General features: G+C 43.0%; 1 protein-coding gene across 3 annotated transcripts; it reads left to right on the plus strand.

The window, feature by feature from the left end:
• The first annotated feature begins 20,346 nt into the window (after nt 1-20,346).
• On the plus strand, nt 20,347-113,738 carry B9D2 (B9 domain containing 2). Of its 3 annotated transcripts, none has more exons than XM_069207524.1 (4): nt 20,347-20,561; nt 42,892-42,983; nt 66,209-66,334; nt 112,150-113,738. In XM_069207524.1, the coding sequence occupies exons 1-4, from the start codon at nt 20,545-20,547 to the stop codon at nt 112,461-112,463; spliced, it is 549 nt and encodes a 182-aa protein (XP_069063625.1). In that variant the 5' UTR covers nt 20,347-20,544; the 3' UTR covers nt 112,464-113,738. The 3 variants fall into 3 exon arrangements, with proteins under 3 accessions (XP_069063625.1, XP_069063626.1, XP_069063627.1); XM_069207525.1 differs by having other exon boundaries at nt 20,351-20,646; XM_069207526.1 differs by having other exon boundaries at nt 20,369-20,468.
• The last annotated feature ends 30,441 nt before the right edge of the window (nt 113,739-144,179 follow it).

The raw sequence follows: 144,179 nt of genomic DNA on the forward strand, positions 1-144,179 counted from the left end.
GGAAAACAACATACATAATGAAAGCATAGGGAAGCTCTGAAAAGAGCTTTATCAAGTAACAGTTTGAGCAACTGTATCTTTTTGTGTTTTTTCCCATTTGTAACTTTTTTTAATTTATTTTTGTAAAGGGATAGAACCAAAAGAAGAAACTGGGAAGTAAAAAAAAGACATCCCCTTCAAAACAATGAGGAGAAAAATGTAGAAAAAAGTTTAAAACAAAATACTGCCTAAGTGGGCATTAGTGATCCTGGACATGCCTGTCCTGTGCACCCTTGCTTGTCTCAGAAGAAAAATAATCTCATTGTATAAACAGCAAAAAGAGTTTTGTTCAGATATTTCGGGTTGTTATCTGCTTGTGAGGTGAATGCCTGGGCAGGCACACTGTCACCAGGTTGGAAAGATGGGGATGCCCCTGGTGAGTTATCAAGTTCTGCAGCACAGGCTAACTCTGCCCGAGCAAAGTATTCAGTGTATACAGCTCTCAAATGCTGCCACATTCCTGTTATACTCATGGAATATTGCTTGTTCTAGCTGCCCCTGCAGAAATCCTTTTTTGTATTTGTTATAAATTACATATTTGGCAGGCACTTTCTTCCCACAAGGCTTCATCTGAAAAGATTGCTAGACCGAGGACTTCCTGGGTGGCTGAGGCAGCTGACTAGCAGGAACTGGGAGGGGTTCTCTGTGTTTGAGATGGTGACTTTCTGATCACAGAAAAGAGAGGCAGCTACAAAAGGTGTATTCAGAGAAAAACACAGTAGGTCAATGATGCAACCAGAAATTAATCTTTCTACGCTAAATAAAGACATCTATGTGAACCAATCACAATCCTTCCTTGGGATGTCCTCCCTATCCCGAGCACCTCACGGGTGTCTCGCAAGAGAGTCATGAAATTGTAAAATACAGAAAACATCCTTAATTTTTCAAATGCAGCAATACATCAACTGTTTTTGTACTTTAAGCAATATTTCTAATTTCTTACTTTCTTCAAAATGACAAAAATACACTGCTTTGAACCTTCCAAATGTACGACCTTGCGATCGGATCACAAGAGCTGGACAGGAAATATAGCCCATGCGTAGTGCGGGCAGTAGATTGTGTGCTCGGCTCCAGCGATCGCCTCACGAGAGCTGCAAGTGTTTAAACAAAATAATCGATACAATATGCATACTGTACTGACTTTATTATTAAACATTAGATTTCAATGATAACCGACCAGGTGAAAAAAAACTCAGTATAACAGATTAGAACAAAATGTATAACTCTGCGATCTCATGACCCTCTCACAATATCGATTACACAACTTAAAAATAGATGTACATAGTGAAAACACGTAGTTTACAGTATCGAAAAATCTGATCTGAGTCTTTTTGAAATACAAGTATGAGTTTTATGTAAGGATACATACAAAGACTATCAAAACTATGCTGGAAATATTTCTATATATGTGAGTTACAAAAACTAAGAAGTTGAAGGTTCTCAGCGCAAACATTGTTGGTGCACTTAATATGTATGTGTTTTTAAATATATATATATTTTTTTTAAACCTAGAAATTCACAAAAAAAAACAAAGGGTGAAGTAATGTTATAGTTAGGTGCGATAAAAATATGAGTTTGCAATAGAAGAAACCTTTGAAATCCACTTAAAAAAGAGGTTAAACTAACGTAATAGGTGAATTACTCAGTGACAACGTTAACCTTTTGAACAGAAAAAATGCACAGAAGTTCAGCAGTTATAGTTAGCATTACCAATTATAACTTGCACCCCCGCCATGCACTGCTTATGACTTCACATATGACATCACTCATAACATGTTCTACGACATCATTTATTTACATCACTGATGACATCTCAAATGACATCACTGATGATTCGTAACACGGGAGCAGAGAAAAAGGGGGGTCCCAAAATGCATTTTTCTCATTAGGATTTTGATCACGACTACAGCCCGAACCGCTGGCCGGAATTACACCAAATTTGGCAGAATGCTAGCTCTTGGTCAAAGTGTGCTTTTAGTGATTTGGGGTAAATCCATTCAGTAGTTTTTGGGGTCTGAGAGAATAAAAAATATAAATATCTAGGGCTGAGTATCCTCCACAGATCCAACTGTTACTGTGATGATATCTGATTGACTGCCAATACTTCAACAAGGGAGTGTTGGTAGCAATCTAGGGACTTGGCTTCAGCCAAGGCCTACAAAAAAAAGTTACAAAACAAGAAAAAGGACAAGGGTAGGTTCATCCTGAGCCCCTAGCCTTTGTCTAGGGGTCACTCACAGATCCACAGATTTCCCCGAGATTTAATATATATATATATAAATATATACACACACACACACACACACAGACACACACCTGGCTGAGGGTCCTGGGTTGCTTGTATTACAGTTCTCAAAATGGACTGTTGCCATTGGCGCAGGTTCAAGACTTGTTTGCACATAGCTCGGTCCAAACTGCGGTTTGCCAATTAATGATGGACTGGGTTCCGGCCCTGAGCGATTACGCTGTGATTAATTAAAGTATTCAATCCATTACCTTGTTGTTGTTGCAGAAGTATGGCTTTACAGCAGACTTTAAGAGTTGTTTTTGTTTTATCTTCGAAATTCCACACATTGAATGAAAGTGCAAGCTTTGGCACACAAAGGCTTTTGTGGCACTGGGGAAAGGACCATCTATTGCACTCACTTAGCTAGCATCTGAGGTAGAAGTGTACTTAGTATGACACTTCTTCTGGAGGCCCATAAAAGTGCTTCCTGGGCTACTGCAGAAGCCCATAGGGCTTGATACCAAGGAAAGTAAAATTAGGCCTCGGCGAATGACATTCATAAGGACTGAAATATTGAATTTAATGTACAGTTTTAAGATACTGTAAGATATGTGTTTTCTTGTCCTCCCTTATTTAGCTAAGTTTCTCTTCTTACTAAACAATATTTTACAGACAAACATTGGCAAAGCCAACAGCTCGTATTATAAAGTAGAGACCAGTGCCTGTTTCTGGTAATGAGGGTAGGGAAGGATGGAGAAAATTAATTTAAAAATAATTTTAAAAAAATACTTTCCTGCTTTGCACCCGCCCTACTCATCTTCCGTCGCTAATGCAGGCACAGGTTCCCAGCTGCCCTGCGCCAATCCTGACGCTGCTAAGAGCAGCATCAGGATTGGCTGGGAGTGCCCAGCCAGGGCACCCCCAGGCAGACTGAGATCCTGTGCAGGCTCTCTCCAGCCCAGCAACTGGGTTGCTGGGCTGGAGAGAGCCCTGTGCGCAAGTGTGTTTGGTCGGCCCGAGACGGCCAGTCAAACACACATGCGCTCTGAAGGTAGTGCACAGTGCGCTCCCCTCAGCTCGTCACCGCCAATGCCCCGCCCCTTTTACATGGAAAGGATAATAAACAGAGTTTATTATCCTTTCCATGTAAAAGAATTTGCAGCAGTTGCTGCTGGCAGGGGGGGCGATGCTCTTCCGCCCATACGGAGGAGCCACGCCTGGCAGCCATGTCTCATTCCCCATTTTTAGGATGGGAGGATCCTATGTTGTTTAACAACGTGAAAAATAGGGGCCTTATTTGCACCCCATTGAGCAGTTGGTGAATCACTTTTTCCCCATATAAAAAGTGACACAATGAGGCGTACAGGGCTTGTAAATAAGCCCCTAGGTCTCACCCAATAATTCCCCATTTGATTGGCGTTTACTCATAAATGCACACTACAGGTGCGGATTTACTAGATAGTAAAGATAAAATTGCATAGTAAAGATAAAACTGCATGCAATTGTATCGTTACCCTAGTAGTATTCAATTTATAATCAGGCCTATAGGTTTGCTTTTAATAGTGTATGTGTGCCACACACGCCAACAGTCCCAGGAAACAGTGGCACTGCATTTGTTTTATAGACAAAAATGCTGATATGCTATCATTCTCCCTGTTTAAAAGCCCTTCACTCTAACATATGTTACAGGAAAATAACATTAAGTTAATCTCTGTCTAAATGCAAGATATAAATATTGTTCATCATCAAAGTTCGTCTCTGGACTATGTTGTACAGCACTGACTGTGATTCTTATAAAAATAGATTGTAGTCTGAAACTGTGTCATATGCTTATGGGAAACAAGTTATTCTCCAGCTTCAATACATTACAAAAATTGCAAACCAATCGTTCTTGCACATGTTTTTGGCCCTGTTCTTCACTGCCAGATTGTTACCTCATAGTGAATTTTAATATATATTACACAATCCAAAATGAATATTATATAGCCACTCCCAAAAATGGGGGACTACACGATTCGCCTGGGATAACACATTCCGGACATGTGGAGAAGCAGGGATTCAGCTGCCTGTTTGGTGCTGCTGAATCACAAGACAAGCGATCCCACTTACCTCATCTTCATCACTTATTTCTATCTGATGAAGTCAAAAGAATTAACAAAATCATTCAATATTTATTTGTAAGACAAGCAACTGTTAACACTTGACCTCCCTCAATCAGCGTAAGAAAGTAAAGTTGCTTTTTGGTATGTTCAGGACATATAATAGCCAAGTGCCCATCTTCTCTGTAAGCAACACCCATGTCTATCCTGGACATTTAAACAAGAGCACCTTGCATTCTGTGATACATACATTCCAGATGTAGATTGTGTACAACTGTAGTTAATAGCCTATCTAGCTGACTGCATTAAAGTCATCATGTCTTGTGACCTGCTGGTTTGGGGCTGTTTCACTGGATGTAATCAAATTTCTCATTATTAGGAGCGTAGGCATGGTTCTAAAGCCAAGTTATGCACTGTGCCATCTGCGCTGCAACATTAACCTCTCAATCTTTAAGTAAGGAAATGCAAATCAATGTCAAGTCTGCACAACTCATGAACTCAGCATGCAGTTGTGCGTGGGGCATATTGATTGGGCTCCTCAAGACACCTCAGTCTGCAACAAACAAATACAATAGAGTACTGCCACCATGACTTGTATATGGTTTATTATATTACCACAAATATGTATAGGAGGCTCATAAGCAATGGGAAGAAGTTTTGAGATTTTTCATGAACTTCAAAAACTTTACAGTGGACCATAACATTACAAAAAGGTGGTGAGTCCTGATATTTTGCACGTTACATACGGATATCAGTATTATTCTGCTTGGGATAAGGTGTCACCCAGAATGCCATGGATAATACACTAACAAATCACACAAAAGCACACTCAAAACATGTCAGTTATGCATGTATTTTACAAGACAACGGACCAGATTCAAGTGGAAGAGTCCTCAATTTTAAAGCCAGAAATGAGCATGTCCCTGTAACAGGCATCTTAATTCTTCAGCATACTTTTACCCACATGCATAGTGTATTAACTCTCATACCCACACCCTAACAACTCATATCAGATTAAATAATTCCTGTCTAGAGTCCACTCAGGACCATGAGGGTCCTGACACGCATGATATCAAAGACACTACATCTCGCCCTTGGTAAAATAAGAAGCACAAACCACATTAGCATAATATTCTTCAATGTGTCACTAAGGCGCACGCACTGGTCTGCCAGATTGGGTGGTATGAGGTTAGTTGAGATGCACCATCATTATGCATTGATGACATAGGCTTACATGTGCGATCTGAACGTTCAGGCAGGGTCTTCTCGCTTGTGATCTCAGGAGATGACAAATATTGAGATAGTTATTTAAAGAGTGATGAGTCCTTGGTGAGGATTTTCTGGGATGATGCACTGTCACCATATGTCCTTTGCATGTCACGGCCCTCAAAGGATCAGCAGCAAATGGAGTGTCTGTTTTCCGCCTCCGTTTCTGCTTGACCAGTACAGAGTCCCCTTTCTCAAAGACTGTTTCCTGGCCGTGTTGGCGCTGATAGGCATACGTTTTCATTTTGCAATTTAGAGAAGTATCTATGACACAAACGTTATCGCATTCATTGATTGGACCGATGTCCATTGTAGTAGTTTGGTTCTGATGGCTCCCCCAGATAGCAATGTGGCAGGTATCTCACCAGTTATGGAGTCAGACGTTGATCCCTAGGCATGAAGGGCTCAGCACGGGGCTTGGTTTTGCATGATTCGCTCCATCAACGCTAGCTGAATTGCCTTCTTGAGGGTGTCCATACATCATTCAACAACACCACTGGCTTGGGGCCAGAAAGGTGTACTATTTTGATGCTTTACATTGAGTCGAACAAGAAACTCCTTGAATTATTTGTTACTGAAAAGCAGGCCATCATCAGATTTGAGGATACCAGGTGTGCCCCACTCTGCAAAGATGTCATCAAGCCGCTTGATGACTTCATCATGGGTTGTCAATGATAAGTCTTCTACCAAAGGAAAATGTGAGTATTCATCTACCATGAAATGAAGTTCATTTTCTAGAAACCCAAAGAAATCAACTGCAACTCTTTCCCAGGCATACAGAGCAATGTCAGACAGTGTCAATTGATGCTGTGTCACCTTGGGGATAAACAATTACAAAGGTGACATGCTTTTAGCTCTCTCTCAACCTGTTCATTTAGGTGAGGGAACAATACTCGGTCTCTCAGGGTTCTGTTGATGGCTCAATGCCGAGATGTCCTTCCTGGGTAGGTCAATGACTTGCTGCCTCAGGCTCTCGGGTGTGACAATTCTCAGTGTCAGTATGATACCCTCTTGGGTGACAGATAGCTTTCCCTGTACATTTTTACAGTTTTGGATTTCAACATTATCAGCAAAAGGTTGAACACTTGACTTCCTAGATTGTGTTGTAATGAGGTCTTTAAGGAAGAGCATGGCTTTACCTGCTTTGATAGCAACAATAATGTGTTCAATGGATCTAGCTGCTGATGTGCTGGACCTCACAAAGAAGATACTCTTCAGCCATTTTGAGCAATGCCTGGTGGTCTGTGATGATGGTTGCCTTTCTCTCGCGATTGCTTTGTTGGCCTGGCATATATCAACACAAATGCGCACTGTACCTCCACTGTCCCTTTTTGGCACCACAACTATGAGCAAAACACACGGCATAGGACCGGTGGAGCATTTAAGGATGTCATCCTTCAAAAGTGTTTCTAGTTCTTTCTCAACAAATGCTTGTAAGTGAAAAGTGACTCTGTGGTGGAGTTGGGCAACAGGGCGAACATCCTCATTATTGTGAAGTTGCACTTTCATCCTCTTGAATTTTCCTAAGAGTAGGAAAGGGCCTCTTTTTGACATGGTTAACCCTCCCCCCCCCCCTGTTTTGCCTGGTACATGATGTGATTTTGACTGAAATCAACCAGCCGAGGACCTGCTAACCAGGTCCCCAGTGCCTGAGCTCTTATCCAAAACTGCACAGTTCCCCCAATTGCCAAAATCTTAAGCACCCATTGTAAGTCCCTGCTAAATGGTACCCCTGGAACCTAGGGCCTGAGGTACTGAAGAATGTCCCTAAGGGCTGCAGCACGAATTGTGCCACCCTAAGTGACCCCTCACCAAGCAGATGGGAGGTTGCTATTGCAAGCTGGATGCAGACAAAAGTGAAAACACGACAAGGCACACAGCCTGTGTGTCATGTCCCCTAAAACTGCATGCAATATATGTAAGTCACCCATCTAGCAGGCCTTACAGTCCTAAGGCAGAGTCTATTATATTACATGTGAACGCATATCTGTATTAGCAGATCTGTATTGCTATGTCCTTGTCTATTCTCAGACATAGTAAGTGACCAGGAAAGCCATTTTAAATACATGTGCTGGACACTGGTCAATACAAGGTCCCCAGCTACATGATGGCTTCAGTGAAGATAGGGATGTTTGTTATCAAACATCTTGTATACAGTGTTGGATTTACATATACATGCACCAAGAGGGTGCCCCCTGAAACCCTACCAGCCACTGGTGTTCTCACAGACTGGTTTCTGCCACCCTGCCACAGAGACACCATTCTGGCCTCCTAGGGTGGGAACCTTCTGCTCTCAGGAAGCCCAGAACAAAAGCCAGTCTGGGAAAATGGTGTAACACCCAGCGGCAGCTTTTCTGCAATGGTGAAGGAGCATCGCCCGACTGGCTAAGAGCCAGTAGCTGAAAAATAAAACAATATTTTATTATTGTTTTATTTTTCAGTTGCTGGCTCAGCCAGCTGGTGTGCAGGGAGGGGCAGGGCTGGGCAACGGGAGGGGGGAGGAGGAGTGGAGTGCACTTAGGCTGGCCAAACTGACATGTGCACTTAGGTTCCTCCAATCCAGCTGTGTTGCACAGCCGGGTTGGAGAAACAGCACAGACTCCAATGCACTGTCTGAGTGGCAGACCAAGCCACACAGACCAACCCTGCCGCTGCTCTCTTGCTAGGTATAGCATGAGATCAGTGTCAGGATTGCTTGAGGAGCCTGTGCTGATGTCCCAGGGACTGTTGGGACACCATCAGGAGCAAGAAGAGGAGTGAGGCAAATGGAAGCAGCAGGACAGGTACTTTTTTTTTATGATTTTCCCCATCCCTCCTCCTCGCCCCTCCCCTTGAGATTTGCAGTGGCTGCCACTGGTAACACACCCTCCCATAGGATGACCTGCTGCAAAGGGCTGCTGCATTTGAAATACGAATCTGGCTTCTCTCACAGGAGAGGAAGCCACCCCCATACAAAGCCCATTTGGCACCAGGGCAGGTGGGTAAATTATCTAGTCAGGTGGAGTGCCACCTCCAGGCTAGTACCACCCCTAAGGTAGGCTGCTGCGAAGTGCGCACAATTTTTCAGAGATAGCCATATTTGAGATGGTATACCTAGGAATTCTGGACAGGGTTATGTCCACTTCCCACAAGAAGTGGTAATAAAAGGGGCATAGGGGTCCCAAGGATAAGTAGCCCATTGGATACTACCCTACACATCTATAATGCCCCCTAAATTCAGTATTTAAGAGAGCCCCTGGCACCAGGGAAGCAGATCCTAATGACCTAAGTAGACCAAGGACACGTGAATGCTGAATTTTTACTAATAAATATTCATGTATTATGAATGTTAAATCTGCATAGAATTAGATTTAATATAGAAAATAATTTACGACTTGGAAAATGTGCCTACTTGAGTGGCCGTCAGATATCATGAATTGTCCTTATTAATTGCTTATTAAAATGAATTGATGTGCTCTTGTTTTGATTAACGTAGTAGTGTGTTATATTAATTATTACTTATTATGTATTTGCTTTATTAATTGGAGGCCTTCAGTTAGCAAGGTTTTGGGCCTAGTTGCACAGCCTCATGTTAAGTTGCAATGTTCAAATAATTCACATAGAATGGCTGCTTAGAGAAATAAATATTTGTATTTTTTCATTGAGTTGACCAAACACTGGTGAATATTTACTTTTCCCTGGAGAACTACTTGTTAGAAAATGTTGTACTAGTTACCGATACATTGTAAAGTTTTGTGTGTGAGTGTATGATCCAGGTGACTGGTTGACACCTGTTCGGTATAAGTCAATAAGGACGCTCAATGAAGGACCACACACCAATTATGAATACAATTTACCTTTACTAGAATTTCAGGTAAATGTAGGCTTTTAGCACATTAACAATAGTGGAATAGGAATAGCAATGAAAAGCATCTATTTATATATAAGTACACTACAAAGAGCATCTATGCATATATATAAGCAAAGAGTTCATTGACAGATATAAGTTTTGATTAACTGTATACCAAAATGCATCACACTACGATGTTCAGGAAGCAAAATATAAATGAGTTGAATACTTCAGATAAGCTTTGATTTACTGCACACCAAAATGCATGTTTCACTTACTGCAGCAGGCTCACACTACGATGTTTAGAAAGCAAAAAATAAACGAGCTGAATACTTCAGGTTATAAACACAGTGCAAGCATAAATAATCAATCATAATAATAGAGCAGAGAAACAAAGGCCTTTCATCCCTGTGTGGAACTTAACTTAGTCCACAAAATGCTGGGAAGCCCTCTACCGCCTGCTTGGACCTCTCTCCCCCTCAAGCATCACGGTCAGCAAAACAGGGAGGCAGCGCTGGGCCATGGCAGCTTTCACAACTCCATCTGCGAGCTTCAAGTCCCTCTCCCACACTTCAGTGCTTAAATAACTCGAAGCTTGGATGCTATCTCTTTCTGGCATTTTCTATCTATGTTATCAGCACTTGGCTGCTCTGCCCTTCCCCAGCCTTTGTTTTCATTCCATCTTCTCCCTGTACTCTCGTTCTCAAGGTTGAGACAGAGTCTTCTACACAAACAAGCTTGAAAATAATATCATGAACTTTTCCACGTTGTTCGGGGGGTTTCAGCAGGTATCACGCTCATCTACACTGCTCAAACGAATTAACCCTTCACGTCACAATGTGTTCCGCACCTTTCCCAATACTGATCAGTGAGAAAGCGATGTTCCCAGGAGCTAACAATGGATGCACTGGGTGAAGGACAGAGAGATACAAAATTGTTAACTGACGAGTCCGACGATGGGAACAGAAGAAAAGCCAACCTTCAACATATGAAGACAGTTTAGTTATAGCTTAGATTTGAAATTCTACTTTCATTGCACTAAATGTAAATGTATGATTCAATGACCAATGGCAATGTGAAAAATGTTCTAGATGATTTTAACTGAGCCCGACTACACAGAGGAAAATTATTCTCATCTTTCAGGCTCATTTCCATTTTTCAGTTTCAGTCGAAGAGCCGTGCTCATTCCTATTTTGATTCTCGTACTTAGAGAATTCTATCTTTAACTCAATTGCTTAAACTTTTGATGCTGAATGCTGATCCTTAGAGTATGCTTTACAAATAGTTTGGATAGCTTAGAGTCCTCTATTCTGAACCATTCCCCTTCATGGTCCAATGCTGATGCTGACTGAACAGATGTCCAATTAACGAAGACAGTGGCAGCTTGCTGATCCATACTGAGGAGAGGTATTAATCAATTACTATTGTTTGATGTAATTTGTCTTTTGTTCCTAGGTACCAAATGTTAATTTTGATAGGGTCATAGCTCGATGTTTTCCAAATTTATGTTTACTAAATTGTTTTGCATGAAGCCCAAACATGCTATTCTAACCAGATGGTTAGAGAGGCAGGACCCTAAATGTTATTCAATTGCTTCTGATAATTAATAGATGTGACTCAGTTGCTGAATCTAAATGTATGATATTTCTATTGCGCAGCTGCTCTTGTTATTGATTTGTACTGTAACTCTAGAGTGTGTAATAATCCATGTTTTGGTTAAATTGAGATTCTTTAGAAGATTTGGTCAGTGTTGTTTTTGTATGAATATCATTTGATTTTGAGACTAAGTTACGTGATATTAGCATTGTTAATATAGGGAAATAAACATTCTAACTTTTACATAAAGGTGTGGTTATTCATGGCCAAGGGGGTCATGGTGCGTGGAATTACTGACTCCAAAGATTATTGATACTGTTGATTGATATTGATTTGTATTGAAATTGAGTCCTATGGTGGGGGTTTCTCTAAGTGCAGTCAAAAGGTCCATCGAACATCTAACGCGTCCCCTTATAAATTAAAGATAAGAATCCAAATAAGGTCAGACGTGCTAACACACTAAAGAGCTGCGAAAGCAAAAGAAGAGAAAAGAAGCAGCTGACCTGGTACCAACCCCACCAGCCTGTCTGTATCCCTCGTCAAAATCTGCACCAAAGTTGATTCATCTTGCAGGTGTGACTCCAGAAACCTGGGAGGACTGCTTGCCTTAAAAAAGACTCAAGACCTCCCATGAAACAGTGTTCTCCAACAAACTCCAAAGAATGGACTCTGAAGCCTCTGGAACTACCAAAATCAGACACCTGAAGTCACCACTGTGCCTGCCGTCTCTGACCCAAGTTGAAGTGGACTACCAGTGCCAACAAGGTTTCCCAGCCCTCCAAATTCATAATCCATCATGGTTTCACCCCTTGAGGATTCCCCGGCGATGCCTGCAGCCTCTGGACGCACCCCCCCTCTACCACGACCGCTTCAGTCGGAACAACCTGACACCTAAGGACACCTCTGAACCCATCAACCCTAAGCCGTGGAGGAGAGTTCTAAAGGTGCCTACCTGTGCCCAAGCATTGTGAAGCCTGAGCCCCACCTTGGTTCAGCCTGACTGGCCTCCTGTCCAGAGCCTGTAGCCTCTTTTCGTAGTGACCGATCCCCGCAGAAATGCATTGAGCACCCAATGCAGTTTTGCAGTCTTCACCTGGCCGCCCTCGTGCCACTGAGTGTGAACTATGGTTGCTGCTTTGGACCTTGCCCACTGATCACCTTAACTCTTAGAGATTGGTCCTGTAAGTCACTGTACTCTACCTGTTTGCAGAACTTGTTTTTCCGCCCATAGGATATCATTGCAGAACTCAGAAATTGCAGTGCCCACTTTTTAAAGTGAACAGAATTCCTATCTAAAAACGTCCTTAACTAAATGATTTTTCTCAGATGCCTAAGCATATATAAAGATACCTGCTATTTTTACAAATTGGTGTGAATTTCCTTCTTGAGTTGTGTGTCTCATTTATTAACTATTGTGTGTATTTTTTTATGTCTTGCACCCTTCTGTGTTAAACCTAAGGCTGCTCGGCCACACTACCCCTAAATAGAGCACTTGGGGATTGCATAGCCAGTCCAGTCCACTCACTGGGGAACCCCTGGAGCCTTTACCTGAGTAGGAAAATCCCCTCTTTCTGGCATGTTTACTGCCACTTTTTGCCTGATGTCAGTGTGCTTAGACTGTTTTCACTTGGATCATGCTAATCAGAACCCCAGTGATTGTGCTTCTACTCCAAATTGGGTTGTTTTGGTACTTCATACATCCCACAATTGGCATACTGGTGTACCCCTATGAGTCCCTGGTGGATTGTATTGTATTGTATTGTATTGAGTATTTATAAAGCGCATTCCGGCCCAAGGGCATCGAAGCGCTAACTGGGTAAGGCGGGGTAACTTGACCAGAGAACTCCCAAACTTATTGAGGAAACAGCCAGGTCTTGACCAATTTCCTAAATATTAAATAGTTATGTTCTTGCCTTATATTCAATGGTAGAGAGTTCCAAATTTTAGCAGCTGCAATGGTAAATGCTCTGTCTCCCCACTTTACTTTCTTAGTGCGGGATGTTTGAATTTGATAGGCACAGGCCGAGCGCAACAGCCGATTCGGCCTGTGCCATTGCAGCTTGGTGGTTAGTGTCGTAGGCCCAATCCCATGGACAGCCTTGTGAGTGATGCAGAGAGCCTTAAAAGAGAGCCGATGGATTACCGGAAGCCAGTGTAGATCTTTAAGGCACCTCTTAACAGAGGCCCCACGAGGCAATTTTAATAACAGCCTGGCAGCAGTATTCTGCATCAGCTGTAGTTTGTGCAAAGATTCTTTGTCCAGATTGAGTAAAAGCGCATTTCCATAATCCAATCTGGAAATGACTAAAGCCAAAATGACAGTGGTTCTACAGGTCTGTGGAATAAAAGGAAATATTTTTTTTAATTTCTTCATAGTCCACAGACAGGACTTGACTGTCAGATTGACCTGAGGTTTAAATGACAGTTGCTCATCAAATACTACTCCTAAATTTCTTGAGGTAGACCGTGGAACAGGAAGCGTCCCACACTCTTCAGGCCACCAGCTAGAAGACCAATGTACCCTTTCAATTCCAAAGCACAAAATCTCAGTTTTTTCACAGTTGAGTTTCAACCAGTTGGACTTCATCCAGTGATTGACTGCTGTCATACAGGCGTTGAAGCGGATAGCCACTTCTTCAAGATCTTTATCAATAGGGATAATGATTTGAGTATCGTCTGCATATGAAGTGGGAATAAAGCCAAAAGAGCGAACCAGCTCTGCCAGCGGTGCCACGTACACGTTAAATAGCGTCGGGCTTAAAGAGGAGCCCTGAGGGACCCCACACGGCAAAAGGTAGGCAAAGGATCTAAAATCGCCACTGCTAACTGTGGCCCACCTGTCAGATAGAAAAGATTCGATCAATTTAAGAGCCTGGTCTCTAATGCCTGCCTGATATAAGCGGTCTAGCAGGATATGGGGAGCAATGGTGTCAAAAGCTGCCGACAAATCCAATAACACCAGAAAGACCCCCTGCCCCTTATCCACCAGTCTACGTATGGTGTCCGATGATGCAATGAGAGCTGATTCAGTGCTGTGGGATTTCCGAAAACCATGTTGCGAGCTGTCCAAGCCTTTAGAGGCAGACAGGAAATCAACCAATTCTTTATTAAGATGTTTTTCTAAGATTTTGGCCGCATAGGGGAGAAGGGCTATTGGGCGTAAGTTCGTCAAGTCATCGGGTTTACCAGCTGCCTTCTTTTTTAGCGGAATAATAGTAGTTTCTTTCCAAACCCTGGGGTAAAAGCCCGATGCTAGCACTTCCTGAAAAATAGGGGCCAGCATAGAAACCACTAGCTCTGGTACTAATTGGAGGATAGCCGGGGGGCAGGGGTCCATAGGGGAGCCAGGTTTACCTTCCAAGAGCAGTTTACACAGAGCCTCATGAGAGGGCATCTTAAATTTTGAAAGTAAGAGTGGCTTGTCTGGCGTCCCGTTAATTGTCACCTCAGGGTGCAGATGAACAGTCAGCCGGGGGGACGGGCTAGCTAGTTTCTTATCCAACCTAAAGCTGGAGTAAATGTCAAGAACCTTGCATTCAAAAAATTTGGCTACTTTATTACAGAAGTCTTGAGAGTTTTCTACTTTGGGAGAGCCTAAAGGAGTGGTGAGAGCGTTAACAGTTCTAAATAGTTCTCTAGAAGAGTTGGCTGCTTCGCTGATTTTACATGTAAAATAGTCCGATTTGGCTACCCGACAGGCTTCTTTATAAGTGTTAAGTGCAAGCTTGAGATCCACCCTCTCGGCTTCGCAGAGGCTGAGTTTCCAACAGCGCTCCTTCTGCCGGTATTTCCTCTGAAGGATTTTGAGGGCTTGAGAGAACCAAGGTTGATTAGGTTTCTTCCTAATACGAGAAGCAGAGATTCTTGCCGGTGCTAGCGTGTCCATTGCTTGTTGAATGCCCAGATTAAATCTAGCAAGCGGTGACAGCATGGACACCTTTGGATCATTCCAATTATGTAGAAGTGTAGCTTTCAGTGGTTCTACTGCAATTTTTCTCCAGGGTCTTATCAGTTTTTTCTGGGGAATGGATATTATGGGCTGCTGCTTGGCCAGAAATTTAAACGTCAGGAGGGCATGATCTGTCCACTCTAATGGGGTGGTTGAAAGATAAAATGCTTCCTCGGGACGGGTGAAAATCCCATCTAGGGTATGACCAGCTCTATGAGTGGCCATCCCGTCCTTTAAGACCCAGTCCAGAACCACCATAAGGTTGAGGAATTCCGCAACCAGCACATTACGCGTATTATCAAAATGGATGTTAAAATCTCCCAAGATGATGGCTTTAGGGGCCATGATTAGAGGTTCCAATACTGAGGGTACTTAGGTACACCAGGGGTCTCCCAAGGGCAACAGCATGTATTATGCCACCCAGGGGAGCCTATGCAAACTGTGTATGCAGGCCTGCCATTTGCAGCCTGTGTGAAATGGTGCATGCACCGTTTCACTGCCTGCCACTACACCAGGTCACTGTTAGTCACCCTTATGGTAGACCCTTTCACTCCAAAAGGCAGGATGCAGGTTGTGGTGTATGTGGTCACCCCTGCATTAGCAGAGGTGCCCCTATGAACTCCAGTTCTGATTCCCTGAACTTCAGGAAGAAACTTTTATCTATGTACTGGCCACTGGTCACCTGTGGTCACGTTACATAATGGTAAATCCGAACCTGGGCATTTTTGGTTTTAAACATGTTTGAATCATACCGCAATACTGATTCCAGTAGTGGTGGCATGATTCCCTGCAGGAGACAGCAGAACAAAGGATTTCCTGTAGGAGAGTGGTGCAACCACCTTTCCTTTGGAAATAGGTGTTAATGGGCTGGGGAAGGGTAGCCTCCCACGCCACCAGCCTGCTGTGAAGGGCACATTTGGTGCCCTCCTTGCATAATCCGGTTTGCACCAGTCCAGGGACCACTGGTTCCTGCTCTGGCATGAAACACACAAAGGAAAGGGGAGTGATCACTCCCCTGTCCATCTCTACCCCTAGGGTGGTGCCCAGAGCGCCTCCATGTGGCCACTTGGATCCGCCGTCTTGGAAACAAGATGTACGTAGGCCTGTGGGAGCATCTGACTGGGTAGGCCAGGTAGCTGACGTCAGTGACCCCTCTTGATAGGTGGTCATCCCAAAGAGTGACCAAACCCCCCTTTTTGGGCTATTTAGGGACTTCCTTGTGGGTGGGTCCGCAGATTTGTTATGCAAGATAATGCAAGGATCTCTCGGCAAGACATATTCTGCTCCTGGCCTCTGGAACCGCTGCTGGGCTATCCAGGAACCAGACAAGATGGCACTGCCTGAGAAGACTTCAATTTTGCAACATTGTTTCCGTGGCTCAAGTCAGCATTCTGCAACATCTAAAACACTGTGCACCCTCTAGGGTCAGCAAGACTTCGAATGCATCAAGAAGCAAGAAGGGCTCTCCATTGGAGTGAAGGAGTCCCTCACCTGTATCCCCAGGCACCTAAGGCAACGATGTCTAGCTGGTGGGATTATCTGTCTGTTGGATCTGCATGGATCCTCCAACACAGGTGGTAATTCTGAGGGATTCCCTGGGCCTCTCTGCTTCCTTTCCAAAGTGGGAGACAGTAAGCCCTTGTCTCTGCCACTGGGACAGAGCCCCTGTGCACTGCAACTGTTGGACCAACCAAGGCTTATTGATTCCTGCTCCGAGGGATCTTCAGACTCCAACTAGCCCCTGCCCCCAGCACTCTACCTCTGCAAGGACAGTCTCCTCTCGGCAGCTCCAGCAATGTGGGACTCCTCTTCAGGTGTGTTGACTGGGCCTCACTGCCACTTACTGTGCCTGCTGCCAGTGGGTTGCTTGTGGAGGCTCTGATTGCTTCTTCCAGCTCTCTTGCATCCTGAGGGTCAGTCAGGACTCCCTTTCAAGGGTCGAGTCCCCAGGACCTGGCTGGTCCCCCACAGCTCTGCAAAACCTCCAACAGCTCTTATGCATTTGTCTGTGCTTTGGCTGTCGAGGGACAGCTCGTAGGCAACTTAAAGGACTCCTCTGCAGCCCCTGGACCCCGCTGCTGGACGTCATCTATCACCGGTGACCCGGATCCTCAGCTACAGAAGGGGGAGGCATTGCCTCCTACCCCACCTTCACACCCATGGGTGGACTAGATTCTGTCCCCTTCTTTTGCAGGTCTTCCTCACCCGTAATCCGCCCTAGGGTTCCACCGGCCTGCTCCTGTATCTGCATTTCTCCAACCACAACATCCTCATATTAGCCTATGAGATGATCTGGCAACTTACCTCTCTGCACCAGGCCGCTGAGTTTTTTCCTCAGTATTTACCTTTTGGGGTTCCACTCTTCCCCAGCCCTTGGCTAACTACTCCATGCAATCTGGTGGGGGACACTCTTTCGCTTTCCATTTTTTTGCATATGGTTTGCCCCCCCCCATGGGGCCCTTGCTAATTTATGCTTTTTCTGAGTACTTACTAGTGTATATTCTGTGTGTTCACAGCTCCAGACGGAGGTATACCAATAGTAGTCCAGTTTGGTTTGCCCTTATTTTTGCTACACTGTGTGGTACCTTTCATGTGTGATAAGCTACTGTGTGACTACTGTGGTATTGCAAGTGCTTCACATGCCTTCTAGAAAAGTTTAGGCTGCTCACCATAGCTACCTTAGAAAGCCCTGGCTGTCTAGGCACTGTAACACTATCTAATCAGGGTTGCCTGGACCCAGTATCAGGTGTAACACCATAGGTTTCCACCACACACAGGGCCAGCTTCCTCCAACATTCCAACCCAACATGGTATTCACATGCCAAATAAAGGGCCAGCTTCCTACACTAAGCCATGAAACAATGACGGAAACTGACACCCAATTTCAGACTGAGCATGGATGTTGTAGTTGAGAGATATTAGTCCCATGTCAGCAGCAGTGGCAAAGCTAAGTAGGTTTACACTAGATGATATTCCCTGAAAGACATGAATTGGCACTTCCACTGACCTTGTTTCATGTCTCAGGCTTGCTGTAAATGACCCTTGACTCAGTAACGGTTTAGAACAGAAGCAGTCCATGTGTATATCTTTGTGCCTGACAGAGTAAAGTGTGTTACAGGAGGCAGGTTGTTGAACTTTTCTACTGGCATGATGTTAATCGACGCATCACTGTCTATGATGAAGGTTATTTGGTGACCGTTCACCTTTAATGTAATTTTAGGATAGTGTCTAAATGAATTTGGTTGCTTCGTTTGATGATTCTTTTTTTACTTTTGCTATTCTTTGCAAGCAGCTAATCCTACATGTGCATGTCGTTCCTCAGTCGATATAGTCTTCTTTGCTAGTGCTTAATAATGACGTGGAAGAGCTTTTATATGATGAATTTGACAATGCTTGGTTTCTACTTGTAACTGAGGTTGCCTTTTGGCTTTGTGGATGTGTCACGAATGCTCCTGGAACCTTCTGGTGTCCATTTTCTATTCTCACTGTGACACATTTGGTTTCTCTAATGCTCTGCAGACCTTTATGAAGTGTTTTTTTTCCCCGCAGGCTTTGCATGTCTGCCCTATAGCTAGACATTTACCTTCATAAGGAAATTAAAACCCACATCGGAAGCATAACTTTTTCTTCTTCAGAGACGTCGTCTTGTGGGCATCTATTTTTCCTGATCAATGCTGATTCATTACAGGCTGTTCCTGCTTACATATCAGAAGCTTGCCGATCTACTTGTTCTTCTGCCCTTGCAGCCATTACCATTTTTTCTTAAGTGATAGCTCTCTCAACATGTGTCTTCTGAAGGAATTTCAAAGTCAGCCATCAGTGACTTTGAGGTAGCTGGCTTCTTCATCATAAAAGTTACAGAAAGTACAGTGACTTCAGGAATGTAGCTGTGTCGTACTTTGCGCTCCTTCAGTTGCCATTAAGAGCATGCACTGTTCAGGCAGCATTCTTCTCGCAAAGCAGGACCCGCAACCTCTTCACGCAACACCCTTGTTGCTTGGGTCCGGTCGCCTAGTCTGATTTTCAAGGTCGTAAAGCACTTCACTCGCTTGTGCTGGTAAATAAGTTTCTGTTTTTGTACCTGGTCGTCACTGCCTTTAGCGTTTGCCTTGTATTGAGGATGGCTCTGTATTATGGTGCGGTGCAGTATCTCTTCTTTCAGCCTTACCTACAGGTTTTGGTGGGCTTTTCAAATGTGTTCCTCTGCGGGGCCTTTAGCTCCTTCGATGGCTGCGTATAAGCTGGAGTAGGGCTTTGACTCCACAAACGCCAACCCCTGACCACCTTGCAGTGATTTGTTTTGCACATGGCACGCACAAGCAGTTTGCTGCACCTTTACAAACTCTCAGGGAGAGCAGCTTTGTTTCTTCGGGCATGCATCTCCTACTCATCGCCATTTGTAGCGTCTTCCCAGGCCTGGGAGCTTACAAATGTATATGCCACACACACACAGCTGTATAACAGACATTTTTATTCTTCAACATACTATCACCCTCGGCACGCATTGTGCCATAACTTTTATAACTACACCTTAACACCTGCCATCAGATTATGCAATTCCCTTTTAGAGTCCACCCAGTACAGTAAGGTCCTAACATGCATGATATCAAAGACACTACAGAAATGTGGCATGTATGTTATATACTTCCTTATTACTTGCCAGCCTATTGACTAAAAATATGAGTGAAGTCAAGCATTTAAGAGGGTGATCACATTAAGGTGAATGGACAATGAACGTTTTTTGCAAAGTAGATGTAGATTTGAAAAGTGAGTAACCCCATCAAAATCTATAAAAGTTTTTGTTAGGCGAGTGGAAAAAAAGAGGGTGACACCTGGCCTTTCAAAGACAGGGTGAGTTTACAGGTATGATCCTTGGTAAAGTTGAAACCAATATGCTGATTTAGGCTGCAGACGCCTAATCTATTTTGAGCTTCTCCAACTTAATTTTTGTTCCTCTTCAATGCATGCTAAGGGAGAAATTCATTTACACCATTTTGTCTTAACTTCCGCGTTTCCTTTTCACAATTGCTATCAGATTTGCATTCACAGTTGTCTTTTACATCAATCTCCACGTATTGACGTTTTCTAACTAGAAAGCTCAAAATACACGTTTGAAGAAACATTTGTCAGATATGCAATAACACCACAGTAACAATAATATCCAAAATTTCGTCCGCAGTTTATTTTGAAGAAAACGCAGCTCCTCTTCCACCAGCATGGCGCCACAACTGTCTCTTGTCATGAATGGGTAGTCGCCATTCTAGTACCTGCTTCTTTAACACTTAGACCGCCTTGAACCAATAGAAACGCTATGACGTAGTGCGCCTCGCGTTGCTGGGCACCCGATTATTGTACTCCTAAAGCGTAGCGCTCTCTGGAAGGGGCGGAACCAGAGACCCGGGCTGGGGCAGCTGAACGTGGGATAAGAAATCGGGGGGCTAGTCCGAAGCTTGGACTTGCGTTGTGGGTACCTTCATCAAAACGTTTATTCTACTGGAGAGCGCTAAGTAGGGAGCTGAAGGAAGGCGGCTGTGGATCTATGGTGCGGTGCTTCGGGTAAAGCTGCAGAGACGTTCTCTGAAGTTATATGATAGAGAGCAAAGAGAAGTGATTCTGATTGGTGGTCTGGGGAAATACGTTGGTAAGATTTTCTAAAGACTGGAAATGGCATGGGGGAGAGATAGATCAGGGTCACGGGAAGGTACCACTACACCCAAATGGTTGGAGGGTCCCGATGAGGTGCACTAAGGGTATTGTTCTGTGACGATTAGATGGCTGGGGCTTACTTTGTTGTGACCCCAATTTTATGTGTGATACATCTTCGACCAGTCATACCTTTTTGACCAACTGCACTTTATTGGATTTTTTTCAAAGAGTTTTAGAAAGTTAGGTGTGAAACTAGAAGCTCCCTAGTGTACAGCTTTCCAAATCAGAAAGCTGGGAGTTGTTTGAAGGTGTTATACCGGACATTGCTCAAAGATTTTCGTAGTTCCCTTTGCGAGTCCAACTTTTTTCTTTACATTCTTGAATTTATAGTAATGCCATTCCAATATTAAAATAGGAACTATAAGTACCAAAATGCAAATAAAGGCCCAGGGCCGTATGAATTACTCACTCTTGTACCTCGGAAATGTGAGAGCTCTACAGTTGTCCACTTAACAGCCGTGAAGAGGGGAAGCTGTCACTGCCATGAAGGGTGAGCTCTACAGCAGTGGTTCCCAAGCTGTGGGCCGGGAACACTGTTGGGACCTCAAAGCCTACTCAGGAGGGCTGTGACTGTTTATTAAATCAAATAATACCAGTAGACTAATGAAGGGTATATCAATTAAAAAAGCAAAATGTAAACCTCAACATTTAAAAATGTTTTATAAACGTAAAGGCATTTATAATGGGAGGGTAGAAATTAAGTTGTCCTCATTTTGATTCGTCGAAGCAGTGCAAGTGCATCAAACAATAAAGTATGGGCAACCAGTGGCCTCAAGTGAATTTAGAGAGGGTTCAACATTCCCTATAAAATGTTTTTTTTTTATGCTTATGAATTTAATAAATGGTTAAATATTTTGTGTCTTTGTTTGAAAAGTGTTTCTGTATTTTTTGTATATTGTTTTGCAGTTCAGAACATCAAAAATGCTTAGGCTGGGGCCTCCTGCTTTAAGTAATGACTCGGTTGGGTCCCCAGATTCCAGTAGTAATTCATTGTGGGGCCTTGGGTTCGAGTAATTATTAAGTAGGGGTCCACAGGAGTCAAAAGGTTGAGAACCACTGCTCTACAATGATTCTCCCCATGGACTTCTAACATGATACTTAGAGTCCAGATCTTCAATCATTTCAGTTCAGGAGGAGCAATATGTTACATGATAATGTGGCCTCCTCATTCTAGTTCATTACTGATATTGTCTGTAGTCCTGGACATTTCAGCTAGAAATCATTGATTTCAGATGTTAGACAAATTAGTTTAGTAGAAGCAAGACAGATTACACCACCCAGAATGAATTAGTGTTACAGGAGTCAATGACAAAAGTGCATTTCCTCTATTAGTTGTAACAAGAGGTTTATTGAGTAGCACAATACTGGAGCTCACTTCCACACATCCAGTGCCTTGCCTTCCCAATCCAAAACAGTAGCTGCCAACAACCTCAATTTGGAACTGGAACACACTTAAGAAGTGGAGGTCTCGAGGCAACAACGGGACATGTTAAAGGAAAACACATACCTAACAAAAACTATATAAAAAGAACAAATCTAACATAGCTAAGAAAGAATAACAGTAACCTTACAGCATCTCCCCCTTTACAAACATACCAATAAGTCGGCGTTTAAGTAAGAAAGTCTTTCTACAACATACGTCCAGTTCTAGTTGGCACAATAGTGTCAACACCACTTTTCAAATTCTTTACACATTCCACATGCAAACCTACATTCTGATTCACATGAGATTCACTTGAACCAATATTTCATTCCTCTATAAGAATCATTGGCGTTCTGATCCCAGTGAGAATCATTGGAATTGCCACAACAATTTGAGTCCATTATTCCCTCTCTAGAAAACAAAGCAGACTCATGATCCCTCTGAGAATCATTTGAATTAGCACAATTTGACTCTATCATTTTGTTTCCCTTACATTAGTGAAAGTGGGATCAAAATCCAAACCTCCAGGAACATAACATTTTCTCTCTATAATATTTTCTTCCAAATCCTCCAGTAGAATCAAATTCCTCAAAACCCACCACCTGCCATCACCAAGCTTTACAGAACTCTACCCAACTTGAATAGCCTGTTATGGTCCATTAAAATGAAAATCTGTTTTGCAACCTTTACTTCCCATATTCTTCAACATTAGCCATTTACTAACATTTATCTGGTCAACAAACAACTTATTTTTATCATGACGGAATTTCATTTTTTCCTGAACTGTTTTCAGTCGAACATGTTTCTTGCTTTCCAACCAACTCAAAACAAATTTGTACAAGGAAACCTCCCTGTCAGCAACCTGAGAAGATGTTCCTGTTACAGAATTTCGAGAATTTGTAGGACGCCCACATTTTCTCTTTGATAAACTCAGTCCTGTCTTCTCCACAAGTCAAAGCTTTCTGCACCCCTTCTTTCAACAATCTGTTCACTTTCTCCACAGCTCCTTTTGATGAGGCGCTATACAACAAAACTGTATAAAATTTGATACCTCTGTCTTTTAGGAACAACTCCATCTTCTCAGACACAAATTATTGATTATCAGTTCTAGCAGACAACCTTCTATAGCAGGCATATAAGGCACATCCACAAAAAAATCCACAGCCTCTTGAGTAGTCCTAATTTCAACAAAATCATAATATACCCATTTGGGAAAATAAACAACTAGCATAATCATGCACTGGTTATATATAGGGTAAAGAATATAAAAGGGTCCTGCAAAGTCCAAAGCTAACTTGTTCCTTGGTGCTAGCGGCTATGGCACAGGTATCGATGGTATGTCCCAAAGCTTCCAATGCTTGATGGAAAATACACTTATCACACTTGCTAACCACAGCATCCACCTCATCATCCATTTCAGGCCACCAAAACAAATGTCTATGGATTTTTTTTTTTTTTAGTAGAAGTGGACCCTAAATGACCAGTATGGGGCAACAAAATTATTCTGGCACAAATTTATCTCTTCTCAGCAAAACATAGTTTTCAACCGTAAGTTCATCAACAACCTGGAAAAACATCTTAGCTCACCCTGCAATTTTTTGATATGTAGCCAAACCTCAGTATACTCTCAGACTTTCCTAAGAACAATATCCTCTTCATATGGTTTACACCATTCCGCCTCATCAACCATTCCCTGCCATTGTCTCAGTGCCTGTGCCAGCTACCTACCACACACTCCTCTTTGAAAAAAATCTGAATCATCTGTTTCACAATCTACTGTAATTCGTGACAATCTGCACAACGATTTGGTTACTCAGCAATATAATGTACTTCAATATTATACTCTTGCAATTAAGCTAGAATTTTTATAAGCCTAGAAGATGCCCCAGACATTCCCTTGTCACCTGACAAATATTTCATTTTGTGCACAGATCAAAACATTGACTTATGTGCCCACACCTAGGTCTTAAACTTCTAAATACCCCAAACACATGCCAGGGCTTCCTGCTAGATTGTACTATATCTTTTCTCAACTTCCTTAGGTGCTTTTGATGCAAATGCAGTAGTTCTGTGCCATTGACCAGTTGACAAATGGCACCAATATCAGCAGTGCTCGCATCAACAGTAATAACACATTCAGTATCTGAAATATATGTTTTTAAATCAGGGCCATTCTTCACTATTTTTTTTCAGATCATCAAAATCTTTCTAGATTCCTTAACATTTTTGAGTGGTTCCATAATGACCACATATCCCTTCACAAAGCTAGAATAGTAATCACTTAGCCCCACAAAGGACTTCGGTTCATATTTATTCTTAGGCAATGGTACATCCAGTAATGCCTTAAGAAGATCCTTCTTGGATTTCATGCTTTCAGAAGTTATTCTGTGTCCAAGGTAATCAACAGACAAGTCAGAAATTAGCATTTTTCCTTTGACACAATCATTCCACATGCTCGTAAAATATGAAGGGCCTCATTTACAAAGGGCCTCTGCACTTGGGATGGAGACCTGCAGTTGTGGGAGAGTCTCCACACTCGGGGATAAATCTCTGCAATGAAAATTACCTTTATGGAGAGTTTGCCCCAAGTGCAGAGACTCCCCACAATTGGGGGGCCTCTGCCACGGGTGTGGAAGCCTTTTCTGAATCAGACCTAAGTATACTGTTCCAGATGGCATTATGTTCATCTGCTGACTTTGCAACAATGAGACTATTGTCCTGTAAAGCCTGTATGCCAGCTTTGTCCTTGAAAAGGCAAAATATAAGCTTTAGAAAGGCATTAACAGCCAAGGCTAACCCGAATGGTAACCTCAAATACTTGAAAGCACCGGATGGAGTAATGAATGTGGTTGATATCCAAAATTTCTTTTCTAGAGCCACTTGGTGGTATGCTGCCCTTAAGTTAGTGTTGCTAAAAAAATGTTTGCTCCCCTAAATTAGCGTCAACAACTCTTGAGTCTTGGGTAATGGGTGACAGTCCACAACAATATACTTAATCAGGAAAAGAAGATCAGCACATAGGGGGTCATTCGCCAGGGTCACCGACCACGGGAGCACCGCCAACAGGCTGGCGGTGCTCCGTCGAGCATTCTGACCGCGGCGGTTCAGCCGCGGTCAGAAACGGAAAGTCGGCGGTCTCCCGCTGACTTTCCGCTGCTCGGGAAAATCCTCCATGGCGGCGGAGCGCGCTCCGCCGCCATGGGGATTCTGACACCCCCTACCGCCATCCTGTTCCTGGCGGGTCTCCCGCCAGGAACCGGATGGCGGCAGGGGGTGCCGCGGGGCCCCTGGGGGCCCCTGCAGTGCCCATGCCAATGGCATGGGCACTGCAGGGGCCCCCGTAAGAGGGCCCCACAAAGTATTTCAGTGTCTGCCAAGCAGACACTGAAATACGCGACGGGTGCAACTGCACCCGTCGCACCTTCCCACTACGCCGGCTCCATTCGGAGCCGGCGTCCTCGTGGGAAGGTAGATTTGCCCTGGGCTGGCGGGCGGCCTTTTGGCGGCCGCCCGCCAGCCCAGGGCAAATCTCAAAATACCCTCAGCGGTCTTGCGACCACGGAGCGGTATTTTGTCGGGGGAAGATTGGGGGGCGGCCTCCGCCGCCCGCCAGTCTCAGAATCACCCCCATAGTCTTATCTAACCTCCTTTATCTTGATTATCTCACAGTACTAACCCATTTTACTGCAGTCACCAGTTCAATAATTTTGTGTGCACACAACTCATCTAATTGTTTCTTTAAATCATTCATCATACACAATGGCACATCTCTTACTTTGTGAGCTAGCAAGTAAGTATTCTTTTTTAGAATTATCAGATGTTCAAAACCATTCACTTCCCCAATTTTGCCACAAAACACTTCAGGGTATCTCTGCACATACTTGCAGTGTCATCAGCGTTTTGTTAAACCAACAAAACAGGAATGTCAATACCAGGTTTTAATACAGTGCACATCCTCCCTTGATCCTTCTATCCCATAATAGCCTTGCCGTTAACCTCTACATATGTTTTTGTGAATATAACTCTACTAGCAAAGTTCAGGGTATACCCCAAAAATCCCAGAGTTTGTTTCTGAATCTCCATAAGCCTCTGTCCAAATATCTGTCTGCTTGAGGCTCTTGTTAGATCAGAGATTTAAATGTGGCTTCAGACAACATAGTAACCGGAGACCCAGAACTGGCCATTACATTTAACTCCATATTACCTATAGTAACTGAACAAAAAGGACCTTCGTGTACTAGCGATTAACCTCTTCCTATCCTCAACAGTCAATGCCAGTTTAGTGAATTCGTCATTCATCTACTGTACCTCAAAATGCTGAACATAATTGATTTTAACAGGATTACCACTTCTATACACATGCGTGAAATGGCCAACTTTTTTGCACTCATTAAATCTTTTTACCAGTATGTACATTTGACCCGCTCCTAGAACAATTCCTAGACAACGATTACCATACTCCTGAAGTTTATTCATAACATTCAGCCCCATGTGATCAGCGTGACTATTCTCACCAGCACTCAACTTCAGATTTTGTAATTCCTTTAACTATCTTAATCGTTTCATCTAAAGTAGGATTATAAAAACAAACTAAAAGCTCATGTACTTTGTTTGAAGCACATTTCAGAATTATCTGTTCTCAATGTACTGATCCACACAGCTATCAAAATTATAAGTGCCCAACAAAATTCTTACTGATGCAACACATTGATCTATGCTTTTCACAGAAGATTGTTTTTAAGAACAAAATTAGTGTTCTGGTACAATATTGGGCTCATCTACAAAATGTAACTCAAGATGTTTAACAGCTTCAATATAGAAATTCCAATTTCGTGCAGCTCCATATTCCACCTCCGTGGGTGAGAGTTCTGATAAGTTCTAAAAAAAAAGAATTCTCTGCTTCCGAATCCAGACAAACAGTGTGAGGTTCCTGGCTGCTGTATAATTCGCTCCATCAGTACCTACTATATAGTTCTGAAAAACTCTGACCAGTGTTTCTATTTTTGTGGAGGCTTACCTGGAAAAGAAGGTGGTTGCTGTATATTACTAGCACTAGCCATTCTGACTAAATAATGTTAAGAATTTTAATAAATCCAGAACACTTGAACAGAAAAAGTGAACCACTTGTCATAAATGAAGGTACATGCCACAACAACGAAATAATTGTGCCACAGTGAAAGTACGGCAGCCAGGGAGTCTCTGGAATGATAATCGTATAATGAACACAATAAAACAGTTTGCCACTAAACTGATTTAATGTGATGAAATTGCACAAGTGTTTCCAAAATGCCAATTGATGCTGTTTATGCCACACAGATCCCTAGACAAAATCGCTGCATGTATGTTACGTTGTGCACAGCACGCAACATCCGTCATGCGCATTCATTGTAGAATGTAGCGTGTTATATTACGCTCAGCACACAATGTTACAACCTGTTTCATGCATAACTCGAGTAGAACGGAGGTCTGACACAACACATGCCCGGCCAATGCATTGTAACTGGCGTAGCATGAAGGCAGCTCCAGTGCTGTAAATAAAGGACTAGTGCATCGTAGCAGACCTATCATGAAGGGAACTTCGAAACCGTGTACAAGGATAATCCAAATTCCTTCCAGAAAGGCAATCGTCAGGTAATATCTAGCGAGGGCTGAATGGGATGGGCTCTGATTGCCAGCAGTCCAGTCTAGGTATGCCTCCTCAATTATCTATAACTCCCACTCGTCGCCAACCAGTAAATGATGAAAGTGCAAATCTTCTGTTAGTTGTAAGAAGAGGTTTACTGAGGAATTGAGTAACAAAATAGTGGTGCCCGCCAGCACACGTCCAGTGCCTTCCTAGTCCAGATCAGTTACTGCCACGATCTGAAATTGAAACACTTACGACAAGTGGAGTTCACCAGGCACCAATGGAACAAGTTAAAGAAAAACACATACCCAAACAAAGAAAACTGTACACATGACTATCCTTACAGCGATTGGGCTATCACATGAAAATCAAGGATTTAAAACAATGACCTAATTCTTAAGTGGCCAAGAGGTGCTGCTGGGAAGGGCTGCCTTTTTGGCCAAGAGGTGCTGCTGGGAAGGGCTCCACAAGGCAGTTTAGCTTTATTTAATTCCTGCTGAAGCCTCAGACTCAGTAAATCTGTGACTCAGGTAAAATTATCCTATAAGTACTCATCTGTGGGTCTTTTTAAGAGGCAAGGCCTCAATGCCATTGTGTTGAGGTCTTTATTGCTATACAAAGGTTGCATTATTATAAAGAAAACAAGCCCTTAAAAAAAAAAAAAAAAACAGACACTCTGATCCTTCTGGTTTTGATGTTCAGCTGGACTTCAAGTTCTCTCTCACGCTTCTTCCTCGTCTTCAAATGCAAGTCCTCTTTTCCCTACTACTGCAATAAACCAAATACATCAGAGTAATAACATGCCTACCCCTTAACAACGGGAGAACCAAAACCCCTATTGTGAATTACAGACTTTTTAGCGGTGGTGCCACAGCACTGACCACACTGCATCAAGCTTTGGATGGCCAGCAGCCAGCAGCTACTTAGCGCAGTCTCTTAACAATCTGATAGTTTGTTCAGCCAGCCTATTTTCTTGAGACCATGCACTGCTTTCGTGCTCAGCATTATTATCCAGGTTTATAAATGTCTCTGGAGACTAATGGGCCTCCACAGAAGCTAACAGGACTTTTCACCTTTTTTTATATGGCCTAGTCAGTGGCTACATTTGTCAAGCAACCTGGGACAAATCTCTAATAGAACTGGGAAAACCCCCAGTCACTGCAATAAATGCTCTTGGTTCTTTGGCACAGGTGCATCATCGGTGGCCTTGAGTAACCTAGGTCTTGGCCTTGTTCTGAATGATGTAATAATAATGTGACCCATATCTTCAATATAAAGTTTTCCAAATATACATTTATTCCCCCTGAACTTTGTCCATTAAATTTATTCCATGTTCATTTGTTTTTGTGTGTGGATACCAGTGGCTGGAATCACCGATTTCAATTGTTATCCCCTACACAAATACAGGAATGGATGACTATCTTTTTTGTGGACACAACGATATCGTTTGTTGTTTTAGGATTATTGTTAAATATTTAGAAAAATGCTAACCAAATGTGAGATGACTGTTTTCTCTCAGATTATTGTTGATATTTTGTGATTCTGTTGTGGGTAAGGCACTAAAAAGGAAACCATGAATGTTCATAATATAGTTTCTGATAGGTGTTAAATATTGGTTTTTTTTCTATGGAATTTTGATTTGTTCATTTGAAAAAAGAAAAACTGAAGCAATTGAGTTGCGACATGGTGAAAAAAGTCTGCATGTCTATTTTTAAATACTTGTTAATCTATAATTAATACGGGTATTCTGTCTTGTATAATTAAGCAACTCCTCCCTGCCAAACCCCATCCTCATTGTCCTGAATGGGTCTAGCCTCATATTAGAATGCTGTTGAGGTCTGATATCTCCTACATCCTTCTTTGCCTGGCCAAGCTTCGAATCACTCTAAAAAGGAAAACTAACTTTTTTACGGATCCCAAGCTGGCTTTGAAATTCTGCTGCAAGCATTCCTTCAAGTCCCCGGAAACTAACATGCAGACTGATCATGACCAAGACTGCCATCTCAGTGGCAATGATTGAGCTTCCTTTTTGCAACCCCACAATACACCCACTCCGGACCACCTGTCCCGTATGCGGGATTGGTAGACTACTTGACTCTGACCTACGCAAGGAATGATTCCCACCATGTTTACTTTCTGCTTTCTTGTTCAAGGGAAAAGAGTCTTTCTTTAACTAGTTGGATATGTTGAAGTAAGTGGGGGTTGGAATGTTGTAGTCCGTACCTGTCTGATATTGCCCTGCTTTTGCTCCTCACATTTGCATACTCAGCACACTTGTCCACTAACAGGAAACCACAATGGAGACATGGCTGCTCTGGCCACATGCCGATGTCCCCATTGCCCTTCAGATGACATGACTAGTGTCACGCTACTGACATGGAACATCCAAGAATTGAACAATTAGAAGAAAGTGAGACAAACGTTTGCAAACCTCTGACAGCACACAGCCCCTACAGGAGCTTCACTTTAGGAAGGGAACCTGAAAATGGCTGTGATCCGGGTGGGTGGGAGAGGCAAATGTTTCTACATACTCCGCGTATGTGCGGGGCTGGCTGTAATATTTCGGAGAGGACTCCACTGGTGGATGGCAGATACCTTGATAGACCAAAAGGGCAGATATATAATATTGCACAGGATCCTCTTAAGACAGCATGTGTCAATTGCCTGTGGATATGGCTCGTATGCTGAGACTCTGGTCTTTTTTTTTATGACATATGGGACAAGATAGTTGCCCTGAGCCATTTGACAGTATTACGGTGAGGTGACTTCACTGTCATCCTACACCCCCAGACTGATAGATCTCACGTAATCTGGTGTCCGAATCCCCGCGCTGCAGCCCACATACACACCCTCATTATTGATCATGACCAAGTCGACATGGCGCTCAAGGCACCTGGTGTGTCTGAGGGCACCTGCAAGACCACTTCATGCATGGTCACGAATAGATCACTGGCTCACCACCAGAGATGTCTGTTGGCATGTTTATCAAACAGCTTTCCCAGATGCTCTCGGACCATGCACCACTAGTGCTGACCCCGACTGTGGGCAGTCCTTCTGAATGTGACTTCACCTAGTAACTTCCTCTTAGTGCTCTTGGTGACACTGCCTTTTACACCAAGCTGCGCAGCACTATCTCTGAATACTTTACACATAATCTCAGCTTGGTCAACTCCCCGGGAGTTCTCTGGGAGGCTTTTAAATTTTAAGTTTGGCACTTAGGGCACTGTTGGGGCATGTCAAGAATATCCCAGCCGGGGCCTGCCCCCTGATGGCAGTGCTGCTCCTTATCATGAAGAGGCAAGTGACCATACACTGGAAAAGACGAATCAGCCCCCAAACTTGATAGTTGGCTGAAAGATGCTGCTAGAGGATTATTGGGCACTGATGCCAGTGACATCAGTCCCCTAAAAACATTTTCTGCTCCTTCAACTCTTACCTAGCACTGAGGGCAGACGGAGAAATATATCTGCCAATCCAGCATGGCTCTCTGACCCAACCATAAGTACTGCTGCGTCTGCATGAAATGCACTAAAAATATATTTGTTTTCTGTACTAGAGCTCTAGTGCATTTATTGTGTATTACATAATATTGAATGTGGTGTGGAATAACCTGTGTTATGACAGGAATTTCAAAGGGTACTTGCTGTGTTTTTAGTTGTTCGTACGTATAAGAACCACATGAAGAGGGGGGGGAAGCTGTCAAATGCCTTGAGTATTCTGTCAGTACAATCTGATAACAGACAGCTCTTGTTCCATCTTTGAGAAACACTTTGACTGCTGACAATCCATTTCTCAACCTTGGATAATATATCTCCAGCCACTCCAACCACTTGCTGACCTTGTGAAGATCTGTGAGAATTTGCACCTTGCCATTCCTTTTGTGAGCCCCTGCAAAATAACAAAGTAACAGACCCATCCAGACCATTCTCATCCTAGAAAGCAACCCATTATTTGGTTACATTAAATGGGATATCAAAGAAATGTGTGCTTAATGCCACAGCTCCATCTTTTCACTTTCATTGTTAGTATTGTTTAGCTGACGCTGTCAGTTTAAGGTAAATCCAATTTATTGTAACCACATGATAGCACATAACGTGAAATTAAACCTAATGTCTTTGAATCTCTGCCTACATACCCTTAACATCAAGCATTCTATGATTTTACTTGGTACCATTAGAACACTGACCATGCACACCTTGTACACTACATGCTGCAGTAGTGCAAGTTCTGCCCTCATGCAACCGACGGCAACTAGCTTTTGACAATGCGGACCAAATCTATTTTGGGGGGAATTTTAAGTCAAGTAGTAGGCATATTGTGCTATTTTTGAATAAATATGTATTTCTGGTTACTGCTGCTAACACAACTGTATGGTGTGCTGTGCCTGTGTCCTGTATGTAAGCAAGGCAAATGCGTTTGAGGTGGCTGGTAAGGTGGTGATGTGTGACATCCTATCCTATTTCTTACAGTGTGGTACCTGGGACACTATAGTCAACAGTTGTGCCACTAAACTGGCTACATACCCAAATAAGGTCCGAACAAATAGCACACACAAAATGATCTGGACTGGCCACAAACCTACCTATTTGTTAGCCTTGTATTTGGTTTTAGTTACAGTATGAATAACCTTCCATTTTTTGCAATGCTTGGTAGCTTACAGAACTGTGTCAGCTCTCTCTATGGTCATGCTCTCCTTTAGTAAGAATAGACTGGCTGCTTTATGGGGGCTCCACAGCAATGCACCATCATTGTTTTTGATAGTAGACAGGCAGCCTGTGAGGAACAGCACTAAAGAAGCATCTCTTACAAACTGGAGAATGTCTGTAACTCCATAATCAACCTTTACCGGGGTGGGGAAGGGGGAGTAATCCCCTTCAAAAGAAACCCATTGAAAGTATATCCACTCTAATGTACTGCATAGTAGCATTTATATAGCTCTAGCCATAACTATATGGGGCGCTGAAGCGCTTGTCCTCATAATTAGAAAGTTGCACCTTGTGCAATGTATGGTTGAAAGTGTGTGGTTGTTGTGTCGCTATGTGGGAAATGTTTTGGTGTTATGAGTAAACAGAGAAGTACTCTTATCTTGTCTTGGTTGCAGAGCTTAACAGTGTATAGGTGGTAATGAGCATGACATGAGTGTGCACTTGCAGTTTACAGTGACTCAGCCCCTTTGGGGCACTTTTAAAACAACAAGGGTAAATACCCTAAGCAGGACCCATCCAAAAGCGAATAACTGGTATGGCACTGTTATGGAACCAGGATGTAAGTTATATAGTTTGGCTTAGGAAAGGGCTTAGTGGCAACAGGGAGGATGAAACATATAGGCAGCTATATCATACCACGCAGGTCAGAAAGGCAGCAGGTTGCTCTGTGTGTTTGCCCCAGAAATGGTGGTGATCACAGACTGCAGATTAAACCTAATGACACCATGTAGAAGCAGGAACACTCTCAAATGAATATAATAATGACACATCAATGAAGTAAATGTTGGTGTGAGAAAAGGAGAGGGTGATAAGAGCAGTAGCCACATAGCTTTTAAGGATGGGATAGTGCCTACTGTTGTACAGATACACCGAAGTGAGGAAAGTGGTGAAGAACCTCAGCGGAAACTACACATTCGTTAAAGGTCCACACTTTAATTGCTCCTGCTGTGCTGAAAGAGGACATTTGTTTATGAAGGGGTTTGTGCCCGAAGCCGCCCTCGTGCTCCTAAGAGTGGGACAAGCCCCAGTCGGGTGTGTCTTAGGTGGGTCGTGACTCAAAATTTAGCCAGACTTGCACCCTGCCCATGTGGTTTTAGGCACAAAGCACTTGTTAGTTTATTGCCTCAACTGAGCAAGACTGAAACAGCCCACCCATGGCTATCCTGTTATCCTCACCCTCCATATGGACCTAGTTCTTTTTCTTAGATCCAAGATGTCATTGTTCTCTCCGTAAATTGCATCATGAAGCATCCTCCAGACCTTTTAGAATTTCCTTCCCACTTTCACGGTTTATAGAAAAATGGCATCTCAGGGTAAACAAGAAACTGTTTCGTGAAAAGGAGACATTCCTGTTTCCAAAGCTTCAGCTATGCTTCAAATGACATGGCCATACATCATGTTTCTCCACATCCCATCCTGCTTAAGGCACATTAGTCCAGTAATAAATCTTACCCCACCATGTTTTTGTCAAGGTGATACACAGCACCCCCCCATACAACTGCACCTCTGAGCCAGGTGAATGCATTAAAAAAATAGACCAATGCAGGTAACTGGATTTTTAGGTATTTATTGAGGAGAACAAGGAGTAGCACTGAGAAGGAGGTATAGAGGCAAGCCCATCTCCCCAATAATGGATTCACTGTGCCTTACCCAAACCAATGTCTCCTGTAGCATGATCACAGCAATGCAAGCATTATTTTGCTATTTCCTAGGAAGCTGTGACTGAAGCATATGGTGATGAGGTTGGACTCCTGTACTTCCTGCTCCCACATCTTGAAATACCACAGCAGTATAAATGGAACTTTATGGTGCTATTATGCCGCCTCATGCCAAAACATATAAAGATATCAGAGACACCAGGTTTGGCCCTCATTTTATTTAATGGGAAAATGGATTGCCTACCTTACTGACTGGACCAAAAAGAATTAAGCTAAAATACCACTGTCCAGGTTTGAAGTCGTTATTGTCGTCTTTTTATTTCTCAACCCATTTTTGCTATTTAAATGTTAACTATAAATATGTGCACCATTTGCTATTTTATACAAAAAGAATGCACTTTCGAATCTGGCACCTGTTGAGACTGAAATAGGACCCCAAATGTTACTATCCGTATTGGGTGCTAGATTTTCTAAAACTTTGAACTCAAAATCATTATTCTGATATAAGGCTACCTTGAGGCTAATCTGTGGTTCTTCGGAATTACTTTGACCTCTTCTACAAGGGATCTTGATTCTTTAAAGGTATACAGATGCTGTGACTGGACTAGAGTATGATTCTGGTCTAGCCTTCGGTACCACACAGGTAAACTCAGTGGGCTTAAGAGTGAACTGCTCTACTTCCTGTTCCCATAATAAGTATGTTGTGCTACAGAAGATCTCCTTTCCTAAAAACTCACCACCCTAACAGAAAGGATCCCAAACCCCACTGATGGTATTGGTGCTTATAATAATCCTGGTGCCTATAATAGGTGTGGACGTGAAGTTATGGATGACCTTGGGTCTGTTCACCAGTGTTTTTTCAGGGGAAAAAATAATGTCTCTGAAAGCCTCGAACTGGTTAAGGATCTACCTTGTAATCTCTCAACAAAACACATATAATAGTTCCCCACTTCTTGGAATGGAGGCCCAGTGCTCCCCAAATACTTGGGGGCCTGTATCACTAGATCTACTGGTAGCCATCTATATTTTCCTTACGTGGGACCCAGTAGATGAGGTACATCTCATCTAGTCACCAACTTCATTTTCTAATAGAAATTTGACTTTATGGTGAGGACTTGACTTTAATTTTAAAAGAGAGCATTACCAGTGCTCTATGGAGTAGAAAGATGTAGAAAGTGCTCTAAAACAATGTCAACCACCTTCTCCAAACAGACCTGGGTCCCATGCATTGGGTTGTGGGTCTGTGAAGATGGGCTGCTTTGTGAGGCTGGAATGAAGGGATTGTTACTGAATAGGAACAGGGTGGTGGATCTCTCCTACGGTGAAAGCTCATCAGCTCTTTGGATGATGAGTAATGCCATCTGGGTAGCCTTAGCAAAATGTTCTCGTGAAAGATCTTTCAGCCATCTAGCCCATGTGCAGGTCTTCACTGGATCTGGCCAGCTTTTTCTGGCTGGCACAGAGCTCTTCATTGTGCAGGTACCTCTTGACCCCCACAGCTCAGATCGGCAAGGCTTTACAGACACTGCAGAGACTTTGGCCCAGTCTAGGCCTACTATAGTAAGCCAGCCGTAGTTATAATACTGATCCGCTGTCGTCTTCTTCTTACATACGTGTGCAAGCATCCTTGTACAACCCACTGATAATGTGCAAATGAAATCTGAAGTATGTAATATTACATTTGTGGTAAAGAAGGCCACTGATAAAGAACTTGTAGCTTTAATGTAAAAGAGTTTGCAAATGGAATAGGAATGATGCCTCAAATGAATTCCATGCAGCATATCATGAGTAGGATATGTCTGGACTTAGATTGGTTCTTTTTTTCATCTTTGCAATTGGTAGTTGAATGCCTCAAACTCTGGGGATTTTCAGTCTTATGTTTCTTGGCAAGCTGTTGTATTTCTGCAGTAAAGAAGGTGAAGCATAATCTTGCCTCTATTCCTGTACTATACAAGCAACTTGCAACATGTGAACTACACATATTTTGTCCTTCTGCCTACTTGCCAGAGGCAGTTGGAGTATGGTGTTCCTTGCTCTGCTTGCTTGAATGCCCACTACCAGCATTTTACTTTATTTTTTTAAAAATCCACTGGAGAACCAGAGGCAGTTTGCCTCTTCCTCCATTCTCATCAGTATTGTTGGTGTCTGCACATAAAATTATCTCCGGGCCCTGAAATGCTAAAACGAGATTTAAATATGAGTGTCAGCAATCTGCTCTCTTCCGAAGAAGCATAGAGTGGAACACCCAATTGATGACACAGTGTCAAAAGGTAGATCAATTCTAGAAGACATATTGAAATGGAAATTTCTCCTTTAACTGAATATGGGCTTGCCCCCAAAGATCTCCAGTCTGCATGGGCCTTGCTAGTCACTATTTAATTATTACTCACCCACTACAAATGGGAATGCATGAGGTCTGTTTGGTAGGACATACTAGTGACACTTTGAACAAAGGCAGTATCTATAACAAAAACACAATGGCAGATGCACAAATTCTATCTGGTCCTCTTACATTAGTAGCTCAAAATAGGTCTTAAGTACCTCATTGCTAAGTAGGCATAGAAACACTCAAGCTCCATTAGGAGCTCCAGGGAATGCCCACGGTGACTACCTTTTGAGAACCACTGTCAGGAGGGACCATCTAATAAAGCATGCAACTTCAGTGGGGTGGGCTACCGTCATTTTTCAGGTAGCCCCTCAATAGGGTTTAGTAAGCATATTAAAGGACCTACTTCTGCATCACATCTCTCCATTTTAATATCATCAGACTCCATAAATCCCCCTCATCATCTTTCTTGTACTAAGATGAAAAATAGGAATACTTGTTGGAATCAGGATGGCAGAATATTCTAACTAAAATGTAATTTTATGAAAATGAGTCCACTATTTATTACTGAATAAGTGTAATAGCTGCAGAGAATTGACGGGAATTTACAATGACAAGAGTCTGCAGCATATCAATACTAATATGTTAGTATATATATTGGCAACAAATAATGTCAGGTAACCCAAACTGCACACACCTTGACCAAGAGGGAAAAGATGGAGACATATCCACTGAAGGGGGTGTATCAGAAATGTTCTGAAGCAAAAAAACAAAAAACATTTACTTCGATAGAATCTGAAAAATAGCTTCTATTTTCCTGCTCTTCCACCACAAAGAATGAAGAAAAAACATCCTCATCAAATTTACAGAATTCAGACAGATCTTGAAGATTTCAGCCCTATATATTAGTACACTTACTGAGTTGACAGTTTTCTCATTCTAAACGTGTGAAATTGATAGTCTGAACTATGGAAGCTTTCCACACATATTTAAGGCAAAATCTTAGATCTAGTGCTTTACAGACCCTGGCAAATTTAAATATCACAAGGCAAATAGAAATCAAATGCACTGACCACTTCATCTTACCAGAAGTCATTAGTCTATCACAATCTCACAATCCTTTAATTCCAGTTTGGTGAAAATTATCATTTAAACACAGTTCATATGATATATTACCACTAACAATAGTTATAGTGACATAGCACTATTAAACAGAGACAAATGGAGTTTAACAGCGGGAATCCTTGGTTTTAGGGTGTGCTCTTCCTGAATGGAAAGGATTTGTGTTATTAGGAAAGGAACATGCAACTGACAAAAATGATGAATACAAAATCCTAAATGACAAATATCTTGATGTTCAAGTCAAAATTAAACTCCCTCGACAAACGGAGGGAATTATTTAAAATAGTGAAAGCTGACCTGAAACCTCAGTCTGTACACTACCCAGTCTAATCTATTTCAAAATGTGATGAATTCTAAGAATATTTTGACTACAAAACCACACCATCAATTGGAAAACAAAATGCCTTCATACTCTCTGAAGGACTGGGCTAAATGTGATCGCTTGCAAAATAAATGTATAATGAATTCAAGCATTTAATGCAAGAATTCTACCACTGTGACACTATTCCAGTCAAATAAATGCATTGAAAAAGGGTGAGTGGTGCCAACTCAGAAATCTACCCTTAAGGAGATGTATCGTCTCAGGTTTTTTAGACAGGTCAAATCAACTCACTTAATAAAATGGCCAAACTCAGCAACCTCTCGGGCATCAGATAAGTCACAAACCTCACTGGAAAGGCTAAACCACAGAGCAATGTATAGCTGAGCTGTTCCAAATCAACAAGAATGATCATTTACAAGCCTCCCAATGAGGCTTCCTTAAGGGCAACAAAAAATGTTTGTCATCCATGTAATACTAGACCAGAGTGATGTCAGCCACTGCGTCTTTGATTTACTGAGGCCTTTCAAGCAATTAATCGTCCACAGGCTCACCCTCCTACTTCAGACTGCATGTGCTTTGGAGAAGAATATTTAGTTAGTTCACTTCATTGACCCTAATGACAATCATTCGGTCAGAATGGGTTATTCCACCTGGCACAATGCTTGTTCCTGTAATGTCCATCTCCTCCGACTGTACCCTTAATCTCCCGCTTTTTATCCCTTGCTTCCCATCTTCACCATGTATCCTAATTCCAATCTGGGTAGGAAATATTGTTTACTCTGTGCACTCTGTTTATATTACTCTTTGCTTATCCTTCAACTTTCCATTTTCTTTGTAGCTCCCTTTAATTCTTCCTCCATCCGGATACTATGCAATATAGTCCCTGTCTGCAGTAAGCAGTACAAATCTGCTTTTATTTGCAAACCCAGGACACTTTATAATAGGTTATGTTTTATCTTATGTTAAGCAGATAATTATATTTTTCATAAGAGGGAGGCCTCCACCGTGTTTTTTTCCCCAAATATGTTGCATCTTGAGCTATACAAAATCATAAGAATAAAGTAAACTGACATTCTCGCTCTGAAAAAGAAGCAACCACCATGAAAATTCAGTGCCGCCCCCAATCACCCCCAAACTCACCACAGCAACAACCAGCTCCTCATTTGCTCTCTTTCCCATCTGAACTGAGCTTTTTGTCTGTATGTTTCCCAGGACCATGGGGACACTGGATCATTGTCTGAGCTTATGGAGCCTAGCTATTGCCTTCAGATTTGTCCCACTGAAGATATTTCATCTGAAAAAGAAAATGCTGTCTGTGCTAAAATCTTACATTGGGATGAAACACCAAGTTGTATTAGATCACATTCACTTATGGGTGACTCTCTGCAGGGGTGTAGAATTCTTATAGCGGTCAAGGACAACATGTTTTCATGTTTATTTTGTCCTTGGGACAAGTAGGACCAACCCCCTGCACCACAAACCCTTTGGCTGGCAGTTTACGGGGAAGGGAAATGTCTGCAGTTGAGGTAATGCTGTGTCCATGTGTTAATGCTGTTTGAACTTGTATTTATGGTTAATTAATGCAAAGACTTTATTATGAGGATTAGCTCTTTAGACAAATCTGGTAAGCCCGGAATGCACAGCTGACAGTGGTGCCAGTAAACAAAATGTGTATGCACGTTTGAAAAGTGTAACAATATGAGGCTATGTATAATGCTCCCAGAATGCTCTCTGATTAGATGCTAATGTTTGCAGAAGCTTATCAAGATTGATGATTCTTTGCTTTAAAAAAAAAATGTTCAGAAAAAGAACGCAACTAGGAAACAAAAGTTTTGCTAAATTACTGTGAAATTGTAGGTACTATTTCTTTAAAGCATCACTTAGTAGAATGTGTTAATGCACTCTAGTATATCCCAAAAATATTCATAATGGAAAATCATTGTAACCAGTTTCTATAAGATTATAGGAAACATGAAAATAAGCAAGCATTGGCAAAAACAGCTGTTCTGACATTGGTGGTCAGTTTCTGGGTTTTGTAAATGTGTGTCTTGTTTTGACATGGCTTTTGTAAGACTTTATTGTTGTGGGACCTGCCAGGCCCTCACCATTGTAACAGACATTGGCAAAAAAACAAAAAATGTTTTGGCTTTTCTCAAAAAGCACACACTGTCACACTAGTTCCTGGCTCTGAACAAAACTACTTTGAGCATCAATATGTACCCGGTGAAAGAGCAGCACACTATTACTCACAGTAAAGCCAGACAACAGATGGCTAGAGAGAGAAACAGAATTGTAATAAAAACAAAAGGTCTTGGTTGACAGCAGGCCTAATCAGGGGCCCAATTCTTAAAGAAAGTCACAAAAGTGCATCCACGGTATATGACTTTACATGAGTGCAGAATTTTGGCTTTCATGAATTCACAAGAATTTACAGAAGTGGACCAGGAAATCGTACTCCCAGAAAATATTTGTGAACTGTATTTTAGCAGGAGCAAATATACATGTGTAGATCATGCAAAAATATATTGAGCGTTTACAAGTTTATTTTCCCTCCAACAACTTCTTTTTTAAGCCCTGGAAAACGTCTACTTCTGCCCTTGTCAGGAGTACATTTTCAGATTTTTCAGTATGGGAAAAGATTAGCGAACAGCTGGTGAAAATCCTTAATAATGCAAGTTCGTAGGTTTGCAAAGACTCAAAGGCATTCAAAGCCTGGAACTATTGCTTACTGCTTCCTCTATCCCCAGTATCTTGATCTGCGGAAAGGTGGCATAATAAGGAAATTACTAGGATCTATGCTACCCTATAGTATTAGCCCTGGATAATCAGAGGCTATTATCAGAGCACCTATACAATGAGATTGCTGCCATAATTTGTCACTGCAATACATGACACCAAAGGGATAAGTAGATTTTTTTTTTTTCAGGACAAGCAGATTTATGAAGCATCCTATCCCATGGACAAGTAGATATTTTACTAAATTCCCCACCCCTGTCTCTGTGTTCCTCTATCCATTTTAACTGCATTGCATGTAACATATTTCATTCTGGTAGTGTCCTATGGGGCTGCTTTTCTTATATTAATAATTGCTTATTCCCACTTCAGATTTGTTTCTATCTTTGTGGCTACATCTTTTTTATTTTTTATTTCCTCTTGATTGACTTTCTAAGTTCTTTGTGTGTTGAAAGTAATTGTTGTACGCTTACTACTCTGAGGAAGGTATGGCTGTCTGAGTCACAGTATCAAGAGTGCTCCTAAGATTGTTCACAGAAATTGCTTTACTTTTGTGCGTTAGCTTGTGTGGGTCTTGTGTATGCTCAGTCACAGCACTCCTTAAGACTGCCACACCCTTATCCAGGATGGCCTGTTTTAGGTTTAAAACCATAATAACTGATAAAATCCTACCAGAAGGGAAACAGCCCACATCAGTTTAAATATATAAACCCTAATAAACACCTGCACAACCACAAACTAAAATGCTATTTAAAGAAAGGAAACAAAGAAAGAATAAGTCATTTGTATTTGTTCCTGAAATGCCTGACACAATGTAAGTTTTTTTTTTTTTTTTTCTTTTCTACCAGGTAGTAACAAGAAAGACTGTTCTAAGATTATTCTGCTTGCGTTTTGTTGTTTAGTTATGCCAATAAAATATTGTTGTTTCTTCCTGTGTGTCCTCCATTGATGTGTGATTGGATTAAGTTGCAGGGTTTAGAAGCATGTTTTAGCTTTTATCCAGTTATTTTATACACTGCAAAGAATCTGGGAATACTAAAATCATGCTTGATATTTGGGAGTGTTTATTTCACTGATTGGTGAAATGGCTAGCTCAGAAGAATATTGGCCAGTATTTACTATCAGATTTAGCCACAGACAGAGAATGGGTAAAACCCTTTGATATATCAGCCCCCTTTTCTAAAAGTTAGTATTGATAGCAGGTCAACTGCCAAACATCCCAGGATTTATTCAGTGAATGAAAGATGTAGTGAGCGATACCCCTGCATATGGTTGAGTGCTGAAAACATGACACAAAACCTTCCACATGCCAAGAACATTCACAGCTGCCAGTTGTTCTATGTATTACCTTCAGCTAATCTTGGCTTTTTATCCAACTTCGCTTTACTGGTGTGCTTTTTGAGTCTATAGTTACAATGTTAACAGCAAGATTTCAGGTTCTAGAATACAGTGTCTTGTCTGTTAAGAGGTCAGGACATACTCCAAGTGCCATGGGATACTTGGCAGCTCTGAATCTCCACTCAACAGCAGCACCCCCTTAATGTAGTCCGGCGAAGCATGCAGAAAAGCAGTGGCGAGCATTCAAGTTTATGGTGCTTTGGAATGCAGGACTACAAAGTAATTTGATCTATTACAGAATGGTAAGGGTTTCACAATGTATTATGCTTTTGTCAGAGTTGACAACCCCTACATTGTAACAATATTTAGTAAGGAGTAGATGAATGATCCTCCAACAGTGTCAAGTATTTAAAAAAAAAAAATCAAAACATTTTAGCACTCTTACTTTCTAAATCCATAATAGTCATGTAAATCAGACAAGACTCCTGACAGCATGCGTGTTATAGGTAATAAGATGTGAGTGACAGTGCAACAAACATGCTTTCTATGCTTAAATCAATCTAACTTAAGTCCAATGGGAAGACACTACATACCCTGCATTATTCTTCTTTAAATTAACTAATGTGCTTTTTTTTAAACATTCACTGCAAAAAGACGTATGTTTTGTAAACACTGGAAAAACCCAATTTGTCTATCTTATGGTTTAGGCAGCTGAATAAGCACTGACGCACTAATTTAAAAAAGTTGGAAAACACTGAAAAAACACCACTGAAAATGGGACAGCCTATCAATCTTATTACCTGCACCAGTTTGATCAGATATTGCTTGGAACTTTTTACTATTCCTGAAATTTCTTTAAATGCTATTAACTAGTTAATGCCGTGAGCATCAGTAGTAATGTCCTTTCTCTCCTAAATCTCTTTCAGAAAAATGGCAGAGGTTCACATCATTGGGCAGATAGTTGGAGCCAGTGGTTTCCCCCAGCACAGTTTATTCTGTAAATGGGGCATTCACACAGGTCAGTCCAGTTTGTTTCATTTTCTCAAACATGAAAGCATGTTCTGTGTTATATTTAAAATACATTTGCTGATTTATTTAAAAACGTACGGTTTGACCCAATTTCTTACACTACTGCAAAATAAAACTCTGAACACCGACCTGTATCTTGCCAAAATCATTACAATTTTCTTACAGTGAATTGTCAATTCTATAAGGCATATCGTTATAGCTCAGTGGTATCATTTTAGATGTTGATCAAGAAAAGAGGACCTGGTCTATAAATTTGCTCTGCTTTTTTTAAATTCTTTATTTAAAATGCTTTTGCCAGCTTTGATTTTGCACAAGATACATAAAAGTAAATAAGGATTACATTGTTTTTTCTTATGGGAAGGAGATAGAGGGGAATGAACTGGAGGTAGAAGTGGACGGAGAGGTAATCCGTGGTTTCTAAAATATACTCATCTGGCAAGGACAACACAGATGGAGTGGTGCTTAGACGCGGCTAATTGAGGACTAGAAAAACAGGCAGGGTAGCAAAAATTCCAGTTTTTATTTTTAGATTTTTCCAGTGATCTCTTGATGCAGTGATTGCCTCTGGTAATTTGTCTAAACCTCAGTACATACAGTAACCATTTGTCTGAGTAGAGCTATAATTTGTATTGTTAATCACTTGGCCCTTTGTAGAGGGAGGTCTTTTGTATTTCATCCCCTCCTTTAAATCTTCCCTTAGGGATTTCTGTTTGCTAAAACCAATTGTTCTGATCAATCTGTAGAAGTTTACCCAGAATACACCCCTTTTCACTGTATATGAAAGACAAGTTGGTAATAAAGTGTTGCAAATGTCTTGCTAACTTGGATGTAAAGAAAGCAGAATTTGCCAATTTTGCAGGCTGTCTATTACTGTTGTTGCCTCTCAGTGGGAGGTATCTAACTGAGCCTTACTTAAGATACCTGCAATTGTCTATTTTCAATAACTCCACAATGCAGGGCTATGGATCCTTGCCTACTTCCAATAGACCTTGGTCAGTCATGCCCATTTAGGGTATGATGCAGCTGATCACTTCTTCCCTGGGCATTGTCTTTAAGGTTTGCTTCATTCATTTTTATCTGACTTTTCCCTGATGGTGTTCCAGATGATAGAAATCAGTTATGCTTCCGCAGAAGTTTGGTTTTGGAAGTTTTAAATAAATGCTTTTTGTTGCTGGCGGAATTTTTGCCTTTTTACTTTTAATGTCTTACACTGAGATTAGATTAGAGATAACCCTGTTCTCGTTCTTTGCTGGACATGGCCACTGAAGTTTGCTTTATTTGTGACTCCAGTTGTTGGTAGTCCATACTGGTTTCCAAGTTGGCTATTGCTGTACAGTTCTTGGTGTTGTATGTGCCCTTTCAGAAGAGTCCTTAAAGTTAGACAATATTTCCTGTTGAGGTGTAATAGGATTTCAGCCCCAATCAGATGACTCTCACCAACTTAGCCAGAAAGTTATATCCTAGCTATTGGACTATATTTCCAGCTTGAGATAAGAATCCAGTGATTTTCTTGGCTGCTGTTTTGGCCTTGTCTGCAGTCGTTTGCACTTCACTGTGTAGTGCTCAGTCCCTATACAAACTTCTCCTGAGCAGATCACCTCACAGTGAACTGCACTTCCTAGCAGCTTGACATGCTAGATTGTTGAGGCATCTTGCCAAGACCCATGAAAATATGTTCATGGCATGTTTAGCTGTAGATAATCATGCTGTGCATGCTCTTGCCATCTAGTGTTAGGGCCAGACGTGTGCAATTTATTTTTCTTCAAATAGTGGCTCCTGCTACCGTTCGTAATGCCGGCATCGAAAGCATCCTAGATGACCACCTCTGCGCTGAAGAGACTATCAACGTCAATGTCTCCACACAGACTGGGCAGCAAAAAACATTGGTGCCTAAATGCTCAGTGCTATATCCCTGTCCTCTACAGGACAGGAGGAACAAGAGCAACCCATTGTGCAGTGTCTGCAAGAGGAGCTCAACACCAGGCAAAAGTCGATCCTCGTTCATCCACCAACTGACAAGATTCTCACACAAGACCCTCTAAAGGTTCAGGACTCTGCCCATCACAAGAGGAAGTTGATTTTTGAGGAAGCTCTTTGAAGTGGGGAATATCCAAACAGAAGAAGAAAATTCACACGCCAAAAGATGAATTCCTTTAGATTTATTCCAATAAATCTTCACAGGTAAATAGGAACTCCAGCCCTCTCCTTAGCACCCAAGATCTCCAACTGTCCAGCAGAGAATGTTCCCACATTCAGGACAGTGGAACAATCCACATACCAACGGGAGAGATGGAAGATACCATATTCAACAAACAATAACAACGAAGAGAAATACAAAACATAATAATAATAACAAATATGAACATAGAAAAGGGGAACCGTGAAATTAACCAATATACAATACTACACTCTTGCCTTGCAACCTGCACCACCAGCCAAGACCAAGAAGCATCAGGACAGGGGCGCCAGACACTTTTTTATAGACTCCATCCTCTCTTTCCTCCTCCTCCTCCTGCCCCCCCTCCCTTTCTGCTCCTCGTCTTCCTTTTCCCTCACCTCCTCGACCTTTTTCACCTGATCCACAGTAATCTTGTCTGCATTATTCACCAAAGAGTTCCCCACACTCATAGGCTAGGTTGGGGATATGTGGGGGGAGCTCATCCAGCAACTCCCGGAACAATACAGGAAACACAGCTGTGAGCTTGTTTCTGAGGGGAAGGTTATCTCCAACCCCAGTAACAGGTGTGCCCTTGATGCTACTGAGACTGCAGCACGGGGTATACACCCCAGCATCCTTATCTGTCACCATGCCATGCTGCATGCTTAACGGCATCTGATCAATCTTCCCTTCATTGGGGACCACTTCTTTGGAATGCAAGTAGATTATATGCGCAAACATTTTTTTTTTTTTTTAAAAGGAGATGACACAAACTGTGAAAGCTATAAATCTCTTCAGACACTTTCTCCCTAGGGTTCCTTTCACAGATCCCAGTCTAGAGGGGGGTTCCAGGGTCCCCTCACCCAAGGCACCTACCAGGTCCCAGCAGCAACAGGCCCCTACATGGGGGTACCTTCAGAGTAGGCTATGGGGTAAAAACTCCAGGGGCAGGGGGAAATGGTGGTGCGGCTAAGAACAGCTAACCCTGCTAAACAAAGACTCGCTCTCCTGTCCCTACACCTGTCGGAACACTTCAAGGGCTTTTCTCATGGTGGGAGGAAGTAACCTTTGATCTCTGGATCCTCTCCGTCATCAGGCAGGATTACTGCTTGGAACTCACCAAACATCCCTCCCTGCAAAATAAATAAATCTGTCTGTATATCTATCTATTTATATCTGTCTCCTTTCTTTCTTTCTTTCTTGATTCCTTTCGTTTTGCTTTCTCTTTCTTTTTTTTTCTTTCTTTTTTCTCTCTCCCACAGAACATCAGCACCACCTTCAGAGGGAAGTGAGGCACTCATTCACAAAGGAGCAATAGAACTTGTAGGGCCACACCAGGGCAAGGAAGGGGTGTACTCCCTAGACTTCCTTATCCACTAAAAAGGATAGAACACCCAGGCCTATACTGGACTTCTAGCCCTTCAACAAATACATATTATCAGAGCACTTGAACATGGCTATGCTCTAGGATATCAGTCCTCTGCTCCATCAAGGCGACTTAATGACCTCCCTTAAGCTGAAGGACACCTACTTTCTCATCTTTATCCACCCTGCAGACCACCAGTACCTCTGGGTTGTCGTAAGTAGCCAGCATTTTCTTTTCAAAGTGCTGCCCTTAGGAGTTACTTCGGCGCCCAAGTTTTTCACAAAGTGTCTTGCCATGTTCCCTAACTTGGATGACTAGTTGAGCAAAATGGCAAATGAACTACTGCGCTTAGCACAGACCCAGCCCACCAGAGACATTTGACAACATCTAGGGTTCACTATTCACACACTCTAATTCCATCTACAGTCCCTAAAGGTCCAGCCATTCCAGGGAGCAATTCTCAACTTGGTCACCATGAAAGCATACCCAGCCAAGCATGTGTCCAAGCCTTCTAACTGTTATTGTCCCTTTTTTAGCCAGATCGCCATATAACGGTCAGGGCGGTCATGCACCTCTTTGGCATGATGACTTTCTGTTTTGCCAAAGGACCGCATGCAAGGCTACACGTCCATCCAGTGCAAGAGTACCTAGATACACAATGGTCCCAAGCAGAGGGTCAATTGGAATTTCTGTTGTTGATTTCGGACAGCACCTATTGCGCCTTGCAGTGGTGGAACAGCAATCATTTGTTGCAGTGCTGGCCTTTTTTTGACCCAGTTCCTCAAGTGACTATCACCATGGACTCTTCTCTCAACGGGTAGAGGGTGCATCGACAAGCACTTGACCATTCAGGATATGCGAACACACCAACACCTAGGGTTTCCACATCAACTACCTGGCGCTCTGGCCAGCCTGTTATCTCTCAAAGCCTTTCTCTTCCACATTTAACACAAGGTGGTTGTTATCTGCACAAACAACATGACTACTATTTATTACCTCCATAAACAGAGCGGCACACAGTCACAACAGCTGTCCGTGTTATCACAGGGCATTTGACGGTGGACATTACATCAGAGTCCATTTACTGAATGAGTACTTACTGGGCCTTGACATTGACTCTTCCGACCTGCTCATTAGATGTCAGCAACAAGCACACACGTGGGAACACCAATCACAAGCCTTCTCCAATACTTCTGTCCTCGGGGGTACCCTGACATAGACCTCTTCATCAGCACCAAAAACTCCACATGGCCAAGATTTGCCAGGTTCCCACACCCACAGTCCATGGGCAATGCGCTATGGATGTTCTGGTCAGAGATATTTGCCTATGCTTTTCCGCCTCTCCCACTCCTTCCGTTCGTGGTCAGGAAACTTGGGCAAGCCTCTGTCACTCTCATCCTGGTGGCTCCCACATCAGCCAGGTAACCCTAGTTCACCACGCTTCTTGACCTGTCCCTAGGGCCCCAAAAAAAGCTGCCCAATAAGCCAGAACTTCTCACTCAGAATCAGGGCACAGTCAGGCTCCTGAACCCCAGGCAGCTCACTCAGCGATCTGGCTTTTGAGGTCCTAGAATTTGCCCACCTTAACCTGCCTCCTGAGTGTATGACCATCCCGTAGGACGCACTGAGACCCACAATTCAGGCCTGCTACGTGGCTGAATGGAAAAAGATTTGTCCATTACTTAGTCCCTAAATACTTTGACCCTCTTAGGCCAACATTCCAACACCTAGTCTACTATCTGCTTTATTTGACATGTCCCAAACTTTTTTCGCAAAACTCAACAGCTCTTTGTCTCATTCACAAAGACAATGTCCTTTCCAAAGCCAACATAGCCAGGTGACTAGTCAAATGTCTTCAAACTTGTTATGCTAAAGTCCAGAGGCATTTGCCTGCACCACTCTACCTATAAATAAAACAAGATCTTCCAATTTTCCTTGGTAGCTTTCCCATAGCTGACATATGTAAAGAAGCTACTTGATCAACTCCACACATATTTACTAAGCACTATTGTGTGGATGTCCTAGCGCGTCGCAAGCTAATGTTGGGCAAATTGTATCATGTGCTCTTTTCCAGTCCTCTGCAACATCCTCTAGCTAGCCACAGCTTATGAGAGAACTGCTTAACAGTCTATGCACAGCATGTGTATATGTACCTACTCATAAGCAAAAACAACGGATGATGGACGTAATGCTGAACAATGCAAACATTCATCTCTAGTCACAAAGATTTAGGTTTAAACCATTGTTTTTTTTGTCCACCACGCTACCCCAGTTTGGACCCAGCTATATGCAAAATAGGTCTTGACCCTGATCCCCATAGGAACAGTCCAGCCCGAACTACCAAGCCAGGCCCTCCCTGGACTGGAAACAAGCATCCTGGGACTGGTTTCAGGGTATCACCCTTCATCAGCCAGGCTAGCTTGAATTCCAGTGGCTCATTGAGCACAGGACTCACGTGTGGGCATACCCTTCCCACTTAGGGCGACAAAAGCAAACAGAATGGATGATGGGCGGATGCTTAACAATGCGAACATTCATTCCCAGTCACAAAGATCTGGGTGTAATCCATCATACCCAGCCATATACAAATCAGTCTTGACCCTGTTTCCCCCTTGGGAACAGTTCAGCCCGATCTGCCAAGCCAGGTTCTACCTGGACTGGAAACAAGCATCCTGGGACCGGTTTCAGGGAGGAGTAGAAATCAAACCTTTTAACATCTATAATCACCCCACTCAGAAGCACTGTATGTCAGAAACCCTACAAAAACTGGAAATTGTTCTAGAGACAAACACTAAAATCTGGCCACCAATTTTAGCGGGTGACTTTAATATGAATTTTGAACCATGGGATGTCACTCTCCCTTTAACAGATGGGGAGGACGAGAAGTGAGACATACCTGCTTTGGACCTACAACTGAGTGAAAACTCGTCTGCTCTGGGGTTATAGTTATTAGCCGTAACACTGACACATGGGCTAAGGGCGTTTAAGCTGCATAGAAGCCCCCACTTTCAACAGAGCTGACTGTAGGTCCAGAATAGATTACATCATGGTTTCTATCTATTTATGGCATGCTGTGGTAGATATGTGAATAATTGTGCGCATAGATAGTGATCACAGCGCTCAACATATGTCTCTAAAACGTTTACTTAATTCTGTTTAGGGATCCCCAATCGACAAGCACATTGCAGGATAACTGTGAAAAGTAATAAGAAGTCCATATCCTGGGACTACTTTGCCACACGATATGGTATCTTGTCCTCCATTTATGGGGAGACTGCAGATACTATAGTAAAGTTTCAAGTGCAGTGCCACAAAGACTTATGTGGGTTCAAAGTAATCTTCTCCATAAATTAGTTACTTACTTCACTACAGGCATACTTTTTTAAAAGAACGGTGGCTGACTCATAAGAAAACTCATTGGTTCTTGAATACATTCAGAAAGACAAGGAATTTCCTTATAGCTGCAATTAAAAACGGCAAGAGGGAGGTAATCAAAGAGGCAAGAATATGTTCCAAGAACACTCTGGCCCAAGGTAGAAGAGAGTGCGAAAAATAATTGGTTAAACCTTATGGAAGCCCTAAAATCTAAGGACAGTAGATCATTTTGGCTCATTGTTGCCAAAGGCAGTAATAAAACACAAGCTGCCTTAGATTATGACATCCAACCTCAGTCAAGGATAAAACACTTTGGCGATTTATATTCCGTGAAGCCACGGCCCCTGCAAAAAATCCATTTGAGGCCACCACTATAGTCGAAAACCTTGAGTTCACCTTGAAAGATACCCTGATGGCAATAGGCTTGACTAAGTGCAGCAAAGCCCCAGGCCCTGATGAAAAGCCCCAGATATCTTTAATTCCCCAAGTCTAAGGTATGAGGCCCATATATACAAATTTCAAATACACTATTGTCGGGAACTGATCTTCCAATCAGTAATGGTCTTAATCTACAAAAAGGGGAACAGGGAGGATTCTGCTAATTACCGCCACATTATTAGCTTAATAGATAAGCTGCAAAAAAATATTCTGCAGACAAGTGCTTAGTAAACGCCAAGATTGGGTATTGGGGAGTTCCATCCTTGCCTACTTACAAGCAGGGTTCTGAGACAAAGTGAGTACAAAGGAGCAGATCTTTCGATTTTTCCTTATGTAAAACTTTCAAAATAGTGTGGACATCTGTATGTTGTGTTTGTCGATCTATGGGCAGCATTCAACACAATCCTAAGAGCTAAGCTATGGGCACTATTGAGGAAAATGGGTATCCCAAGCAATAGCTGGAACACACTCATTAGATTTTATAGTAACGCTCAGGTCAGGTGAGGGAAGGAAGGGATCTAACTGACCATATTCCAATAGATAAAGAGGTTAGGCAGGGATATGTTTTGGTATCAACCCTCTTCTCACTTTATATTAATGGCACCATTAGTTGTCTTAACCATTGTAATAATGATTCTCCTAAAATGGCTGGAGTGAGGTACCTATCCCTCCTCCTTGCAGATGATACGTATCTAAACTATAATGGGTCTCCAATCTTTTCTAGATCGATTTGTGGGCTTTTGTGATGTCAGTTTTTTTGGAGTTTAGCTCGGGAACTCTAAGTACATGTGGTTAAATCCACACAAGTCGCAGAAGCGTTTATTGACTGTAAGCAAAGCAGCAGGGATATCTAATTCCGATCCCCCAACGCCCGGGACATATTGTTTGGATCAAGGGCAACAAGTTTTCATGTTTATTTTGTCCTTGGGACAAGTAGGCCCAACCCCCCTGCAGCACAAACCCTTTGGCTGCCAGCTTACAGATAAGGGAACTGTCTGCATTTGAGGTAACGTGTGTCCATATATTAATGCTGTTTTTATGGTTCATTACTGAAAAGCCTTCCTTGTTAGGTTGAGCGCTGTAAATATACGCTTTATGGTCACAAAACACTACTGACAGTGGTTCCATTAAAACCAAAAACTGTACATACATGTTTGAAAAGTTTAACACTGTGAGGCTAAGTAAAATGCTCTCTGATTAGATGCAAATGTTTGCAGAAGCTTGTAAGCAAGAGTGATGATTCCTTCCTGTCAAAATAAAATGTTCTGAAAAAAATGCAAGTAAGAAAAAAGGTTTCGCTACTATTAAATTTTAGGTGCTATTTCTTTGAAGTGTTTTTAGTAAAACGTGTTGATGCATGCTAGTATGTTTACAAAATATTACAAATGAAAAATCAGTGTGACCATTTTGAACATTATTATGGGAAGCATAAAAATAAACAAGCACTGGCAAAGCTAACCGATCTGACATTTTTTGTGAGTCTTTTGGTTTTGTCAATGCGTGTCTTGTTTTGACATAGCTTTTGTAACCCTTTATTGTTGTGGGAGCTGCCTGGCCCTCACCATTGTAACAAATATTGACAAAAAAGCACATATTGCCACCAGTGGTGTAAGAAAAGCCCTGCAGCCCTCTTCCGGGGATTCGCTCAGCACAGCACCTGCCCTGAGGGAGTCTGGAGAGTGGGGGGGTTGGTCCCTCCATGTTCTTTGAAAGGGGGCCCGCTCAAGTTTTGTTAACACCACTGATTGCCACAGTAGCACCTGACACTGAACAAAACTACTTTGTGTGCCAATATGCTCCTTGTGGAAGAGCAGAATGCAATCACTCACAGCAAAGCCAGCCGATAGAGAGAGAAATAGAAGTTTAATCAAAACAAAATGTCTTTGTTAACGCCAGAACTAATTAGGGACCCAATTCTTAAAGAAAGTCACAAAAGTGCACCCATGGTATATGTCTTTGAATTAGTGGCTTTTATGAATTCACAAGAACTTACAGAAGTAGACCAGGAAATTGTACTCCTAGAAAATATTTGTGAAATGTATTTTAGAATGAGCAAATATGCATGTGTAGATTTGCTCATGTGAAAATCTGTTGGGCGTTTACAAGTTCACTTTCCCTCCAACCACTTTTTTACCCAACCCTGGAAGAACTTCTACCTCTGCCATTGTCAGGAGTAAATTTCCAACCTTTCTTATTATGGGAAAAGATTAGAGAAGAGCTGGTGAAAATCCTTAAAACATGCAAGTTAGTAGATTTGCATGTGGTAGATTTCAATGGTATTCCAGCCCTGGAACTATTGCTTACTGCTTCCTCCAGCCCCAGTATGTAGATCTGCGGAAAGGTGCCAAAATAAGGAAATTGCTATAGTAAGGATTGAAATTGCAAGCATTCAGGCCCTACTATAGCAGTATCCATGGCATAATCAGAAAGGCTATTATTGGAGCTTGTACATAAAGAGATTAGTGCCATGTAGTGCGTGGACAAATTTGGCAGCAAAGGGACAAGTAGATTTTTTTAAAGGACAAGTAGATCTAAGTAGCAACCTGTCCCATGGGCAAGTAAACATTTTTATTAAATTGCACACCCCTGAAGGCAGTGATAGAAAATATAGCCCATTTTTATTATCTCAAGTAAAAGTCTACATCCTGGTCCCCACAAATTTCTAAGAGCCAGATAGCACTCCAACACTGTGCAAGGACTCTTTTAAACTTTTTCAAATCAACACCTACTTGACGGCAATCTATGTTGACGATTTCTCTGGCTTCGTAATGTTGTTGGACTTGGTCGTGCTGAGAATAAATTCTTAAAAGCATTGTTAAACGTACCTTGTAGTACACCTACATTACCTCTTCATTTAGAGATGGGTATCAAAGGTGTTGTAGACATAACTGAGCTCAGACCACTCTTCTACTGCTAGATTGATGCAGAATTTGGCACACAGAGGAACTGACCCCGTACAGTGAGTGTTTACCAGGGCTAGTAGCTATTGATCATCCCTGTATGACACATTGGCTCAATGATTTGAAATCGTGGCTGATGACCATGGGACTTCAAGAATTTAGGGATCAATCTATTACGATCACCAGGGATTCTCACAATGTTTTAAAGTCCTGTTTATTCTTCTTCTTTTTTTTTTTATTGTCCTCATTCACTTCAACAGCCAGACTCAGATGAGTAACCACTAGGAGGGAATTCCTTTTTGCTCCTTACCATTCTCCCCAGAGAGGCTCCTATCTGGGTTGTTCCCAAATATCTGATACATACTGCCTTAACAGTCCATCCACTGAGAAATGTCTCAAAAGCAACGATTGGTGTAATCATAGGACAATGCCAAATTACTAGTCCTAATTATTATCCTGATCTTTCCAGCCATCTTTTTAATGCACCCCAGAATTTGTGTTTTTATATTTTCCTCCTTCCCATCAAGTGTTAAAATATAAACAAGCGAATCCTTCCACTCCAGGGAAGACGGAGGAGAAGCGCTAATCCATTTTTTTTTCAGATCTCTTTCCTGGCTAATAATATCATGTAAAAAAGTAATTTAGCACCATCTCTATTAACCATCGGCAGGCTCTGCAGGCACCCAAAAATAACTAGAGGGGGGCTTACTTGACAATTTATGGAGAGAACTTCACCTATTACCTCATTAACCTCTTTTCAAAATCAAGTAAGCTGAGAGCACTTTAGAAACGTGTAGATCGTCAGCATAAACCGAACCCCATTTCTTACAGCTCATCAGGGTACCGTGCCCCAGTCTAGATACTTTTTCAGGAGTCCAAAAGGCCCTATGAATTAAAAACAGATGGTTTCTTCTTAACGAAGCAGGACTAACTGTAGCATATGAAAGAGAAGTAGATACTTGCCATAAATCTCTTATCTGTATTCCAGGCAAGTGTTCTCCCTACACTTCTTCTGGCAAAGTAAACTCTCCATCCACAATCTCCATTATCAGCCAGTACCATTTTGACACTTCCTTCTTCAGGCGTGCCTTTTTATATAATAGCTCTTCCAAGTAATTTGAGCCCCCCACTTCATCTTTCACACACTTCATCCAGCTGGTTATTTGGAGATATTTAAATTTAGAGAGCTTTCCCTTCACAATCCATCCCATTATTAACGAGATGCCCCCATTCCAGAAACCCTGCCTCCTTCAAAGGTGCAGCCGGAGTATCTTCGGTCCATTCCAGTGAACCCGGAGAGTCTTAAACAGGAGCATACTTACTGTAATATGATCGTTTTCTAACTATATTAACAGCCCACCAGAGTTTTGCCAAATCCTGCATTACCTTAAATCTTAATTTCTTAAAGAGTTTGGGGTCTCCAAATTTATATAGAAAGCCTTTCTGTGAACCGCTACTAATTTCCATCATCGCTTTGAAAATCCGCCCCATCTCGGAATCCTCAGGTTCATTCAATAGCTGTCTTAGATTTTTGAAGAGAAAGGCCCACTCATAATGTTGCGTATCAGGCAGAGCCAATCCCCTTTCTCCTTCTTCCTTCTCAACGTCTTGCAGGCAATACAAACTCCCTTATACACGTCTTGCAGGCAATACACACTCCCTTATACACCCATATAAAACTGTTCCTTTTTCCCTGAAGCTTACTCAACCACTCTTTATTAAACATCAGAGCATTAAAAATAAATGAAAACTTGGTTAGGATTGTCATCTTAATTAGATTAACCCTCCCTAAAATAGTAAGGGGGAGATTCGTCCAGCTCCTTGTTAACCGCCAGGAGTCCCTCATAACCTTCATAAAGTTAGCTTCTTCTATTTTGATTATATAGTGAGTTATAATGATCCCCAGTTATTTCAGCTCCTTTTTAACCAGAACCCTCTCTAAATGCATATTCCAGGCCAAGACTTTGTTTTTTCCATTATTAACGGAATATCCAGCCGTATATACTATCAGATCATCTACGTAAAAGGAAACCTTCTTACACAAGTTACCACACTGAATCCGGGCTAATCTCCTACGTTTACAGGCTAGGGGCTCTATGTTCAAGTTAAACAATAATGGAGATAATAGACACCCCTGTCTTGTTCCTCTTTTGATTTTAAAGGGGCGAGTTAAGGAGCCATTAACCAAAACTCTTGCATCAGGATTTTGATAGACCTTTTGTAACACCCCAACAAACTATCCACCCAAGTTTAAACCCTCACAAAGGATTCTCAAATAACTCCAGTTAATCCTATCAAATACTTTTGTAGTGTCTACCATTACTACAGCAAAGGGCTTCTGACATTGGTTAGCTAGATCGATTGAACCTATTAAACCCTGTGTCAACTTTTTGCATATATCTGCCTTTCAAAAATCTCTTTTGGTCCCCATGTATAAGATTTCCTACGACTCCACTTAATCTATCTGCCATGATTTTTTCAAAGATTTTATAGTCTCAATTTAACAGGGATATCGGCCTATATGAATCGTAAAATTTGGGATCCTTCCCTGGTTTTAAAATTAATGTAATGATAGCTTCCTTGCAGGATGGGGGAATCACGCCTCCCCCTTCTAGGTTATTGTTCCACAAAATCGCTAAAAAGTTCATTATAGCACTTCCCAGGGCTCTATAGACTTCCGTGGGTAGACCGTCAGGGCCTGGCGCGTTCCCTAGTATACTTGACTTTATACCATGCTCCATCCAGCCCTATTTGTTCATTCAGAACTCTATTATCCTCCTCACTCAAGATAACTAGACCCACCTCTTCTAACCATGTCTTAACTGCATCCGGGAAGACCACTAATCTTTCTGTGTGTAATTCCTTAAAATATTTTTTAAAAGCCTCTCCTACCTCCTCCTCACTTTTACTGACTAATCCCCCTCTCCCCCACCCCTCACCCCAGAGTTTTCACACTGTATTTCTGTCACCCTATTTCTAACCCTATCCGATTTTTACTTTCCAGGCCAGCAGTTTACAACAGTTTTCCCCATATTCAAAATGCGCTACTCTGTTTGCCTCACATCTCTTAATCCTTCTCTCAATCACAGCTGCCAGCTCACATGGCAATCCCTGATCTCACTTACACAGTTGGTCAGTTTACCCATCGTCCAAATACACGTGTCAGTCTTCGCTCTATTTGCTGCACCTGTTCTTCCAGCCTACTAATCTCTTCCTTATATGCCTTCCTCCTATATGGAGCCGCCCTAATTAGTCTCCCTCTCAGAAAGGCCTTAAAGGCAGCCCACACCAAAGCTGGAGAAGTTGACCCTGCATTAAAAATTGAAAAATTCCCCTACATCTGCTTGCAGTTCTACCACTATATCCCCATCCAATAATAAAATTATATCTAAAGTCCACCTGCCATGGCCACCTTCCCCATTAGCCGGATATTCAAGCTAATTGCCAAATGATCTGATAAGTGAGCTCCAACCTGTACAATCTCCTCCACACTCTACCTCAGACTGGCATCTATTAGGATATAATCGATCCTGGACTTATGTCTATATTTTTTTTGTTGGTATACATATATCCCCATTTGGACACCATCTTCTCTCTCCATATATCATACAACTACAGCTGGGACATCATAATTGGTACTTGGGAGCTCATTTTTTTCATTCATTCTACGACTACTTCCTGAGGACCTATCTAAGTCATAGTTTAATACAACATTAAAATTCCCCCATCCATATTATGGGGTCTGAAAATTGCAGCAGATGTTAAAATAAATCGATTAGGGGTGCAGTATCATCTTTGTTGGGCCCATAATATACCACCAAAGTAAATGCAGAGTCATACACCACCTTCCCGCCCTATCTGCAGGCCCCTCCTGGAGGGAAATGTTAGGATGATTTTTAATTAAGATAACTACCCCTTTACTACCCCCACTTTGACCAGAACTTACTATTTGTTGCACCCATCGATATGGTTAAACACTGCAATACATTCTTGCCTAGACAGGTGTGTTTCTTATAGAACCAATACATCCGCTCGAACATCTCTCAGATATTGCAACAACCTCCTTTGCCTATTCCTCACCCGCAAACCATTAATATTCCAAGACAGAAACCTCAATTCATTACCCTCATCATCTATATGCTATCACCATTTCAAATTGTGATTTCCCCCCCCCGTGGCCTCCATTTTCTCCACCACTCTGAAGGCTCCTTTTTTCCCTGATGCTCCCCACCTAGTGGCTCCCATGCACCCATCCACCCCCTTCCCCTGCCACCCCACCCCACCCATGTTACCCTGGGAGAACCCCCCATCTCCTTTCTGTCACCATCAACGCATCGGGGGGGGCTTCCGTTGAGCCCAGACTTTGTATTCCAATCAAAGATATAAAACCTATAATGAACTAACGGGGAGGGGATGGATCAAAAATTGCCCTTTTAACAGCCCTTCTCTAGGGTCTTGATCAGATCATCCACTTCTCTGCCATCCTTAAAATTACACATTTTGTTATTTGCCATTACTCTCAGGGAAGCCGGAAACTTCAATTTCGTTGTGTCCCCTAACCACTTGAGCACATCAATCCTTTTTCCCAACTCCCACTGTTTATTTAATGTTCTACTTGAGAGATCTGATCTGATTTCAAAAGGGACTTCCTCCGCCAATTGTGATTTCTTCTTTAGCGCAGCTGCTAAAATACGCTCCTTAATTGCATACATGTGAAAGTACACCAGAATCTTCCTAGGCTTGTCTCTTTTAGGGGGCTTTCTCTAAGGATCCCTATGTACCCTTTGAATGCCCCCTGCAATGTCCACCTCTGCGTCTTCAAATTGTATTCCTTGTTTAATCCAACGTACCACAAACTCTTTCAAATCATCACCCTTCATTCCTTCAGGAACCCTTAAAAGTCTCAGATTGTTCCTCTTCTGATTGTTTTCAATGAACTCAAATTTAGTCATAATACTTTCCTCTCCTGCTCTCACACTCTGGATTTTCTCCTTATTCTTCTCCACTTCAGCTTTAAGTTTCCCTATCGCTTCCTCGAGTGCAGCCGTCCTTCCTGCCAACTCGTCTATTTGCCCCCCACCCCTTGAGGACCTCACATAACCTTCTGATCTCCATCCGATTAGAGTTTGATTTTTCAAAGCTGCCCTTAACTTCCATGGACAGTACTTTCAGCATTCCTGAGATGGACGGACTAAGGGGGCACTCTGATTCACTCTGATCCTTACTTTCCTCATCCCCTACTAAGACTTGGGTGGGGTCTCACCTGACAGATTTATAACCCTGGGCCCTTAATCTTGGCCTTGCTGTTGACTGCCCCCACCTAGCTTAACTAGTTCCTCCTTCGCATGCTCCAAGGGGGTTACTGTCTGACGTCCAGACTATGGGGTCCACTATGATACTTCCAACTTCCGTCCCTGTTGAGTCCAAGCCCACCAGGGTCTGAAATCTGCTTGGGCTGCATTCTATTTGGATTTCTCCCAAACCCATAGTGTTCCTCGAGGCAGATGTATCCATGTGCCTGTCTTGTTGCGGTAGTTGAGCCTCCTCTCTCTCCTCGTTGGCTAGCTTTCTGGGCAGAACCCTAAAATATTTTCTCACCGAGGAGGTAATCCTAGGTCTCTTACTTGGCGATTTTCTACTTTTTGATTTTAGAATAGGTCTGCCCCCACCATTAACGCTACTTTGGTTGTTTTAAAAAGGGGCTCCACACACACACACACTTGTCATCTTCTCTTTGGCCCCAAATACCTTCCTATCACTCCTCAAAGAGTAAAAAGGGCTCCTTCCAGACTTGCCCTTTGCCACAGCCTCCTCTTCTGCTACCAGCCAACCCCTTGGAAACACGTATGGCGTTACTACTACCTGGCCCCGATGATTTAGCACAATTACCACATTCTGCAGTCAAAACAGTAGGGGGGTATAAAGTACCTCGCTTTTCTGGTCCAAAATTCACTGTTTGTGAGGACCAAGCCACCTCACCGTTCCCCTCTGACCTCCTGCCACATGTGCTGATTTTACAATTTTTCCCCCGGAAGGGAATCTTCGCGGTCACCTCCCTCCCACATTGGAGGTCTGAGGCTACTCTTGCCCATACTGCGGATTGCTCAGAGCCCCGTTCACGGCGTGCCCCCCTACTCTGTGGCTCTCCAGCTGACCCCTCTGCAGACTACACCGCCTTCTCGCTGGTACGGGATATCTTCAGGTAAGCCGTATGCCTCTCCTACCACTGTCTCATCGTGTTACATCGAGAAACGCTGCGTGACTCACATGCCGCCTTCCTTCTGCTCCTGAGTCCAGCTGAGCTTCTCCCGCGGCCTGCTTCCTAGCCAGCCGCCATATTCTCCCCCTCTGAGCCTCTGTTTATTGTTGTATGTAAAAAGGAGTCCTGGTGTCAAACAGCGAGAGCTGGAAGTATTACTGACAATTTCTTGGACATTAAGTATGTTCCAAAGTTTGGACCGTTTTTAGATCAAATTACCCCTTTATCGGCCAAACATCTATATATGAGATTCAGGTATGTCCTCTTGCCTCTGTTTACAAGTAATTAGTCAGCTTCCATCCCTGCTTTGCATCCCTACTGTTGCCCAAAATACTTTTTCACAAAAGGAAACTGAGGCACATTAACTTTTCTTCTGTCCACTATATATGGCTCAATGGAAAAAGTGAATCATACTGATTTGTGTTTAGTTGTGAGTTGCACGGTAAAAAGAAGTTTTGCGGATATTGACATCTGATACAACTTGGCCCATATTAAGTAAAATGTTATAATGATCCAATGACGTGTGTGTGTGTGTATTTATATGTGTGTGTGTGTGTGTAAATATGTTAGATCTTGTATACTTTTTATTACTCTTTTACACATGTATTTTAAACCTGATGTTCTTAAGTCTTTGTTTAATGGGGAATATCAGTGAACTAAAGATATTCATATATTTGCTTACCCCTTGTATTCCTTCAGTTGAATAAATGAGGAATAACAAATTAAAAATGCAATCCATCTGTTGGCCCATTTGCTTATCCTCCCCCACGTCCATGTATACCCATGAATCTACTGTATGTGCAACTTTGTCCATATCCGTGCCTGCATTAGTCATGTACTTGTATCTGTTGATCTATGCCCATGTTTCCAGTACATCTCGTGTCCTGGGTGCATGGCTGTATGTCAGTATGGTGCATTGGTGATTTTCTTTTTTTTTTAATATATTTATTTTATAGTTTCTTATTAGATGAACCAGACTCACTAGGGCAGCAGAGCTCTTTAAATAAGTGAATGCTCAGGTACATACAAAGAAATATACAATGGACAGTGTTATTAATTAAGCTTGGTGTACATCAAGGCTAAGGCAAGCTTATTTTAAAACAGGTTTCGAATAGCTATAAATGTGAATTAACAGAGAAAATATTACAGTCAATTAAGGAGTGATGAGTCAATATAATGGAAATTTATAGCAGGCCACAATTGAAAATGGCAATTTAAAAAAAGTTTACAGTCCTAGAAAGATGTTCTTTACAAACTAATGGTCAGCCTAAACAAACAGGTGGCTTCGATTGGAAGCCTTCTGTAAATGATCAGGACTGAATGGATTGTACCTCTCTGTACAATTATGGGCTTTCAGAACCGTTTTACTGCCCTTAGAATTTTCAGGTCTAATACCGAGGACATGGTGGCATTTGCCCTAGCAAGCTATCTAGATGAAATTTGGTGTGTCAGAGCAAAAATGTTAAAATTATCATACTAGTAGGAGTTTATAATGGGAAAGCTTTGTACTTTATTTTAACTTATCTGTCGTTTTTAACTAGGAAGATATTTGTGTCACGATATTTATTGTATAAAAATGTAATATTCTTTCTATCCCGATTTTATATGGTATGATCTTTAGATGGTATGATTTTAAAGGGAAATATTTTATTCTTAAGGACTTTTATCTATAGTTTATTTTTGTAAATCTGTGATTTCTTGTGATGTGCTTTTATGGTATTTGCGTTTTACCGAAATAAAGCTAATGAATGAATGATCAGGACTGCAATTATGTTTTTATTTCTTTTGTTTCCTGAAATGATGCTAGCAGTGAAGTGTAGAGCAGCCCCAAGCTGGGCCAGGTGTTTCTGGGGATACCAGTTAGTGAGGAGATGCCATAACCAAAGTGTGACAGGACTTGTGATTGAATCACTAATTGGAAATCCTCAGCATAGACCAGGGATTTTATTTCCTGAAGAAGTCTCCTTTTCTGTTTTTTTTCTGCCTGAGGCATTTATGTAGGCAGGGTGGGAGAGATGGTTAGATTTAGCATTTTTTCCCGTTATTTATTGTGAAGATTAATAATTTTGTGCTTTCACTAATGGATGTCTTGCAATAGAGCAGATTTAACAAACCAATCCTGCATTGCAATGGGATGGAGCAATGCAGGAAGAGGGAAAGATCAGTAGGAACTCTATTTTGTACAGTTTAAGAAGCTGGAGTGACATCCAAGACTCAAAAGTTAATGAGTGCATGCACTAGGTAGCGAATGTCTTTCAGGGAGACTTTTATAATTATAGATATTTAAGTATTTCATGAGTGGGGCAGTGCCATTCATGTAAAGACTGAAAAAGATGATAGGAGAAAGCACTGGGGAACTCCTTGATGGAGAGGGGTAAAGTTGAAAAGAAAATTGGTGTTTTATTTCTTGAAAGCAATTCTCCAGGTTGGAAGAGAAACCTCTTTGAATGCTACCTTTCATTTCCGTTTTTTCCATGTAAGCTTTTAGGAGGAAGGTGTACTTGACCCTTGTTAAAAGCAGTGGAAGGGTTGAGAAGAATGTGAGGGTGATATTCTCCTTATCTAATACGTTTAAAATATAAGTGACACAGCAGTCTGATTGCTTCAGAATGACCTGAAGTCCGGTTGCTAGTCCTCGAACAAGTTGTTTTCAGCAATGAATTGTTGAATTTGTATTTACTTGCATCTTTTGAGGGCTTTAGTGAAGACGGTAAGATTAGACACAAGGCAGACGTTTTGTCATCTTGTTCCTCACCAGATTACTGTACCAGTGATAAATTGCCCTATTTTTATATACAGTTGGGACTACCACTTAGGCAAAATGAGGGTCAGGTTTGAGCTTCACAGTGGTGTTCATCAGATCAGTTTGAGTGATATGGTCAAAAATTGTCCAGACCTATGACATTTTCCAGCAAGGGGTATTGATTGTTAGGCCATTTTGTAATGGTGTGAGGTTTATTTTCCATTCTGTAATTGTAGAAATTAGGGCATTGTTCAATTTTCTTTGGTACTTTTGACATGTCTAGAGGCCTGAGGATTTGGTCTGTTCAAAAAGCTTCTTCAACAGTTGTTTTTTCAGCATTGACTGGTGTTAGAAAAATGTAAACTTGGCCAACAGGATGTGTTCTCTTGTATTTTTGCTTTCAATATGTAAGACTTGCACGCTTCATCATGGAGAGTATTTTGGTGCCATAAGCATTCCATAGGTATAACAAATTTCCTCTCTTCATTAAATTGTTTTGAGAACAGCATGGCAGACTTATTAGTATTATCTTTTTTAAGTTTTAGCGAGTCTAGTTTGTCTGCTTCGTCATGTCTTCATTGTCTCTTGTGAGCAAATGAACCTCCAGGTCAGTATGGATGATTTATAGGGTAGGTGAAATCGTTGTAAGTATGGACATGTTTGTGTCCTTCTAGTGTCACAACTTGTGTTTGTTTTCTGGCTTCATCCCATGCCCATGGTTTTTGGGGGAGAGAAACTGGAAAAAAGGCCTGATCTGTACTGGAGAGGCAATCTTTCCCAATGCTGCCTTATTATAAGGTCAGGATAGTCCATTTACATAAGCTTGATTTAAGCAACATTGGTTGTGGTCCTTGAGGAGGAAAAAAGAGTAGCAGTTGTGATATTGTTTTATTATGCGCATCTATCCACTGAAGATTGAAATGCCCCATGAAAATGTTATTTTAGGATAAATTTTATTGTTCTGCTGGAAGTTCTTTAAGTTGTTTCAGAAATAACATTTAACCACCTCAGGTGTGACATAAGATTTGGAATGTGGTAGATTTCACAGCTGGTTTCACTTTAACCAATAGACTTTGTAAAGGGGAAAATTATTAGTTTTTGTTATGGTTGTACATTAAGTAGAGTCTCCTAATAATAATAGCCACCACCCCAGGTTTTGCGCTTTTGATCAAGGCAATTGATTGTATATTCAAGAGTTGTAAGAATGTTCCAGCGCTGGATGCGAGGAGTCAGACATTCAAGACTCTGTGGCTTTAAGTCATGAATTGGATTTTGTCTGTAATTTCAAGCTAGTGTTCGGTCTCTGCTCTGCATTTTTGCAGAAGACAGTTGAGAGAGGTATGAACAGTCTTAGTAGTGGGGGGCAACATACTCAGAATCTCAGTGCGGATGTTGTGGCATTTTCTTGTTCTGAAATGTGGAGAATCTAATCTTCTGGTACCTGAGATTATGGGAATTTTAAAAGAGCATCTGAGTGGAACTCTCTCTATTATCAATGCTTTAAGTTAATAGCAGCTCAATACCTTTTGCTGGATAAGAATTTTTTTTAGCAGGCAACAGAATGGGTGTTGAAAGCATTGTGGGAGGTAAGTTGGAAGAGTAGAAAACTCTTCACATTTAGAGTGATAAAGAGAAGCAAAAATAAAATGGCACCTTCCAAATAACAAAAGAGCAGCAATACGCAAAGTAAGAAGGATGGGAATGAGGGGTTGGGACTCAAAGCAATGATCTGTGCAAATTTCCAGCAGTGTTCTGCAGAGGAACCTAGCCAGAACTTTGGTGGGGTCTTCCAAAGATCAGTGGGCTGGGTGAATGGTCTGAGGTGACCTCTGACTACTAAGATGTGGCACGCCACATTCAGGTGTGAAAAACACTGTTTAACCGTTATGGAGGTTGTTAGAGCATTTGTGGTTTAGTGGGAGTTGATAAAGGAAACAGTTCCAAACAGGAGAATGATGATGTGTTTCTTACATGCCAATAAACTGGTTCTGGAGTGCTCTGGTATGTTATGGCCACCTTTCCATGCACTTATCAGTTCAATCTGGGTGGCTCCACTGATTTATGAAGAACCTGACTAGCAGGGACAGGGCGAAGCACCATAGTTCATCTAAATTTCTCCTCTAGACAACCCAGTCTCAATCTCAGGAACACTCGACACGTGTTTCCAGTTTATTGGCCTCAGCTCTTAAAGAATTGTGTGGAATGACCAAGATGCCTATGAAAACAGGGACCGAGATCCAGGCTGAAACACAGGTTCCCACATTCCCAGGTTGGAAAGAAGGTTGTTCCCTTATGCTGTCAGATAGGACAGGGGTCAAAATACTAAATGTCAAGTTGACGCTAGTTTGCAATTGACTCCCTCCTACCTGGATTAGAAACTGATCTTGTTACCTTCATAGATGTTGTCAGAGGAGGTCACTCGTTCTATTAATTTGCCAAACCCACCTGCTGGTTTGTTACAAGTTTGTAGTGTTTGTACTGTTAAGGAAAATGCTTACTTTTTTTTGACAGTCACAGAATTAGGTTGATGAAGAGGTGGTTGATTGGATTTTTATCTATTTCAAATCCTGGGTTTAAAAACTCCATAAGGGCATCCTCGTCAGAGGCCATCTTGCCTTCATGGAGCCATGAAATGGATGACTCCTAGTGTCTGTGTATAGGTGTTTATTCAGGTGTTGTTCCATGCATGTTTCAATGTCAATATGCTCCTTCCATCAGTCCATGTGCTCAACATTCCTCAGAGTTTCTCTGTGTGAAAAAATATTGTGCGTGTTGATATGACTGTGTTCGTTTGTGCCTGTATTTCTGTTGGTCTTATGCAGTACCTATCTTTTAGGCTGTGTTTGAGTTCATGTATGTTTTGGTAGCTAATAGAAGTATTTTCTGCAGAAAGAGCCCAGCGATTGCATGTGCCATGAAATCCCTATCCATCTCAAATGTTTATTTTTCATTTATAGTAAGTGCTAAAGATTAAGGCTCATATTTAAAATTTGATGGAGCAGGACATGGTCCAAAGAGGGAAGCCATGGTGTGTCATTATCAATGCACCTGTAAAATAACGGACTGGACATCTTCCACTCATTATGAGCTGCTCAATAAATGGGTCATATTTTAGCTTTCCCCGGAGATGCTGATTACAGGGTTACTGGTAACTTCCGGGGTGAGGAAAATCCACCCATTACTACTTGGACCCTGAGTGTCCAATAAGAAATGTAAAATGTACAGTAAATTGGTAATTCCTGGTCTGATAATCCTGTAATTCCTCATTTTCGGCCGGACCATAGCCCGGAGATTTCAGCTGCTTTTAGCTGTCAGAAATCACAGTGTGAAAGTTAAGAGTTCTGTGGTGTTTTCAAGAGATCTCATAATTCTGTTGAAATTAGTAATTGCGGTTACCGGCCCCATCAGAATTAAGAGGCCACTCATGGCACATGTCTCCCATCTGGCAAACTTGTCAATCCGGCCATCAATGCAGGTCTGTAGATTGCTGCATCTGTATAGGCAGTTTGCCTTCGTGCAGATTTGTATGCCTGTTCATTTTTGCAAAATTGACAGTTTTTTGGGAGGGGGAGTTGTGTGCGCGTCTTCCTGTATGCTTGTTAATATGTTTCAGGCCTGTATGTCAGTTTTTTTAGGGTGCCTAGAGCCTGCATGCCCTCTTGCGCACGTGCTATCTAAATTTATGGATGCTTTACCTCTGTTTGTATGGGCCATCCAAAATATAGGCAGACATTTTTATCATTGTATCAAGAATATCAACATTTTAAGACTGCAAAGTCGAACATTTTGAAAACAAAACTGAAGGAGTTTAATTTCTCCATGTTTTAAGCAGGTGCAATTTTGGAAGTGAGATAGGTCAAATAATCATTTTTTTGCTTCAAAAATCGTGTGTCTTCCGTCTCATTGGGGTCTCTTGGCATGTATAACGCATGTTTGCTTTTGGCGAGCTGGTGATGTTTCCTGCTCTCTCCTCAGGTGGCGCCTGGAAGCTGTTATCCGGCATGGGAGAAGGGCAGACGCAGGTAGATAACCCCCAGAACCAGGAGATGGCATTCTGGTCGCATCCCATCGATATTCACTACGCAACCAAAGGCCTCCAGGGTAAGGAGTGGGCCCGTCAGCACTGCTTAGGAACATGTCTCGGGAGGCGGAAGGTGGCATTTGTTTCTGCAAACGTAACGAAACAAAACAAGCCATTTCTTCCCTCTACACCGGAGCTTGTGAATGAGATTTATGCGCGCTGTGCATTGGGACCTGCACGCTGTTGCAATAGCTCATTCTGCCTTTGAGGGTAGGAGATTTATTTTAAAGGGAAAACGTTGTTTTTGTTTTACCCGACTTGGCGCCATGTTGTGATATCATTGTAAAAAGTGGTGTTTATAGTTTGAAAACCAGAAGTCTCCCAACCTCCCAGTCACCATAGTTCCATTAGTTAAAAAAAAAAAAAAAAAACGAACTTACTCACTAGCATACTTGTCTGGTTAACAGGGATAGCATGGTTTCTGTTTCAGCCCAAACATTAAGATTTAAAACCAATTTTATTAGTTGGAATGTGATTTACCTTTGGATTTGGGACTTTAATGTGTTTTCAGGCTAAAGGTGATGCTGCAACCAAATGGGGATAAAATAAATATCTTTCAATAACATTAAGGAGTGTAGTAGAGAATGAGATATTCTGGCCATTGTATTACGCTGGCTTATTGTGTTGGTGAAGAATGCACTGTGGACAACAAATATGCTGAAGTCATTGCGTAAAACAGCAGTTAGGCAAGAAATTTCTCGGTTTCACTACTAAAACTCGGAATAGGAGACATATCAAATCTGGTAAATACCTACCAATCGTGCCTGCCGGTATACTGGTAATCTGAACGATAGTATTGAGAACTTCTGCTCTGAAGAGAGAGTTCTTTCGTTAAAAGTAGTGCTAATGTTAAATTTTCATTTCCACTGCACTATACTGAAACGCCTAAACTCGCAACTAATTTTGTTATCAAACTACTTTGGTGCATCCGTAGTGGTTATGTAATTTAGCATGGGCCAAACTGTCATAAAGGTTTAGAGCTAAAACAAGTACTGTGCCACTCTGGGTACATTACATTTATGCTGTCTTCTCTAAAAACCCTATTTTCCCAGGTTCTCGCTGAAGGCATGTTGTGTGTCCATGGTGCTCTCATTTGCCTTCTGCTCTCTTCAGTTGTCAAGCCTGCCTTCTCCCTGTAGGTGACCTTAAAACAATTGTTTTTGGACGCGGTGGGAGACTTGGAAATACACTAATGTGCTGTCGCATGCTGCTGTTTTTTTAAACGCCCGCCCACCCACAGAATGTTACTGGTGTTTCGTTTTCAACCCTCTGTCCAGTACACTTCTGCCTGCGTACTCTAACCTCCCCACTTTTTAGGCAAATCGCCACCCTCTCCCTTCTCCATCATGCTTGTATACTCAATCAAGTTTTATAAAGAGCTCTGTGAGACCTATGCGCCACCCTCCGAACACTAGGCATGGAAGGTTTGAGTGCAGCGGGAAGAGTGTGTCCTCATCTCATTCTTCAGCAGCCACTTCCATTTTGTGAAGTTCAGTTTTTGGAAAGTCAGAACACTTCAGTTTTTTTTAAGGCTTTTCCTGAAGCACCCTGTAGTTTCAATCTGCCTTTAGATATTTGTATACCTCAGGTTGGAGCCATAGACTTCCTGGGCCCTACTACCTTGTTTTATTTGTTCCAATGCTTGTTGATTAGTCAGATCTACTTTTGCGGAGCACAGCTTGCAATGTGGCCTGTGGTCCATAGTGGGCCGTTAGTTTCTGTAGGTGGTGTTGCACTTTACCCCAGTAACCTATATGTGGTACAGATAACTTTGAACTTCATATTGAAATTCACGAGAAAAAAAGCTAGGCCTTTTAGTGCTTAGTTTGTGGCCATGCTTTCTGTACATCAATGCAGATTATGATCTGATCTTGAGGCTTTGCAGTCTCTGGAGGAGTTTCTTTATAGGTCCTGTGCTAATAAAATAACAACAGTTGGAGCATCCTGTCACCAGGATTCTTACTAGGTCCTCCCAGTGGACCGTTTGTTTTAAGAGAAAGTTTTACAGAGTTTGAATAGTTGCTGATTTATTAGGGCTTACTTTCAGTTAGTGTCTGAGCCCCCACTCATGTTTGGAAGCCAATCAAGAAGCAAGAGTGTCCAGTTTTTATGCTCCCATTGACAGGATCTCTCTTGGTTTCATTCATGCATTGAAACCTGACATTTGTCTGTGTCATCTATAAAGGTCACAGCTAGTTATGGTCCATGCATTGGTGATGTTGACCTGGTTTTCTTAGCTGTTTTCCAATTTGAAGTGGCCCTCGGTCTGGTTTGCATTCATGGTTTGGTTTCTCTTGTATAGGTCTATCACCTGTGCTAAAGGGCTCACATGGAAGTTGAACAACAGACTGGAGAGGCATGGCCCCTGTGGCACTCCATATGTCTGAATTCATGATGATGATTCCAAAGGTCCAGTGTGTACTTGTTGTGTACTTGTTGAGATGCCGTAAACTGATCCACTTAAAATCAGATCAATTGGCCCGAGCCCATTCATTAAGTGTCCTCTATATTAGGGGTGTGGCCAACTACCGAAGATGGTGGATGCATTTTCCTGATGTTTCTGTGCAGTTCCCTTGAAACACCTCGCTATCCGGCACTATCCAGGGCCATCAAGGGGTAATCTCGCTCTCCCTTATTAGGTGACACTTCCCTCACAACCACCAGATGCCCATCTGCAGAATTTGCCCGAAGGACGACAGATACCGGATGGGCCTCGTGGGGATCTGCCCTGGTGCCTGGCTGCATCACTGTGGTTGACCCCTTTGGCTTTCTCCTGGCCCTGGCAGGGGAAGTGACTGTGGAGCACCAAGAACACTCCCACACACCCCCACTCCTCTCCAGGGATTGAACTATGCCCGCACCGCCCACAAAGGACAACACAGGGAGTGACTGTAGGCGGCTGTGGAAACTGGGGCTGAGGCCTGTGGAGATTGCTGGGCTTCCTCTCTTCTTGCTGATCTCACGGCGTGAGGGGACTGGTGCCAGTTGCTGTGTCCTTAAAGACCCCAGCCCAATTCCTATCTTTATGAACACTGCTGCAGACCAGGACATAACAACAGTGAGTAAAAGCGGCCTGTTGCGAGCTACATAAATGATTGGGTTCGGGCTTAGGGAGGCGACCACCAGGCAGCTGCCACCACGGAACCACAATATTTTACCAACCTTGCAACCGGATGGCTCCTCTACACAAATAACTAAGGATTGCATTTCACCCATCCTGTACCTGATAAGCTAGATCTTATTCTACAGGAAATCTGTGAATCTTGAGCAGATATTGAACACCGTATTGACACACTTGCTACAGATGTCAATCTACTGAGAGACGATCAGCGCAGGTTGTCAGATAGGGTCAAAACTGCTGAGGTGTCCCTGGCCGAATTGTCCCACCAATATACAATTTTAATGATAGAGCCAAAGACTCAGAATTGCAAGCACTCTGAAAGAACGTGTGCATTGTGGGCATGCCTAAGAATACGGAGGGCCCCAATGCCACCTCATTTGTGGAGAAGTGTCTGAAAACCCAAGAAGCCCTGCAGGGTCTGTCCGGACGCGTGCCTCCCCTACCCCCGGGTGCACCACTAAGGCAGATAATAGCAATTATCATCATTTTCGTGGACTAGGATGTAACACTATGAAAAGCCAGGGAAAATGCGCCTATCAACGTGGGCAATGCCACTGTGTCCCTCTTTCCGGGCTATACACTGGCTGTTCAACGCTGGCACTTTTGTTTTCTGGTCATAAAGAAACAGCTGCACTCCGAAGGCCTCACTTACACTCTTTTGTTTCCTGCCAGACTGAAGGTGATCCACAACCTACATGCCCTCTTTTTGACACCCCAGAGACTTTGTGAGGCTGGTTGGAGCATCAATACCTGCATGTCCGACAGCCGGCTGTGCCTAAACCCCCATCCCATGGGACTGAGTGACCTCTCCCTCGCTGGGGCAAAGCAACCAGGTCAACTTCACTGGAGGCGATGCCATCCCTACAACAAGGCAGCAATTGAAATTGTCTCTTCTATAGATCAAGAAAAAACATCATTTCATTCAAGCTCCTCAACAGACACTGTTTCAAACTCAGACTCCAATGCCAGTGTGGCACTCTCCCCTTCGGTAATTCCAGAGAGCTGCCAATCTATTATGACTTTGGCTGCAATCTCAGGCTCATACAACAAGCTTACTATATATGCTATATGTGGACGGAGAGTGCCCCCTTCCCCCGTGGGGATGACTTTATCCGCCAACATTGTCCTCATTATTGTGAGAACGAAGTGGAGTGATAATGGGGTCTGAGAGCTAGGGGGCCTGATAACAGATCGGAGAATCCTCCCCCCCCCCCCCCCCCCCCCACCCTCCCATCACATGATTCCACAATGCCTGACCCCTCCCCATGCAGCCACACTAGACCACTGACAATGTAAGGGGCTTATATCCTTCCCCCCCCCCCCTTACATCTTATTACTGGGAGAGATCACTGTCACGGGTTGACACTTATACGTTTAGCTTTATATGTTCTTTCCAATAACCCACCACACTTTGCAGGGCACCTACCTACCCACCCATGATGAACCTCACAATATTGTTTCTGGGGCTTTGAAGGAGGAACATCTCCCTAATATTTGCTCTTAGTCCTTTGTACCAAACACTAGTGCTTATCGTCAGACTTGCACAAGGCAATCAATCACCTGTTAATATGGTTTTACTGTTATGGTTGAACTATCAATTTTCTCTGGACCTAGTATTGGGGAAACTTTTTGTTTTAGTCATGCTATGAGTCCAAATGTCTCACTTTGCTCAGGATGGGTACTACATATTTTATACAAAAGTAATGTGTTTTATTGACTCAAATGTTGGTTACTCTAAATACTTTTAAAATACCAACTTGAAATGTCAGGGACATGGGATCCATACAGAAGTGGCATAGAAACCTCTAACAGATACACCGCTGAAAAGTAAACATGGTCCGTCTACAGGAAACCCTCCTCTTAGCTGCTGTGGCTGTCAGATTGCATACAAAATTGAGAGGTCAGTTATTTGCCATAACATACTCTGCCTTCGCTCGTGGTGCAGCAAATTGGCTACGCACAGGAGTTCCATTTAAGGTCTCTGAGACCAGAATAGATGAGTAAGGTCTATTTGTTTTTATCCAAAGCACACTAGATGGCAGGGCATGCACGCTGGGCAATATTTATGCCCCCCCCCCCAACACAGAGCAAGACATGTTTTTGACGCCCCTTTCCTCTGTATTGGCTGACTGGACACCCTTCCCATAGATACTGGAAGGAGACTTTAATGCGGTCATGGATATTAATCCGGACTATTCCCATCCTTCACTACCAAGTACGACCTCAGTTACACAACCAAGATACTGGGGGAGTGGGTGGCGGGATGGCCGTTGTCTTGCACCTAGCGAGCTCTAAGCACAGGGATGTGTGAATACTCCATTTACTCCTCCCTCCCCTTTATAAGCTACATGCATGACTGGACCGGATACTTTGCCTTATATCACTACAGCCTGTCACACATCCTGCCTACCTAGATAAAACATTATCAGACCATAACCCACTGGAACCGCTCCTGGCTTGGGGTCTTGTCCCAACCCTCATACCTACATGGCGTTTACAGTCACATTTACTGGAAGACATTGTCTTTAAGGACATCTTATCGTAATCTATTAACACATTTGATAGAAAATTCCAACACTGCTCCCTCCCTATTAATAGAATAGGAGGCCTTTAAGGTAGTGATAAGAGGAGTGTCCGTTAATACTCTTGTAGGCGCACAGAGATCAGTTGCCCAGGACCTCATCATACTGAGACCAACTGCGACTCATCAAACGTGAATCAATAATAGACGATGCATGTGTTGACCAAGAAGAGGCTGGAATAAAATACATGGAACTTCTTGAGTACCCTCATGATCATAGACTGTGCTACATAAACGCAGAAATTCCACGTTGAGAGAAAGAAGCTGGACACGCTTATAGCACTTATGATCCGGCCAGCTCCACCATCTATGCTGGTGTTGCCTGTGCTCACACCTGCACATACTCATGGTACAACACAAGTGGACATCAACTCTACCTTTCATGAGTACTATATGCTATAAGGAGTTACACACTGCGCCCTTTCTCTCCCCCCACCCACCCACGACACCTGGCAGCATGAATGCCTTCCTTAATGATCTAAGGCTCCATCAGGTATCTGCTATAAATAGGGAAAACCTGGGGTCCCCCTCTGACGCCTGGGGAGATCCGCCATTGTACATGAAATGGCGCATATTAAAAGGCCTGGGGTGGACGAACTGCTTGTGGAACTTTTTACCACATTTTCCTCCTGTCTGGTTCCGCAGTTGGAACAGCTATATAACTTGTCGCTAGACATGGGCTCACTGCCTCCCACTAACCAACTTGGTCACATCCCTGCTCAAACCGGGCCGCAACCCAGAAGACTTATCATCTTATCAATGCCCTTTCTCTTCTCAACATTGAAATCAAAATTTGAAGGAAAGTGTTAGCGAGAAGGCTGCGTCCTCAGGTGATCCAGGCCAATCAGTATTGCTTTCTTCCCTGACACTGCACCGCCTTAAATATCAGACACCTCTACCAGATGATGGAGGCAGCACATGAAGGCTTCCTCAAAGCGGGTAGCACCTCTCTGGATTTACAACAGGCGTTTGACACACTGGGGTGGGATTATATGTTTTCAGCCTGTGCAAAATTCAGTATTCCTCGGGCCTTTATATGTTGTGTCCGGCTCTTATGTACTAACCCCACGGTCAGAGTACAGACAGGTGCACGTATCCTCACAATGTTCAGTATTCCGTGGCACCAAACAGGGATGTCCGCTGTCACTTCTAGTATTTGTCTTAACCATGGAGCCACTTCCTCCATGAATTTGGCAACCGGCCCTCCCCTAAGAGATCCCATAAAGACCAATAGTCCATACTGTTTCAATGTACGCAGATGAAATGATTTTATGCACACAAGATCTTCACGTGGATTTGACACCTATCTAAGATTGGTATAACTCTTTGGCAGACTGTCTGGCCTTTGGATCAACCCATCCAAATCCCACGCATTTGCCTCTCATGATAATATGGAATGTGCAACACTACCCCTAGGTTCATACACTACACAGATGGTGCCCCATACCTTCCGGTGTTTGGGCATCCAAATTTACAAGGGCTCCACAGATGTAATAGTCAGAAATCTTGAGAGAGCCATTACATTACAGAGATCCAACATAAAATTTTGGGTAACTGCCACTGGCAGTGGCAGGCATATGGCACTGGCGAAAATGGTGTTGCTTCCCTGTTTGCTGTTATACTTTGTCAATCTACTTGTGATCATCCCATCGAAGATTTTCAAATAACTAGACTTACTATTGACCGAACTCATGTTGGGTACGCAGAGTCAGCCTAACCACAATGCAACTTCTTCCAGGTGAAGGAGGCATGGGTGCCCCTGACTTTAAAGCCTATTGCTTTGCAGACAGCGCCAATGCCTATCTTAATGGTTGGCAGGACATTACTTGGATGAAATAGCTAGCACACACCAAACGCTGAAAGCAAGTAAACTCCACTGACATAGACTCATCTCCCACTGCTACTTTGTATTGTGCTGACCTGTTGTTAAAGTGCGACTCATTATGCAAACCCACTTCCCAGTTACCCACTTGCAGTGGTTAAGTTGCTGCGTGGGAAGAGGCAGAGGTTATGGCAGTAGGAGACCTGTTTGCAGAAGGCACGTTTATGCCACACCAAGAATTCATGCAGCTACAAGCCTACTGGAATCTCTCTTCCTGAATCACGGCACTATTACGCATTACCTCTGCAAGGAGTGGACCCTGATGGGAAAAGAGGCAACTACTAACACACAGATACAGGTCGTCTGTGACATGAGGCATGACAGGTACCTGGTTAAACGGCTTTATAGTGGAATACAAACTCATATAAACAGACCCCTGGACATCCTGCAAACTAAATGGGAGGACGATCTAGCTTGCGCTCTGTCTGCATGACAAGGAGTTGCACTGTGTTCCAAAATATCCACGCAAGATCTCCTGTAATTCACAATTCAAATTCATACAATTTTCAGTTATACACCGGGCATATCTCACACCCCTGAAACTACACAAACTCTTCCTGCCGCATCCCCTTCATGCCCCAGATGTCAGACAGATGCTGCGATCGCTTTCCTATGTTGTGGGCCTTTCCAGTACTGGCTACTTACTGGGCGATATATATAACATACCGACCAAGCTTACGGGAGCAGCCCTCTGGCATAACACAGAACATTGTCTCCTGGCTCTGTATCCCAGACCCATGAATTATAGTCATTTATAGACCTGGTGATCCTTTAGCAAAGCAACAAATCCTCAGACATTGGAAATCCCCAAGGGTGTTGTTGGTCTTAGACTGGAGAGAGGAGGTAATATGCTGGAGCATGTCAGAGTTATGCCATTTGCAGGGAAGGATGCCATGGTCTCCGCAAGCAGCCAATAACTATAAGTTGGGATACCTTATTGGAAGCCTTTAAAGCCCAAACAGAACCAGATTAACATTCACTACCCATTCTGCATAATACATGAGTGAAACAACAGACAGTGGCTACTCTTCCTGTTCCTTACATTCATCACCACATGATGTAGCATTACTCCCAGTAGACATCCCTATGCAACAGTAACTATTCTATTAGACACTGTTCAACTTGCAGAGGCTTGAGTCAGAGATGATGGTTTGGGGTTGCGGGGATGCTTAGATTTGTTGGGGTCCTTCTTGCTTTGCTCATTCTTTATTTGTTATAGCAATGTTATAACACCTGAAACTGCGTAAATCAAGTCAAACAACTTCCCTGCTAAATTAATGTCAATATGCACTACACCAACTAACGGATGGTTTGTATTCATACTGTGTTGTCACGTGAAACAGATGTGTACCATATAATGCTTCACACACTGCAATAAAATATGTTAAAAATAAATATGTCCTCATTATTATGTCACAGTTAACACTGTAATAGGCTGCTTAGTGGTCAAGGATTGCAAGTTCTTTCCATGGAGAAGAACCTGAAATCAGAATTTCCCCTCTGATAACTTAGCCAGGATTGATTCAGTGCCACTTAGGCCAGAACCTTAATTAATGGTTGTTCAGTGTGTAGTTCAGTGCCACTTAATCTTGAAGGTGCCTTGTGACCTCCTTTTCTAGATCTTACAGAGGTAGTTAAGGTTAGTTATTGACCAGAGGTTAGCCAGTACCTTCCGATTACCTGCTGCTTTTTTCAACTGTGGCAAGATTATGCTGTTTTTAGGAGGTATGAAGTTTGTTTGAGGAATGTGTATGATTTGTGCAACAGCAAGTTTTGACATGTTGGAAGATTCAGTTCCTTGAGCCATTGTCAGCAACGTTTCCTTTGTCACTGGAGAAATTGCTGTGAAAAAGGAATGAAGCAGAAGTGCATTAACAGGTGGGTAAGTTGAGGGCTATTAGTTACTAGGGATAGAATTCTGGGTTTGGGTTTTTTAGGGGCCTTTGAAATTAACAGGAGTGTTTTCTGAACGTCTATTGAGATAGATTTTTTTCCAGACATCTAGTCTTTTTATCTTATAGTAGATGTTAAGTCCTTTTCGCTGTCATTAAGGAATTCGCCAAACCACAAGCTGAGGCCACTATCATACCTCCATCCCAGGACCTCTGTGACAGCCTAGCCAATGGTGCACTTCCAGACCTGGGGAAAACAATGACAGTTATTTTCAAGCCCCTTTGTGCCGCTGGTCCGTCATTTTTAATATGAGAAAAAGTGACTAACCGAGTGTGCAAGGGGCTTGTAAATAAGCCCCAATGTTGTTCAAAGAAAGAAGAGAAAATGAAAGTAGAGCTTCACTGGCAAACTCTGTAGAGTGGAGCTAATGTGTGTGGTTATGAATAAAACCAATCTGGCTGTTTTGCGACCACTCTGTCTTGGTTTATTTAGTGTTTATTTTTTTATTTTTTCATATTTTGAACCTTTTGTTTCCTCTCTGTAATGAGGCTGCACTTTGGAATAGAAAAATGTCAGAAAAAGACGACATTTGCAGCCAAAGTGTTTCTTTCTTTTTAGGATCCATTTCACAGGGGGACAAATAAAGGAAAGGAGAAGAAAGAGGGCATGAGTTGTTTGTTGAAGTCATGGTTTTTAACAAGTGAGGAGGAATAATGCCGTCAGCTAAGCATGCAATTGCGCACCATGCTGATATACGAGCCGAGGAGCAAACCTAAAAGAGTGCACAGGAAGGAACATACGTAAAAAAGCAGTGTTGTGGGATGGGTGGGGGTGTAGATGGCACAGGGAGATTAAGTGATAGCACTGCAAATGAAGCAGTAATTTATATGTTGGAAAGTGGATTATTGGTAAGGGCAGGTAAGTACCTACAATTAGCAATAGGCCACTAACCTCCACTTGGGTCCAGTTAGGTCTCAATAAATTAAACCCAGCTCAACCCTTGGTAGCTTGGCAACGAGGGATTAGACTTAACTTAGAAGACAAGTTTGTAAAGCATTTAAAAATCACAAAACAGTAAATATGTAAAACACAACACACAATACAAATCCTGCACCAATTTATAAAAATATATTATATTTTTATCTTCAAAATGATACCAAAATGAGTAAAATCATATAAGGGGAACCAGGGAGATGAATTTGTAAAGAATTAATGTTTTCTAGCTCTTAGACGCAACTAGCGCTCAAATGATTAAAAAAGCTCACACTAAACAGGGACAAAGTCCAGAGTTCGGGCCACCCACGAGGTAACACAGATACACTTATTTTCAGAAGCTTTTCTTGATTCAAGAAAGTGGTCCACAGCACCAGCCAAGGGTTCAGAGGCTTTGGTTTGCCTCATGTGGTCTGGGACTACAACTCCCACAATGCACCTCTTCAACTTAAGGAGTTGCTTTACACGTTCTTCCAGAGGTCCATTTTAGGTCCTTGAAGTGTCCACAACTTGATCCAAGGTTACAGAAGCTCTGAGTTGCTCCTTGGCAGTTGGGACTACTATTCCCAGAATGCACCTGGTCTGAATCCTCAAATGGTCACTGGATGCTGGTCAGATAGGCTCTGCTTGAAGGACTTGATGCAAGGGACTCTTGCCAGCTCCTTTGTACCTGTAGCAAACAGGGAGCCCCTTCTTGAAGCAGTAGAAGACAGGCAAAGTCCTTTTAGTGGTAAAGCCCAATTGGGAAGCTGGTGCAGTCCTTCAGAGTGCAGTGTTCAGGTGCAGGGGTCCAATAAGGCAGTCCTTCTTCTTCTTTGTCTTTTTCCTCGTAGGGATCTGATGTGTGGGTACATCTCTGACATATTTATCCTTGCTCCTGGGATGAAAAGCAGGGGACTCCGATTGTCCAATCACAGGCAAGCCACTTCCCCCTTGGATGACCACTTTCTGGGAAGTGTGGCAAAAATCAATCCCAGGGAGCAACATTCTTCAAAAATCCATTATGGTTAAAGCTGATTTTTGGAGGTTAGATCTGGGTGAGCCCACCTACTGGTGTGGCTAAAAATCCTAAACACACCCCTTTCCCGCCCCTCTCCTAATCTAATCAAGAGGGTGCCTAATTGTCTGCGGTTGCTGGAAATGGGGGAGGTACTGAGCTGCTCCAAATGTTCTTCCCTGCCTTTGAAAACCAGTTTGGCTGCTCTCTGCCCCTTCCTGTTTCACCATCTGCTGAAGCAGAGCTCCTCCCCCAGGTTTGTCCTTTGTGTACAGTTCAGGCCAGTTCACACCTCATTAATGCAGCCTGGCCAGGCTGCCAATGGCTGGCCAATCAAAGAAGGGCACTACAGGGCTGAAGTTGGTAACTTTCAGGTAGAGTTTTAAAACTCTTTACCTGAACTGGTTATATGAAATACAACAATGTCTAGTTGTTTTATTTATTAAAACAATTAATATGATACTAAACTCAAGGTATTGTCTCTTATGGGGACGTTGTTAATTAAAATAAAGTCTCCCCATTTTAGCCTATGGAGGCCATGCCCTACAGTGAGGGAAAAACGAATTTGGCAATTTTACCTCACCAGCGCTTATAAAACTATTTTTATATGGTCCCTGCTTATAGTTACATGGCACCCAACCCTAAGGGCACATAGGGCTCACCGTAGGGGTAACTTATATGTGCAAATAAGGTAGTTTAAGACTTTGGAAGTAATTTTAATTCCAAAGTCGAATTTGCATATAACTAGTTTAAAAGCAGCCAGAAAGGCAGGCCTGCCTTTAAAATGGCACTGGGCACCTCAGCAGTGCACCTGTTGGGGCACTATCTTTGCTGTGGTCCCCAAACCTACATGCCCTACCATATACTAGGGACGTATAGGTAGGTTGACATAGGCAATTATAATTAGCCTAATTTGCATATTCATTTTCCACAGAGCACAGACCCTGGGGCTGGGTAGCAGTACCCAGGGCACCATTGGCATCAGGAAAACACTAGTAAAAAGTGAAAAATGGGGGCAAAATGTTAGGGGGCCTCTGCAATCAGCCGTGTTTTTTCACATTATATTTATTTAAAAGAAACAAAAAGCTGAGATGTCAGAGGGGTGCTGCAGGCTTGCAAGCAGTGTTGTGGGAGGGGTGAGGGGGTGAACGGGAAGACGACCCAGGGAGATTGAGTGATGGCAGTGTAAATGAAGCAGTAATTTATATTAAATTTAAAGAAAAAACAAGCAGAGACCTCGGAGGGGTGCCGGGTGCGGGCAAGCAGTGTTGTGGGAGAGGTGAGGGGGACGGAATGGGGAGATTAAGTGGCAGCACAGCAAATAGCTGCACTAGTGATCAGCGAGAGGATGGCCAACAAAGTACAAACACTGCTCCTAAAGTAAACAAGCTGGTTGGCATTGCACGGAGTGCTGAAGAGCAGAGTGTGAAGCACGGGCCCTACCCTCAAGGCATTGCCTCTTCTGGCGGGATGACCAAAGGAACCATTAGTGAAATCACATGGGAGGGAACAAGACACACAAAGGAGGGACAATTGCATGTAATACATCAATAAAATGAGAGAGGGCACACGGAGAACGGGCTGCCATGAGCAGGAAACTACCTGCAATGATGAAAATGAAAGCGGGCGTGTCATTAAAAGATGCAAAACCTGTGATGCAAATGCGAACCTAAACATGAGACACAGCACAGGGAGAGGAGGCTGCCACGAGCAGGAAACAACTCATGATGGTGAAAATTAAAGCGGGTGCGTCGTTAAAAGGCTCACGGCCTGCAGAGTAAAACAGTAACTAAACCTGTGATGTAAACAATCGAGTAAGACAGCATGGAGGAGGAAGGAAAGTCTTGGAATGCACAGCAAATGTGACCAGATAAGATTTTCAACCCTGTTAATAGCAGAGCTCGGAAAGACAAGCACTCTTTTCCAGTGCTCCAGATGAAAGATGATAGTAGTCCCTGAACACATCTTAAAATGGTAGTGGATTTAGCTAGGAGTTAGTCCAATCTCCGGGGAGGAGGCAAAAAAGAAAAAAGATGGAACAAAGAGTAAGATTACCCATTAAAAAACAAGCATTTTTAAAGGACACTGACAAATCATAATGACTGGGTGGAGCTGAAACTCACAAACCATCTACGAAAGGTCGCTAAGCAACAGCGCAGGCACTGTCTAGGCTCAACCTGAAAAGTTTGGACTGAGTGTAGAGCGAAAAAAAACTTAAAGTCTAGATACCGTGGCACTCGGAGAAAAAATTGTCACAGGCTGTCAAGAATTGTTCATTTTTACTTCTGCTTGAGTTTCAAAATGGTTCTTGAGTCATGCTTGAGAGCTTGTGAGGAATGAAAACCGTGCTTAGCCATTCATGCCTTCAGAAAATACCTAATCCTGAATTTTTTGCAGTCTTGTAACAAACAGCTCAAGCTGACTGTCGGATACAGTATTGTTTACAGTACTCCAAAGTACAATCCATGTGTAGGACTGGATGGCTTTCCTTTCAGTCTCAGTTGTCTTGCTCTTATTGTGGCTTTTTCCTATTCTCTGTTTGACCTGCTCACTGGAGCTTATTGGTTTTGTTTTCAGTACATTAGTAATTCACCCTTCTCTGAACGCAGCATTTCATTTAAGAAAACAAATTTCTTTGTATCTTTACTTAATGTATCTCCACTCCTGTTTAAACTTGACCTGCCAGAAAAAAAAATAGGGAGTGAAAGACGACGGGGAGGCATAATATTAGCCTCTGTGTCTTTAATAAAGTCCAGATTTTCTGTTCACCAAAACTGATGAAAATCTACATTTTATGTAAAGACCCGGAGGCTAATATTATACAAGTTCAAAGATTTACAATCAATGACTTTGCCGCATTATCTATTGGTTAGAAATAAAAACGTCTAAAAGTAGAAACAGACAACAAATTAGCACAATGTAAAATTTTCTGCAAGCTTGCCCCCAACAAACAAGCCTTTGAAGCTGCAGCTCCTCTCGCTGAATGGGCATCAAACAAATTCACATACACACCAACTATATACATTAGTTCTTTCACCCCTGAAGCTAGAGTAGGTGCAGACACTCCTTTGTGTGGTTGTTTAAATGAAATGAGAAGTTGAGTCACTCCAGACTCTCATACATTCAGTTCGGTGTTCATACTTTTTCACACAACTAACCATACACAAATTCTTTCTTATTCAAAATATGGATACAAAATTGATGTTGAATATGGCTTTGTTCTCTGCCTTAAATGAATGCATATTCCTTCTGGTGTGTAAGATCTATGAGATATTTCCAAGGCTTGTACATCAGACACTCTTCTAAAACAGACTAAGTGCAGCAGCGCTGCTAGTTTGAAAGGCAAATCTCTTAAATTACAAATTCTCATTACATTCCAAACTTTCAGTAAATCTCAGCACCTTAGCAATATCCCTAAGGAAAGAGTATCTCAGTCCTGGTGGCTTAGCGATGCTAATACTTCGCAAAAGTCTCCTGACCATAATATCCTGACCTACCTATAACCCAGTGACCAGAACATGTCCAGCCGCAATTGCCGATCTATACGTAAGCTGTAAGCTAGCCCTTCTCATATAACTCAGAAAGAAAATTATTTATCTCAACTGCGTCCACTGAAACGGGATCTAGAGCATTCTCCATACACCAGCAAACCCATTTATTTCATGCCAGTCTAAATGCTTTCCTAGGGCTAGGTGCTCACGATTCTTTGATAAGTCTAGAAGCCTCTAATGAAAGACCTAGCTAGCTCCAAACTCTCCTAAAAGAGCCCACACCACCACTATTAACTGGCCTGAAATTACTAGGTTGTGAACCTTTCCCTGTGGCTCTTGTAAGATTTCTGGAAACTGTGAGAGCAACAGAGGATAATCTACGCTCATTTCCAACATGATCGGGTACCAAGCCAGTGACCTCCACAAAGGAGTTAATACCACTATGTTCTCCTTCCATCTGCGCAAGATGCCTGTTACCCTGCTTGTCATTGCAAAGGGAGGGAAAGCATACGGGTAAAGACCTTGCTAATCCCGAAGGAAAGCATCTACCCATTCTACCTCTGGATCTGATCTCCAACTGAAGAATCTTGTCAGCTGAGCATGTAACCTGTTTGCAAAAAGATCTACCAGAAATGGACCCCTAAACCTCTATCTGTCTGAAAACATATTGATCTAACATCCAGTCACTCGAATCTAGGAAATTCCTTGGCGACCAATCTGCCTCTGCATTCCTTAGACCTGGACTATGTTCCAGTAGTCCCAAAATACTTTTGCCATGTAACTTCTAACTTGCTGACATATATCTCGGCTGAGACATTGTCCATCCTCACTAGGACTTAACACTTGATGGTTTTGTCTTCAAAACATTTTGCAGCAGAGGATCTTGCTAAAAGTTCTTAGAAGTTTAAATGCAGCTTCTTTTCCTGATCTGTCCAATGACTTCCAGTGCAATCTGCTCCAAATCTCGCACCCCATCCTTCCAAACTCGCATCAGATTATACAGTCAAATCCTGCTTCTTTTTAAAAAGCGCCCACCCATTCCATGCCTTGATGTTCCTTAACCACCATGTCAATTCCTCCTTTGTGTCGAAAGTTAGACATACTGTTTGTGACTAACGTAAGCCATCTCCTAAATGTCTCGCTTTCAACCTCTCTAAAGCCTGATAATGCAAAGGGCCAGGAAAGATTGCTTGAATTGTAGATGATAAAAGACCCACAACTCGAGCTAACATTCTCAAAGAAATCATATTCATCTTCAGAATATTCTTTAACTCCTTCCTTTTTCTCTTCAGTTTCTCCTTTAACTTTAACATACCATCTACTGTATCTGCCACAAAACCCAGGAATTGAGTTTGTTGTTTTGGATTCAAATCGGTTCACAACAAAACCCAACCCTTCTAATAGAAGTACTGCCTTCTTCGTATGTAACACCAAATGTTCCCTGTCCTGATCAGTGATCAATATATGTGATCCAAGTAAATGGTCCGACGAACAGCCCCCTCTCTCTCTCTCTCAGATATGCCGTCACCGGACAAAGCACTTTCGTAAAGTACCAGGGGGCCGAAGACAGCCGAAAGGAAGACACACAAACTTCCACACCTATTCCTTCTCAGAAATCTCTGGCAACCTTATCGAATTGTAACCATCAGGTAAGCATCCTTCAGATCCAATTGGGTCATCCAATCTCCTTTTTGTAAAATGTCTTTCTACAATTGGATGCGCTCCTTCTTGAAATGATGATAGACCACCCAATGATTGAAGGCGTTTAAACTTAGAACAGGTCTCATTCCCTTGTCCTTCTTTTCTATAAGAAAAAAAAGTTGCTTATAAAACCTCTGGAAAGACTCTATTCCAGAACCACAACACCTTTTGAGATGAATTCTTGAACTTCCAGCTCTATTAAACACATCTGATCTGCACTGAAACACAAACCCCTCGGAAGGTTTGTCTGGATTGGTTCCTTTACAAATTCTATTCAAAACCCTTTCACTGTCTCTAAAAACCACAGATCCTTTGTTATTTGAACCAATTTGTGGCAAAAAAGGCCAAGTATGCTGCCCAATTTTAATGGGGTAACAGAAGGGTCTACACTTAACTGAAGAGCCTCTGATCTTTCTTTCTCCGTGTTCACCTCTCCCTCTAGCTCTCTGTCTCTGAGGGTAAAAGCTCCCAGATTGATGGGAGTCTTGACCTTGGTATCCTCGGAAGTCTCTTGCAGAGGAGCCACTAGTAATCCCTTGACCATGACCGGGGACCCGACTCCACATTCTCCCGGTCATGCCAAAAACACGATCTTGAAACACTTCTTTCATGTCCTGTGGAGACTTCTGAAGGGAACAAAATGTCACTACAAACTTAGATAAATCTTTGATGAAAGCATCGCCAATAGCAAACCCTTAGCAGAGGGACCTTCCTCTTTTCCAGCTATAGCCCCAAGTTTTGGATCATTCTTAAGTAAGTGTCCCTTTCTACTTTCAATTGAAAGAGCTGTGTTAGTGTTGCCTTAAAGGCATACTGCTTTTTGAACCCACTGACGAAGCTCATCAACAACAATTCTTTTGTTGAGGACATGTCTCTTCCGTCATGATGACTATTTACGTTAAAGGCCCCACAACTTCTAATAATCCAAGAAAAACTATTATTTTAGGTGTTACTAGAACTCTAGCAGCGATGTAAGGTCTAGGGCACTCTGACCTTAATTTCACACAAACTTCCTTTGGAATTTCTCTTCTGATCCAAAATTCAACATAGTCTGTAACATGATCCGAAGGTGCCCACTCTGGGGATAGAGGGTATTTTAAAAGAGGGTCAAACATTTAAAGGCCCAGGGGGTCAGTAATACATCATCATGCCTTACTTTAAGGTAACCTTTGTCATGCGCCTTCTTATAATCGTCCTTAACATTCTTTTGAACTGAATTCTGAACTACCCCGTCGGAATCAAAATCCGACAAGTAGCCAATTTCAACATATGCATTGCTTGAAGAACCATCACATGATACAACCCTGTGTCTCTGATCCTTTGTTCTTCATTCTTTCATCTCTTTTGGGCCTTTACCTTGCCCTCCATGTGTGCCTGTAGAAGGCTGGCTCTCTATGTAGTGTGCAGGGGGTCCAGGAAACCACATGTTGGTTTACAGGGGGCAAAACTAGATCACCTAATGCTCTACTTTTTAAGGTAGCTTGTTCGAGCAGGTAGGCCAATCTCAGAGAAGTGCAAAACATTTATTGTTCTCCCAGTATCAATCTTACAACTCACACACCCAAAGGAATAACTCAAGACCAATTTATAAAAATACTTCCGATTTTTATGTAATTTCTAAAACCAAGATTATCAAAATTGGTTAGGTACTTTTTGAGAGATGGATTTTTTAAATTGAAAAATAAATAGTCTTTTTATGCGTAATTACGCACCATAGGAATCAATGGCAAGTCGCATTTAAAAATACATATAAAATCCTACATTTGGTTTACCAGCCAGGAGCTGGAGGTAAGTCGGTTCAAGGGTCGATTGCAGGACAACGGGGGCACTCTGGCGGGAGGTCTGGGTAGTTTTTGAAGTCCCTCGACTTGGGCTCGGGCTGGCTGGCTTTCCTGGTGTCCGACATCAGCTGACCAATACCCAGGGTATTGGTACGGTTTGACCACTGGAGGGTGCAGTGCCACCAAACATGGCACACTTGCAGGGTTTGTCCTTAAGGGCGTCGGTGTGTCACCGGGTCCAGCTGCGATTTCAGGTTCTGGAGTTAGCACTGGTCAGGGAATGACCCTCACTGATTTCCTGGTTTCTTCTTGTTGCAGAGTGGTACTTCCACTCTGGAGGGAGTTCTTGGGAGATTTTTGAAGCCTAGAAGTCCTCTGGGGTTCTGTAGAGTTCTTCCAGTTGTCTGGCAGCTCCTCAGCGGCGATTGTCAGGTCCTGTGTGCGGCAGGCAGGGTTTGGCGCCTTTTTGTTGTGCAGCAGGTCCACAGTTCTCGTGCCTTGGATCTTCTTGGTGCTGGTTGTCATTTTGTCTGTCGAATCTGATTACCTGGTCTAGGAGTGTTTACTAAATACTCAATTTAGTGAGCATTTTAGGAGGAACCTGGTATTGTCCGATCGGACACCTACCTTTGGGTGGCTACACCCACTACAGTGTCCACTTCCTGTAGGAAAGGTTCTTCCTTTTCCCTGATTGGCTATTTTACTTCCAACTCAGATGGAGGAAAACGAAATAGTGTGTCCACCTCACAGGCAACATCTAAGGGTTGGTGCTTGATAGGTGGGGCCACTCCTCCTACCCTTTGTGTAATTTCCTGCCTTTGCTCCCGCCAAAAGAGGGGTTTTGTAAATCAGTTGACCATCTGCTACTAGCGTCAGGCCTAGGGGTCGAGTTTCAAAAGCGGTAAGCCCTTTGAAGCTCACCGCCAGGGCAGTGCATGTTTCTTGGGGGGTTGTGGGGGGGGGGGGGGGGTTAGCACCTCCACCCAGGAAGGGCATTACTCTACAAACCAAAGAGACGGACCTCTCCCCCAAGGTTTGTATATTGGGTGTCTGGAGGTGACAGGCTGAATAACACAAGTCAGCAACCATGCCAGGGTAGTTAGGTTTTGCAGGAGGCACCTCTAAGGTGACCCCTGGGTACATTTGGGGATAAATCCAATAGTGGTACCAGTTTGGATTTATAATTCTTAGTTGTTTGATACCAAACAACCCAGGGTTCAGAGTGGCCATCATGTAGCTGGGAAACTCGTGTTGACCAGTGTCCAGCACATGTATTAAATGGTTTCTCTGTTCACTCACTGTGTCCCAGGTTTGGCAAGGAAACAGTGGGGGCATATTGCTCATGGAGCTATGCCCTCACATGTGATATGGTGCACCCTGCCTTAGGGCTGTAAGGCTTGCCAGATGGGTTTCTTACCCATAGTATGTGCAGTGTATGGTTGACAGAGAACACAGGCAGTGTGCCATGTCGAGTTTGTGTTTTAGGTTTGCACCACATCTGGATGCATGGCCTTAGAGGGTTGCACAGTGCTACTGCTCTCGGGGCCTACCCATAGTACCCTATGCCCTGTGTACCTAAGTACCTTTTACTAGGGACTTAAAGTGGTAGCTAAAAGTGGGGGCTAATGATATGAAAAAGAGGCCTTTTCTCACAACCCTCAGCACCACCATTTTGTCTGTCAATACAGACACCATGTTCTACCTCTGCAGATCTCTTTTTTTTTTTTTTTTATGGGCCACCTCAAATTCAGTATTTATATGCTTCCTTTTCCTCGAAACCTTACCACCACCTGGTACATATTGCAGTCTTTTACACTTCTAAATTTCCAACACAGGTGAAGTATGTAATTTACATCCACCCCCTGCATACATAGTTTACATTCGCTAAGGAATTGTTAAGTAAATCTCCTTTTCCCCTTGACAAGCCTGTAAACTCTCAGGCAAAAAATAAAATGAGTTTGAATCACCAAATATAAATGTTAATGCTTGGTAATTTTCCCTGAAGTTGGTTTCTGCCACTTGCTAATTGTTCAGTAATCCGTCATATTGCCCGCTGCTCTTATTTTTTTTTTTATTTATATTTTTATAAGCAAACACGAGAGAAACTAGCTTTTGACGTTTTGTTCAGATCCTGTACTAATTCAGATGTTAAAACAAACTAAAGCAAACATGATTTGGCAAGCCAACGTTTATGCAGGATATTTAAAGCATGAATTAACTTTCTGGTGTAATGAGGCGTTATTGATGATTTATTTTTCATTACTAGCATTTTACTAGCAATCCTACAGCTTTGTTAATAAAGTTAGGGCCTTATTTAAAGTTTGGTGGACAGTCACAAACAAGGGGGACGACTCGCCCACCGTATTACAAGTGCATTCTAGCCTATGGCACTTGTAATACAGTGGACCAATTTCAGTCACATTTTAACTGAGCATCCCATCTGTCGAACTATAAATGAGACCCATAATGGTTTACTGTTTCAATAGGCCCGCCTGCCTTCCTTGCCTGCTTGAAACAGACAGGCCAGTTTGCTTATGATGTATCTCCTAAGTCTGTCCTAATGTTGAGTTGATATCCCATGAGCAAATACAGTTGACCGGTAAAAGAGGGAAAAAAAGCCTTTTTTAATGTTGTGGTTGTAGTAAAGGCAAAAAATGCTTTACTAAAACAAACTATCCTAGATGTTCATATTTAGAAAATACCTGAAATAAGAATAGCTGGGAAATGTAAATAATAAGCAGAACTCTCAAGAAGTTTAGTTTCAGCAAATCGATAATAACTCTTTTTACAACCATTACCTTTATTTTATGTGATATGCTCAGAAGTACCTCTTTTTAGACATATTTAACATGTACTTGCTTGAGGAACTCCACTAAAGCTCCCACCTTAGGTTCACCGCTCAACAAACAGAGGAAATACATGCTTAATTCAACATCTTCTTTGTATCCCTTGCTCTGGATGTCTCTCTCTCGATGCTCTCTCAACATTTGTATGGAGATTGGCCACTCCCAGATGCAACACCTGATTGATTTGTTATTTAAAATACTGAGTCTTTTGTTTTGAATATCTCTACCTAAACTCAAACTACATGAGTGCATCTGAAGAAAGCCTTACTGTAATCATCCTGAAATACAGATAAGTGGCTGATAGGTTAGCCCACCTTCATTGCCGGTTCATCCATTAACAATCACCTCCACCTCACAATCAGCATCCATCATTATTCATACATCCAGTCATCATGCTACTACAGGCTTCCCTAGCAACTCTCCTCCAATGTAGCCTACTGCTCATACCCTCAATACTCTGTGGTCACTCCCACGTCTGCATTTTGTCACTCAATTTCATCTTCACTTGCTCTCACCTGGTATATTGCCGTCATTTCAGAGAAACTACGATAAACTTCCTGAATCAGCCACAAAGGCGGTTCCCCTTCTACTGGTAAGTGCTTTTAAGCAAAGGCAAGTCCCAAATGTATGTTCTTTCACAAACCTGCCTTTCAGTGAGAATCACATGGTTTCAGGAAACAAAGTGAATGCACAGGTAATGGATGCTACATTCATGAGTAAGGAAGAAGACTACCTTTAGTTGTTACGAGAACATAACCTTTTTCGGCTGAGCAAGCTAAACAACACTTTATTGTCTCAGGAGCCAATATGTGAAACATCATAGAATGGCACATCCCTTAAGCACAGTTAGACTGAGGAAGAAAACATGGCAGCATAAATTTTAGTTAAACTGAGGCATTGGTCATACCTTTACCTTGTCCATCTTAGATTAAATTCTGACCTGACTCCTGACCATTTCTCTCTTTCCTTGGATTCCAGGTCGTTACTGGTGAGACCCGGATTGATCCCAGAGGCCTACTACACCCGCATCATTCATGGTATGACACCTACTCCCACATACCACAAGGAAACAGCTAGGGAAGGAGACTAAGCATTCTTCTCAACTAGTCACTTGCAACCAGTGGGGAGGAACCCTTGGTCTGGCTGAGGCTTCCACATTGGTCAAGTGTAGGGTGGCATACAAGCTGAGTTTCAGCAGGCCTTTAATGCTTATCCATAGACTGGCGGAAGCCGGCAGCATGCTTATGTGCAGGGGCTTTGTTGAACTCTCTTGAAGGTTGGCATGACAGTAAACCATGTGTATTGCCCTAGATAGGCAAAGACAACAGAAGATCAATAAATATAAGTTAGGGATGAAGTTGCACTTGAGTATCATTAACCCTCCATTCTACAAATGCTATTCTCACAGAAAAGTAAATGTTTATGAATATAAAAGAGTAACCTTAACAGCCGTTTACCAGAAAGGATTGCCATCACTCACCCTTCTTCATACGTTCTAATGTCTGCAAGTTGAATAAATAAGTGAAAACTGCACATAATGTTAGTGAGCATTTCATGAAGTGAGAAAATACACAAAGCATTCTTTCCAAAGCTGCCCATATGCCCGAAGCTTACAGACTTTATTTTACATGGGAGGCCAGTTGGTGTCTCCTCCTAGTGCACCTAGTCACCCCAAAGATTATCACTTAGCTTCCACTACCCAGGGCTCTGTGTGAACTAGTTACTGAGACCTACCCCTGTAGGACCACAAATGTGGACCAGTGAAGGTCTCCACTCACAGATATGTCAGCCTAACTGTCTTGTGCTTCGTCTAGCGTGGGGAAATTTAACTAAACCTAGTTTACATACTGGTTTTAGTTTGCCCTTCAGCAGGATGCTTATTTCCCCACCATTTAGGAGGCTGGCCTGGCTTGTAGTGGGTACCAGAGGTACTTACACCTTGTGCCAGGTCTAGTTATCCTTTATTAGTGTAGAAGAGGTGTTTCTAGCAGCTTAGGCTGATAGAAAGTAGCTATGGCAAAGCAGCTTGGGCTGAACTAGGAGACATGTAAAGCTCCTACTATACAACTGGTGTCATATGCACAATATTATAAGAAAACACAATACACAGAATTACTAAAAATAAAGGTACTTTGTTTTTATGACAATATGCCAGAAGTATCTCAGTGAGTACCCTCAGTATGAGGATAAGATATATACACAAGATAGATGTACACAAACCAAAATTATGCAGGTAATAGCAAGAAAAGTAGTGCAAGCAGTGTAAAGTTACAATAGATTGCAATAGGAGCACATAGGTATAGGGGCAACACAAACCATATACTCCAAAAGTGGAATGCGAACCACAAATGGACCCCAACCCTATGTGAGCTTGTAGAAGCCCCTGAAAGGTAGGTGTAAAGTGCACCTACTACCCCCAGAGAGCACATAAGTCGTGATAGGGGATTCTGCAGGAAGAACAAACACCAGCAATGCAACAACAGTGGATTTCCGGACCTGAGTACCTGTAAGACAAGGGGACCAAGTCCAATAGTCGCGACAGTGTCGAGAGTGGGCAGGAGCCCAGGAAATGCCAGCTGAGGGTGCAAGGAAGCTGCCACCTGTTGGAAGAAGCTTGTAGTTCTGCAAGAAAGAAGAGGACTAGGAACTTCTCCTTTGGAGGATGGATGTCCCACGTCGCGATGAAGCTTGCAGAGGTGTTCCCACGCTGAAAGACCGCAAACAAGCCTTGCTAGCTGCAAGGGTCGCGGTTGAGGTTTTTGGGTGCTGCTTTGGCCCAGGAGGGACCAGGATGTCGCCACTTGGAGAAGGAGACAGAGGGGCGCCCAGCAAGTCAGGGAGCCCTCACAGAAGCAGGCAGCACCCGCAGAAGTACCTGAACAGGCACTTGGAAGAAGAGTGAACTGGAGTCCACGCAAAGTCACAAAAGGGAGTCCTATGACGCCGGAGGACAACTCAGAAGGTTGTGCACTGCACGTTAGAGTGTCGGGGACCCAGGCTTGGCTGTGCACAAAGGAAATCCTGGAAGAGTGCATAGGAGCCAGAGCAGCTGCAAATCACGCGGTACCCAGCAATGCAGTCTAGCTTGGGGAGGCAAGGACTTACCTCCACCAAACTTGGACTGAAGAGTCACTGGACTGTGGGAGTCACTTGGACAGAGTTGCTGAGTTCCAGGGACCACGCTCGTCATGCTGAGAGGGTACCCAGAGGACCAGTGATGCAGTCTTTTGGTGCCTGCGGTTGCAGGGGGAAGATTCCGTCGACCCACAGGAGATTTCTTCAGAGCTCCTGGTGCAGAGAGGAGGCAGGCTACCCCAAGAGCATGCACCACCTGGAAACAGTCGAGAAAGCCGGCAGGATGAAGCGATACAAGGTTGCTAGTAGTCGTCTTGCTACTTTGTTGCGGTTTTGCAGGCGTCCTGAGCAGTCAGCGGTCGATCCTTTGGCAGAAGGTGAAGAGGGAAATGCAGAGGAACTCTGGTTAACTCTTGCATTCGTTATCTGAAGAATTCCCCAAAGCAGAGACCCTAAACAGCCAGAAAAGGAGGTTTGTCTACCTAAGAAGGAGGACTGGCTACCAAGAGAGGTAAGAGCCTATCAGAAGGAGCCTCTGACGTCATCTGCTGGCACTGGCCACTCAGAGCAGTCCAGTGTGCAACAGACACCTCTGTTTCCAAGATGGCAGAGGTCTGGGACACACTGGAGGAGCTCTGGGCACCTCCCCTGGGAGGTGCAGGTCAGGGGAGTGGTCACTCCCCTTTCCTTTGTCCAGTTTCGTGCCAGAGCAGGGCTGGGGGATCCCTAAACCGGTGTAGACTGGCTTATGCAGAGATGGGCACCATCTGTGCCCATCAAAGCATTTCCAGAGGCTGGGGGAGGCTACTTCTCCCCAGCCTTCACACCTGTTTCCAAAGGGAGAGGGTGTTACACCCTCTCTCAGGGGAAATCCTTTGTTCTGCCTTCCTGTGCCAGGGCTGCTTGGACCCCAGGAGGGCAGAAACCTGTCTGAGGGGTTGGCAGCAGCTGCAGTGGAGACCCCGGAAAGGCAGTTTGGCAGTACCAGGGTTCTGTGCTAGAGACCCAGGGGATCATGGAATTGTCCCCCCAATGCCAGAATGGCATTGGGGTGACAATTCCATGATCTTAGACATGTTACATGGCCATGTTCGGAGTTACCATTGTGACGCTGTACGTAGGTAGTGACCTATGTACAGTGCACGCGTGTAATGGTGTCCCCGCACTCACAAAGTCCGGGGAATTTGCCCTGAACGATGTGGGGGGCACCATGGCTAGTGCCAGGGTGCCCACACACTAAGGCCCTCATTCTGACCCTGGCGGTCTTTGACCGCCAGGGCGGAGGACCGCGGGAGCACCGCCAACAAGCCGGCGGTGCTTCAATGGGGATTCCGACCGCGGCGGTAAAGCCGCGGTCGGACCGGCACCACTGGCGGGGTCCCGCCAGTGTACCGCGGCCCCATTGAATCCTCCGCGGCGGCGCAGCTTGCTGCACCGCCGCGGGGATTCTGACCCCCCCTACCGCCATCCAGATCCCGGCGGTCGGACCGCCGAGATCCGGATGGCGGTAGGGGGGGTCGCGGGGCCCCTGGGGGCCCCTGCAGTGCCCATGCCACTGGCATGGGCATTGCAGGGGCCCCCGTAAGAGGGCCCCTAAATGTATTTCACTGTCTGCTGCGCAGACAGTGAAATACGCGACGGGTGCAACTGCACCCGTCGCACAGCTTCCACTCCGCCGGCTCGATTCCGAGCCGGCTTCATCGTGGAAGCCTCTTTCCCGCTGGGCTGGCTGGCGGTCTGAAGGAGACCGCCCGCCAGCCCAGCGGGAAAGTCAGAATTACCGCCGCGGTCTTTCGACCGCGGAACGGTAACCTGACGGCGGGACTTTGGCGGGCGGCCTCCGCCGCCCGCCAAGGTCAGAATGAGGGCCTAAGTAACTTTGCACCCAACCTTTACCAGGTGAAAGTTAGACATATAGGTGACTTATAAGTTACTTAAGTGCAGTAGGAAATGGCTGTCAATTAACATGGACGTTATTTCACTCAGGCTGCCCTGGCAGGCCTGTGTAAGAATTGTCAGAGCTCCCTATGGGTGGCAAAAGAAATGCTGCAGCCCATAGGGATCTCCTGGAACCCCAATACCCCTGGGTACCTCAGTACCATATACTAGGGAATTATATGGGTGTACCAGTATGCCAATGTGAATTGGTAAATTAAGTCACTAGTCTGTTAGTGACAAATTTGGAAAGCAGAGAGAGCATAACGACTGAGGTTCTGGTTAGCAGAGCCTCAGTGAGACAGTTAGGCATCACACAGGGAACACATATAGGCCACAAACTTATGAGCACTGGGGTCCTGGCTAGGAGGGTCCCAGTGACACATAACAAACATACTGACAACAATAGGGTCTTCACTATGAGCACTGGGCCTTGGCTAGCAGGATCCCAGTGAGACAGTGAAAACACCCTGACATATACTCAGAAACAGGCCAAAAGTGGGGGTAACAAGGCTAGAAAGAGGCTACTTTCTCACACACCATACAAAAAGCGACTTGAAAATGGTGAGGATTCACTTTTACTGTGCTATAATCAATTATTTACTAAAACTATTCTATCAAGGGGCGATATGTTCTGTTCCACTTGGTTCTGCTTCTGCAGTACGCCGGATTTTTTGCTTTTCTGATCACCTGGTTTTTGGACTGTTCACTTTGGGTGAGACACTACCGGTGTCTCACCCACGATAATCATATAGCAAATGGACTGCGCATGTTTACAGCCAGTGTCTGCCCTTTAGGATGAGGCCGATGCGATGCAGCATGGGTAAGGGTGGTTACACGTGAACACATGTGCACACGTTTCTGGGCTGCGCGTGGGAGACTACTGTTATGCACAGCCCGGTAACAGCTCACAGGTATTCACCTGGGGAACGCCTTATGAGAGTAGTGTACACTAATGGGGAAAGTCAGTGAGCTTTACTGTTTTATCTAGTGTATCACCCGTATATATATATATATATATATATATATATATATATATATATATATATATATATATATATATATATGGGAAGACCATTGACCTCTTGAATTGGAATGCAACCTGTGTGAGAAAACCAAATATTTAACTTCCAAAATGATATCTGTACATCTTATCGGTCGTTCAGAGTTCCATATTTCCCTTGATAAGCTCAGGATCAGAGACAAAGCATTGTGTCATACTGCTATACCCAGTTAATTACATTTGCTCCAGCAGCAGGGACAAAGGCCACCCCACACAAAAGGAGCAATTACCAATACTTCTCCCAGGTCCTGATGAGGAAAGGGGTAGGGGAGAAAGATCTGAATCAATCACCAAACTTCCACACTGTACTAGGAATGTGTCTGCCCAAGCCCACATAACAAAGGAGAGTCCTCAGACAACTGGAGCCAACCCACTAGGGTCTCTCTTTGAAATTCTAGTGTGCAAGTCCCTGGCTGTGATGTCAGCAACGGTTGGGAGCTGTGACCCAGGAGCTGATGTGACCAGTGGCTTCCAGGTGACCCCATTTTGATCTGTCCCAGCATGTTGTGCAGGATTGTTGGGACGGGGGAGAGGTGATGTGATAGCCCAGGATTTACCAGGGATGCCTGTCTTCTTAAACCTTCCTCTCCCCCTCTAAAAAATCTTGCACAAAGAAGACTCTCTTGCCTGTGAATTTCTACACACTTCGCTGCTGGATCCTGAGGCTACCATGGGGAACTGGAATGAGGAACCTTCTGGCCCCACCTCCCCCACCCTCACTAAGGACCAAGGACTCTGCCCAGTTGACCCCAAGGGCTAGTGAGGCTTGCCCTCTAACTCTTCCTGAGGACCAGTAGGTGAAAATACTGGAAGTTTCGACACCCAGTAGCCAAGATCAAGAAAACAGTTGGTGCAGGGGATCAGGAAAATGAGCATTTTGAGGACTGTCCCTCTTGAGTGGTGAGAAGGGTTGCTGCAACTGCTCCTGGTGGATAGAGCTCGCCACCAGGAGTAAAACAAGCCCAGGATCGTCCAAATCGTCCGAATGGTGCCCAATACATTGCAACCTTCGACCTTTCCATTCTCGGAGTGCGTGGAAAAGAAATGTCACCTGGATTTCTGATACATTTTCAAGCACTCCAATGGCTGAAGCTTTTGATCTTCAGCCCAGAGTGTTACGCCCTCTAGGGGCCCTGTGTATGGTAATATTCAGAGAGGCCTCCAAAGCCTAAGAATGCACCAATGTAATGTTCATGATGTTACAATCTTTCGGGCTGACTATATGGTTGCAATGCAGTGCTTTTTCAATGTGATGACCTCTAAGGGCTGGTTTTACAATTGCAGTCTGATGTCGAATGCAATAAAGAACACACAAACAAGAATGTGTCCTGATAAATGTTTTATTGGGTTATCATAATGATTGCACCTGTTTCATCGGTTCATCATTATTGCAATAATGACAATCACTTATGCAAAAGTAAGGTATTTAATACAGAACAGGATTATTAAACTCACTTATCTGTTTGGGTGATCCCTCTAGGGCAGAGGTCTCCAAACTTTTTAATGCCGTGCCCCCCCCAGTTGAAAAATAAAAATCATTGGGCCCCCCTCAGAATTTTTCACAATTATTTTATAAACATGGCAATGTTTAAATATGTCTAAACCTATTTAAACATTGCAGTTAAGTACTGTTACCTTTTTAAAACTGCAATAACATGCTTCTGCTTCAAACAAAGGCCTGTTATCTGTATAATATTTATTTTGGCCAGAGTCTGGGGCCCCCCCTGGGATCACTTCAAGCCCCCCTAGGGGGGCCCGCCCCCCAGTTTGAAGACCTCTGCTCTAGGGGGTCACTAGTGATTACACAATGTCATCTATGGCATGTTTCATCTGCCACTGTATATATTTGTAAATTATTGCGTAGTATTTAGTAGTGTGTGTGTGTAATAAATGTTCTTCTCCTCTTTCTAAAGAAAAAGTACTGACTGGATAATTATTTATTGAGTGTTGTTATTGTGTGCCAGTGATTGGTGATTACTAGCCCACACCACCTCTTTTGAGTAGGCCTTGGACTGTTCCGCTTCACTACTCTGCGATAGACAAGCAATGTTTGGTTCCCAGTATGGACAATTGAGGATCCATTACTTGTGATGGCCACACAACTAATTGCCTAGTTTCCATCATGTTCTAACTGCACAACGGCTTGTATAGCCTAATAAATGCAGGAGTAGCTCAAATCTGATCTTTTTTAGTGGCTAGTCCAAAATTACAGTTAACTTTTCAGTTCATTTTGTTTAATTGACTATCAGTAGCTGACCATATAAGATTTTATACAATGCAATGTGTCCAGAGTTACACACAGGTTCACACTTACATTTGAGACTATAGTTTGTCATTGCATACCCTTCTAAATACAAATTCAATGATTTATTTCAAATGAAGCTGAACATTTTAATCCTAAATGCTTCACTGTGTTATGGGGGAAAACTGGAGTAAGGATGTAATATTCCATAAAATGTGAGTGTAAGACTAAGAATAGGGTAATGAAAACTATAATTGTAGCTTATAGATTTGTTGAGTGCAGGGTTGAAGTCAGACCCCCATCTCTAACACTCCCTTTTTGCTAAATGGATGGTCACCTTTTCAAAGGTAGTTTTATAGGGTTCTAGCCTCTTGACTTTGGTTGCCTAGAAGGGTAATTAGGGTTTTAGAGGCACTTGTTCGGCTAATCGAATTTCAAAATATGCATAGTTGCCTACTTCACACTTTTAACATGCTCAAATAGGCAAAAATTAATATCCCTGGATCAGAACATGCAGGAAGTCCTACTACATTTGTAATGGGAGCTTCCAAATAAACGTAAGTATGTATAGGGTTCTTGTGATAACGTCTTTTTTGTTATTTACATTTATCATTTTGTGGTGATCTGGTTTTGCCCTTTGCCTTTCAGGATATTTTAGTTTGGATTTTGGTTTGTAGCGACCGTTTAACTCTGTGTTTCAACAACGTGTAGTAACGTCTGTTGAGTAGATAGATGACCCTTTGACCTCACTTTGGTTCATTTCTAATTACTAAGTCCTGCAGCTTTGAACACTCTTTGGGAACCAAAATCCGGGATATTCTACAGACCTCTTTTAGGGTCTGTTCTTTTTCCCTAATTTGATATGTGACTTATAAGATTTAAATTATGTAAATAGGTGTATTCTTTTGCCAAGGATATCTTTAAAATACCAGCTGATCTGTGGGGCTCATTCTTGTTCCTATAACTCAGATAACGGGCTGTTGCTTGGTATCTTCCCAAAATGAAACCTGCCCAGGACAGTGCTTGGGGCATGTGTGCTAAAAATGAAATAGGGAGAAAGTAAAGATATTTTGAAAAATAAATGTGACTATAATCAAACCTCCCTGACTTCACCCCATAACCCCCTAGTCTTTTATGTCGGATTTTTAGCATTTTTAATCTAAGTTCTCATGTAGCCAAGTCACCCGTAGTAAATACGCAGACTGCTACAAGCCTGTAGCAATCCTTTCGGCTATCTCCAAGCAACACCTGGGTAGAGTCAAACAATTCAGCAGCAATGAGCTAACAGAGTTTTCCCTATTTTTGCTGCAGTAAATCCAAGGTCTGCGAGGTGTAACTGACCGCATGGTGCCGGATGACTTAAAAAACATAGATGCAAGTCACTGAAGAGACAGCACCTTCCACCACAATTAGAGAAAATAATTAGAGTCACACAGTTGTCAGTACAGTCACTTGGATTCCCCTGGTGAAAAACAACACCACATTACAGCTACCCATTTATATTTCTTTATATGAGAAAGGGGCACAAGTGCCAAGCGCCAAGGTTCATGCTTCTAGTGAACTGGGTTGACATTCTTTGGTCTAAGTTTTTGAGCAAAAATATTACCATGTTAGCAAAGGGTGCAGTAACTGGAGGTGACAGAAAATAGTTAATTCTCCTCCAGTAGTTTTTTTGCATACTTTGCATCTCGCTTTGTATTGTGGAAATACTTTCGAGACTTTGAGTAGCATCTTCTGTACTTTGTGGGTAGTGCATATGTGCATCTCTATCTCCAAAGGAGAAGCTTGCATTCTAATAGGATTAGTTGAATAATTCCTTGCACTGAGCAGAAAAGCTTGAATAGGTGTGCCAATTCCTGCTCCTTTGAGATCCTTATGCGAGTTAGGAGAGAAGGAGTGGATGGAGGCCTTTGTAGATAAGCGGGAAAATGTGTTTCATTTTTCTTCTTCTGATCAGGAGCCTATTTTAGAGTCATAATTGAAATTTCCCTTGTGTGGTGGCCCTTGAGGTTTCAGAGACTGACCGCTTCAGTAGGAGTGTAAGCGATTCTAGTCTAGGGCTTGAGAGAAAGAAATATACTGAATTGTGTTCTATTCAGGGATGAGATGAAGAGGTAAGTACATGGGTTAAGCTTTACAGCAGGTCTTAGAACAAGAAATATCCCTCATAAGATGATGGCATTTATTATTTTCGTTATTAAAGTCTTAGTTACTGTTCAGTTCATCATTAAAACTTTGTGTTCTGTATATTGTATTAGTGTGTTTGTGTATACCTTGAAAACAGTGGACACGCTGTTTGGGCCGGGAGGAAGGCGTCATCGGTAACGAAGGGGGCAGGAGCCCTTTAAATTGAACCAGGCGCTCCCGCTTCCGCGGGACACGCTGTTTGGGCCGCGAGGAAGGCGTCATCGGTAGCGAAGGGGGCAGGAGCCCTTTAAATTGAACTAGGCGCTCCCGCTTCCGCGGGACACGCTGTTTGGGCCGCGAGGAAGGCGTCATCGGTAGCGAAGGGGGCAGGAGCCCTTTAAATTGAACTAGGCGCTCCCGCTTCCGCGGGACACGCTGTTTGGGCCGCGAGGAAGGCGTCATCGGTAACGAAGGGGGCAGGAGCCCTTTAATTTGAACCAGGCGCTCCCGCGGGACACGCTGTTTGGGCCGCGAGGAAAGCGTCATCGGTAACGAAGGGGGCAGGAGCCCTTTAAATTGAACCAGGCGCTCCCGCGGGACGCGCGCGGGCGGCGCCCGGAAGAGGCTGGGCTGGGCTGGGCCACCCCTCTTTCGCTTACAGTAAGGAGTGACTGCTTAAATCGATTCAATTTCCCAGTGCGTAACTGGGAGTTTCTTTTGCTTTTAGTGGGCTTCTTTAGTGTTGTCTTGCTTGTTGCCACGCTGCTGCATTCTTCTCACTACTGTTATAATGGGCAGGAAAAGAGGAGGACTATCTGGGCCTCTGGGGGGGTGTAGGCAGCAGCAGACAAGGCTGTGGCACCACCACATTAGACTCCTTTCTTGCAAGAGCTGTTGGGGTTGTTACAAAAGAAATTGATTTGGCAGAGAGGCGGTTATCCATGGAATTGGAAGATTGGCACCAGGCCCCAGCAGATAATGGTCCTCGTGAGGCCGCAGATGTGGAGGTGGATTATCTGGGGGGGGGCAAGGCGCTGGTATGGCTGACGTTGAGGCTGTCCAGGCTGAGCCAACAGAGTCAATAGAGGATTCTGGGGGGCACGCCCCTCTAGAAGAAGCAAAAGACTTCTACTATCTTCTCCCCCGGCCTGTCCCGTGGATAAATGTAGCCCTCCCCCGAGGAAAAAAAAAGCCTTAAAAAAACTGATACCAAAGGCGAAAACATCTCTCCTGGAGCTCCCTAAGGATGCGAGCAGTAACCTTGCACCTTGTCAGCACTTGGGGTACGATACAACTAATATACTGACTAAATTTCGGGAGATTATTCAGGAGATTTTGTCTCCCGTGGTGGCGAAACTATCTGCCATAGAAAAAACAGTATCCCTGATTTGTGCGCAAGGAAGTCAAGGCAGGCATGGTGTAGGTAGTTGTGTGGCTTCGACTAGGCATTCCTGTGCCAGTGAGGAGTTGTCCCTTCCAGAGGTAGCCGCAGGACCCTTGGGGCCCATGGGAAATTCATCTTACCTACTGGCGAATCCTGTAAACCCTGGGGGTCAGGGTGTCTGTGTTAAATCTGCTCCGACCGCACCAACCTCTTCATTGAGGACAGAGAGGACAGTCAATATGTTTAGCTGCAGTAGGCAGCCTGACACGGATTCTGTGGCAGCTGGTGGGGGCGGCCAACTGCCGCCTGGAAATGATAATTTGAATCCGCCAACGGCCAGGCCCTCCCTGGCCTGTTTAGATCTCCCCCCTGCGTGTGCCCCCTATGTGGTAGTGCTGATGAATGTGCCTGCTCTTGTTCCTGGGGTAACTGAGTCTACAAACCAACTCATAAATAAGGTTGGCCATTGGCTGAGCAACAACTGTGATTTTTCATGTAAGGACTTCAAGGATATCTTGTTTGCCAGAAGAATTGGTTGGGTCGGTCCTAAAAATAAGGTGGGGAAGGACAACTGTATTATTATAAATGTCAGATATCCCGCATTGACTAAAAGGCTTCTTTCTAGCCATCGTTCTCCTGTCCCTGGTGTAGGTTCTATGAGTATGGTTCCTTTGGGCTATTTTTATGATTACATGCGATTGAGTACTGGGGTGTCTCTTGGCTCGGGTAGGAATCTCCCCCTGGGTCAGATCAGCCTGCAGGTAAATAGCAGAAGAACCAACAGTAACCTATCCTTGGAAGGGGTGGACTGACAATGCGCCAAGGCGCTGGCTATACAAGAAGAGGTGCCCCCACAGTGTAATTTTATCTCATGGAACATTGAGGGTTATGATGCTAAGTTATCTGATCAAGCATGGGTTGGCTGTGTGGCTAACTATGATGTTATCATGCTTCTGGAAACTTGGTCGGAGGGGCTGTCTGTGTGGGATGGGTATGACAGATATGCAATTCCAGCTGTGCAGTCATCTTGTGGTCGCTCGAAAGGTGGCCTGGTTACTTTAATTCGCCTTTCTAAGATAGTGGGTGCTTTTCAAATTAACTGCAACCATCAAGGTATATTGCTGGTATGGGTACTCTTCTCCAATCATTTTAATATACTATTGGTTAACTTTTATAATGCTGTGTGGGATGTGGGGTGCCAAATTGGGGCCCTGTTCGCCGTTCTCAAGATTATGAAATATAGAATGGAGAAGGTGGGATTGGAATTCTGTGCCATCATCTCTGGGGATTTTAATGCCAAGTTGGGCAGGTCCAGCACTGTGGTGAATCCTTTCATTCGTGACTGCGAGGACTACTTAGCACATGGTCCGCATGACTCTAGAGGCAGGGATCTATTAAAAGAACTCAGGGAGATGGGCCTCTTGAATTTTCATGATATTGAAGCAGTAGGCACTCACCAACTTCCAACCTATGTGGGAAGAGGGTCTGGATCCACCATAGACTATATTTTTGTGTCTCCTCCTATGAGAGACTTGGTGATTGGGGGTAAAGTGTTAGGCAAGTGCTTTAGCGATCATAATCCCCTTATACTGTCCCTTAAACTCCCTGGGGCCTTACGCGTATTAGGACGAGGCAGGCCTGTAACAGTGGTGACAAAGGACCAGGGTAGGCGGCTTGGGTGGAAGCAAGTAGACCCCCATAAAGTTGTAGGTAGGGTTGTGGGGGATAACTTACACCTATTTATGGAAATACTCCTGACAGAAGCACCAAATCCCACGATATTTATGAATGCAATAACAGTAGTAAATGCAGCAGTTAGAGACTGCCTCTTTTCAGTAGGCAGCCACCTGAGTAAACACAAATGTGGCTGGTATGACAAAGCCTGCTATGATGCAAGAGCAAATTTGAAGATGACCAATAAGATTCACCCTAGAGATTGGGTTCTTGTAAAAGAAGCTAGAACAAGGTATAAAAGGGCCCTGAGGGATAGTAAGCTAAAATATAAAGATAAAGCTTGGGAAGAGCTAGAGCGTGCTACAGCTCTGAAGGACCCTGGCCTGTTCTGTAAGGTGGTAAACAGAGGTTCCTTTGAAACAGAAACTTCTGAGGGCCTTGGTTGTAACATCGCCCCGGAGGCCTGGGTAACACATTTCTGTAGAATCTTTGAAGGTACCCCCCTAAGAAATATTCAGGAGAGCGTGTATGATGTGGCTCCTAACCTAGCAATCAGGTTTTCACTCCAGGAGGTTATTGAGGCGATACAGAGTAGTGTGTGTAATAAAGCTCCGGGCCTGGACTCGATCCCCATGGACCTGTATAAAGCTAACCCTCAACTATGGGCACCCATTCTCCTAAATGTCCTCAATGCAGTAGTCACGGTGGGTATTCCTGCCTCTTGGAGACTGGCATGTATAGTCCCAGTGTTTAAAAAAGGGTGATCGCAATGATCCTAAGTCTTATCGCCCTATATCACTCCTGGATTCCTCTGCGAAAATTCTGGGACGGATTATCCTAAGGCGTCTGGAGGCCTGGATGATGGAAAATGCTATTTTAAGCCTGGAACAGTATGGCTTTAGGGAAGGTCTCGGCACGCAAGAACAATGTCTCAACTTACTTATGATGATCGGTAAATACACGCAGGCCAGGAAAGGTACACTTTATCTTGCATTTATGGACCTTAGCTGTGCTTTTGATAAAGTGAACCGGTCCTTATTATGGAAGAGACTAATTCAGTTAGGGCTGGATCCTAATATTGTAGAGCTTCTCCGATATCTCCATTCTGGGACAGTTGCAAATGTGAGGGTGGGCCCAAACGGGGAATGTTCGGAAGCTTTTAAGCTTTCAAGAGGTGTGCGCCAGGGGTGTGTCTTGGCCCCTACCTTGTTCCTTCTATACACAAATGGACTGTCTGATTTTCTGATGGAACGTTGTAGGGATGTCCTGAAGGTGAAGGGTATTGATCTCCCTGTGCTGACGTATGCGGATGACGCGGTTCTCATGGCCCGTACGATGAATGGTCTCAGAGAAATAGTTAGAGCCTATGTTATCTTTATGACAGCTTTGGGTTTAGAGGTCAACTTCAAGAAATCACATTTTATGGTTTGCGGAAAACCCATGAGCAGGGCGGGGGAGTTAAGGGTGGAGGATCAAGTTATCAGCAGAGTCCATGAGTTCCCATACTTAGGGGTCATTTTTGATGAGAAAGGATCTTGGAAACCCTGTATTTCTAGAAGGGTTGCGCTTTTTCATGCAACAGTTGGTGCAACCTTTGACTTTGCGGCTAGGGTAGGCAGTAAACCTATTAAACCCCTGCTTGAAATTTATAGGCGGAAATGCCTACCTGTCCTTCTGTATGGTTCGGCACTCTGGGGGTTTAGGGATACCCGAGCCCTTATGGTGGAAGAAAACCGTTTTTGCAGAAGGCTTCTGGGAGTCGGACAAAATATCCCTGGTTTTTGCCTTCACCTGGAACTTGAGCTTGAGTATATACAGGACATCATTCTATTGGCTCCCCTTCTGTTATGGATCTCAGTTTGGAGAAATGAACATGCCACTCTCAATAGGGATATCCTAAGGGACTGTGTCTGGCTTGCGATAATGCAAAGCATATTCCCTGGCTGTCGCACATAAGGAAGATGGCACAGGACTTGGGGCGGCCTGAATTGTTCGACTGCCCCGAGGACCTGACTAGCCTCGATAAGAAATGGGTTCCGGAAAATTTTCTGAGAATCCAGGAGACCAAGAGGGAGGGGGAGGTTCTAGGGAAAAAATCAATCAGGGATTTTATTATGTTAAAGATGTGTTTGGGTCCTGAGCGTTATCTCTTAGAAATTAAGGATGTGAGGGAAAGGACTCTCCTAACTCGATTTCGCTTGGGGATCATTAGAAGCAATTTGTGCTTCCCTTTAGGTCAGTATCGGGAAAAATGTATTCGACCCTGCCCCTGTGATGGGGTGTCCCATCAGACCTTGATCCATTTTACATTGTTCTGTGTCTTTTATGCACCATTTAGAACTCGATTTTTATTGCCGCTTTTAAGGTCCAAGGGTTTTGTGCAATATCGTCCTGCTTTTATTTGGTTGCAAATGGCCTCAGATGCATTGGTATGGAAGGGCCTGGGATCTTTCCTGAAGGGAGCTACTACTTGGCGCAAAAATGTAGAATTTTTAGAATGATTTTTCCTATTTAATTGTTTTTATGAATGAGGTTTTTATTTCTTTTTTTCTCTTCTTTTTCTCTTTTATATATATGTATACGTTTGTATTTATGATGGGTATTTTTAATTATATATGGTTTTTATTGGTATATTAATAATGTATTGGTGATTATTTGTTGTAATGGATGAATTTTTTCATACCGAATAAAGTTTTCAGTGTTTGTGACATTGTAGTTGATACATACGAACTACCTAAATAAACCACTTATCGTTATTTTTACCACTGCAGTCTACACCAAATCATGCTTATTTTATGTGTTTGATTGTGGATGGATTATGAATCTAGTTTCAGTGGGTAAACATAGCTTATTTCAGCTTTTGTTTTTTTAAAGTTTTTATCTTTTAGTTTTTTTTATCCTGTTAAATAAAAAATATATTCATTGAACATTTAACCTTCACAACCACCATTGTGATAAAACAACTTAATCTCCCCCCCCCCCCCCCCTAAATTAGTTTGTGGAGTCACATCTGTTGTCATGATAGCCTTTCTTTGTATATATTTTGGGGGAATATTTTGAGAGTATGCGTTGCACACAACGTGTTCAGGAACATGAGGAGCGGTGTCGTGCTACAACGTATATGTAGGGAATAAAAATACATGGTGAACAGTTGTATGAACATCTTGACTTTTTGTGCGTGTGACATATTGTCTCCAGAATATGTCAATAATGTCCTTCTGGTTCCCTGAACAGTCCCTTGATGTTTAGTAGTCATAGTATATACAAATTTGACACAGAATACTGGTATACCAATAAACATATACCGGTGATACAGGACAAACTTTGGAAAAACAAATCTTATATATACATTTGACACAGAGTAATGATATGCAGATAGATGGATACAGATAGACATATACATATGATACAGGACGAGATTGGGAACACAATTCTTGGTTGAGGGAAAACTTCAGAAGTAGCACTATTGAAAGCATGTGTTTAGCTTACCATAATTATAGATACAGACACAAAGAAATCGAGCTTAATACAGTCTAACAGTACTAACTTCTTTTTGGTCTGGTTTCCAGTTAAGGATATTGACCTGTGCTATTGTAATGTTAAAGTAGCATGAGTAATGCAACAGGGAACAGGTTTCCCCTTACTCAAGGTATGTATAAATACAATGGCGAAAGTAGCATAGATTCATCGTTCTCAGTGCTGCTTGTTATTAGAGGATCATTCTAGATTTGTACATTTTTACTATTCGTTTTTAATCGGATAGCAGGAAGAGAGGGGAACTTGGTAGTTTGTCTGTGTATGTGTGTGGGAATGGTCTTGTCTTCCAACCCCATTTCAGACTTAAGACCCCTCTTGAAGGGATTATTATAGCCACAAGTCCATTTCAGCACCTTTATGGAGCCCAAGACAGACTGTGTCTATTTGTATTTACGTTCTTGTTGCCGCATGTATCCTCCTCCAAAGTTATTTTCCTTAATAACCTTTGAACCTTATGTCTAATCTGTTTCAATTTAGGAATGGACAACTAGAATAATGCAAGCAAGACTAGATCTAGTGGCCAGAGCCTGCTTCCCATGGCCAATAGTTGGGCATTGGTGAAAGCCATGCCATGCCCTTAAAAGGGTATGTGGGATAGGATAAGGGATAACTGCATTGATATCATTGATCATATTATGACACTGATGTCATATCTTTCTGGCATTTTTACTGTCATCTTCATATGAAGTCATGGGCAGTGCTTTGGGCGAGTTACAACTGCATGTCTTACCAAAACTTGCAAATTTCGATTTGTTTTTCTTCTTTTTAATGATGCTTGACTCCTGACCATATCCTCCTTTCAAGTAAATTTTTGCGGGGAATTCGGACTACAGATTTTGGCTGTGACATCTACAATAGGAAATTATACTTTGCTCTTGTATCAGATTGCATTTTCCTTGTATTGGCTCCAGCCAGCTTGCCCTAGCATTGAAATCAAGCAGCGGCCGCACAAAGCGTCTTTTAAATTCTGCGCGATCCATTAAACAGCATAAAAGTTAGTAGAAGTCGAAAATTCAATTTCCTTCGGAATAGCAATGCCAAGTTGAGGATACCTACAGTGCTACTATTTCATGGTTTCATGCTCTGTGTGCGCACACATTTATGTTTATATGTACACCTTCAAAGAGAGGTTAAAAGAGCAACATTATCATATTATATAGTATTGAATTTATCGCACGCAAATGTTTGCAGATCAGCAGAGAGCCATCATTTTGTTCCTTGTGACACCAATATAGAGGTTTTCAGCGATTGTCGTAGTCTACCTCATCACTCCAAAGTGTGGCGTCTCGTCATTTTAGAGAAAGTTAAAGATCATGCGTCTTTTCTATACTGCAAGCAAAATAAACACGGATTTAAGATGGTTGCTGAGTGAAAGTTGGTGTCTTTTTTTTGCTGGTTTAGGAAATGAAAGAGGACTTTTTAGGCTCTAGATCTGAATGTAGTAGAGAACCCGGTGCATTTCAGTCTCGATTGTAGAGCGGGTTCGGGATTAAAATGAACTTCAACAGCATTTGTGGTGAATTTATAAAACTTTAGAACTATAGATTTTGTCCACTCCACTCAACTCCATGCCATACTACTAAACAGGCAGCACAGCCTTAGCCATGCCCTGGAGGCAGGGGGCGCAAGGTGGTGCACTTCTACTGCTTTGGCATCCTGCAGGTTCATATAGTAAAAGTGTAGTGTTACGACTAAGCTCTTTTCTGTGATAGATGTTCAGGCTGTGACCCACTCTACCCATGGAATGGCACTTAATATTCCCAGGTGACCCAGATCACTGGACATATGTCCCTTCTATTTTGGGAGTCTGGCTACATGTGGCTTCTGCTCACTGTTCACTGCATGTTGCTGCATTCATGGCTATCATGGTTGCAGCTGAACTCAAAGGAGTGCCTCAGTCCAGTAGAAGAAACATCTCCATTATTTAATCTTCCTTCACTGAGCGTGTTAAGGAATTTTGCTTTGTAAAAGCTCTGGTATCAGAATTGTGACAACAAAGATCACTGTACACCTGGATGCCTACAGAATCCGTGGTGCCATATAAAACATTGCACCCAACACTCCTTTTGCAGTCTTGATACTAAGCAACATCACTTGGACAAAACCATGTGACTGCACTTGATGGAAATCTATTCAGCTGTGCCTGTTCTTTCGTAACATGAAAAATGCTCTTGAACAGTGGATGTGACACACATCACAAAAGTTAAAGTCCTTTGTGCAGTTCTCACAGATGCTCGGCAGGAACATAGTCCCAAACTCCTTCTAGATAAACAAAGATCCACATGACTGGCAAAAAACAATGCTAAGATGTGGTGGCTTCAAATATCCAACAATGTAAACAAACTTCATATTAGTTGCTTAGCAGGCTTATCCCGTGCCACCAGGATGAGCAGGAATAGACCCAGATCAGACGGTAATAATACATTTATTAATGCACGACTTTCTTTGTATTGGAAGTCATAGAACAGAGCAGTGTGATACTGGCTTGCAGTGAGAAAGTGAATTATCCGGTATTGTGGATGTTAATGACTCACACTTGTTAGGTCTAGTCAAATGTCTCAGTAATTTAAACTAGAGTGCAGCTCCTGGTAGCTATGGCACCAAGCAGACAGGCTTAAGTTAAGGAAAATGTTTTATGTTTTAGAAGTACCAAAACAGTTAGTCAAAAACACAACACAATGAATATCCATGCCAAGTTACAAAACTAGAGAAATGCTAAAATCCAGTAAGGGGAATCAGAGATATGAATATTTGGTGATTTAAGAGAAAATGGGGCCAAAAAGTACAAAGCTCCAGTGGTAGTCATTGGTCACTGTAGAGTGGAACCTTGGCAAACTTTGAGGCTGACCAATATGGAGCGCAGTACGGATACACCAATGTAGATTGGCCCTACAAGGGCCTGGAAGTAGTGAAGATTGTAAAACGTTCTAAGTCCCAGTCTGAAAAGGACAATTGTTTTTTTTGTGAGGGGTAAAAACTATTCCCATTGCAGGTGAAACCAAACATTTAATTTGACACAATTGATTTGAACTCGCAGTGGGCTGCTTTTTGGGGTTGATTTCCTTTAAACCCTGGAAAAAGCTTTGAAAAAGTTCCCATACTTCTTTTGGTGCCCAAACAACCACCACAGGAGTACACCTCTAAGACCCCCAGGATCACAGGGGAAGCACTTGGAGACTCTCATGGTGTTGCGCAGAGGGCAACTGCAAAGTACAGTCCAGGTCCAGTTGCCACTGGCCCGCTGGAATTCTCCACATTAATGCCCTTCTTATCTTTATGTTCCTGGAGCTACTCAGGGTAATCAGCCTTGAAGATGTTTCTGTCCTTGAATTTGAAATTGAAGGGATTCAACCTCTTCAGGCCCTTCTCACAGGTCACAAATGCAAAAGGACACCTGGCAGATTGATCCTGCTGCACTTGGCTAGTCCAGCAGTGTTCTGAAGACGTATAGATGTGGGTCCAGCCTTCTACAGTTCACTGTTTTGTGGGGAAGGGTTACTTTAAGACATGCCAAGTTTCTCTCTGGCCAATTAAGTAAATGTTCCCAGACACTAACCTGGTTATTTTTGCAGTAGTTTCTGTTTGCTTTACAGCAAACTGGGCCAAAATGTCATGTCTCATGGCATTTTCAGGATGGTGGAGGTGCATAGGTTGGTAACCCTAATGTCCTTTCACATCTAGCTCTAAAATTCCAGTTTAAACCAGGCCCTGTACCCACAACAAAACCAGAGTCATAAGTCTTGTAGGACAAAAGCAGACAGTCCTTCAGCAACCAGACACGCAATACAGAAGAACTGTTTGAACATGCTGTTTGCTCCCTTTGAAGGGCGCAAAACTTTTGCATGCTCTTCATACAGACCTGTCATGCAGGATTTGACAATGGAGTGTCAACAGGAAGGCCACAGTCCCCATCTTGCATATTCTGTTGTGCTCAGTGGAGTCATCCCTGCCCATCAGGGCAGCGTATTGTGTGCTCAAGGGATGAATTTCACACACCATTCAAGGCTGAGCACTGGATCGGTGTAGCTGGAGAGCTAATACAAATTAAACGCCTGAAAGCACAGGCAGGTAAAATGTAGGTTTCAGAACATTACTTATCATTAATATTTACTTCACTAGTAAACTGAATTTTTAATAACTATTATAAATGGCGGTTTTATTACTTTTGTAGCTGGCCCCATTTCCAAGTGAGCAGCATTAGTATTTCAATGTGCACTCTGGATTTCTACAGTGAATGTAGCTTTTTGGGCCTTGGCACTGTAGGAACATGTTAACATTCTTTTCTACATGCCCCCTTTTTTACCTTGAACCCTACCCTGTGAGTTCCAGATCCTTGATAGATGTGACTTCTAATATTTAAAAGGGAGGCTTTTATCTGTCAAATAGAGTTATTTTAATAGGTTACACTGCAGGCTTAAACAGCAGCAGTAAGACCACAATATTAGGCCCAACGCCTTGTTTTCCTTGTCACACTAACGAATGGCACAATAAGTGTTGCAGTCCACAAGTTACTTCACTTTCACTTGTTATGCCTTGGGTTCAGTTTCTACACAGTATGTTGTGGGCTTTTAGGAGAGTTAAATATGCAAATTATGGATTAGCCAATTTCTACATGTTTTGGGGGTCAGAGCACATACACTGGGCACTGAACAGCAGAGCCAAAATGTGAAAACTCTGAAATCCAGCAAAAAAGTTAGCAAAAACATAATGGTGACTACATAGGAGGGGGCATTTCTCACACATGGAATAACAGAGCACCGAACAACATTGTTCACTATATACCACATGCCCCATTCAGAAGATCTTCTTTCATCTGACATAAAGAACAGAGCAGAAGTAGGTATGCTGGATGCCCACTATTAACCTTTTATCTAGTACAGTCACATTTTCATGGTATGCTAGCACGTCGCCGTCCATTTGAAGGAACACATTCAAGTAAGGGTACAAAGAAGGGAGGTAGGATACAAAAAGAAGTCAGGAATATTAACAATACAAATGAAGAGGGAAGGAAGGAATGAAGTCAAAACAAAAATTGCCCACACCAAAATAATCGAAGGAAATAAAATAAAATGTTCCTATAAGTACTGGAAAAACACCATCTATTTTGTATGCAGCACCAAAAAGAAAATCTCTGATGATCACAGAGTCTACTCTTTTGAAAACATCTGGAAACAGGAAAGCCAAGCAATGAGCTTAAAAGCAGGGACCGAGCAAAGTTTTTCATCAGCCTTCGTAAAATGCTCCCCTTCTTTTCATCTCACCTATAATTAAACATCTCGATTTTATTAATAAGTCCCCTAGGGCTTTCTTTATTTATGTCCAATTGATTAAGAATAGACTGGAAGATAGCTCTATATGGGCGTTATTAGTGATGCATAGTCAGCATTTTAAGCATATCATTCCAGATAGCTCATATACAACTCATATAGAGCTCGTTTCAACTTGTGTTTGCTGACATTCCTTCATACAAATATGAAAGTTAGGGTCACCTGTGTACAGCTAATGCATAATATGCTGTAATTTGTCGTCACAGCAAAACGTTTTTAGGCCTGGATGAGGTGATGTGTTTTATTATTGATACAGGTGTACATGGACAAACTTGGGCAGAGCCATAGTCTTTTGACTAAAGCCACTTGATGACAGTATAAAGAGAAAACTTGTACAACAGTATTCAAAAGTATGTAGTTATTGTAAGCATTTTAATAAATGCCCTCCTGTGTGCCTGAGACACTGGAAGTTATATCCATTGCTTGATCTTTTTTTGAAACTGGTGGACATTGTTGATAATTGTCTACACAGTCTTAAGCGATTTTGATCTTATTGATGTCAATACCCAAATGTTTGAAAGTTATGATGATCGCTCTTGAAACTGACGGTGTATGTCATCAATGCATTCAACTTCTGGTTCATCTGACTAAATATGTAATTTCCATATCTCACCACCAACCTGCACCTTTTAGTCAACATTTAAGGCCAGGGCACAAGTCCTAAAAAAAAGAAGTGTGGGAATAACCAAGTTAGGCAGTATGCAAATAACATCATGGCACATGAGATCACAGGAAGTGTCATCACAACCCATGACCTAACAGGAAGTGACATCACAAGAAGTGACACCAGATCTTAAGACTTCACACGTATGTTTAGCAGGTCTATCATGAGTACATTTGAGCACATTACAATATTTAACAAATTAGATTTTACGTGGGGCAGTGCCAGAAAGGTGACTCAACCCAGACTCAAAATCTGGGCTTCTACTTATACATTTATTTTTTTTAAAACCCTGCAACATAGAAATTGGCAACAAGGAGAGATGTGGCAGTAAATCTGTTCTGCTTAATTGGTTGCTAAGTCTGTAATTTAAAATATCTTATAGGGTTAAGGTACCTGCTGCAAAGATCTTAGTGTGCCAATTAATTATTAGTGAATAATAATGGTAAGATAACTCTTGATGTTCACATATTTGCTCGAAAGATCTGTGTTTTGTCTAGTCCCAGTTTTGACTCGAAGTAGCATAGAGGGTTAGTGTGTCTTCTGAAAAGCACATAATGTAACGTACAGATGACCGGTTTTATTTTATGTAGTTAGGTAAGTAGATTACTGCATTTGACACAGAGATCCTTTTTGTTATTTACAGTTCATAAATTGCAATCCATTTTATAAGCATAGTGAGCTATGAAGGGCATGTGGCTCCTAAACCTTGTAAGCCTCACTGTCTTATGTAACACGTCCTGTACATTGGTTTACACCTGTATATGATTTACTGTCAATGTATAATGTGTATATGTGATGTAAAGCTGTCTGACACCCAGTGCTTTGAAACAAATAAAACCAAATGGTGGTAATTTAATTGTTATTTGGGTGCATTCTGAGACAGACCAACAGATAGGGCTTTCTTACAGTGCATGCATATGGCTTATGTATAGGAAACGAAGAAAGTCAATAACAAGCTTCTATTAAGTACCTGTGAAGTGATAAGCTGTGAGCCTTTCTTTCCCCTCCATTGTATTTGAATTTCGGTATGAGGCTCCTGATACCTCCCAGTCCGGATACTCTAATAACAGGAGACCCTGATGACTCCTTATCTTAGGTCTTTGTTGTGGGCACAGTTGTGCCCCGCCTGCACATTGCTGCATAAAAGGAAAGCAGACAACGTGCAGGCGCTGCTGAATGTGTCCCTATATCTGAAAATTACACCGGGACACGTTTATCATAATTCTGTGGGGCCCAGTTTCATGGTAGGGTAAACGGCATGTACCCTGTGAAAATAGTTGATAGACGCCATCTACCCGTGTGCACCCTCGATTTATGCCCTGTTTTAAGGCCATCGGGAAATTTAGTTTTAGAGAAGATAGAGTTTTAGAGAAGCACATCATCTGCATAAAAGGATGGCCAGTCGGTGGGAGTGCTCCAAATCCTGGTATTTGTTAAGGAATATAACTCTCAGTAGTTGTTTGCATTCCAGAATATGTTCTCATTTAAAAAGAGTTCTTTATTTTATTTTTTATCTTACAGGGTGGCCAAAACTCCATCTGCAAGTATGGCACCAGGATTCGTTCGGCAGAAATGAACTGTATGGCTATGGCTTCTGCCATGTGCCCTCCAGCCCCGGTTGCCATGACTTGGAGTGTGTGACGTGGCGTCCGCTGGGCTCCTGGCAGGAACAGATCTCGCAGCTCTTTGTGGGAGGTGGACCACAACTCAAAACAAGTGACCTGATCTACAGTGGGGCTGACCGTTTCCGGCTGCAAACCATTGCTATGGGCAAGGTGCACCTCCAGCTAGGCGTCATTCTGCGCAATTTTGATCGGTATGGTGTAGAATGCTAAAGACAAGATATCATCCTCGTCCTGTGCAGGATTAGTGATATGCCAATTTGGCCCTTATCAAAATGCCAACAAATTCTCAAACACAAACTTCCTCTCATGCAGGAGCACATGCAGTGGGCATATGAGTCAGCGCAGCTTCTGCAGTTTTTTTTTTTATATGTTTTTGGTCTCTGATATCAGCTACTTCCGCATAGTTTTTATCATTACACAACTGGCTCAAAAAGGGGGTACATCATGTTTGTGAACTTTAAGAGGCATCTGTCTAACCGGAAGGAGGAGGGGGGACACCACAACTAAATTACCTCTAGTGTGCTCATTCACAAGTCAAGCATCTAACATTGATAGCCTCCCTTGATACAGAAAGTTGGTCTTGTAAATCTGTCGGCACGCCAACCTGTATGACTGAATGCTCTACAGTGGTCTTTTTTTCCCATAATTCAGCCTTGCGCTATAGGCTGCTCATAGATTTCTGCTATAGTTAAGCCTCTTTCTTAGCTCTGCTTTTTTTAAGAGTAACAGCCTAATTTGGTCTTCTCTCTCCCAGGTCCCTAGGTTGCCTTTAAAGAAGATTATTGAAAAGTTCTGCTTGTCCCGTTTTTGGTTAATTCCCCCTGTACAAATATTACTATATGTGAGTGGGAATTTGTCTGACCGTCAGCCGAAGTCATTGAGGAGCTCAGAACTTAATTTTTTCAAGCTATTTACATAGTGAGTTGATTAAAGTGTGTGCGTGTACTTTCACAACCTTGCTTCATATAGAAATCTATAAAAACCAAGTCTTTTTGTTTAATTAGCAGAGAAGTGCATAGGTGTTTGACACACCCATCTGCAAAGAAAACTAAGTAAGCTGTTGCATAGATGTCATGGTCACCACCCTCCTTTCTCCAATTTTTCAACCACTACGTTGGCATAATAAAACTTTAGATTGGTAGCACATGATTAACTACTTGATTGCAGTTCTAAAAGCAGTTCAAAAAGTAACTGTGCCTACTGTTTAGCATGGGCATCCACAGAACTTTTTCAGGGGGAGGCATAATTTTAATGGGGGCCACAGGCGTATTAGTGCAGGCAGCGTAACAGTACTGCGACCGTACTGTTATGCTGCACTGTGATCCTGCAACCACACTGTACCTAAATCCAGGGGTTGGGCCATTCCCCCCACCACTCCCCACGGACGCCCATGCTGTATAGCAACTTCCTACTCATTTACTGAAACCCATACTCAAAAAAGTGAAATGATTTGCAAACTGATAGATTTAAAAAAAAAAAACTAATGGAATACACATGAGATCAAGGATAGTTTACTCCATCTGATTTTGGGGGCTGGTGGGTGATAAGTGCAAAATTCAGATCTTGCAAAAAGAATTTGAAAATAGGTCCTCGACGTTCATGCTTTTGGGATTACAGCATTCAGTGTAGAAAAATCGTCTTACTCTTATGTCCTGGCTGTTTCACGTTCTCAACTTTTTCAGTACTCTGCTACTAATGGTGGGTCCGGAAACTGTTTAGAAAGCTGTTAAATACTTTTGTGTTCCATTACACAAATGTACCATATGCAGAACATCCCCTTTCCTTTTGCATATGCTAACGTTTGCCAGTTGTTTTTCCACTGAAGTTTATAATTTGGTCCATGCTTCTCTTGTTCTCAGCAACTTTTTCCACCACAGCTTTAAGCCATGCATACAATTGATCGGTTGTAGGAGCTGCACCTCTTGTTTGAAGACAAGTCAATGCCTGCATTGTGTGTGCTACCACCAGTATGAGGTCCCTCCAGAATACCTTGACTTGTATGCAGCATAAGTGTGTATAGATTTGAGTACCTTGACCTCTAGGCATAGTTTAACAGACCCTTCGTATCACTCTGCCCTGTATCCTATCCGTCTTCCAGTTGGCAAGGTGGAAGCTCTGGGTGATATGAACTTCTTTCATCCTATGGTTGCAGTCTGTTTCAGCTAGATCTAGTTGTGAAGGTCCAGGAGCCAACAACCCTCCAAAGACTAAGCCTTTTTAGACTTTGGAGATTCCTCTGCACAATCAGGTGTAACCCAACCTCTGGTCTGAGCTCAGAGGTCCGAAGCTTCTTTGCAGTGCAGGATTGAACCTTTTTCTCAGAGGGTGGTGCTTTGTGCCTGTTGCACCAAAATATCCAGTGTATATTCCTGCCTGAATGCATGTCGGTGTACCAAGTTTCACTTTATTACCTGTGCATGACATAAATGTTAGGGGAACTATCTGGAAAAACTATTGAGTGAGGATTAGTAAAAAAAATAATAATAATAAGGTGGTCTGATTCGCTATAGAGACGAAAAGGGTAATCAAAACTACCTTGAACCATGATTGATGAAGACTCTGCACTACATGTAAGTTACCTTTGTGAATCAGGCCACTATTGTTTTAACATTTTTTGACACAAGTTTAGGTCTCAGCATTTTTAAATATTGGACATTAAAGTTGGTAACAGGAACCTTCCTATAGACTAAAACTAGCAGAGTCACCATAATGGTAACTTTGTCATACTTAACTTTTCTATTAACTTGAGGAGTGGTGACCGTCTGAATTATGACACCTGTGTGAACTGAGGTGTTGGAAATACTGTCCCCTCTATGCCTTGGATGATATTTAAGGTGGGCTGACTGCTTTTTCCTAAGACTTTGTTTGCATGGTCTTGTTTTCATACGTAAGCCGTCAAAAAAGGAACCACCATTGCATGTGCACACTTGGCATCATTCAAGACTCCGCTCTCTATGACCGTAAAGCGTGGGAGGATCACTGTCTGCCTTGAAATCCTGTGCCCTAGAAGCCTTGGCTGCTATTCAGCCACAGAACCAGAAGTCTCTCTATTAAATAGTGGCCGTGTTCATATTTTTAGAATTGAAAGTTGGAGGTTATGCAGTGTGCATTCTGGAAGAAGAGGAAAATGGGATTTCCTGTGTTATGATTGAACTTGTTGCTAATCTAAAACAGAGAGGGGCTGCAATTTTGCTCTTCTCTTCTCTCCTAGCTGTGTTGTGGTTCATAACATAATCATACTGCTAGATTAAAAACATTTCCTATTGTACATATGTTCTTGTGTATTGATTCTGTGTGTATGTATTTTTACTTTTTCACTGTAGTATTATGGCAATGTTAATAAATTAATTTTGTAATGAAAATCATGTGATTTTCCTTCAACAAACTCCCTTTTGAACACTTGAAGAGCCTAATACAGTTTATTCTGTGCATTAGCAACTATGTACTATCTTTTGTGTACAAGTGTGTGTGTGTGTGAATATACATATATATATATATATATATATATATATATATATATATATGTTCGATGGTAGCTGCAGATACACATGCTGTGCACATCCCGCCATCTGGTGTTGGGCTCGGAGTGTTACAAGTTGTTTTTCTTCGAAGAAGTCTTTTCGAGTCATGAGATCGAGGGACTCCTCCCATTTCGGCTCCATTGCGCATGGGCGTCGACTCCATCTTAGATTGTTTTTTTTCCGCCATCGGGTTCAGACGTGTTCTTTTTCGCTCCGTGTTTCGGGTCGGAAAGTTAGTTAGAATCTCGGAAAAAACGTCGGTATTGTTTGCGTTCGGTATCGGGTTAGTTACAACAGATCGACACCGACTTTTGAAGAGCTCCGGTGGCCCTTCGGGGTTTTTTCGATCCCCCGTCGGGGCCTGGTCGGCCCGGCCACGTGTCTCTTCAAGGCTGATGGAACGGACCCCATTCCGCTTCTGCCCAAAATGTCATAACAAGTACCCGTATACAGATCAGCATCTGGTCTGTAACTTGTGTCTGTCTCCAGAGCACAAGGAGGATACCTGTGAAGCCTGTCGAGCGTTTCGGTCGAGGAAGACATTAAGAGACCGAAGAGCGAGAAGACTGCAGATGGCGTCGGCGCCGACAGGACAAGGGCGCTTCGAGGAGGAAGAAGAAACCTTCTCCATCCAGGAATCAGACTCGGACGAGCTCGATCCTGAAAAAATGCCGAAAAACGTGAGTAAGACGTCGAAACATAAAACTCACGAGAAGACAACAAAAGCCCCGGGGAAGCCACCGCCAACAGGCCATGGCTTAACCCGAAAAATAGGTGACAGATTATCGGCACCGAAAAAGGGCATGCATGTGGCGAAGTCATCCGACTCCGGTCGAGATACCGCCACACAGCAATCTCGGGCCCGAGACAGCGGCTCCGAGCAGATTCGGCACCGAGACACCACGACACCGAAAATAAAGAAGGTTTCCTCGGAGCCCAAAAAGGCGACCGAAAAGGTTTCGATTCTGAAACATCCAGCCTCGGAACCGGAAACAGGTTCCTACACAGAGGAACAGGGATTGTCCTCCCAGATGCAAGGACATAAGTTCGGAGAGGGACTTGAATCAGTTGAGCCAGACTACACTCAAAGAAGGCTCCACATTCAAAAAGACACAGGGAAGATAAGCACTCTTCCCCCAATTAAGATGAAAAGAAGACTTGCCTTTCAAGAAAAGAACAAGCAGCCACAGGCAAAGGTGGCAAGACAAACAACTTCACCACCATCAATGCACACATCACCGGTAGCCACTCCACCACTGATGCAATCCCTGACTCATACTGCAATGAGTCAAGATGATCCCGACGCATGGGACCTTTATGATGCTCCTGTATCAGATAACAGCCCAGACTGTTACCCTGCAAGGCCGTCGCCACCTGAAGACAGTACATCCTACACGCAGGTGGTCTCAAGGGCAGCTGCTTTTCATAACGTCACCTTGCATTCAGAACCAATTGAGGATGACTTTTTGTTTAATACACTATCCTCCACTCATAGCCAATACCAAAGCTTACCTATGCTCCCGGGAATGCTAAAACATTCCAAACAAATATTTCAGGATCCTGTAAAAGGCAGAGCCATAACTCCAAGGGTGGAGAAGAAGTACAAGCCACCGCCAACAGACCCTATTTATATTACGCAGCAATTAACACCAGAATCTGTGGTTGTCGGGGCAGCTCGCAAGAGAGATACCTCGGGAGACGCACCACCTCCAAACAAGGAGAGTCGCAAATTCGATGCTGCGCGTAAAAGGGTTGCAGCACAAGCAGCAAACCAATGGCATATTGCCAACTCACAAGCACTTTTAGCAAGATACGATAGAGCTCCTTGGGACGAAATGCAGCATTTCATAGAACACTTACCCAAAGAGTTCCAGAAAAGGGCACAACAAGTGGTAGAAGAAGGACAAAGTATCTCCAATAATCAGATACGGTCAGCAATGGATGCAGCAAATACGGCTGCAAGGACAGTAAATACTGCAATAACGATAAGGAGACACGCATTGTTGCGTACGTCAGGATTCAAGCCGGAAATACAACAAGCCGTGCTGAATATGCCCTTTAATGAACAGCAGTTGTTTGGGCCGGAAGTCGACACTGCTATTGAGAAACTCAAAAAATATACTGATACGGCAAAAGCCATGGGCGCACTCTACTCCCCACAGAGCAGAGGCACATTTTGCAAAACACAATTTAGGGGAGGGTTTCGAGGTCAACCTACAGAGGCCACAACCTCACAAGCAAGGCCCACTTATCAAAGCCAATATCAGCGGGGAAGTTTTTGGGGGCAATATAGAGGGGGACAATTCCAAAAGAATAGAGGGAAGTTCCAAAGCCCCAAAACTCCTCAAAACAAGCAGTGACTTCCAAGTCACACATCCCCAACACATAACACCTGTGGGGGGGAGACTAAGCCAATTTTACAAACATTGGGAGGAGATAACAACAGACACTTGGGTACTGGCAATTATCCAGCATGGTTATTGCATAGAATTTCTCAAATTCCCTCCAAACGTCCCACCGAAAAAACACACAATATGTCAAAACAACATATAGATCTTCTAGGACTAGAAGTTCAGGCATTGCTACTGAAAGAAGCAATAGAATTAGTACCAAAACAACAGAAAGGAACAGGAGTTTACTCTCTGTACTTTCTCATACCCAAAAAAGACAAGAGTCTGAGACCTATATTAGATCTCAGAACATTAAATACATCCAATCCGATCACTTTCACATGGTTACATTACAAGACGTAATCCCACTGCTCAAACAACAAGACTACATGACAACACTAGACCTAAAGGATGCATATTTCCATATACCGATACATCCTTCACACAGAAAGTACTTAAGGTTTGTATTCCAATGGATACATTACCAATTCAAGGTGTTGCCATTCGGAATAACAACTGCGCCAAGAGTTTTTACAAAGTGCCTGGCAGTCGTAGCTGCACATATCAGAAGGCAGCAAATACATGTGTTCCCATACCTAGACGATTGGTTAATCAAAACCACAAAGGGTTCAGGCATTTCACAATGTAATACAGGCCATGTATCCAAAACAAAAAATACAAGTCAAAATGGTGATGCAACTCCTAGGCACGATGTCCTCATGCATAGCCATTGTCCCAAACGCAAGGTTGCACATGCGGCCCTCACAACAGTGCCTAGCATCACAATGGTCACAGGCACAGGGTCAACTTCTAGATCTGGTGTTGGTAGACCGCCAAACATACACCTTGCTTCAATGGTGGAACAGTATAAATTTAAACCAAGGGCGGCCTTTCCAAGACCCAGTGCCACAATATGTAATAACAACAGATGCCTCCATGATAGGGTGGGGAGCACACCTCAATCAACACAGCATCCAAGGACAATGGGACACTCACTAAAAACAGTTTCACATAAATCACTTAGAACTATTGGCAGTATTTCTAGCTCTGAAAGCATTTCAACCCATAATAAGCCACAAACACATTCTTGTCAAAACAGACAACATGACAACGATGTATTACCTAAACAAACAGGGAGGGACACACTCAACACAGTTGTGTCTCCTGGCACAAAGAATATGGCATTGGGCGATTCACAACCACTTTCGCCTAATAGCACAATTTATTCCAGGAATTCAGAATCAGTTAGCAGACAATCTCTCTCGGGATCACCAACAGATCCACGAATGGGAGATTCACCCCCAAATACTGAATACTTACTTACAGAGTTGGGGAACACCACAAATAGATCTATTTGCAACAAAGGAAAACGCAAAATGCCGAAACTTCGCATCCAGGTACCCACAAGATCAGTCTCAGGGCAATGCGTTATGGATGAGTTGGTCAGGGATATTTGCTTACGCTTTTCCCCCTCTCCCACTCCTTCCATATCTGGTAAACAAGTTGAGTCAAAACAAACTCAGACTCATACTAATAGCGCCAACATGGGCAAGACAACCTTGGTACACAACACTACTAGACCTCTCAGTAGTGCCTCATGTCAGACTACCAAACAGACCAGATCTGTTAACGCAACACAAACAACAGATCAGACACCCAAATCCAGCATCGCTGAATCTAGCAATTTGGCTCCTGAAGTCCTAGAGTTCGGACACTTAGACCTTACACAGGAATGTATGGAGGTCATAAAACAAGCTAGGAAACCTACCACTAGACATTGCTATGCAAATAAGTGGAAAAGATTTGTTTATTACTGCCATAATAATCAAATTCAACCCTTACACGCATCTGCCAAAGACATCGTAAGATACTTACTACATTTGCAAAAGTCAAAGCTAGCTTTTTCTTCCATTAAGATACATCTTACCGCAATTTCAGCTTACCTGCAAATTACGCACTCAACTTCTCTATTTAGGATACCAGTCATAAAAGCGTTTATAGAAGGCCTAAAGAGAATTATACCACCAAGAACACCACCAGTTCCTTCATAGAACCTCAACATTGTCTTAACACGACTCATGGGTCCACCTTTTGAGCCCTTGCACTCTTGTGAAATGCAATACTTAACATGGAAAGTTGCATTTTTAATTGCCATCACATCTTTAAGAAGAGTAAGTGAGATTCAAGCATTTACCATACAAGAACCATTTATTCAAATACACAAGCATAAAGTAGTTCTACGGACAAATCCTAAATTTTTACCAAAAGTCATATCACCGTTCCACTTGAATCAAACAGTAGAATTACCAGTGTTCTTCCCACAGCCAGATTCTGTAGCTGAAAGAGCACTACATACATTAGACATCAAAAGAGTGTTAATGTACTACATTGACAGAACAAAACTGATTCGAAAAACAAAACAATTATTTATTGCTTTCCAAAAACCTCATACAGGAAATCCAATTTCTAAACAAGGCATTGCTAGATGGATAGTTAAGTGCATTCAAACCTGTTATCTTAAAGCAAAAAGAGAACTGCCTATTACACCAAAGGCACACTCAACTAGAAAGAAAGGTGCTACCATGGCCTTTCTAGGAAATATTCCAATGACCGAAATATGTAAGGCAGCTACATGGTCTACGCCTCATACATTTACCAAACACTACTGTGTAGATGTGTTAACGGCACAACAAGCCACAGTAGGTCAAGCAGTACTACGAACATTGTTTCAAACAACTTCAACTCCTACAGGCTGAACCACCGCTTTTGGGGAGATAACTGCTTACTAGTCTATGCACAGCATGTGTATCTGCAGCTACATATGCCATCGAACGGAAAATGTCACTTACCCAGTGTACATCTGTTCGTGGCATTAGTCGCTGCAGATTCACATGCGCCCATCCGCCTCCCCGGGAGCCTGTAGCCGTTTAGAAGTTGATCTTGAACATTTGTAAATTTGTAAATATATTACTTTAAACTACATTATGTACATACGTATTCACTCCATTGCATGGGCACTATTACTAGCATACACAACTCCTACCTCACCCTCTGCGGGGAAAACAATCTAAGATGGAGTCGACGCCCATGCGCAATGGAGCCGAAATGGGAGGAGTCCCTCGATCTCGTGACTCGAAAAGACTTCTTCGAAGAAAAACAACTTGTAACACTCCGAGCCCAACGCCAGATGGCGGGATGTGCACACCATGTGTATCTGCAGCGACTAATGCCACGAACAGATGTACACTGGGTAAGTGACATTTTCCATATATATATAATATATATTTATAATATATAATTATATCTATATATTTTATTATTTTTTTCACTGAAAAAAAACAAAGGTTACAGGACATTATAGTTAGGTTCAGATTGTACACACACAAAACCATAGAAATTCAGCAGTTATAGTTATCTCAAGTAACTATAACTCTTACCTTAAGGTAGCTATAACTAGCGCCCCACCATGCACAGTTTTCTCATCAGTTTAACTGCAAATGGTGACAAAGATGTCAAGAGGAATGTAGCAGTGCATTGCAAGGGAGCAGGATATAGTTATCTTAGGGCACAATTTCTAGTTATTTGAGATAACTAGAACTTATGGTTTTGTTTGTATAAAATCTGAACCTAACTATAACATCCCTGTAACCTTTTTTTCCAGTGGATTTCTAAGGTTTTTTTAACTATATTTCTTAACTAGTGTGTTCCTGTAACCTTTGTTTTTTTTGTGTGAATTTCACATGGTTTTTAATTTAATTTGTACCATCATTTCACCCATAAGTTAATTTTACTAATATACATTTTCACAAGTTTATAAATACATTTTATTCACCTATTCATTCTTATTATATATTTTAAAACTAAACATTTAAAAACAAGGTAAGGTAACCTATGTAGCCTTCCTATAAACTCAATACACCAAATCTATTTTTTTTAAATAATTTTATGGATCCGCAAATCCGTCATGAATCCTCAGACAAATACGGGGGTCTGTTGGTTATATTGCACACATTCAATAGTAAAACAACAAAACATTTAATACAAACATATGCTATTACAATTTCTGTAAGTATATCAGTGCCTGTATGTGTGTGTGAGTGGCTGTGTGAATGTCTGTGCAGGTGTGTGAGAGGCTGTATGGCTGTGTGAGTGGGTGTTTAAGTGGGTGTGGCCGTATGGGTGTGAGTGGGTAGGTGAGTGGCTTGTGGGTCTGTGAGGGCATGTGTGAGTAGCTGCATGGGTGTGTGAGAAAGTGTGCGAGTGGTTATATGGGGGTGTGAGTGGCTGGGTCTGAGTGGTTTTGCCGGATCTGTGAGTAGGTATGTGAGTGGCTGTATGGGTGTGCGTGTGGTTATGTAAGTGGGTGCATGAGTGAGTGTATGGATTTGTGAGTGGGTGTTTGTTTTTCCGGTCTGGGTCTGTAGATCTGCCTCAAACCGTGAGGATCTGGACAGATCCAGGTGGATCCACGGAATTTCTTGCACATAAGTAGTCCCTCACCAGTTCCTTGTGGTCAGGGTACCTTTTCTTTTTTTATTTGTTTGAAATTTGGCAGTTGTCCCCTTTGACTACTGTCTGCTTACCATCAAACCTTTTTATTTTTATTCTCCAAGAGGCTGGTGTCCCCTTCCCTTTTACAAATGCACTACCATCACAACTATGCAGTTGGTGATTTTTCAATGTTTTGTGACTGTATTATGGTCGCAAAACATTGACACTTCGCAGACCACTTCAGAATTTCAAAGAGATGCCTACATCATCTTCTAAATTGCAAGTTGCTATCAACTGGCCCTCCGTTTTATTTTAACGACTCTTAAAATGGGGTAGTAAAAACGTATTTTGTGTTGCAAATATAGACTTTTAGTGATTCACAGAATTTACAACCACAAATTACGTTTAACCATCAGGCACAAAATCTCAACTTTCTTCTGGGAGGCGCTGTTTACATATAAGGGTACATGTGATGTTAGTAATGGGCAAAACCTATCAATGTCATTGGCACTCAATGGCTGCCTTTTTCTTGAAATAGTCATTTTTCTGGATTTCGATTGTGATTTGACATCCTGTGCCATCGTTTGTCACATCTATGCTGACATCTTTTTTTAAGGATAAAGCAGCACATAGGGCACATATTTAGTGTGCTTGCTTAACCCATGTGGTAAGGAGTGAGTGTATGGGGTTGACCCTGAGCCTTGGTGTGTGAGACATGAAATGCAGGATGGATAATAAACAAAAAAATAGTCTTTTTCTTTATCTGCATGAGGAAACGGTGATACTGTCTTGACTTTTATAAAACTCTTCCCACTTTTGAATGTGACAAATTGATTAAGGAGGAAAAACGTTACAGGAAGAAAATAAGAGACCTATGGATAACATGTCAAGAAGTAGGCTGGTTTCCACTGTTTTCAGCTGCAAGGTCTAAGAACACAAAAGCATGTCTGGGGTTGGTAGGCCACGGCATCGGATCTCTTTGCACCACCTCTGACTTTTACGTACCATTCAAAACATGGGACACTCTATTAAAAGGCCGACTTTCAAAAACTATCTAACTTCAGTGAATCTTCAAACAGTTTTAGTCTTACAAAGATTGATTCTGTTATCCGACCCACGCCTTAAATGTAGAATGAACTAATCATGAAGAATTTGAGGACATTAAAGGAACGTCTTCTTTTACAGGCTTATAAGCATATGGGATATATATATAATAAATTCTTATTGGAACGCCAGGCAGGGCCATTTGCCCTCCTTTGTCGAGCCTGCATATAGAACAAATGTTTTTGTGTTTTTTTTTTTTTTTTTTATATATATAATCCAACATTTCAATTTAAAGGCATCTGGAACACTCAGTGTTCAACATCAAAAAGCTGTAAACGTTGTGGGTACAAGGATGATTTGATTGAGTGTCTAATTTGTATATTCACAGCTGTTTTGGACCTCAGAAGAAAATATCTTAAATAAGAATTGGTTAAAGCCTTTGTTAGAACTATTGAGCAGGCTGTCATTGTTCGTTTTTCAGTGAAAGATTGTTGATTCATTGGCAAACTGACAACATTTGTAGATCTTGCATTCTATCGCTCTCTGTATGCTGAAACCTAATGCTACTTATTGTTTTACACATAAGTTACACTTTTCAGATTGAATTATATGCTTTTCTTTGTATGTATATTTTTAGGATCTAATATTGTAAAGAAATATTTATTTTTCATGCAATAAAATTATTTATTTTCTTACTGTTTTGACTTACCTCGTTTTAAAAGTTGCCAACAGAGTTTAACAATGCTCATTCTACAGATTCAATTGTCTTACTGAGCTCTGCTTTCTGCCTTGATTAACTGAAGTAGGAAAGTCTAGGTTAACATTGAAACGATGCATCTGAAAGTAATAATCTTTTATTCATGGATGTGGGACTTGTAATCTCAGAAACCCTTCTGACCTTGATAATATTTTAGATTTGTCGGTTCTAGGTTTCACGTCTCATTTAGCCTGGATCCCAAGTGCTAGTATCGAAGTACTTTCCTTTTTGGATAGTACCACTTGACTACCCCACCATGAGGGACAATGGACTGCATTTAAAGTGCAACAAATTGGTTTGGGGACTAAATGTGGATAATAGATTCATCCAGAAGATGACTGATAATTAGAAAGGAACATCAAGTAGACCAACTTATCTTTCTTAATCTTAACTGCCTTTAAGAGATCTGGGTGCTCGCCTCACAGATTGGATCTTTTTTTTTTTTTAAATATATTTTTATTAACTGTTTGCTGTTTTACATATGTAGGTCTATTTACAGTAACATTTTGTCCTTGTTGTACATTTCTACTAACTGATCTGCACCTCTGTTCTGCTTTGCTTTCAATGTGTTTCACAATTACCTATTCATTTCAGTAATTTTATAATATTTATACATCATTGTTTCCATCTCTTAATCAATCCGTTTTTATGGTGTCAGTTCTTACAGTACCCTTTGTTACTTTTTATATAAGTGACCTTATAACAGACTTAACTCCACTACAAACTGTATATAAACTTATTGGCTTATGTGGGTGGATCTGCTTCGTTTCTAAAGGGGAGTGTTGTCATGTAGTTTCATGTTATGTGGGATTGGCTTATATTCCGCTACCTCACCCTCCTCTATTCTTTTGTTATTGTGTCCTATCCCCCGCACTCTCTCTCCCTGCGTCCGGCCTGGCGGGGCGCCTAGCGTTCCTCCCGTCATGGTTTCAGAAACCTTCCCCCTACCAGCATAACTGTTGGGCCCTTCGGCTAGTTCATCCCACCCCCTCAGGTGCTATCGGCCCCTTCGTTAGGTCGTCCCAGTTTATCACTAGGTTTTCCCATTCCGAGGCGATGGGGGTCTGGCGAACTCCCCTGGCCTCCTCAGCCTTAAGGACCTGTAGCTCAGCTCTGGACCATCTTGTGACATCGACTCTCCATTCTGTCAGTGAGGGGGGTGCAGTAGACTTCCAACCCTTCGTAATCAGTCTTTTATAGAGGGCTAGGGACAGGTCAAGAAAACGACCCCCAACCCTGCCCCATTTGGCGCCGGCTCTAAGGCCCAATAGGCATATGTCAGGGGTTGGCCGGAGCTCCGTCTTGAACAGCTCCGTGAGGGTCGCCATCATCGCGCTCCAACCCCTCTGGAGTGTCGTGCATCCCCACATCATATGATCAAAGTCGGGCTCACCGTCTCCACATCTGGGGCATGTCCTAGGCACCCCCCCATATATGCGGTGCAGCCTTTGAGGGGTAAGGTATGTTCTGTGTAGATAATTGTATTGGATGTATCTCAGCCTCGTGTTGCGTGAGATCACCCTAGGATAAGCTAGTGCTCTGTTCCACTCTGACTCGGACATATCCCGCCCAATTGTCTTCACCCATTTTTCTCTTGGGGATTGCAGGGGGTCTACAGCTGCCTCTATTTGGGCTCGGTATATTTTTGCAATCAAGTGAGGTTCCTCTCCTGCTGTCATCAAGAGGTGCAACACCCCGTGGGCAGCGGGTTCTGCGTTGATCGTGTCCCAATGCTCCTTCAGGGTGTGCACCAGCCTCCCGAAGAGTAAGAATTGTCCTTGTGGCACTCCCCCACCTGCTACATCCGCAAAGCTCCTCAGCACCCCCTCCCTGAATAGCCCCCCCACTGTCACTATCCCTGCTCTCGTCCATGGTCCCAATCCCAGTCCCCCTCGCTCTCCCGCACCCGTGTCCAGAGCGACGGCCGCCAGTGGCAAAGCGGGAGAGTACGGCGGCCCTACCCCAGACCTCCTCTCACACCTTTTCCAGCATTTCATCGCCACATTGTACATTATGTTGTCTCTAATGGGGGCAATCTTCCTGCCCGCCATATTTGCTGCTATCCGAGCTGTGTCAATTTCACCGTGTGCGGTAGCCAGGTCCAGCCTTCCCCTACCCGCCAGCCAGCCGGCCACCCATTGTAACTGGGATGCCAGGTAATAAGCCTCAAAGTCCGGGGCACCCAGACCCCCCAACTGTGTCGGTCTGCAGATGGTCGAGAGCGCCGTTCTTCTGCGGACCTCATCCCATATCAGTTCTCTGAGCAGGGCGTTCAATTCTCGGAACCATGCAGAGGGGACCTGTAGTGGTAAGTTAGCAAAGTAGTAGAGGAGGCGTGGAAGCATGACCATTTTTGAGAGCGCCACTCTGGCCATGATTGTTAGTTTTAATGATCTCCAAAACCCCACCGAGGAGCGCAGGGATCTGAGTGTCCTAACAAGATTACCGTCCCTAAGGTCGCTCAATTCGTGAAATATTTGTATGCCCAGGTATTTAAATGTCCGCGGGGCCCAATTTACGTCAGTTGGACACGCATCAGGGCGCACGCCGTCTGGCATCACGGGGAACACATATGTTTTCCTCCGATTAAGTCGGAGTCCAGATAGGCCCCCGAAGTCTTCCAATATCCCCAGTGCCCACGTGAGTCCACTTGACCCGTCCCTCAGGTAGATAAGTATATCATCTGCATACAGAGAAACTATATGCTCAGTCGGACCCCAAACGATTCCCTTACCCATGCCTTCACACCGCAGCTGCGATGCCAGGGGCTCAATTGCCAGGGCAAACAATAGTGGGGATAAGGGGCAGCCCTGCCTAGTTCCCCTGTATACTGGGTATGCACTGGAGATCGTCCTTCCGGTTTTTACTCTTGCTAGTGGGGATGAGTACAGCAAGTCCACCCATTTCACCCACTCCTCCCCCAACCCCATTTTAAGCATCACAGTCCTTAAATAGTCCCACCTGATTGAGTCGAAGGCCTTCTCGAAGTCCACCGCGAGTAAGGCCCCCTCTGACGGCCTCAGGTCCCTGGGCATGTGCAAAATCGTGAAAACCCGTCTCAGGTTCAGGGAGGTACTACGGCCGGGGACAAAGCAGTTCTGGTCCGCGTGCACTAACTTGGTCATAAGGGGGAGTAACCGAGCCGCCATTATCTTGCTAAGAATTTTGAAGTCACTGTTTAACATTGATAGGGGCCTAAAGTCCGTCACCGAAGCTTCTCTGTCTTTTGTCTTGGGGAGCGGCACCACTAGAGCCTCCCGCATTGTGCGCGGTAGCTCTCTGTGTTGCAGTGCCTCCGCATACATCCCTGTCAATTGGGGAGACAGCAGCGCTTTGTATTTTTTATAAAAATCCATGGGGAGACCGTCTGTTCCTGGGGTCTTTCCAGGTGCTAACTGCGCTATTGCTTCGTTTACTTCATCCACCGATACTGGTCCCCCCAGGCTGTCTCTCTCCTCTACACTCAGTGTTGGTAGTGGAGTTTGCTGTAAGTACCTATCAAAAGACTCCGTTTGCAGTTCGCTGGGTTTCCCGTACAACTGCGTATAGTACTCCCTGAATGCGTCATTTATGGGGCCCGGCCTGAGCCTGCGGGATCCCTCCCCATCTATCACACATGTGATAGGCTCACCCTGCCCCCCCGGGCGGACCAGCCATGCCAGCAGTCTCCCCGATCTGCCCTCTTCTGCCTGCAGGGATGCTAAATATTTTTGCCTATCGTGGCACCGGAGCTGCTCTTCAATGCGAGAGTGCTCTCTGCGGGCGCGGTTATATTCTTCATTCTCCTGAGCTGTCTTACCCTGTCCTAGCTCCCCCTCGTGCATGTCCTTCTCCAGGGCATTCAGTTCCTTTTCAAGTGTGCGCCTCACCCCCACCGACTGCCCCAAACAGAAGCCCCTCGTCACCACTTTGAGTGCCTCCCATTCCAAGGCCCTGGAGGGGGTGGACCCATTATTCGTCTCAATATATTCTGCCAGGTGACCACGTAGGGCCTCTCTGTACGCCTGGTCCTCAAGTGCTGAGGGAGAGAGTCTCCATGACGGTATGGGGGGTCTATCCTCCGGCACCCTCATCGTTATTAGTAAGGGATTATGACAGATTGGATCTTAATGAACACCACACTTTTTATCTTTGTAATGGTGCAGTTTGAGACTCCTCAGTGAATCCTATTTTGATGTGAAGTTTAGTTGAAAAAATGTTTAAGGTGTGTTACTTTTGAATTCTTTTAGGTAACTTTGTTCTGTGTTTGAAGGCTGGACTTGTGACACCACCCCCAGGTTTTGGGATCTAATGCACACATTGATGTTTTTTATTTGCTGAGTTGTCATAGCGCAAAAGCAAAAACTGCATGTTGCATTGCATCGAAATACTTTATTTAGCTGCATTCCAGGCATAAAAGTCCCAAACATACATACATTTTGAGTCATTTAATAAAGAGAAAAACTCCAGGGACAAAAATTACAATGCTAAAATTACTGCATGTCATTCCCCTTCCATGCTTGTGTGTGAAGAGTTCAGTTGGTGTTGTAGCTGGATCCAGAGTATGTCTATTCCTCTGCACCACAATGCAATGCATCACAAGACTGTGGATGGTGCTGTTTAATCTTTTTAAGTTCTCTGGATTTGTTAATTATTATGTTGTTACTTAATTGTGTTATGTACCTGCCTCTCCCCATATTCTGCTAAAGCCGTTACTCCCATTCACCTAATTTCTGAAAAATCACAATGAGCGGCCAGAGCTTCCTGGTTATTGAATCATTGGAGTTTCTTGCAAGACTTACCTCATAAATTAACTACATATGATTCTGCATTTTTAAACCTTGATTGATTCATAATGTAACTATTATAATTAATTATGAATGAACAATGTTCTCATTTACACCCAGATTTTTTTTTTTGTGGGGGGTCATCTTTAAGTTCCTTTAACTATCACTTTCCTGAGGATAGTCTTGTATGCTACTGACATTGGAGACCAACACGTCTACGGACAGTCCACTTCTTTCGTTCAAATCTCTTGTTCTCCATCCATGAATCAACTAGTCTATATATCGGACTGCTATTAATCTAACATACAGTGGACTGAACATTCATCAACTTACGGGTTTGCAATGTTAACTCTTGATTGTATTCAGTTGCAAGTGGTTATTGTACAATGGGATTTTTTTCTGTTATGCATCGTTTAGCATATATAAAGAATATAGAGATCTTTTGATAGCTGTGTTATTGTGTGCACCCGTTTCCTTTTGATTTATCCATATGAAAATCCATTGTGGAGTTGTGCCTTACACTTAATTATGTATGACAAAGACAAATGTTAGTGGAGAAATTATTCACACTACTTATACAGTAAATAAATTAATCTTCATAATTAATATTTCACTTAACATTTTTTACATGAATAAATCAACAGTAAACTTGTTGTTTTTGTGCAGAAATAGAATATTTTATACATTCACTTTATATGAATACATTTGAATGGCAATACACAAAAATAAATCCTACAACAAGATGCACTTTTGTCCCCTAAGATGCCCCCAAACACTATTGCATGCGACTATTAGGTAGACAACTTTCTCCTTAACGGAAAATACAGCTTTTACAGTCCTTAAATAAACTCCAAATGTTCAAGGGTACACTGACCCAATTTTAAGCAGTAAATTCTATCATGGAGGACATGAGGTTGATGTTTCGGTTTCAAACGGAAGTCTATGAGACCATCATCAGGACACAGTGTTGAGATTGAATAGAACCTGCAAATACTGCACATAAGTGTGTCACAGAGTGAATTTAGTGATCATTATTTAGCTACCACAAATGCTGTAACCACCATATGAATTATTTTTGAAGATTTCACAATAAACTGCAGCAATTTTGGTGGTCAGAGCCTGGATCTATCAGTCTATTTTTCTGTTAATAACCCCCCTCAGGTAGACAAAATCACACCATCAAAGTTACCATTCCTGTAAACATCAGGAACGCCAGAACGCGACTAACTCAGCATCCCCCATACATTTAATTCTGTCACCAACTGGACAGATAATCTATTTAAAATTTAAAGAATTATATGTTTAAATGACTCTCTTGTGGGGCCAGTCACTCTTACTTTGGTTGATGCCCAAGCTCACAAGGGGTATTGGATTTTGCCCTCTTTTCTATTAAGTCTTTTACAGTCTGGCTGGCTTTAGTGGCTGAAGAAGGGGCTTTCAAGACAGATTAGGATTGTGATATATATTAGTATCGCCTGTGAGCAAATAAGATATTTGTGCTATGACAAAATAGACATTTCTGTGTGGAACAGATGACCATTTTGGTACTTTACCAGTAACTAATAGAATACTTTTAGAGTGGAGGACTATGTTTCCAATGTCTTTTTCAGACAAACAAGCAGCTGAGTTCTGGTGTCGGATGTTTCTTGGCTTTACATTTTATTGGTGTTTGAGTATTGGGAGTTGCAGTAATTAAAACGAGGAAGAGGATGCTCATTTTGCTTTTGCTTCTAGCTCCTGGAACGTATGGATCATTACTCCAGTTACTAATATTTGACCATTGCACAGCTGCACCAGTTTGTCAATGTGTATTTCAAGGACAACAGTTGATAAAATTGAAAGGAAAAAGAGGAGTGAAATATTTATGTCAAGTATTTTAACCCTAGTAACATCAGCCTTGCTTCACTGTTTTTGCAAACGACATTGGCAAACATGTGGACATTTATATATGTATGTGCCATCCGTTTCTAACTAAGTCCACTGTTTGCTTGGCTTAGTCTGGCAAGTTATGATGAATTCTTAGATAGGAAGGTTTTACCCTATTTGTAGCTGGCTATGATCTAGCTACTCTGTATATGGGTGGCCAATGAGAGTAGAGTGGTTCTACTATGACTGTGCATTTCTCTAAAGTCTATTGAATGAAGCCTAGCGGTTGCCCATGGTCAAAGCGCCATTAGATTTGTTTTACCATGACTTGATCAAATGCTAGTCTCATTGGGCTAATGTGTGATTCTTTTCAGTTTGTGTTGTATAATGTGGGGGAGGACATTAAATGTGGATAGTAATGGTCCTTTTAGGGACAGTTTTGTGACCAGATGCACCATTTGGGTTATCCTCTGTCTTAGGATCTGCTTTGCCATAGGCAAGAAAGGTCTCCTGCTGGACATGCAGGTTCTTTCCACCAGGGCTACAGCACCTGCTACAAATTTTACTCAAGGTGTCCCGGTAGCTGATATCTACTAGTGGTCTCTTTTTTACCTTTGCATGCTTTTACTAAGCAAAACTGCCTCATAGTTCAAGCATGCAGTGATGGGTACTTTGCCTGAGTTGTGTTAAATGATTTCCTTGGGTAATTGGCACCACTCAACCTCACCTTCTGGGCTGTATTTCTTTGGGCCTCATTCATAAGTTGAGGAATCTGTGGTAATATGTATTCATTAGAAGAAAAGATAGCTTATCTTCAGTAACCAGGTCCTCCCTAGCCTCTCCCCCACTCCATGAGTTTGTGTTGTGAATAATAAGATCTCGGGTATAGATGATCTTATGTACTGGTTGCTCTCTGTACACCTCAAATGGTGCAAAATTGATGTCAGCACGCTGGCTGGCACCTAATAAACTCTGGTGTCTTCATCCCTGGAGGTGGCATTGTGGCTTAAACACTGTGGCCGTACTGGAGAGAGATTGCTAGGGAAAAGTTTTCCGGACTAGCCTGAAGCCGGAAAGAGTCATTCATAAGGTGAAGATTGTGAGGGAAGATTAAATGAGGGTTGATGGTTGATGTAGGATGGTCCTTGATTGTGTAGAGCTTTGTAGGCGTGAGTGAGGGTCTTGAATTGACATCTCTTCAGGGTGGGGATCCAGTGGAGGGTTCTGAGGTGGGGGGTGTTGTGGGTCCGTTTGGGGGGAGGTCTAGGAAGAGTGTGGCTGCCACATTCTGTATGGTATAGACTCTTTTGAGGAGCTAGTAGGAGATGCCTACATAGAAAGCGTTGCTGTAGTCAAGGTGGCTGGTGACAAGGGCCAGGGTGACAGATTTTCTGTTGTTGACTGAAATCCATCTGAAGATTCTGATGATCATGCAAAGGGTGTGGAAGAAGGAGGAAGTAACTACATCGACTTGTCGTTTCATGGTCAGTTTGTTGTCAAGGGTGATGCCTAGGTTACGTGCAAGGTCTGTAGTTATGGGTGTTGGTCCGAGTTGTGCTGGTCACGCGATGTAGTCCCAAGCAGAGGTGATCTTCCCGAAGATCAGTACTTCTGTCTTGTCGGAGTTGAGTTGTGAGCAGTTGTCTTTTTTTTTAATTTAATTTTTTGTTGAAAATCAGATACACATCATCAATTACATCAACGTACCAAGAAAAATATATGCCAGAATCTAGATACATACCATTCCTCTACTTGCAAATGCGAAATACCTGCAGCATTTACCTATGAAATGGGGTGCAAATGCCACTTTATCTTTGTGAATATAGTACAAACCCTTAATTGTGATGTATGCCCCTTTTAATAAGAAATATTATACACAATCATCTTCAACAATTGCAACCCGTAAGCAGAATCCTAAATTCCCTTTGCTTTCTTCAATGCACCTACTTTTTGAATGTACAGTGCCTCAAAATTCTGAGCCGCCTCCATTTTCGTTATCTAGCTCTCAAGTGTGGGAGGGATTGGGGATTTCTGATTAAAAAAAAAATATATATATATACTGTTTCTGGTGGATTCTTAGATGACAGCTAGTGGAATCTGGAAAAGTGCCCCCTACAGTTCAGGTTTGATTTGAACTTGAAATTTTGCACCAAATGAGACTATAATTTTGTTCTTAAAATCCCAACGTTTGGGTAAAAAAAAAAAAAGCTATTTGCGCCCAATCACTGCACAAATGCACATCTAGGACAATTAGCGGAAGAAGACGGAAACATCAGTTGCAATTGTGAGCCATTCAATTACATTTGCCCCAACTAGCAAAGTCAATTTTCCCCTCTGCAATTGAAGCAAAAGCTTTGCAAGGAATTGATTCATACGAATGCGTTTATAAGATACAATACCAGTTCCCCACCCTGACAAGTTACTGACAAAGTGTGCTTTACTAATATGCTGCTGGGTCATATTAAACTATAAACCTGAAGATAGTTGTGAATTTGGAGCTAAGAAAAAGCAAGATCTCAAGACACATGGACATTGTCTGCCATCACCTGCTCCCAAGTTTGTATCTGCCCTGCTAAAGAAATTTCGCAAAAAGTAGAATATCCAGCGCTCTCTCATTTCTTGATGATATGATATTGCAGGGGTAATCCTAATACTACACTTTCTTTCAAGGGCATCAAGATATGCATCAAGGGAAACTGGTCCTATTCTATGAGTCTTGCATACTTTTGCACAAGCACTTGTGGAAGCTTGTAGCGGGAGCGTTCGGGCAGCTTTGGGATTTTGAGAAAGGCTGGTAACTGAACTCCCACTTCGACCAACATCTCCTGTAAATAACAGCAGCTTGCAGAGGAGCTACGTACACTTGTCTGATTTAACCAGTCAGAAAATGCAGCTTGGTAGTATTGCCACATATTAGGAAGCACCACAAACTGCCACCTTCCGCTCACAGTTGAAGTGTGGCAAGTTTAGTGTGGGGCCTCTGCCCATGCCATATTGTATTGTATTGTAATTGTAATAGTATTTATATAGCGCTTACTACCCATGATGAGGCGTCAAAGCGTTTTTTGTCGAGTAGCACGCTACTCCAGAACCCAAAAGGAATTAGTGGTGGATTAGTAGGGGGAAATAGTAGTACAGTTTTAGTATTATGAGTTAATTTGAGCCGCGGATATGTGAGTTTGTTAGTTGGATTGACTGAAATAATGGAGGGGTGGAGGAGGGAAGAATCCAGAAGTGTTAATTGGGAGATTATGGTAAAAGGATTTAGGCATGTGATGAGTAAGGGGGGGGTGGAGGAGGGAAGAGTCTGTGGAAAGGGTGAGGGAGATCATAGTAGCAGGGTGAGATAAATGAGGGAGAATTTAGTAGGGTTGTTTGGGAGATCATGGTAGTAAAGTGAGGTTTTGAAATGACGAAACATCTGATCAACCTCCGAGAAGAATGATTACTGCACCAATATCATTAAGTTTGAAAAGACGAACATGAAAGGATTGACATTTTGATTACTGCTACCCGTACGATAATAGATAATGGTAAATCATGCCAGCTAGTTAACAATGCACATGCTTTGTTAAGAATAGTAATGTAATTTAGCTTGAAAAGATGTAAAAAATTATATGAGAGGAAAATCAGAGTTATTTAAAAGTTCTGTTGCATGTTCTGTGGATGTATCAAAGGCAGGCAATGATCTAGGAGAACTTCAGATTTAAACTTATTAATCTTGTAACCTCCTATATCCCAAAAAATTGTATTTTACGAAAAGAGTTATGTATTTTTCTGGTTGTACCTGCTAAATAGAGAATAGTATCGTCAGCAAACAGTTTGATTTTAAAGGCACCCGGGAGTGGTGGCCAGGCCGCCTGATCATGCCTCCGATGTGCCGTCAAGGGCTCAACAAAGAGAGTACAGTAACTGTGACATTGGATACGCCTGGCATGTGCCTCTGAGAATAGAGATGATGCCGCTGGACAGAGTTTATCATGATCTTTGCCTCCGCCTTGGCTTATAAGTTCAGTAGCAGTGCTATAAATTTGGAAGGAAACACGAAGTGCTCGAAGGGTTGCAAATAAGACTTCCCACTGGACGTGATTGAAAACCTTCTCAGCATCTAGCACAATTATTGCTGCTTTGTTGTTGGTTGAGTAGTAGTCTATTGCCTGCACCAGATAGTTTGTATTGTCAGACATCAGTCTTCCTGGTAGGAAGTCATTTTGTTCTCCACGCACCACTGATGATATGGTGGGGGCCAACCTTAGCGTAATAATTTTGTTAAAAAGTTTCATAGTCTGAATTCAAGAAACATATAAGCTGGTACAAGTCTTGCTGCTCTGAAGGCTTCCCTTTGTTAAGAAAACTGACTCTGCAAACTCCTTTGGAATATCTCCCCTACCCAAAAACTCATTTAATAGCACTGCTAAAGGATATATCAGCTGTGCAGAAAATATGTTATAAAATTCAGAGGGAAAGCCATCAATGCCGCGTGCTTTACCATTTGGAAGGTGATTAATTGCTTCACTCATTTCTGTCCACGTGATGGGCATTGCGATCCTTTGATGCAATTCAGCCTCCAAAAAAGAGAGTTTGATCGATTTAATAAAAAAATTAAAAAAATAAGATTCAACTGCACTGAGGAGTGGGGGGACTTGTAACTAGGGGTATATAATTCCATGTATTGATCTAAAAAACACCCTACCTATCTGGTCTGGGTCTGACACAATGCAGTTGGACTTTGGATCTAGGATTGCTTTAATAGCTCCCTTATTACCTTTCTTCTTTATTGACTAGGCTACAGAAAACCTCAGGAGCTCACTCTCTTCATAAACTTGTTGAAAGCAGAATCTCTGGTTCACTATTTCCCTGGAGATAAAGAAGTCTTTGAGGTGCTGATTCACCGCAGACAGATTGGTTTAGACTCAGCCATATACAGATTACGATTGGCCATTCTAGCCTGTTCTAGTTCTTGTTGCAAAGTGCATGGCTGTAACCCAGGCTTCTTGTGTTAGCAGCGATCTGTCTAGAGACCAATGTGGCCTTTCCTTATGAGAGTCGGACACTTTCATGTCTACGTATAGAACAGAATGATCTGAAAACGGGTTCGAGAGTATACCCGAGCTTGCTCTCTTCCAATTGTGTGATACTAAGAAGTGATCAATACGTGAAGTGGACTCAAAGAGCTTGGATAAGCAAGTAAGTACCCTTGCTGTGGGGTAGTCAGTTCTCCAAGGATTGAGCAGAGTGAAGTCCCACACCAGGTTAGTCAGAGCCATACTGATTTTGGCTTTTCTGGTGTTTGTTCTGACGAGAACAGTCATTGCCTACCTGCTGAATATGGTTGAAGTCCGTCTCTCCCAGTCAAAATCGGTCCCTAAGTGGGACCATAATAACTCCTCTAGTGGAATTGTCTCATCCCCATAAAACCTAAATATGTGCACTGCTAAATTCTGGACCTTGAAACTAACCAAGAGCCTCCTAGCGTTGGGATCGCACATCACATGCGTCACTTCACCGACAAACTTTTGGGTTAGAATGGCAACTCCCCTGACCGCTGCATTTGCCGAAGCAAAAAATACTTGCGATATATACTTAAGCAACTTGTCTGCCGCTTTCAGATGTATCTCTTGTAGCAGAACTATCTGGGAATCGAATGATTTGAGCCATGATAAAATAGATCTAAATTTGCACTGATTATTGATGCCATTAGCATTACATGAAGCTACTCTAATAACTACCATTTTGTGTTGTAACATTAATACTGGCCTCTTTCCTCCACCCTTTCCTTAACTCCCCCCTGTATCAATTCCAACAAGGAGGAGGGCCTTCTCTCCCTGCATCTTAGTGATAAAGCCATGTGGATTCAATGTTTACAACATTTGCTTTTCTGATTATCATTTCCCTCAATTACTCTGTAGGAAACTGGCCCCTTGTTTGCAGTATCCCCCACTTTTTGCCTGATATCTGTTGCTAAGTTGACTGAGTGTGTGCTGGGATCCTGCTAACCATGCCCCTGAACCTGTGTTCTTTCCCTAAAAACTGTACTGTTGTTCCACAATTGATAAATCTCTGGCACACAGTTGAGTCCCTTTCTAAAATACACTGTGGTACCAAGGGCCTGTGACCATGGAGGGTCCCTAAGGGCTGCATCATGTGTTGTGCCACCCTAAGGGACCCTTCACCAAACACATGCACACTGCCAATGCATCTTGTATGTTCTGGTGGGGAGACAAAGGTAAAGTCAACATGGCATTTCTCTCAGGGTGCCATGCCCACAAACCACTGCCTGTGGCATAGTAAAGTCACCCCTCTAGCAGGCCTTACAGCCCTAAGGCAGGGTCCACTATACCACATATGAGGGCATAGCTGCATGAGCAATATGCCTCTAAAGTGTCTGCGTACATTCTTTGACATTATAAGTACAATGTGGCCGTGTTAAGTACATGGGCTGGGAGTTTGTCATTACCGACTTCACAGCTCCATGATGGCTTCACTGAAGGCTAGGAAGTTTGGTATCCAACTTCTCCGCACAATAAACCCACACTGATGCCAGTGTTGGATTTATTGTACAATGCACACAGAGAGCATCTTAGAGATGCCCCCTTTAGTGCAGGACTGACCAGTCTGTGCCAGCCTGCCACTAACAGACAAGTTTCCGACCTCATGGAGTGAGTGCCTTTGTGCTCTAGGGCCAGAAACCAAGCCTGCTCTGGGTGGAGGTGCTTCACACCCTCCTTGCAGGAACTGTAACACCTAGCAGTGAGCCTCAAAGGTTCAGAGCTCCTGTTTCAGTGCCCCAGCGCACTCCAGCTAGTGGAGAGGCCCACCCCCCAGACAACGCTCCACTTTTTAGCAGCAAGTCCGTCTGGAAACGTAGGTAAAACAGTGAGGAGTGACCACTCCAGCTAAAACCAACCCTAAGGTGGCCAGAGCTGAAGTGGTCCCCTTCCGTGCATAATCCTCCATCATGGTTTGAAGGACAGGGACCAATAGGGTTAGGAGTGTGCCCCTCGCCCCAAAGGGAGTGGGCACAGGAAGTGTGTAGCCACCCTCAGGGTCCATAGCCACTGGCTATTACACTCTGGCTCCTGTAATGCCCCCACATCTAGGATTTAAGGGCTCCCCTGAACCTAGCTCGTCAGAGTTCTGGTGACCTCAAGAAGAAAGAAGGGCTGCTAAGACGACCCCTCCAGCAGAGAAGACTACTGACACCAACTGACTTGGCCCCAGCCCTATCAGCCTTTCTGCAGCTTCAAGGACCTCTGCAACAACAGGACAACACATCCTACAGGACCAGCGACCTTTACAAACCCCCCAGAGGACTGCCTACCCAGCAGAGGACCAAGGACTCCTGAGGGCAGAGGCTTTGTCCAGAAGAAACACCACATGGGACTCCAGAACTGGCCCGGATCCGTGAGTCCTGCCCACTCTGCACCGGCCTCCTACAGCCTGAGTGCAGGTGGCCCACCGGTCGAGAGCAGGTACCCAGGCGATTCTGACCTTGTGTCCTCCGTGAGTGGACCCCTCCTAGCCAACACAACGACACCTGCAGCCTAAATCTGAAGGAACCCCCCGAATGTATGAGAACCAGATGAAGATTCCCGAAGCCTAAACGTACCCATACACTCGCAGCCCCTTGTCCTTGGAGAATCCGACCTCCGGGGCAGCAACATTCAGCAGGCAGGCCTCGTCCTTGTTCAGCCTGTAGTTTTCCGGAACCGACCCCCTGGACCCAACCAGCAGCGTCTTTTTAACCCCCGGGGCCCTCTATGGAAAAGCATTGGGAGTCTGAAGCTGTGTTTGCACCCTGTACCTGGCCGCAACCTGGGCAGCTGAGGGAGTGCGTTTGGTGCTAACCTGTGCCCCCTCCCCCCCCAGGGGCTCTCCTAAACCCACCCGCAACTTCAGAGGTCTGCCCTCTGAAGTTGCGGGTACTTACCTGCCAGCAGATCAGTTTCCAAGTGCCCCCAGTCTCCATAGGATCCCATTCCAAATCTACTTTCAAATTTGACCTCTGCACCCAGCCAGTCCTGTGTTGCTGGTGGTGTAAGTTTGGGTCATCCTGATCCCCCGTCCAGTGGACATCCTAACCCCTGGTGACTAGAACTTTAAGTTGAGTACTTAGCTCAAAACTGCACTAACACTTTGTCCCCCAAGGACTGTTCTGAAAATTGCACTGTCAGCTTTTTAAAGTGAAAAGTGTTACTTACCTGTTAACGTTTTCATTGCAAAATCTAAACAAAGTGTCTTTGATACGTATGCTTGATACTTACTTGCAAATGTACTTACCTGCAACAACATCCTTTTGGTTCTAGAAATAAAGTAACAAAATATATTTTTCTAGTACAAATTCATTGGCCTGGAGTTAGTCATGAGTGTGTGCCTCATTTATTGACTGTGTGTATGTACAACAAATGCCTTGCAGAACCCTCTGATAAGCCTAACTGCTCGACCACACTACCACAAAAGAGGATTGTTGTAAATAATAGTTTAGGCGGAGATGAGTCATAGAAGATGTAGTCTTTATTCAGAGAACTCCTCACTCGCCATCCGAATCACGACTGGCCTGCCCTCGTCAACATTCTAAGGTAGGCTCCCGGTCAATTCATTAACCTTACATTCTAAGGAGACACTGGAGTATACCATTGGGAGCTCCCTCTGCTTAAAGGTTATAAATACATATTGTTCATACACAACACTAACCCTATAAGTGTGACATCTATGTCCTGAACTTATTTACAATATGATTGCTTAACATGCTCTGTTTAAACGTTTATAAATAACAACTGTAAAGGATATTACAATTGAGCAAAGATTATAACATATCTCCCTCCCTTAATGTTGAAACACAAAATCCTTGTGCCATAGTGGTCTCTTTATGGTCCTGGCACACTTGTTACAGTCTCATCCATAGCCAGGATCTGAATCGTCCTCTACCTTCTTAGAGCTCAACTCCAGATTTTCTTCGGGTTCTTGGTGATGCACGATATGATCCATGCTCCAAACCCTTCCATCCTCCAACTTAACTACAACAATGATTCTCAGTGGCTTAGAAAACTTGCTCCTCATACTCCTTGTGGGAACAGGGAGCTTAACCTTGACCCATTGCCCAACCAACCATGGCCTGTTCACAGTACTGTGTTTATCATTGTACCATTTTCAGTATTTCTCTTGATTCAGTCGGACTCGTTTAGCCACCTCCTCCTTCTTCTTACAAACTAGTTCCCCTCCCTTCATCCAATTAGGGTTGAGTTTGGTCCCTGCGTGCCTTCCTTTTAGAAACTAGAATGGTGACACACCTGTGACTAGATTAGGAGTAGTGTGGTAGGACCGTAACATTTGTTTTAGTGCAGATTCTCCTGACACCCCCGATGCAGATGCCATTTGGAGACATTCCTTGATCATTCTATTAGCTCTTTCAACAAGCCCATTAGCACGAGGATTGTACAAGGCTTTTCTGAAATTATGAATGCCCCATCCCTTGAGGAACTTCTTCATGGCTTCAGAGGTGAATTGCACTCCATTATCGGAGACAATCGTGCTGGGAATCCCCTCCCTCATAAATGCTTCTGACAAGAAGTCAATAACATCCTGGGTAGGTATTTGATTCACAATTTTAATCATTTTCCAGTGTGAAGGATAATCTACTAGCACCACAATATAACGTCCCCTACCACCCAATTGATTAACTGGCCCTAGGATATCTAACCCTAGTTTATCCCAGGGTTTCACGGGGACACTCACTGGTGACAATGGAGTCTTCCTTGTCATATTTGTCTTATCACTCATGGCACATGTGACACAATCTCTTACCACACTCTCAACTAATCGGTCCATTGTGGGATACCAATATGTGACTCTTAATTTATTTTTTGTAATACTACGTCCTAAGTGCCCTTCGTGCGCTAACCTTACCAATTTGTCCCATAATATGCAAGGAGGTACTGCTCTCTCACCCCTCATTACCATATCATTCGAGATGTGTAGTTCTGATCTGACATCCCAATATGCCTTCAAGTCATCATCTATGCCTTTAGGTTTATCAGGCCACCCTTTGATTATTTTATCCCTGAGCAATAACAACACTCGGTCCTTCCTAGTTTCTTTTACCCATTCTTCTTTTGTGAGCCCTGAGAGTTCCACTAGCATTACAGGTTCTAGTGCATCCTTTCCTAACTCTAAGGTCTCGTTCTCCACCTCAGTCAGACTTTCTCTAGGAGATCTGGACAAATAATCAGCCACAATGTTCTTATGTCCGGGAACATACTCCAGCCTAAAATTGTATCCCTCGAGGCCCATTATCCACTTGGAAATGCGCAGAGTAGCCTGAATCCTCTCCTTGGTGGTGAAAATGTTGGTGAGAAGTTTATGGTCCGTCCTAATCGTGAAAGGTAAACCCCAGAGGAAAAATCTGAAATGATTGATTGCCCAATAGCACGCTAGGGTCTCTCTTTCTATTGTAGAGTAGTTAATTTCTGCTCCACTCAAGGATCTAGATGCGAACGCTACGATTTTTTCCTGGCCATTCACACTCTGAGACAGCGTTGCTCCTAGACCTACTCCACTAGCATCTGTTGTTACCCACATTTTTTTCTTAGAATCAAAACTACCTAGATGTGGAGACTTGGAAATAGCTTCCTTCACTATATTGAAAGCCACCTGGCGCTCCTGAGTCCATTCAAAAGAAACATCTTTTTTTTTTATAGTGATCTCATGGGGGCTGTAGTAACGGCAAACGTTTGCACAAATTTTGCCATGTATTCCGCTAGTCCTAAAATGACTTGAGCTCATGTTTGTTGGTGGGTACCGGTGCCTCTTTCACTGCTACTACCAAGTCATGTTTTGGTTGAATCCCCTCACTAGTGATTTTGTGACCCAGACACTCAACCGATTCCTTGCAAATTTGACATTTCTCTTTTTTGATTGTCATCCCAGCCTGTTCTAGGGCACCAAATACCTTTCTCAGTGTGTGATCATGCAGTTCTTTGGAGTTGCCATAAATTCGTACATCATCCTTGTAGGAAGTTGGCTCTGTATGCACTATTTCAAAGTAAGGAATAGTATGCACAGAGTCCAAGGGTTCCCCTTAGAGGTAAGATAGTGGCAAAAAGAGATAATTCTAATGCTCTATTTTGTGGTAGTGTGGTCGAGCAGTAGGCTTATCAAAGGAGTAGTGTTAAACATTTGTTGTACATACACAAGCAATAAATGAGGAATACACACTCAGAGACAATTCCAGGCCAATAGGTTTTTATATAGAAAAATATATTTTCTTAGTTTATTTTTAAGAACCACAGGTTCAAGATTTACATGTAATACTTCAAATGAAAGGTATTGCAGGTAGGTACTTTAGGAACTTTGAATTACCAAAATAGCATATACACTTTTCACATATAGCTATTTTAAAACTAGACACTTAGTGCAATTTTCAACAGTTCCTGGGGGGAGTAAGAGTTTGTTAGTTTTTGCAGGTAAGTAAACCACCTACGGGGTTCAAGTTTGTGTCCAAGGTAGCCCACCGTTGGGGGTTCAGAACAACCCCAAAGTTACCACACCAGCAGCTCAGGGCCGGTCAGGTGCAGAGGTCAAAGTGGTGCCCAAAACGCATAGGCTTCAATGGGGAAGGGGGTGCCCCGGTTCCAGTCTGCCAGCAGGTAAGTACCCGCGTCTTCGGAGGGCAGACCAGGGGGGTTTTGTAGGGCACCGGGGGTGACACAAGTCCAAACAGAAAGTACACCCTCAGCAGCACTGGGGCGGCCGGGTGCAGTGTGCAAACACGCGTCGGGTTTTCAATAGGTTTCAATGGGAGACCAAGGGGTCTCTTCAGCGATGCAGGCAGGCAAGTGGGGGCTCCTCGGGGTAGCCACCACCTGGGCAAGGGAGAGGGCCTCCTGGGGGTCACTCCTGCACTGGAGTTCGGATCCTTCAGGTCCTGGGGGCTGCGGGTGCAGAGTCTTTACCAGGCGTCGGGATCTGAGGAGCAGGCAGTCGTGGTCAGGGGGAGCCTCGGGATTCCCTCTGCAGGCGTCGCTGTGGGGGCTCAGGGGGTGCAACTCTGGCTACTCACGGTCTCGTAGTCGCCGGGGAGTCCTCCCTGAAGTGATTGTTCTCCACAAGTCGAGCCGGGGGGCGTCGGGTGCAGAGTGTCAAGTCTCACGCTTCCGGCGGGAAACGCAAGTTGTTTCAAAGTTGCTTCTTTGTTTCAAAGTTGCAGTCTTTGGTGAACATGGCCGCTGTCCTCTGGAGTTCTTGGTCCTTCTAGAGCAGGGCAGTCCTCTGAGGATTCAGAGGTATCTGGTCCCTGGGGAAAGCGTCGCTGGAGCAGTGTCTTTAGAAGTGGGGAGACAGGCCGGTAGAGCTGGGGCCAAAGCAGTTGTTGTCTCCGTCTTCTCTGCAGGGTTTTTCAGCTTAGCAGTCCTCTTCTTCTTAGGTTGCAGGAATCTGAGTTCCTAGGTTCTGGGGAGCCCTTAAATACTAAATTTAAGGGCGTGTTTAGGTCTGGGGGGTTAGTAGCCAATGGCTACTAGCCCTGAGGGTGGGTACACCCTCTTTGTGCCTCCTCCCGAGGGGAGGGGGGCACATTCCTATCCCTATTGGGGGAATCCTCCATCTGCAAGATGGAGGATTTCTAAAAGTCAGAGTCACCTCAGCTCAGGACACCTTGGGGGCTGTCCTGACTGGCCAGTGACTCTTCCTTGTTTTTCTCATTATCTCCTCCGGCCTTGCTGCCAAAAGTGGGGCCGTGGCCGGAGGGGGAGGGCAACTCCACTAGCTGGAGTGCCCTGGGGTGCTGTAACAAAGGGGGTGAGCCTTTGAGGCTCACCGCCAGGTGTTACAGTTCCTGCAGGGGGAGGTGATAAGCATCTCCACCCAGTACAGGCTTTGTTACTAGCCACAGAGTGACAAAGGCACTCTCCCCATGTGGCCAGCAACATGTCTGGTGGGTGGCAGGCTGCTAAAACTAGTCAGCCTACACGGATAGTCGGTTAAGGTTTCAGGGGGCACCTCTAAGGTGCCCTCTGGGGTGTATGTTACAATAAAATGTACACTGGCATCAGTGTGCATTTATTGTGCTGAGAAGTTTGATACCAAACTTCACA

Source organism: Pleurodeles waltl, chromosome 9 (assembly GCF_031143425.1).
Source record: "Pleurodeles waltl isolate 20211129_DDA chromosome 9, aPleWal1.hap1.20221129, whole genome shotgun sequence".
NCBI classification, from domain to species: Eukaryota; Metazoa; Chordata; class Amphibia; order Caudata; family Salamandridae; genus Pleurodeles; species Pleurodeles waltl.

Coding starts and splice junctions, on each gene's coding strand:
- B9D2 (XM_069207524.1), top strand. Junction 42,984..66,208: donor TAAATGGGGCATTCACACAG/GTCAGTCCAGTT, acceptor CTCTCTCCTCAG/GTGGCGCCTGGAAGCTGTTA. Junction 66,335..112,149: donor CGCAACCAAAGGCCTCCAGG/GTAAGGAGTGGG, acceptor TTTATCTTACAG/GGTGGCCAAAACTCCATCTG.